The 124,795-nt window shown below is 26.9% G+C and overlaps 6 protein-coding genes across 6 annotated transcripts in view; 3 read left to right on the top strand and 3 right to left on the bottom strand.

The window, feature by feature from the left end:
- Window positions 1-134, top strand: part of LOC113551678 (pro-resilin-like) — a 2,481-nt gene extending 2,347 nt beyond the window's left edge. Inside the window, exon 2 of the mRNA XM_026954068.1 lies at window positions 1-134. This exon is cut by the window's left edge and continues 1,198 nt beyond it. The gene's annotated coding sequence lies outside the window, so the exon portion shown is untranslated.
- Window positions 135-2,003: 1,869 nt separating this feature from the next.
- LOC113553765 (immediate early response 3-interacting protein 1) lies at window positions 2,004-6,358 on the bottom strand. The gene is made up of 3 exons (XM_026957276.1): window positions 6,140-6,358; window positions 5,950-6,045; window positions 2,004-2,251 (listed from the first exon to the last, which is right to left on the bottom strand). The coding sequence occupies exons 1-3, from the start codon at window positions 6,228-6,230 to the stop codon at window positions 2,196-2,198; spliced, it is 243 nt and encodes an 80-aa protein (XP_026813077.1). The 5' UTR covers window positions 6,231-6,358; the 3' UTR covers window positions 2,004-2,195.
- Window positions 6,359-6,510: 152 nt separating this feature from the next.
- LOC113551671 (solute carrier family 12 member 3) lies at window positions 6,511-13,894 on the top strand. The gene is made up of 20 exons (XM_026954056.1): window positions 6,511-6,625; window positions 6,801-7,041; window positions 7,851-8,126; window positions 8,187-8,340; window positions 8,408-8,757; window positions 8,853-8,967; window positions 9,087-9,223; window positions 9,540-9,686; window positions 9,763-10,003; window positions 10,063-10,184; window positions 10,273-10,408; window positions 10,468-10,679; window positions 10,758-10,999; window positions 11,081-11,256; window positions 11,656-11,788; window positions 11,888-11,997; window positions 12,063-12,177; window positions 12,246-12,391; window positions 12,445-12,556; window positions 13,587-13,894. Exons 3-20 carry the CDS (start codon window positions 7,857-7,859, stop codon window positions 13,720-13,722), a joined length of 3,054 nt encoding a protein of 1,017 aa, XP_026809857.1. The 5' UTR covers window positions 6,511-6,625; window positions 6,801-7,041; window positions 7,851-7,856; the 3' UTR covers window positions 13,723-13,894.
- Window positions 13,895-31,126: 17,232 nt separating this feature from the next.
- Window positions 31,127-66,823, top strand: LOC113551117 (mucin-5AC-like). The gene is made up of 12 exons (XM_026953156.1): window positions 31,127-31,466; window positions 52,006-52,126; window positions 52,300-54,366; window positions 54,436-55,225; window positions 55,287-55,473; window positions 55,660-55,794; window positions 55,881-56,048; window positions 58,410-58,649; window positions 58,725-58,862; window positions 61,788-61,916; window positions 63,127-63,444; window positions 65,288-66,823. The coding sequence occupies exons 2-12, from the start codon at window positions 52,102-52,104 to the stop codon at window positions 65,339-65,341; spliced, it is 4,251 nt and encodes a 1,416-aa protein (XP_026808957.1). The 5' UTR covers window positions 31,127-31,466; window positions 52,006-52,101; the 3' UTR covers window positions 65,342-66,823.
- Window positions 66,824-67,347: 524 nt separating this feature from the next.
- Window positions 67,348-83,455, bottom strand: LOC113551119. The gene is made up of 4 exons (XM_026953157.1): window positions 83,215-83,455; window positions 82,956-83,107; window positions 72,297-72,527; window positions 67,348-67,648 (listed from the first exon to the last, which is right to left on the bottom strand). The coding sequence occupies exons 2-4, from the start codon at window positions 83,023-83,025 to the stop codon at window positions 67,509-67,511; spliced, it is 441 nt and encodes a 146-aa protein (XP_026808958.1). The 5' UTR covers window positions 83,026-83,107; window positions 83,215-83,455; the 3' UTR covers window positions 67,348-67,508.
- A 30,651-nt stretch (window positions 83,456-114,106) lies between these two features.
- Window positions 114,107-115,995, bottom strand: LOC113552616. The gene is made up of 2 exons (XM_026955465.1): window positions 115,960-115,995; window positions 114,107-114,439 (listed from the first exon to the last, which is right to left on the bottom strand). The coding sequence occupies exons 1-2, from the start codon at window positions 115,993-115,995 to the stop codon at window positions 114,107-114,109; spliced, it is 369 nt and encodes a 122-aa protein (XP_026811266.1).
- Between the last annotated feature and the right edge of the window lie 8,800 nt (window positions 115,996-124,795).

Raw genomic sequence — 124,795 nt, 5'->3', positions numbered from 1 at the left:
CATATCGCATATTTACATTTGACATAATATTACAATATTGAATATTAGACTAAATGTAATATTTGTTTGATCATTTTTTTATGTATAAAAACAACACGGTCAAAATATGAGAGATAAAAAAAATCTATTTTTTATAAAATATCATGTTTTTTTATTTCTTCTTTATATTATTTCTCATAATTTACGCGTACATATACAGTAAATTACGAGCTCTGTAGGCAATTTGTAAAAGTTTTACATCATCGTTTTACTATAGCTGAGTTATAGGGTTTTATATCTATATTTAGGTGTAATTAGGTCTAATTTATTGCACCTATATACAATGATTGATCACGTGATTAGGCAAATGATGCGCAGTCGTAAACATCGAGTCAAGAATTATTTTAAAAGTTAGTTATAATAAGCCTATGATATTATGTTGTCGCGTATATTAGTTACCTATTTAGGTATTTAGTAATCCGTTGCTATAATAATAATAATGCAAGGATGAATATACACACGTGTAGGTATGTAAAAAACTCTGGAAGTAGGTACTGTCTTACACTTTTGTATATTTTCTTCATTCTCTTATTTACACATCTTTCGACAACAGCTATATGTTTTTTTAGCTTTATTACATGATGTTTTAACGATATTGTATAATAAAATATGTAAGTCATAAAGAGCATAGCTCTTTCACATTAATAGTATTCCGTATCTCGTTCTAAACGAACGTCGAGGTAATATGTGTAAAAATTGTAATTTATCAAAAAAGTTTCTACTTAAAATCGGAGGTCATTTTCGTGCGACGTGCGTGGCTCAGATATAAATTTAATGTATAGATACATTAAAACAACATATCGACATATAGTACACACACATTCTACAGATTACATTCCTGGGTGTTATTGAATTGCAAACGTTGGTAATTTTTTAAAAATAAAATCTCAGCACCGATTATTGAAAAATTATTATGTATATATATAAGTAGTAAATATTATTCAGAATTTAAAACGGCGAAAACTTCGCGGTCCACACTTAAATTGGGTTATATAGATTACAATATTATAAAATATGTTGCACAACAATAAAGACTCGTCAATGTGTCCCTATCTCTATCACTACCGTCACTGCGTATCTACGTAGGATAAGCAATAGCTATGTATTGCCGGTTGGTAAATGTTCATAGTACCACGAAAGTATAGATTCAATTATTCTTACCGTTTTGCTGTTTACAAACGTGTGGCCAAGGTTTTCTGGGGACTCGACTAAAAACAGGACGAAAAATTGAGAAATTCAGACGACGTTTTTATCGTGAATATAATAAAAGGTAATCATAATCACGTGGTATTCGGTAGCTGATATACACATTCTTGCTATACATAAATTATCTGTAGACATAAAGCGTACTTTTTGTATAGTCAGTTGTCACAACTATATCATATAATATACACGTTGAAGGCGGATTTTTAAATTGCAAATTAAATTAGGCAGCTGTACACAATGTAATGTATAGCAGCAGTGACCATATAACAACATGACGTACAGGTAGATAGGTGCAGACTTAGGCGCAGTACACCAATACCTTCATATAGCCGTTACCGCGCGTATGAGTACACGAGCAATGCGAATTGTTGCCACACCAAGCACCCGAGTGGTTTTAGCAGCGTTTCTAATCGTTAATAACCAATCTGTTCAACGCGAACACGTGCATAATAATTACGATTATAGCTGATATACTTATATATATATATGTACCTACGTAGATAGTTATAGGTGCCTCCTGTATATATACATTACCACGGCTAAGTAATGTATGTTGCGAAATAAAACTCGCGCGTGCATAGTTTCGCGACGGACTCTATTTACCTATTTATTTATAGATTTGTTTTTTTTATTCCGATCCGGCCCAGCGACAATAAATTAGGTATAAGACTCGGCTTAAACGCGCGCGAGTATGTGGTGGAAAGTACGCAGTAAAGTGTTCACGGTATCAAATAATAGGAAAACAAATGAGACGAATCTTTTTTTTTTTTAACAAAGTAATTTATTTATGAAAAGATGGTATATGCTTTGATACACACATTGTACAACATTTACATAGGTACAAATATAAAATAATAAATAAGTGTATTATTTAGAATATTAACCTTACAAATAACAAGTTACACGAAATATAAACAACATAATTTCATTGTAAACGAATTGAATTTTTATTATCCTGTAAGACTCTTGACAAGTATGATCAGCAGATTGAAAATTATGAGAGGATCTGAAACAAAATTGTAATTATATACATACATATATATTAAGTTTATTAAATAGATAAGGCTATTTCGTCAATAATATCTAAAAGGGTAAACATATATAATGTTTCAACAAACTTGTATACTTGCAAGAAACCGTACGACGAAATGAAAGTAATTTGTTTTTAAAATTAAAACTGTGGAAATAGTCACGGAAATATTAACCATTTGCATTATATAACATGTAGTTACGTCTACAAGACTACAACGCATCTATGACCTAAGGAGTATAATACATTCACAGAATTGTGTTCTACCTATAGGCTATAATGTACAACAATATATAATATACATAGTCCAATGCATATAAGTTAATTCACATAAAACTTAATTTTGCGATGACCTAATTTGAAAAACATTTTTCGTCAAATCACAATGTTACATTATGATAGCTATAATAATACGATATGGATTTTTGTTTTTTAATATTTTATTATGAAATAAAGGCTTACAATACGGGGCTACATTATATAAAATCGTACGTATACTACCGTATACCAACGAATATATTTACTATATTATACTTATAACGAAGGCAATTATGTTAGTAGAGAAAAGTATCGTATTAATTAAAAACTGTTATATAGTATAATACATTTTGATAGTAAACCATATATCCTCAGCATCTAATACGGATTGTAATCTACAGTCACATAACTCGGTCCAGTATAATAATCAGGTCAATAAACTTACAAAGAAACAACTAATATTACATTTATTAAAATAACTATACTAATTATAGGATAATATTTAACAGGTATTATTTAATTATAATGCAGTTTAAATATTGGATAATATATATTAAATGGAATATGGAATGGGGGGATTTAAACAATTTGGGAAAATGTAAATACCAAATTTTCAAAGACAAATTAACAATTATTGTGTTACTAATTTTCTAATAATTGTAAAAGTATTAGAAAATCAAAAAAAATAATTGTTTTTTTATAGGTACACGGTCAAACGTTTTATAAGACACTAATATTTTATTTTTAAATTAATAATAGAATATTTTACTACAACCGTGTTAGCGGAGGTACTTAAGTGACAAAAAAAAAAAAAACAAAACAAATTTCGATTTAAAACAAGTAGTGCTTCACATCTAGGGGTTTTTCGAATCTATAATAATAAACGTATAATATTTGTTTACAACAATAATAATAATATTATATATTATGCACTCAGTATTAAATTCGCTGCATACTGGTTAATTACTTATCATGTACTCATAAATAAAGATAATGACTATGGATAACCTGTGTGCCTATACTTAATGCTTTAATACAATCTGATGTGTAGTGTAGGTCTCAATTAGTCTAAATTTAAATTTTAATACATTATACATGTTTTTATTTTGTATGTAACAATAAATTTAGTTTTAAATGTACAATCACTAATCAATATTACCGATCAAAGAAAATTATTTTTAAGGTTTAGAATGAACTTAACAAACAGAATAATCATGGGAGTTTTTTTTTATTATTTTACTGATAATGATTATGAATCCCAAACAAAAAGTCCAAAAATATAAATTATTCAGTTTATAAAATTAAAATTTTAAAAATAATTTAATAGGGTGTTACCCTTACTACTAAGTATTGTCCCTGATCTCACGATTCATGTTAACTACTTTTATTTGTCACTTATCAAACTTACTCATTGTATAAAATGTGTATAGATTGTAGATATATTTCAATAAAATAAAAGAAAAAAAATTTAATTTTCTTATACAATAGTAGGATGCTCTGTCTTTTGCTTACTTTGATCACCCATTAGGACAACCTGTCAGCCAATACTACCAAAAGGCTTTTTTGACCAATAGTAAATAAAAGAGTCCAATTTTTTTTAAAAATTATACTTCTTGTCCTAAAACATTTTAACTGATTACTTATAAGTATAGAGTGTGGCAGCCTAACGACTCGATCTAGGAGAATATTTGTCTTGGAGAAACAATGTGATTTTGAATATATTTTATATTTATTAATACAATTTTGTTTATTTTGTATAGTAGTAAAGAAGTATGTTTTTCTAAGTGCAAAATATAATTTGAATAATATTTTTTAATTTGCAAATTAGTAACTTGATGGGTTATTAATGATTATAATATTATGGCTAGCAAAAATTGATATGTTGATAAATATTAATAAATATATGATTAAATAATAAATATAAATAACAGTCTAGTAAAAAATACTTTTAAAATAATGTATTTTTTTTAATTTTTACAAATCTATGTACCTAAGCCATACCCAATAGTCAAAATTTAAAAAAATTTACAGTCAATTCTCTGAAGATTTTTAGAGATAATAACATTTGGCCCAAAACAGTTAAAATATGTTCTTTTATAAAGTCAATTTTTTTTCGAAATTTTAATCTGATTTTTTTTTTAACATTTAAAATGTTACTATTTATTTTTATGAGAAATTGATAAAACTAATGTCTTTGTATAATTTAAATACAAGTATTTAAATTTTGTTAAAAATAATTTTAAAATGTATTTAGAATACCATAAAAATACTTCAAAATGTATTTAAATACTTGTATTAGAATACTTAATAAGGCTGTTAATATATACTAAGTGACCTTATTTATTAATATTTTACTTTTTTAAATTTAAACATAGATAGATCACATACTTTATTTTTAGATTACTGGTAAATAAGACTACATAATTTATTAATAACAGCCAATTGACGAGTATATAAATATTATATGTATTTTAAATTTAAAAACTTTTTAACTAAGAACAATAGGAACATAAATTGATGTAATTTATGTAATAGCATAAATTAATTGTTTGTATGATCTATGTATAAAAATGAAAAAATAAATTAAAAACAAATGGTAAGCTGACAATAAAATATTGTTATATAAATAAATTTAAATAACAATTTTATAATAATTTTATTTTGCATCTTTATTATATAGAAGTAATATAAATAGATAGTTATCAGAATATGACTAGTATTAAGAGATCAATATAAAATGAATAAATATACAATAAAAAATTAAAGACGTACAAAGATAATTGTATACAGAATAAAAGCTTTTTAAAGTAAATTATTATAAACAATATTTCCACGGTAAAAAATAATTTAGTTTTAAAAATAAATAAATCACCTAGGTATAAAATACATTTTCAAAAATACCAAGTTTTTTATCAAATTTAAATTAAACAAATAACACCTTATTTTTCAATTTTAAAGATGAAATACAACTATGAAGAAATATAATAATAATAATATAATGTTACCAATGTTATTTTAAATTAAGTAAATTACACTGAACCACTTATTCTAGATTTTATAGTAGGTAATAGGTACTTAATGAGTAAGCTCATTGATGAGAATCAATTAGCTTTGTAAAAACAAAGTAAATTATTCAGTACCTAGTTAATATTTTAAATAGTTCAACAATACTAAAAGTTATAAAGTAGGTATTATATTGAATATTTTATTACATAATAATATTTATATAATATGTACACCCAATTAACGGTAATAATATATTTTTATTACCCTACACAATACACAAATTTAATGGTGGTAATAGAGGAATAAATATTCGGAATCATAACGTAATGGAGTTTTCAATGTGTATTATTCACCTTGATTTATTTTAAAACTATAGATATTTACTAAGTGAGGTTATCGGTGGTACTTACATTTAACGACTGTACGGATAGACTTCATGAGTGACAGTATTTGTGTTTTCGTGGTTGGCATGTCCTCAAACTCTCGGTTCACCGTGGACCAGCCGTCTAAAAAACAAAAACCCACGGTGTAAATAATTAATAAGACATAATAATATGGATCAACAACGGGTCGCCGATCTAGCGAATAGGTACAACTTACACTTGGCCAGAACTCTTTCTTCGTTCAGGATGCATATGGCGTTCAGGCACAACAGCGAGGCCTCGAGCAGGGTCCACAACGAAAACCCCATGTCTGCAGCACGTCACCGGACGGGACAGCCGGAAAATATTATGCCGACGCAGAAATTACCGGAAAAACAATTCGAAATCCCTAATCCCGTTGTCGAAGTCTGATTAAACCATTGAAATCGCGAGCGTTATCACCGTACGTGTCCGATATTCTGTTATCGGTGTAATCGACGACGACGGTGGATATTTTGAAATAAATGGCGGGCAAATTTCTTCCATGCTCGTACGACCGCTTATCGGTATCGCGTTCTAACCTACATACCAGGCATAGCGTTTGCAGACCGAGACATGATAACGACGAAATTACTGTCTACGACTATGGAGTGACGGACGTCGGGGTCGGGATTTATGTTTTTCGAGTAAAGAACATTAGGTACACTTTTACGCATACCTACAGGTAATAATGAGGAGGGAAATATATTTATAACAATTAAGTACTTTTTAATCATATTTTTTCGTCATTGCTCTTTTTGTCGGCCCTGTCATTCGAACGCCGGTCGGGTGTGAAGTGCAAGTCGTGTCCCCGTCGCTGTGTCGACGGTTTCGTATTTTTATTTTATTTTTTGCTCTAGAACTACAGAATAATGTGCCCGGCATGCCGCCTGTGTACGTAGTGCAAGCGTGCGCGCGCCCGCTGCTCCGAATTACCCGACCGATCTAATCGTCACCGCCGCACGTGCACCACATAGAGTGAAGCGATGTTGCGACGTTGTTGAGTTCGTTTCATCGTCCAACACCGCGAGATTTTGCGACGGAATTTTGCCAGAAGAAATTGTTCCTCGCAGTCGTCTAACTGCTACGCTCCTCAATCAGGTAAATTGTTGTTTGTTTTTCACCAGTGATGGATGACAGCATTTACATCCGAATTAGTTGCACGTCCGTGTCCTACCGGTTTCCAAAGCCTGGCATCATATCCACTTGTCAGTGTTTATGCGGTGATATATTATGTGTTGGGGTACATTCCATTGTTTAGTGTTGTGACTCATTAAAAAAATGTTTTACACTATTCTTATCGATTGTCGGGCTGCTGTTTTCAATACAAAATTTAGATGTTCTATTGCAAAGTCTAATCTTACTGTCAGTATGTCTATTGGTGTTTTATTAGTTTTTAATTGACTGCATTTCATTGAATTTTTGTTTTATTACACGTCTAAGGATAATTAAGTTATGTGCATGATATATTGACTTAATTAATTTAGCCTGTTGAGAATAATATAGGTGACGACCTATTTTTATTAACGACTCCAATAAATTGATTTAGTATTATTTCAATTGAATTATTTCTTTTGTATGTATTTTACATTTTACTAATATGTCAAGATTAAATAAATTATTTATTATGTATTGCAAATAAGTAGTAAAAATTTTAAATATTTTGCCAATGATGAATAAATATAATTTGAAAAAAAAATAATCAGTTGGTAGGTAATATGATATTAATTATATTTTATGTCATTTCTTACTCATTAAGTTTAAGTCTGAGGCAAATAAGTAGGCAATTGACTATTGAAAAATGTAATTGGTATCTACTTGATATATTTAATTATGCATTTATCGAAGCATTTACCTATATGAGTTAATTATTGTTTAATATATTAACATTTATAATTTTTTTTTTTTAGATAAAAATGAATTCTGAATCAAATGAAGTTGAGTTGAAAAGTGTCGTTTCAGATACGAAACGCACTAGGTTTCAAGTAAAATTGGTGGATTCTGAAACAACCCCTCAAAGGATGCGATTGGATAGTGCTTCATCGGATGATAACAAATATAAAAGTTTTCGGCAACTGACTCGTGAAGCATTACCAAGATTAGATAACTACAGAAATATTATGTCAGTACACGTTGCATGCAGACCTACTTTAGATGAACTACATAATTGTGATTTGGCTGAAAAAGTATGTGTATTTTCTTCATCAAAATTACTTATCATTTTGTAATACATTTTATTGTTTTAGAATATGGAAGCTCAAGAAAATGAACCTAGTAGACCAACAAAGAAGAAACAAGAACAAGGGTGGATTAAAGGAGTTCTTATCCGTAACCTGGTACAAATATGGGGTCTCATGTTATTTTTAAGAGTAGCATGGGTTGTTTGTACTACTGGCTTATGTAATATAACTTTATTTTTTTTTATTGACTGCAATGAAAATTTTAAAAATTAAACAATAACAATCAGTTTCAGGAATTGTTATAATATTGTTTGGTGGTGCTATTACAACTATAACAGCCTTATCTATGTCAGCAATTAGTACAAACGGTGTATTGAAAGAAGGTGGTACTTACTTTATGATATCTCGTTCTCTTGGTCCAGAATTTGGTGCTTGCATTGGTGTAATCTATTCTATAGCATTGTCTGCTGCATGTGCAATGCATACGGTAGGATTTTGTGAAATGGTGCAGATTCTAATGAACTCGTTTAATTTATCTATATTGGACGGTGAGGTACAAGATATGAGACTTCTTGGAATCTGTTTAACAGCTGCATTGCTATGTGCAACATTAGGTGGCATTCGATCACGAATTCAGGTTAATAAAATACAATGTAACATTGTTACTTATGTAAAATATTGTATTATGTATTATTAATTTACCATTTTTTTCTTGTTTTTAAAAAAAATTAGGTACATGCAGCTGTTTTAGTACTTATGATTGCAGCCATTTTAGATGTATTTGTAGGAGCTATTTATGGACCAAAAAGTAAAACTGAAAGAAATGAAGGTTTCATTGGTTTTAGCTGTAAGAAAAATTAATAATAGTAAAAACTTAGTAGTGTTAATAGTATTAACACTATACTATGTTAAGTATTAACTTAATACCGCATGACCAATAATATATATTTAATAAATTTTTTTTAGGGGATGCAATTAATAATAATATATTTAAGAATGAAACTTTTGAAGATTGGTGTAAAAGTTTTTGGTATGGTTTTAGTATATTTTTTCCTGCAGTATCTGGATTTTTAGCGGGAACAAATAAATCAGGCGAATTAAAGGTAATTTTAATTTTTTTGATAAACTATTATGTATAAAACCATTTTTTATTTAAGTATAAAATAACTGAATACTTTCATGTCTTAATCTATTCTCTGTCAACATCAACTGAACTACTTTAAGATAGAAACTATTTTAAACTACTCAATCTTTTTATAATTATATCTATACTTGAATAAATAAGTTTTTTGAAATTTTGTATAATAAGTCTTAGTATTTTATAAACCATTAGTAATCATTTTTGAGACAAAGTAGATTAGAGCATTATAGCAGAAATACATTTTTTTTTATAAATTTTGTTTTTTATTTGTTATCTAGGATTCATTAAGAGCAATACCAAGAGGGTCTTTAACATCTATTTTTATTTCCTCTTCCGTTTATATTAGTATAGCAATTTTGGTTGGTTCTACATTTATAGACCAAGATCCACATTATAAGTCTAATTTTGATGATCATAAACACTATGTAAGTCTATAAGTCTATTTAAAAGTAAAATATTTTTTAAATGTATTGTTTATTTTATTTTGATAACAATTTTTAGGCAGTCAATCGGACTATTGGACTTATAGCATTTTTTAGCCCATTAGTATACGCATGTATCTTGGCCTCAACATTAACAGCCTCATTTTCTTCATTTTTAGCCGCTCCAAAAGTATTTCAAATGTTATGCAATGATAGACTTTACAATAATCTTACATGGTTTGGATTTAGTAATAAATCAGGAGAGCCAATAAGAGCTGATATTTTGACTACTATAATTGTTTTGCTGTTTATCCTTCCTGGTACTATACATTATTTAATTTGTACATTCCATCGATAATAATGCATTTGGTACTTATAGGTGACTTGAATGCAATATTACCATCAATATCAAATATATTTCTCAGTGTTTATGCATTGATTAATTTCAGTACATTTCACGCATCATTAGTTAAACCAATTGGATGGCGTCCTACTTTTAAGGTAAAGTAATTATAATTATTAATTTTTAATAATAATTTAATGAAATTAACGAATTATTTTAATTTAAATATTTTTATTTTCATTTCAGTTGTATAATATGTGGTTAAGTTTAGGAGGTTCAATGTTATGTGTAGTGTTGATGTTTGTCATTAGTTGGGGAACAGCACTGGTGACGTTAGCAGCTATATTAGCCTTGTACTTAATAGTATCATATCAAAAACCAGGTAATTTTATTGATTTAGAAATAAAAAGTATTCATATACTTAGAAATTAATTATTTTAGATGTCAATTGGGGTACAAGTACTCAAGCTCAAACTTACAAGCAAGCCTTAATGGCTGTTCACAATCTTATCAGGGTGGAAGATCATGTCAAAAACTTTAGACCTCAACTACTTGTACTTACTGGAATGGCATCTGCTAGACCATCCTTAATTGATTTTGCACATCTAATTACAAAAAATTTGTCATTACTTGTATGCGGAAATATTATCAAAGTATGTTTATTTATTAAGTTATAATATTGAAACTAATTACGTTTTAAACAAACTTTTTTTATTATTTAAAATTGTTAGGCTCCATCCTCACAAAAATTACTTGAAGTTTATTCAAAACGTGCCATAAATTGGTTATGTTACCACAAAATTAAAGGATTTTATGTACAAATAGATGGTACTAATTTTGATGATGGTGCAAAAAGTTTAATGCAAACAGTTGGATTAGGCAAATTGAAACCAAATATTGTTATGTTAGGTTATAAGAGCAATTGGTTCAAGTGTAGTTCTCAAGATTTAAATATGTACTTCAATGTGTTACAGTATGTACTAACAAAAATTAATATAAACTGTTATTTTTAATTAATTTATAATTAATCATCAATTATTTTGTAATATTTCAGTAAAGCTTTAGATATTCATATGGCTGTATGTATATTGCGTGTCAAATCTGGTCTAAATTTTTCAAATTCAATTCTCATTGATGAAATGCAGCTTGATATGATGGTAAACCGTAAAGCGTCATATCTATCAGAAGAACCATTTTTACATAGTAGATCACAGTCAATGTCTACTGTTAGTAAGTATCAAGTTATGTTTTTAAGAATGCACTGCAGTAACTATTTTTGCTTTTTATTGATTTGTATTTTGATCAACTTTTTATATGTAGTAAATAATTAATTAAACTGTTATTTACCGTGGCTTTATTTTAGAAAATATTGAAAAATTAGATTTTGTCAAGTATTGATATTTTAATGTTTTATATCTAAAAAAAATAATTTATGTATTAGTTATTAAATGCTTGGAAGGGGTTTTTAATATGAATTTGGTTAGTATGAAAATTAATTTTTATATGATTTTCATGAAATTGTAATTAGTTGATTTATTAGGTTTTTAATATTTTGTAATTCATGTAAATATTTTCTCTTAAACTAAATCTAATATTTATAGTTTATACCTAGTTCATTCTCTTTTACAGCTGATAAAAACGACAGTGATGAAGAAAATGAATTATTAAACAAAGAAACATCTACCTCATTCAATAAACAGTCTACTGATGATAAAGTTGATCAACCAAAATTAAATAAAAATCAAAAAGTCAATATTGTCAAGTAAGTTCTTAAAAACAATAAATAAAAATTCAATTCAAGTAATAAATATTAAATAATTTTAAACAAATTTATATTAAATGTGTATATGTTTTATTTTAGAGGAACTGATGGTTATGATTTACCCAAAGACACTATGAATGAAATCACCCGGTTTCAACGTAAACAAAAGAAAGGTTCAATTGATGTTTGGTGGTTATACGATGATGGAGGTAAAGTACTATGCATGTTATATTTTATAATATTGTTAATTAATAATTTAATTTGTTTAATTAAGGCCTTACATTACTTTTACCATATATCTTAAGCACAAGAGGTAATTGGTCATCTTGTAAATTGAGAGTATTTACAATTGCTAATAAAAAAGATCAATTGGAATTTGAACAAAGAAGGTAAAACAATTTTTTTATTATTCAATAATTTACTATTATGTGTTATTGTAATGTATGGTCTCTTGCAGTATTGCTAGTTTGTTAGCCAAATTTCGTATTGATTATTCAGACTTGTTAGTAATAACAGATCTTATGAGGAAACCACACGAAGAAACATTAGCTTTTTATGATGCATTGATTAAAAGTTATAAGCCTAAAGGACCAAACAATGAAAGTATGTAATTAAAAATATCAATTAGATTATGTTTTATAAGTCGACTTTTCTAGATGATGGTATAAAAGAGTCAGAGTTAACAGCAATGAAAGAAAAAACAAACCGCCATCTTCGGTTAAGAGAGCTACTTTTAGAAAATTCACAGGAAGCCAATTTAATTGTAATGTAAGTAGCCTAACATTAGAATAATTTAGTAATAGCAGTGGCCAAAATGTATTGGTCTTGTTTGCTGATGCAATGTATTTTTATATATTTCGATGTTAGAAATATATAAAGGCATTGCATTGCTTATTATAAATTATAGTTAGAGAATTGAATAATTTTGTTATATGACATAAATGAGTAGCTTATAAATTTCATATTATTTATAACAATTTGATATGAGTTAAAATATACAATAAAAATACAAATATCAGATATTATTAAACTATTATATGGAAAAATTAGTTTAAAACTATTAAACTAGACTTGTTTATGAATGCATGTTTAGTATTCCGTATTATACAGCATAACATTATTTTTCCAATGAATGCTACATTTTTTTTCACATTTGTTTCATATATCTTGTATTTTTAAAAACATTCATAATAAATTCCAAGTAATTTTTAACATCTATATTTTGCATTTAATGAATCTGTGTTTTCTTTTGTTATTCAAAATTTTGTACACAAATTATTGAATGTGATAATTATATTATTTGTGAACAACACATAATATTTATTTTCTATTATTAATAAGTCAGATATCTGACTTATTATTATATTGGATGGACAATAAATTAGTAATTGTATAAATATCCTATTATTAATAATGTGAAAGACTGGAATGAATAAAATAAGTACTCTGTTCACAGAGTGAATATAATCACTTCACATTTATGACTATGAGTTGCTATCTATTTTTAACCCACTCTGCTCTATTGTTCATCTTCATTTGTCAATCAATTATTATGGATATTAGTGTGGTAGGAAACAACTAATTTTGGTTTGTGCATACTTGTATCTCTTGGTTTAATCTAAATATTAATTTTATAATAATTACCTATAATTTTTCAATGTTTCATAAAATAATCGTTTCAATACTTTAACAGTAACATTTATATTTATTTTTTTATATTAATAAATAATAAACAACACACAATTAAAACTATGACATCATACTATATTATTTAATTATTGATTATATTTGTTTACAGGACTTTACCAATGCCCAGAAAAAATGTAGTACCAGCCTCTTTGTATATGTCCTGGTTAGAGACATTAACACAAGGTATGCCTCCATTTCTTTTAGTGCGAGGCAATCAAAACTCTGTACTTACATTTTATTCCTGAGCATCTTATGCTCAAGTACTGTTCCTCTTTTAAATACCGGTAAAGTGATGTTAAATAATAATATTTAAGTAAATTAAAAAACAACAATTTAATATGACTTATTGCCATAATCACGTTTTATTATATTTTTATCAGAAAATAAGTTTTTTTTTTTACTAATTTCTTATATTTTTAAATCTATAAGGTCTTCTTTGTATACAATTTTTATATTTCATTAATTTATTTTGTGTTATATAATTTTATAAAATTGTAATTAATTAAATCAAAAACACAGGTACTTGCTATAAATTAAACACATTTTGCACAATTAATTTTTATTTTTTTAAGAATCTCATTAAAATGTTATATATATATATATATATATATATATATGTATATATGCTTACAAATTTTAATTTATTATACTTAATATACTTGACGTACTTGAATCATTTTAAGTAATTGATGCATAGTATTCATTTTTGGTTTTCTGATATATAATTTATATTTTTGTAATTTAATAACACTGATTTTAGTCAACATATCAATTATTTAATTTTAATATTAAATGAAATATCTGTCTACTGAAATTTAAATTTATTTTTGTTTTTGATGATTTCTCCTAAATTATGTTTTTCAATGGAAATTTGTTCATAGATTTTATAAACAATTAAAAAAATTCATTACAAAAATTATAACTTTTATTATAATCAGATCGGAATTTTTGATTTTTGTGTGTTTAGATCTTATATTTTTATAAATTAATTATAGTTGATCTTTACTGACATAAAAATCATTATTTAAGAATTGAAATATTCAGGACCAAATATATTTACTATGTATTTTTTCTGTTATTATTATTTTTTTAAGACATAAATATACAACATAACAAAACGTGTTTAATCTTTATCTGTATATGCATAATATTTAAACATTTATAAAATTTGCTCGCCATAAAATCTCTGATGAACTACTGTCAATAAAGTTTAATGTTAAAACTAATCAATGACTAATATAATGATTAATTGGCCATAATTTTGTATTATTTTTTATTTTTTTGAACATTTCCAAGGCTATAGTAATGTGGTTATACCTTTATTATTTGAATGAAAAAATATTTTACTGTCAGTTATTACTGTATTACTGAGTTTTAAAATTGTTTAGACATTGGATGTATTCTAGTCATACTATGAAACAAAATTTTACCTACTTTGTCAACTTACTAGCATTACACATTTTATGAATCTGTATAAAATTTACAGTGTAGCTTAAAACATATTATAATATGTATAATAAAACTTTTTAATATTATTAGAATTGATATGTCTGTGATTACTCCACGAATGAATTCAGTTTATATAATTTTATGGTTATTTCATTGTGGCCTTTACCAACATTATGCTCAATATGTGCTCAAAAACTCATTTAAATATACTTGAGAACATAATTTATTGTGCTAATAAAATTTATATATTTTAGTAGAAATATATTTTTTTATAAAACATAGTATAAGTAAACTATACATAGTTATTATCTAAGTGATAATCTAGCAATAAAAAAGACTTATTTTAGAAATATATTGGAATATTTTTTTCTCAATATATATATATAATATTATATTGTGTTTACAAATAAATATTTATATTTAGTTTATTAGGTATTTATTAATTGAATGATTTAATTTTACATTTTTATATCCAAAATTATGTGTAATAATATATGTTCCACTTTTCACCCAGTTTACTATTGTCTAAAACACTTATTGCACACTTTTTTTATAATATTTGTTTTAAATAAATTTAAGTTTCCACATAAAAATAACTAAAATGTTAAATTGCTTTTTATTTATTTTAATTTATTATTTAATTATTTGTATAATAAAATAATAATTTAAAATTTAAAAAAATACACTTTTATAATCTTGTAATAATAAATAATACTTATTAATTTTCAAACTCAAACATAGAAGTAAATAGTAATTACTATATTTAATGAAAACAAATAAAGCTTGATTTTTAATTATTTTTTTTTATTTACTAGTTTATTATTGAGAATTACTACTTAATTTAAAATTATTTGTTAATAGGAAACTTTTATGCAATTTAAAATTATTACATCTATCGAAAAAAAAAAAATACAATTTTTAAACATGTTTGTTTTTATTTAATAAAAGCCTATTAATTGTTTAAATATTTTTAATGGTTTTTCAATGGCCTTATTTCTACATATTATGTTAAAACAAATATTATAGCTAAAGTGTTACTTATCATGATTTTATCATTACCTATGTACCTATGATTCTATTTTTCAATTTCTACCGGATTAATAAATTTCCCAAATAATACAACAATGTATAATATTGGTATATGAATATACGATACATGTTAGTTATTTTTTAATGCATGGATTCTTAATGGATGGTATTTTGATACACACACACACACGCACAACATATCGCGAAACCGTAACGGTTTTGTTGCTGTAATAATAATTGTAAAAAATACTTTGTGCGTCCTATATCGTAACAACATCACGTCTCGGCGAATTAGTCTACTATTGTGATATCATATAATGTAGTACTGGGCCCAACTACAGTATTATTCGATGATTTGCCTTGTGGCGATTTTCTTTTCATATAAACCTATAACATGCCTATACTATTTATTATTATTATGTTTTTGCCATCCAACCGTTGTGTGGCATTGTCATAGTTTTTTTCTCTCCGCATAGATATGATACACGAATATATTTTTTTAACTTATTCGCGGTCGAGACGTCATGGAAATGCCTATATGGCTATATGGTTTAACTTTGGTATACACGTGTGTATAAGCATATAATACATAGGTACATATTAGTATGTTATGATATGTACGTAGTTATTCGTTTCACTCGGGTAAACTGTTTAAATCCTCTCAATACCTAAATACGTTTAAGATGATATCATGTGTGTACATAATATTTGGACACGGGCTATATCGCTACGAGTTGTGGCGTATTATAAATTGAAATAATATTGTACTATGATAATACTATAACAGTTATAGTAAATTTGTTATACGATGGAGAGATTTCTACGACATTGAAGACGAAGAATCTCTACATCGTGGATTATAAATAATAATAATCTGTGACAGTGACATGTACAATGATGTTTGTTTTTCGTTTATACAACATTCGCTTTTACTTGGTTGGATTGTGACGGGAGTGGGATATACAATTTATAACTAATTTGTATGCCGCCAAAATACTAAATGGATGCACAACCGCAGTTTTTACGAGTTCAACACTGCGCGTTTTAAGCTACATTGGACCTGTTTTCATAACCACACATATGTCGTATGGGTCCATATGATACGCGCGTTTTTCAATCTACAAATTTACATCGTTCTAGATGAGTTTAAGCGAATTCGTAATGCCACATTTAACTCCTTACCTTAAGAGACTTCCGGCGTCTGTCTACTTAATAGAGAGTATTTTAATTGAATTTTTCATAGCTATTTCTATTTCTATAAAACGAAGTTAATCCATTTAAACGTTATATTATTATTTATTTAATATACCTTTACATAATATGACATAGTATATGGCTTTTTTGTTTACATTTAGTCATTAAAAACAATTTTTGAACCAACTCTATCTGTTTTAAGAATTTGTATTTTATTCATGACCACAAAAATAATTATAATTTTTTTTTCTTTGAAACGTTTCCATTTATTTTCGACTTGATGAGTTCACCTATAAACGAATACTAAATTCTCAACTATTTTGAAAAGTTTTTAAATAAAAGCTTCACTCGATGGTCATGGCGTTATAAGATTGTTTTCTTATTAATCAGACACAAAGATTATAGACTAAGCAATTAATTAGGATTTTACACACAATTTTAGATTTTAGTGATATCTACCTAATATAGTTCTACAATTGCTTTGAGTTTTAAACTATATACTTATTATTTTAATAGTAATTTGTATTGTTTAAAATATACACTATAATATTATGGAATTATTTGGATTTCTTTTAGAAAAAAATAGATATTATTAAAGGGAAAAAATAATTTCATATTATATATGATAAATAGTAAACTTTTAAAATATATGGGGGAAATGTCCATTTATTGGCTTTTATAATAACACGGGTGCAAGTATCTATGTGACCTATATCGGCTATATCGGCCAATGCTAAATATACCCACCTTATGACCGAAGAGGTATTTGTTTGGTTTTTACCTATTTATTTTGTTGTTATGGTAACAGTATATTATATCCACCTGTAAAATTGGTTATTGTGTTATTATTTTTATCATTACACATTGCAGTAAATAACGATGACATGTCTATGATTTACAAAATACACTCTCCAATGCTTAGTGTCTTACTGGCTCACTGCCTACTTCATTAGTCATTTCAATACCACCTTCCATTCTCTCATCCTCGTTAGAGCAAATAGGAAGAGGAAGTATATTTTGTAATATGTATGTTGACTAATGAAATCTAGACAATTTTCTGCCTACACCGGCTATACCTGTATAATGACTATAGACGTAATCGTAATATTAATACTATAATGCACGCGGCACGTGAGTTTTAATAATTTATTAAGCAATTCGCAAGGAAGAAGTAAACCACATATATATATTATGTTGTAAGATTAATTTAAGATTTTTAATTAACTTAATTATAAAACTGATGAATCATTATTATTTTTTTTTTTTTTAGAACACAGCATTCTAAGACTTTACAAACATAACTACATAACATAAATTAATATAAATAATATAGTGAATCGTTCTATTGGTATATTACTACAGGCAGCGGCGCCGATCCTGTATGGTTCACTGTAAGAAATACCTAACATAAGTAATTTAAGTTAGTGGGTTGTAGACACCTCGGGCTTGAAATTGGTAAAAATCAGGTTTGAACTATCATGTCTCAAGAGACAAGGAAATTTACTTTTTGCTTAAATTTGTTGTAAAAAGGGAGTTAGTAAATCTCTGGTGATGGGTATATTACTTTTACTACTGTATAGACATATTTTGTCTAAGTATTTCAAACGAGTCAGATGACATCGAAACCATTGCTACTATATATAGGTACATTTTTACGTTTGGTTACCATTAGTAATTAGCTAGATCACGGCATCAATTTATTTTAATCAGTGATCAGTCTCGGATATTTTTCAGGAACAGTGATATGTTAGGTCACTAACTAAGCAAGGATCAATATTGGAGGTCTGGAAATACCACGGAATTGGATATTTTAAATATATTAATTAGGTACAAATTAAAAACAAGAATTATAAACGGCCTCGCTATTTAGCGCGTTTATATATTCAAAATTATAGTGGTAGATTGCGTTGCCTCTATCGTCGGAGCGCATTAACCGAATACAATAATAACAATATTATACTTCAATATTGTAACACGCCAAAACCCACGAGTCACGACGGTAGAATGCACAGGGGCCGTGTAACAGTTGCGTAGGTACACTTGGCTTTAAACATTGTGGATCTGTGGTGAGCGGTGACCCAAATAAAAAATATTATATGGTATACCCATTCGTAACGATGCACTTTATACAAAACCAAACCGCAAATTAATACATCCAATAAAAATGTCTTTACCGACACGGCGACAAATGGATAAAGAAAATAGGTAGGAGGTGTGTATCATGAATGCAAAGTTGAGATGTGTTTTAAGCTCTTTGAGAGCTTAAAACTTTTAAACAATGTTATTGGCTTATCTAAATTATTTTGTACGTAAACTTTTAAAACGATTTCTTTAAGCTTATAAAAACATACGATTATAGCCATCATTATTTCACATAAATGTGTGTAGATCACGAATTCACGATTTACAATATTTATATTGAATATAGCCATACAGCTAGGCACCTATAAGTATCTTATATCGTGGTGTAGATATTACATTTTTGCACATATAATAAAGTGGCCAAAACCAATCATTTTGTAGAATATCAACACATTTTTTTCACATAGATAACTAAATACCTAAAAAATGTTAAAGTTTAAATTCCAAATAATATTTTAAATTTTATTAATAATATTAATTATCTATTTATTATTAGTTGGGAATTATTGAATTAAGTTTAAATAATTCGGATTATATAAAACAAATACATGTATTTTTAAGAAATTAAAATGTTTAGAATTATTATAATGTATGTTTAAAACAAAAAAAAACACCGTTTTAAATTATTAAAACGTTAATTAATTAATTTTATTAAAAAAAAAAAGTTATTTGTACAACCCTGTTTAAAATGTAGTTTAATACTTAATCATAATTGTCAATTAGAATGTATGCATTATATTTTTTGTCAATATTAGGATAATATAAGTGTTGTTTTCAATACCGGTAGGAAAACTCAAGAGTCAAGACAGTAAGTTGTAGCTTATACTTGAATGTCATAAAAATCAATTTCCCATTGTAAATATTAAAATATACATTTTATGGCTATAGCACTTTTTACATCTGAACTCTGAACACGGGGTTATACTACACAAATTAATGAAATTGATTATTGATTATTATTTATTGTTAGGCACAAATATGATACTTCAAATTACATACAATATACCCGATATACATACTACTATCTATTATCAATTTATTAATTTATTATAATAATATATTTTTAACAAGTAGAAGTACCTATACTTATTGATAACTTTAAAAAATCTGCAGTTTAATAATAATTCCTCGTCAAGCATGTTTTATTCAGTAGCCTATGCACAACGGGCCTATCATATGTGACAGTCATTAATTCGTTATTAATGATGATTTAACAATAAAGCTTGGAAATATTGCTAAATGAATCATCGACTGAAAATGACGATAATATACAGGTACATTTGTCATTTACGTTCATTTCTAGTGAGTAGTCAGTACTGTACCGCTCATACCAATGATATCATGACGAACATTAATGCGTAATTACATAGATTATAAGATATTGATCTATATAATATATTAATATAGTTACTTTATTATGACAGAATACAGAACAAAATAATTTAAATATACCTACCTTTTTATATACAGAGTGATTCTTTTATCAAACAACACTCATTATTTCAAAAAGTATTTATGTTTTTGAAAATATTTTATTACAAAGTTTCAAATTGTTAAAATCAACGTTTTTATTAAAAAATTATATTTTTAAATATTTTTTATCCTTATAATTTTTTAAGTTTTTTACTTTTTTAAATGACAATATAGATTTTTAATTTCATATTCCAAAGCAGAATAATTTTCTAAGTATTTTGATACATAAAAATTAAATTTAGGACGAGTAGTTTATGAGTTATACGTATTTAAAGTTTAGTTGCGCGGAGTGGAGTGGTACGGGTTTACCCCGCAAAATGTTTGTCTACTACTCCGCTTGTCTAAACTTTAAATAAGTTTAACTCATAAACTACTCACTCTAAATTCGAATTTTATGTATCAAAATACTTAAAAAAATATTCTGCTTTGGAATATGAAATTAAAACACTATGTTGTTTTTCAAAAAAGTAAAAAACTTAAAAAATTATAAGGATAAAAAATATTTAAAAGTATAAATTTTTAATAAAAACGTTGTTTTTTACAACTTGAAACTATTTAAAAAAATGTTTTCAAAAACATTAATACTTTTTGAAATAATGAGTGTTGTTTCATAAAAGAATCATTCTGTATATATAGCTATTAGCTATATAGGTTGTATCTGTGGTTAAGTCATTGATTTTATACACAAAATATGTTATAAAATCAATGGTATTTAATAATTCTATTCGTTTATTCATCGATGCATGCAAATACATACATATACACACACACACACACACACACACACAATAATATCACAGATGCAAGTGTAATACAAGTGTATGTACCTAAATAGTGGTAAATACTTATTAGTTATTACGATTATTTATACAGTAAAGGTTGGTTAGGTTTATGTAGCTAAACAGTGCGTTTATTACCGATTGTGTTTCATGATTCATTATTCACCTGTTCAGTTATCGACTAGAGTCGATCCCGATCGGGATTAAAATAACATTATTTTTACATAATATATAGTTTATTATTTTAACAACATCTTATAGTAATAATTGTGCGATAGGGTTATAAAACAAAATATATTCCTGTTGACTTATATTAATCACAATAATAACATAATTATTGTATACTAAATTACCTACACGAATAAAAATGTTTCAAACGCTTATATTTCTTAAAATATTATTTATGTATTTTAATTAAAAATACATAGATAACAGGGTAAGGCGTTTTATTCAAATAAAATGTATTTAGAAGGTTATTGAGATAAAATTTATTCGAATAAAATATTTTTTGGATGGTTTTTTTTACAATTATTTAAATAAAAAATTATTCAATAGATCTGGGTACTTCTCTAGTTTTTCACATTCGTTTTTTACAGTACAAAGAAAGTGCTCATATGTATATTGTAGTGTTTTGTGTTCGAGAACAACGCAATAAACAGCTTCAACAAAATTTGAATTTTTTTGAAATCAAAATACCTGTTTATAAACCAATTATTGGAATTTTCTAATAAAAACAATACCGTATTGTTGGCAAATATTAGTACTCGTTCGTTTGGTCATCTGGGTCATTTTCATCTAATATAAATCTTACTTCTCCGTATAAGTAACATCATTACCTCAAATATATTTTTTTAATTTCGTGGGTATAATGCAGATATCATAGTACAGTTTTTTTAAGTATAATACGTGACTAATAACCTCCTTCTTTTACTATGGTCTATAAATAAAATTTTCATTGTATATCATATAATTTTAATATTCGTACGAATATTGTTATAGTTATTACTCATTACAGATAGCTGAATGTAAATTACGATATTACCTATTATGAATTAATCAGAACTAATAATATGGTCAAAAATTAATGAAATATCTAATAGAAATACGCTACCTTTCAATTCCGAAACTAATTTTTGTATTTCAATTTAATATGGAAATTATTTATTTTATTATATTTTATAATGTATAGTATGTAATATACATGGACATGTCACATTATCGCTACAGGCACACATTTTAACAGTTTCATAAGATCAGATACCTATGTGAAAATTATAGACATAATATTATAATACAAATTATTTAGAAACTATAAAAATACAGTTTTGTGTAAAGGTACGTGTGTGTATATATGTAAACAGAACCATTAGAACCTATATACAATATAGTGTAATCTCTTAGTATTTTATCTATTCGTCTATAATATAGTTATTATATTACATGAAACTCGAACGTGTCATTTGGGATAATATTCTGTATAATATAATAGTTTATAACGGTAGGTACACAATAGTACCATCGCAAAACATTAAAAAAAAGTAACAAAACGCGATTTCACTGTTTTTCTCACTAGGATGTTAGGACGTTTTTTTTACATAATAGGCAAGTTTAGTATAATAAGTATAGTACCTACCTATATATGCATTATGCACGTGTATATATAAAATATGAGTATATATCTATTTATATGATACATGTGTTATTGTGTTCACAGAATCACGGCAGCGAGTATCTGCGGACTACAGCTAGTGTTGCGTATTTACGTGTAATAAAACGCATTATGCAAGCATTGAAGTATTCTAGTTTTTAGAACGCTGTGTTTATACACAGAAGTCTGCAATAATGATTTCTTAAAAGTTGGCAATAAAATAAATATGGCTTATATTGTAGAGGATACCGAGATAAATTAAATGCTGCAATATTTCAAGATCGCCAGTAGTAATAATAATATTATATATATTTTATATCTATCTATACCGGTCACGGGGACTGGTAAAATAAAAAAACATTGGATGCTTTATAATTTTAAGGCAAATAACAAAAACAAATATACATAGACATTTTGTTAGATATAACAGTATTTTATTCTCTGATTTTATGAAATATTTTCAAATTAAGTGTCTATTATATAATGTAATACTATAGGTCTGTAGTATAGTTGTTACCACGTTATTAGTTTAATCTGAACAAAAATGTATTATTGGCAATCACCTAAGGTTTTACAATAATATATTAAGCAACAATGTAAAGATAAAATAATAAATATATTGAAGTATCTATACCTAATCTAAAAGTATTAGAAATTTAATTTAGAAATTTAAAAAAAGTATCTATGCTATCACCAAATAAAAATAATTAAGTCTAATGATTACCGGTTGAATGCTATCAAAGTAAAATAATTAAATTTTAGTGACCTACCTTTTAATTTATTATATTCACTTCCATTAACAATAAACATGATAATGATCATATTTATTTTGTGCGTAATTTTTAACTGTTATAATTTTCAAAATAATTAGGAAAAACTAACGAAAAATATTATTATAATGTTCTTGGTAAAACGACTAAAGAGTAGTCTAAATATTTTGAAAACTTGTATGCAGAATATGATATTATATGATTAATATTATGGAATGATTCAATGATTCAAGTTTCTATGATTAATATTTTTTAGATAAATCGTTATTATATACAATATACGTATAATAGTAGGTATGTGTATATTCAATAATTTATCATATGAGTGTGACTTATAAGTCAATAATAATACATATACATTTTATGTTATATATTTTTTTAAATCATATATTTGTGCTTAAAAAATTCTAATTTAAAAATTATTTAATTTTTTAAATTTTCATTAGCATAATATTTTATATATTATTATCATTGATGGATAATGGTTGTATACAGTTTGTAATATAATTGTTTTTTTTTTTATTATCAGCGCATAAAAAAAAAAATACACATTTATACTGTGATATATTTTTTTTTTTTATAAAACAAGAACAACATAATAAATAAAACCGTTAATTTTCGTGTGAATATCCTATTTCGTTAAAATTTGAGTTTAAATTGTTTTTGTTATTTTGACAACTTTCGTAGAAATTTTAACTTTAGACGTTTAAAAAACATTAGTAGGTATGTATACTTATTTTTTTCAATTCCATTAAATACAACTTTTGAGAAACTTTGTATTAATTGTTTAAGCACTTTGTTCGAGTATATAAATTTGTATCAATATAAATATGATAATAGAAATAAAGATTCATCTAAGAGTTTATTTCATGACATAAAATTAATACTTTTAAATAAAAAGTTTTGCCAATACGTGTGATTTGATTACATGTGATTTCAATCTAACACAGATCGATGAATAATGATATTTTACTGTTTTACTTGTAAAACATTTTTTGAAATACTTAGTGGCACCACGGATCATTATATACGTATAAGTATTGTAGATTCATTACCTAATTTAGGCGGGGGAGGTGGGTGGTGCCATGGTGAATAAAAATGATATAGTCCATAAAATATAGGTAGGTATATACGATCATATTAGACATTTGGATATAAGTACATGCAATTTCCCTATATTTTAGTGCAATAAATTAATTATTGTTTTCCGGCTCTTCTTATTTTAGATTTGATTTTTAACAATTTAAAACTGACGTTGGCGCTACTGTACCTAAATATCTTTAAAATTGTTAATTTTTTCGTTCACTAACGAAACGTACTAAATGGACTTGATTCATTATTTTATAATATTGAGTAATAACATAAATGTTTTATGAGTTTAAAGTTCCTATAATATCCACTTCAACGATGATGATTCAAATATTTGTATAGTATATTTTTTTATACTATATGGGGATGTGGATATTGTATACGGCACGTGCTGTGGCATAAGATCGAAATTAATGGTCCGCACGATTTCCCATTCTGTCCTATTATTCTAAATAGCCGAATAGCTTCAAAACTTGAAAGGTTGTGCTTACTATGCTTATTATTAGATCGTCTGCATTTTGCAATAATAGTGTTCGTCGTCTATGCTATTATATTTAACTGTGCTTATTATTATATAATACATTAAATGCGCACAAGTCATGGCGATAATGTACGAAGTTAAATTCTCTCACTTTGTGTGCAGTAATTATTAGCATGAGAATGGTATACACAGGTTCATGTGAAATATATTACTGTATTATATTCGTGCAATTTTCCCAAATGTCTTGTAATTTTTTTTTTTGGATAAATTCTATATTTTGTTAAAAGTCTATAGAGATATAATTCAGATTATTAATCAGCGTATATAAATGACAACGTATAGCTATTTCTATGTAATGAGTAATCATAATATAATTAATATTATTATGTCATTGTATAGATACATTACATCAAATTAATTTATGGTTGTTATACTGTAGGCCTTTTACAGATAATTATGTATGATACAATAAGAAAATTATTTCTTACATTGAAACCGTCTAAAGTAAAAAATTCGGAATATCAGAAAAATTATAACCTGAAAACTGATACAATCTGAAAAAACAATACAATAATTGATTGAAATAAAAACAAAGGTAATTTATTTTTGTATGTGAATATTTCATCAAGAGAAAGACAGAACGAGTGCTTGTAAATTAAAAACTGATTAAGTGTATGTCTATGACTTGTAACTTATAAGTGAAGGTACCTATTATGATATTACGGTAACAATTATTGTATAAAAGTTACTAATAATATGATATTTGTAATCATAGTTATTAAATATACACAAATACGCAATTGATATTGGTTGAAAACGTTTATTATATTTACGTTGGATTTCTCCTTTATAGTATCTTATAATAATATGTTCTATGTAGAATTTGTTTAGAAACCAATTATTTTTAAATACATATATCAAGTAATATTAAACTGTGAAACACGAATAAAACTGTCACAGTTTCTTTTAAATATTTATTATATGTATATGTATTAGTATATAGATAGCCATGGCTATCCTGCAGGATGACATAACCATTTTCAAGAAAATTATCTATTAAATAATTTACAATAAAAGAGGAGGTTCTCATTTGATAAACAGAAGTTTGTATCAGTATCACTACAACACACTCCTTAAGTACCTAGTATAAAAATACGTAAGAATTTAAAAATTTAGTTTTTGGGTACATTTAAAAATTCAAAAATTCAAATTTGAATAAATTCATGATTAAAGGAAACATGGAGATTAGAATCTCCATGTTTCCATGGTGGGTGAATCATTCTGTATAATAAACAATAATGTATTGAAATATCAATTGGTTAAGGTTAAAGTTTTTCACAATTATAAATAATAATACCTATCTATTACATTTTTTAGATTTGTTTGATATGTTCTCTCGGTCATCTGCAAACTTCATCAATTCTCCGTTTTGTACTCCTAACCATTAGGTATACAGTTTTACAAGAAACAGTTATTTAAAATCTTCTCTTTTGTAATGCATTGCTAAGATTTCTATTTAATTTGCAATTTATTGTCAATAAAAAATAATTTTTTAACTTGTAGTGAAAATTAAATTTTAAAATGTATTATAAATTAAGTAAATTCTAAATAACATTATATATAGTAGGCACTATAAGAGCATTGGTTTTGATGAATAAAATGCTTTCTTCCAAAAGATCCAAGAATTTACAATAAAAACTATAATTAGTTTTTGAAGCCATTGATTTAGACAGATAGGTTATATTATTTCTTAAGGCATGTTATTATTCGATTTTATTCAAGTCTGCAAACTATAGTTGTTGTGAATCTTTTGATTAAGGTTATGATATTGCTTATTGTGATGTGATATTGCCTATTGTATAGTATTATTTTCAGTAGATATAACGGCCTTTAAGTAAATTAAAAAAAATCAATCAGGCCGTGTAGAGTATATTTATGAATATTATTTGAAGTATTCAATGCCCACATTATATATAAGTATAATATAATATTTGTCTATGTGATTATATTATGTGAAAATAGTTTTAGTTAGAATTTATCATAATTAGTATATAAAAAAATATTTTAAAACAATACAATTATCAATATTATATTGACACCTTTATTATCTCAACCAAACATTATACGAGTATGCATGTTCATAAAATTATTTTTCTTATTTATTCAGCTTTTTATGTGAAATTACATTTAAAAATGTTTATATAATACAGCCAATAACTAATTTTATTTTTTATTCCAACATAAAAGTTTTATATAAACATGTGCAGTGAACGACAAGTGCACTTTGGGAATATTAATAATTATTTATAATTTGCTTATCACAACAAGTGACTATAATATTTGACATTTAATTGTAACAATTATATTATTTGACATTGACATGGACATAACATAATCCACATTTTTTCAAAACGCAATCGTATAATTTATACGTCATGTAATCACATAATATATATATATTTATGTACATTATTATACACCATGCATTATGTAGTGACATAGTGTACACTGAAATTAAATATGTAATAATATTATTATGCTTTATTAACTATATAAAAATATATATTTGCACAAAGATTTATGATATCAATTCAGAAGCGTCTCCATCGACAATTTCTAGGAGATCGGAGGGCGTCGAACTCAATACGGTATAATGCCATAATGGTACATCATAACATTAATAACATATTATTGTTTATACATTATAGCGGGAGAAAAATCCGTATCATCAAATCTTAAATAAATTCCTGTACTGGGCGACGTATTATAGCGAAATTTCTAACTATATAACACAGTCCTTCTTCGTGGTAAAACAGTCGGCGACCAATGGAAAAAATAGTGGTTTACTTGATTGCGAGAGACGTAAACCATAGTACATTAGTATTCGCATTATTATTTTTTTTTTTATAGATATTAATGTTGTTATAAAATACCTTATACTTCAAAATAAGGTCTATGGTTATTACTTAGGTACCTATTAGTTTTTAGCATCAGGCGTCTGCTAGTTCGTTTTATTATACCAGTATGCAGTATTAGTAGTGCAACCATATTTTTTGCGTTGAGTGAAATGAATCTCGTAAACTTACACGTTTTTACGAGTTTCATCACCTCTGGTCCGACGAAATGCGTCGTCAGTTTTCCTAGGATTACGCTTCGGGTGTCTTACTGACTCGTCGTCAAGGTAAGACGCACATAAATTAGTAATTACCTAGTTCATTTATACTAGTGTAGGTTCCTTGTAACAGTTATACAGTACTATACAAGCAGAATAGGTATATTATACAACTTAATACTTTTTTTTTTACAAAGTTAATTGTATTTACATAATTAGATAGGTACTTAATATTATTATAATTTAGGCATATGGCATACGTATACATATAATAAAGATTTGTATATAAACTCCTAGTAACATCTTGCACGTATAAAATAGTCACAGATTCTTTGCCTCTTAAAATTATAACCTAGAAGGCTAGTACCCTAAAAAAAAACTCTCAATAATTTCCAAGTAAATACGAAATATTATACATATTATTGTAGATGATTCGTTATCTCATCTGTTAAGTAAAATTTAATATTAAAAAAACTAGGAAAATCGCTCTGCCGTATAGCATAATCCATATATTAATCTTATCATATGTATTTTTGTAATTTATCTTTATTTTTCACAATTTTATTATTTTATTAAATATTTGAAGTTCATTTTTTAAATATTAATTATCTCCCAAAATACCAATTAGATTCAATTATCCACCAAAAACCACGCTCAAACTAGAATCTTGAAGACATTTCACTGCATTAAAAGGTAATGACTCACAAAAAAATGACACACACATTATTGTTAAACTAAATAAATAATGTATTCATTGCTCCACCTTCATTTAAAAATCTAAAACCTACACATTTTTGGATTATCAAACATTTTTTAATCTTTCCTATATGTTAGATTTTTTAAAATACCACAGAAGCATATATCATAATAAATAGAGTTATGTTTAGATATTATTAAATATTGTATCGTACAAAGATTTTCTTTTTATTGCACATTTTCTATATTATTAATAAACATTCACTATTCATGAGTATGCAGATCAGAGGTGATTATGAAAATAATAATAACAATACTAAATGTATTTTATACTTATACTTACCATATTAATTATATACCTACTGTATAGATATAGAATATAGATGTTTATAATTTATGTGACTAAGTAATATTTTAGTTCATTATTATATGTTATAAGTAATTACTTTTGAGTATGTTTATGTCAATTTCACAAGAATGATTCAATTAATATAACTGTATAACTATATACAATCGGGTATACAATGCATTGGAAAGTGTAAAAATGATGTTTAAATGTAAAAGTCACGATGAGTAAAAAAATTGAAAAATTGAAAATTCCAAGCGGTAGATAATGTCCGCGATATTGATATATGTACATGAGTATACCGTATACTTTATACCTAATTAAACATATAGATTGACGCGTGATATCTACATAAATTGTCACTATACTCACCACGCCGTTTTATAAAACGTCAAAAAAGAAAAAGAAAATTTTATGCATATTAGTGTATATAATATTATTATCGGGGCATAGTCTCCGGAGCCTAACTTATAATTTTTAAATTATGGATGCGATTTAGATGTTATAATGATAATAATATTTTCTATTTCACGGCATACCTGTAGACACACCGCACGCGCCGTACCACGCGTCAACCGGTGCTTTGTGTTTTAATTTTATTTTTTTTTTCTAACATTTACCAGAGTGAAAATACGGTTTTTGACACATTATCGCCCGTATTATTATACCTATAAACATTACATTGTGTAGTTACTTCCGCTGTCATTTTCACGTATATAAGCATATACACATACACACATACACACACCACATCACACGTAGGTCTGCATATAACAGCTATTGTATTATACACGGTTAGTACATAGGAAAACGAGATAGATTGGATTCACGCGTTTTTAGACAATAATTATTCACATTTTCTTCGATTTTTCTTCTCTAAACATTTCGACCGGACAATGAAAACAATATAATAATAAATCATTATGTACGGGACTTTTAACAATAATACATTATAATAACATTTATAATATTCGTTTACGGTTATAATATATTATTATTGAATAGTGAGTGTGTCAATCTTTCTACAGATTGTAATATATAGCCACAATCGATGAATATAAAACCAGATATAGCAAAAACGCTTAAAACGCATTTATATTATTTTTTTTTAGGACGTATACAGTGGAAAACTACAGGATACGATTGATCCGCGGAGGATGTGCAAAGGAACCCCGTCTCATGTCGTCGTCCCCGCGGCGAGCGACGGCCGACACACCGTAGGTACCGCGTATTTGCGTTGATTCAGCGTACTATGTATACGCTGCGTGTGTTGACACGTCGTGAAAGCGTGACAATCCGACGACGATCGGCCACGATCGGCCGCGTTCGACGATCAGCCGGTGGCGGCAACGACCTGTCCCCGTCGGTGGAGGCAGCGAAGGCGGCGGCGAAACCGGAGGACTGTTTGGTCCGCCGCGCCACCACGGTCCGTGCGCGGTAAGCGGTTCAGTAGTGAAGAAACGACCGTACTGGTCGCTCGTACTGTGTAAAGTGTGTTTGATATCGCGCTCGTGGTCGTCGTCGCGCGTTCGACTCGTACTACTGGCAACATTTTTATCATTATCATTATTATTTTTTTGAATTTCTTTTCGCTTCCGTGACTTTTTTGCCACAACTCCGCGTCACTGGATAATCGGGACGTCTCGACTCGCGGACCGAGCACGCGCTCCGCACGGCGATATATAGGACGCGCGATCTACATGGGATACGTCATGCAAGACTGCAGTATGTGTGTGTGTAGGATCTATGGCTGGACAGACGGTCGTCGGCAATTATAATGGGTATGTCTTGTTGGTCATAATATGATATAACCATTACCGTAGTAATAGCTAATAAATCAGTTTAACTACGTATCTTAGTTATAATAAGTAATAACAGCCTTATACTAGTGTAGTAGTCGGTGCTTAACGCACCTTCTTATAGTTTAATAATATTGTAGCTTATAAGTCGCTGTTGGTGTTTATTTCGGACGGGATGTACGTATTATGCTGACGATTTGCGTCAGCATACACACCGTGATTGGCCAATATTGATGTACCTATTGTACATACGTGTTTTCATACACACAGTCTACACAGTTTACACGATAACAATGTCTGTGCGATACCGTCAGAGGGTGACGGCGGTGGTGATCAGGTCCCACGACTGGAAATTTACTTTCTTGTGATTCCCAAGAACACTATACCTCGATGTTTTTCATTGTTATCGTCGTTATATGTCGCGAATATTTCTGTGTCACGACGATACACTATATAATATAATAATATATATGTATATAACGTAATAGCGCGTTACCACCGCCGCCAATAATTATCGTACCTGCCGCCGCCATGTGAAAGTTTCGATCGGATACTCTGACGTAGTTATAGCTCAGTCTGTCATCCATGTGTACAACTCCGATAGAACACTGTATCATTATAGTTTTGTGATATTTAACGTTATTCATTGCTCTTAGAGTGAATTTAGATTAATATGCAGACTTTGAAATGTTCATTGTTGTAAAAATGTTCTTATCATTCTAACAGTTTTCCAGTCACTTAAGATCCGATAAAATAATACTAGTGCGTATAATACCGTAATTCATTAAAAATAATATATTTTCAAGTAGATTTACATAATATTTTATAGGCACCTACAGAACAAAATAAAATTAATCGGTGTGCGTTTTCCTATTCATTAGTCCGTCGAGGTCGTCATGTTAGTTATATGACGGCGTTTACTATATAATAATATTCCTGTGAGTAACGATAATGATTAATGTAATGACTAGACATAGGTTACCTATATATTTTCCTGTTGTTTTCGTTCCGGAAACTTTAATCTGGTGACTTGAACGACTGTTAGCTGTGTGCTCCACGATAATCGATTAAATTAAATCAGTATTCAGAATAGGTTTAATTTGACCATTTTGTCAATTTTTCATCAATATTTTAATTTTCTTAAAATTTCATGTTCTTAAATTAAATTTTTATAAATAGTATAGATGAATATTGCCTACTTATAGTTAAGTTAATTTACTCTGTTTATCAGTGGCGTAGCCATGGGGGGCAGTGGACCGTACCCCCTTCGGTTGTATCAACTTAATATAAAAGTGAACTGTTATTATTGTTAATTTTTTAGTATTTTAGGTCCTCCATTTTAAAGTTCTGGCTACACCACTACTGTCAATTGTATTTATACTTCAATATTTAAACTTATAGATAATAGGTTTATAGACAATATATTAATATATGTCATTTATGAAATTAATAATCATATTTGTATAAATGTTAAAAAAAAAAATTAATGTTAATGTTGAGGTTAATGTTATTGGTATCATAATTTTTATTATAAGTATATACATTTCCTTCGGCGTTTCCTAAGTTTTGTAAATCGTAAGTATGATCAACTGTTTATAAAATAACGGAAACATCATTATAGAATCCGATTTATATTACAGAAACTATTATACTGTATAACAGCAAATAGACTCTCTAAAACAGTCCATTAACTTCGAAAAGTAACAGAAACTTATGCGTATTAAATTTTGCATTGTCATTACCGCCGGATAAGTATATTTGGCTGTTAGGCAAATTATTCTATGTGATATATAATGATATATTCAAAACAAAACATACAAACTACAAAGGAAGAAAGATTGAATAGAATTAAAAACTGCATGACAATGCAGAAGCGAATCTCAAAAGAAATCTACTTCCCCATATTAGAGAATATCCGTGCAATTTTCTCATGTATAGAAACAATATATAGATTATAGAATATATAGTCTTATCACAAAAACACTCTCAGTCTAATCGTTGTATTATATTATGTTGATTATCAGCGAATCGTAAATCTTACAGGTTACATAAGTACATAACATAATATACAGGGATATATTGTAATATATTATTTATAATTTATATACGCATGTAATACGTAATAATGGATTAAAAATATTTAATTAGCAGTTATTGTTATCATAGTCCAAAATATCATAATTTAAATAATAATTTATTATTATAAATTATTAATTTATATTGATTGCTATATACTAAAAAAAATTATAATAATACCTAATACAATCGGTTGGTATTGGTAGAAACTTGTACAATAAAATACATTTGTTACTTTAAAAATGCTGATAAAATTAATATGAATGCAATGCATCTTATTTTTAAAATGAAAGGAGAAATTTTAATTAATTTTATTATTTACTATATTCAATGTATACAATACATAAAAATAAATTTAATTAAGATATATAAAATTAAATTTCTTATTTTTATTATTTAGTACATTTTTAGGAATACATATAATTATGATCTTTACCTTATAGTACTACAGTCTATAGATATTTATAAATTGTTGATATTTATAATAATAATCAAAACGTTCTATAAACAGAAAAAAATAATACATTTTTTATTTACTAACCTTGATTCTGATACTTTTATGTGCTTTGTTTGAGGATTTGTCTTAAACCTATTATACGTCAGATAAAAGAATAATAAAACATTCATTATTCGATTCTGTAGTAATTCTAGAAGAAAGTAAATTATCATTATAGACTATACGTAGTTTATTGTATGGCGTATGCGGATACATATATATTATATGTATTATATGATTTTTAAGAGTATGAAAAGAAGGTTAGAATTAAATTGGCAAATTTGTTAAGACCTTGATATCATAATTCATTGAACTATTTGAACTTCTCAATAATGAAACTACTAAATAATATATTATATATACTTACTACTTATAGCATGTATGGCATATTCGTGGCAGGTGAAATATTAAGACACTTAGGTGTTATAATTTTTTATTTAAATAATAAAATCACAATGTAAGCACTTTTCATTATCGTTAACGTTTTCCAGAAAAAAAAATTGTATGTTCGTTAAAAGATATCTTATATATTAGACAAAGATGACGCGATGGGCAATAGTCTAAATTCTATAATTTTTTTTCTCGTTTTATTTATTTATTTCTATATTATATTTTTATAATTTAATGGCATGCAGAAAAAAACCAGATATATTTTATGTATCAACTATAAATGTATAGTAAACATGATGTTCTATTGACGATTTAAATTTTCAAAAATTGTTTTTGAATAAATTAATTGCAACAATACCTATCTAGTTAATTTATAAAACATAGATTACTGACTTAATTTATTTTAAGTCAATTAAAAATATATAATACACAGGATATTATATATGCCATTATACTATTTACTATTTAGCTAATCAATATTAAATGTATTTACTACTAATTTTTAAAATAGTTTTTATTTAAAATAAATATTTTCAACATATTTAAACACGATTTGACTGATAGCGCTATAGCCTCTTATGTATACATAACATTTTTTATAATGTAATTGCGTCTACTTTTTAGAAGAGATATATTATTTAGTATAACTGACATCACGTAATACGATTTTCGATACGGAATGGTCTTTTAAAATGCCTCAGCAGTAATGTCTTCGACGTCATGTTACGTAGATATCTAACTATTGTTCTGATAAAACGTCAACATATATATTTATAATAAATCTTATAAACAATTTAACTAATGTAACGGTCTAATAAATAAATAAAAATAACTATAGTTATATATCATATATTATGTCTATATTTTATAAACTATTTGTCATTTTTATATAAATTATTTGGTAGTGTATTCGATTACTATTGTTTTTTACGTGTTATGTAGGTACTTAGGTATTTAGAACTGTAGAACGAAGTAAAAATAATATTGGTATCGTCTTTATCAATTCCCTTGTTACTCACACGACCTTCGATTTATAAGATTTTTAATAGGATTATTATTATTTTTACTATTTTAAACTGTAGTTAATATTGTATATGGTATTTATATTTAACAAAAGGTAATCGATAACGTACTTAATGGTTTATGTCGTTCTTAAACTACTAAATATAAATATGTAACTATTTGTGTTTATTGACAAAATTTAAGTACATAATAATTATACTATTATTGTGCTTATATTCATAAAACTTATAATACGGTTCTTATTATATTTTTACTCACATTTAAAATGGTTAATTGAATCATCGTGGGTTTTTATCTGGATTTTAAATCAACATTATTATAAAACAAGGAGGTTGGTGTTTTGTAAACTGCCTGTTTTCTTAATTTTCATTGTTGCCTTGAATATGTATAAAGAACACATTTAATAATCTAAAAATGGGTAGTTTATAAATTAAAATGTTTATTTAAAAAATAATAAGTCATAATTATAACGCATTCTTCAAATTAAACCATGTAGGTATTATACTTTTAAATATAATAATATAACATTTTTATTGGTTATTTTTGTTTCTATAATATTTTGAATTTATGAGTGCATATTCTGGTCAATCTCATAACAAATAGTTTATCAAAAATTAAAATACATTATTTATGCTTTTAACATTTAAAAATGTATGTAACTAATAACATAATTTGTCATATGTAACTATACGACTTATCGGTTTTTTGAACAGTTAGTTCAATATCTATTAAATTACCTATCAATATTATTATAAGTAAAGGTATGTGTATTTGGTTTTAATGAAAATCATATTACTTTAATACTTACACGCGTATTGTTAAAGATATTACCTAGTTTGTACTCGAAAATATTTAAAATACTTACCTAGTAGTTCATCGTTCGAGCCTACGATTTTTAACCCAATTAACAGCATATTCTGATTATTAAAATATATTATTATCATTAATTTACTGATTTTAATGCAGATTATAGTGATCAATTTAATTTTAATTTTAAAGTATATCTATAGAAAATAGTTAACGTTAGAAGTTGTTTTAGGGACTAAGCGTATAGTCACATATTATATACGTTCATTATTAAGAACGACACCAAGGACATTTGTTGTGGCAGAGCGTGAAGGCGTTTGTTCTGTTTTCTTATCATTAAACCAAATCAGAGAGTCTGTATAAATCATTCGCTCAAGGTAGAAATAGGTTATTTAGGACAGATTTAAGTTTTGAATATTTATTATCCATGTACTATTATGTGTTAGTTTTTAATTAACCATATGTTAAAAGTATTTGTACCATTATTTGTTTCGGATGAACCATTTTAGCCTTAAAATAATATTATGGATCATGCAATTGTGATAAATATGATATGTACCAAATTATTCGAAAGGAAATGTGTTCACTGAATAGTAAAAAAATAAACAAAGAGTTGAATATTCCAATAAATACATTAAACAATAGAAAAAAAAACACAAAAAATAGCTTACTTATCTGATGCTGAAATAATATAATTTGATGAAGTACAATATTTTAGAAATAAAAGGACTAGGTTTCTATATTTATTTCATAATTTTAATTTATAAATAATATTATCATGTTATATTCTGTTACTAAAATTATAAAATGTTTATGGTATGGTGTATATGAAACAAATAACGATTTGTTTTCCAAAACTAGACGATCGATTTTTTAACAACAGAGACCTTGTCGGTTTCGTGACGTACAATGCTTAATATTGCGGTACTTGGTATTTCACAATCGGAACGAATATAGTGATTAACTTAACTGTAAAATGATGGGTTTCAAGTCTTCAAGAACGAATGCTTGGCTGAACTAATAACTAAAAATATCAAGTGATGGCAATTATCTAAAAGACTACTGAAGGTATGCTATCTTAGATAGTGAATAGGTATCTAACTATAAATTGTATATTTTTTTGTGTAATACTAAACATGATTTTAATAAAACACAATTTTGATGATTTTTAAATGAATTTATATTACCATAATCGGCATATACCTAAATGATAAAAAAAAAGAGTTTAAGTGCCAAAGAGTTCATAGTTTAATTCGAATAAGAATTATTTTAAATAAAAACACATTCATTAATCTTATAGATATTATATGAAATACTTTTTGAAGATATGAATTATTTTTTAATCTATTGAAATCAGTCAAATAACAGTAGAAATTGTTAAACTAGTTATTTTTTCAGTTTCTTTAATAAATTGTTTTAGATTGAAAATTAGATTTTTAATAACATAATATAATACTATAAAAATCTATGTTTATATTATAATTACTTATTTTACTTTGATTATATTTTGAGTAGGTACTTAAAATATATATATAAAAAAAGTAATACATTTTTCCACGAGACACAATTAATATTATTAATTTAAAAGTTAAAACTTTGTATAATATTGTAATGTTTGTATATTATAACTATAGCAAGTTTCGTAATAAATGCAAAAATAATAATACTACAATAAATAATAACATTAGAACTCAATCGCATTATTTAATTTATAACATGCGCGCAAATATATAACGATTGTACGCAGAATTTTACGTATGTATCCACACATTAAGGAAATGTGCACTATGTAGGTTCACTATAGGTTCTTTAGAATTTTCAAAAACATCAACAACAATTGAAATCCGTTCGGTGTATTTTTTTTTTAAGAATTGTACGTTTTTCTTATGCATAAATGAAAGTCAAGCGATTAATTAGTCGTGGAGTGTATACGTATTACGTCTGGTTTTGTCGCAATCGTCGGAGAAATTTGTTGAGTGGTATAATATATTATGTTTTTCTCCCTGAGCGAGTTTTAGTGTTTTTTTTTATATATACCTATATATTTTATGGAAATTCAAATATACGTCAGAATGAGCGATCGATGTTTACCGAATAATTAACCGTAATTAATTTATCAAATACGCTAATTCTCGATTTTGTGATATGGTTCCGTATTTTAATGGTTTCGATAGTTATATCTGTTCCAACGTTATTTTGACCTTTGTTAAACTTCAATAAGTACCAAACAAAATTAAAAAATCACGATACATTTTAGTCTATTTCCTAAACTCGTGATATGTAGTAATTACTAATTATTATAATAGAGGTAGGTATTGAGTATTATTCAGAAATCACGTTACCTAAAAACGTCGTGGGGAGCCTTGTGAAATGATATTTAACTTATTCACCCCATTGTGGTATATATAATAATTGTTAACAGTTTCAAAGGCTTCTTCGTTTTAGACTTTTAGTATGGGTGAGGTTAATTTACGGACTAATCTTTTGAAGTCAATAAATAAATAATTGCAATACAAGGCCATATTATTCATTTAATTCAATTAGTTTCATTCTCGTACAATTTGTTCAAACTCTAGATGACGTCTTGAACGCGTACGTGCAAAACATGTTTTGGCGTATGAATCGACGGAAAATAATATAATATATCTTCACATATTAAATTCTGGTTCATGATGGCTAGTTTTATTATTTTTTTCATTCTTCATCTTAAATTTTTTCATTTTATTTTTATAGGTTCATAGGAAAATATTTCATACAATATTACATAAAATTTTAAAAATATAGTATAGAATAAACGTAAAAATGTTTATGAAATCAAAACCCTTAACTATTTTGAGTAGATCCTATATTTCCGATTCCATTTTTAGATTCAACTTCAATATTAAACTATAAGTATTTCAATATTTTTTTATCCGCTCTTGAGTTATTGACCTCTAGTCTTCACAGCGTCGTGCTGCTGTATATTCAAGTAATAATTAGAATAACAGGAAATTAAATACAAACTATTTATTTATTTATTATTAGATAATATTCATTAATGTAATATAATATTCTTGAATAGTAAGCATAATATTATAGTATTTTTTGAAGTGATGAACGTATTTTTCTTACATATTATTAATTGTCATCTTGATAAAAGTAAAAATATATATTAGTATAATCAATTATAAATTAAAAATTAAAACTAAATCTTCCAAATAATTGAAAGTAAAAATATTTAAGTAAATATATATTATATATGTTGGTTGTAATACATTGTGTATTTTATGATATAATCTTTGTTTGTAATTAGTTTTTGAAATAATTATATAATTATTTAATCTAGTTTTGATTATATTTAGATTTATTTCAAAATAGTTAAATTTCAATAAAATATGTTTTTATAATTAACGGTGCACATTTTAAAGTTGAGGATGTACAAGTTTCCTGTGCACCCTCTTAGTTGCAGCTTTCCTTGTTTTACAAATAAAAATAGTTTTCTGAAGACTTAATAATGTAGTGGCTATAATTTAATTATATAATACTAAGAATCTATATAAAAATATTGCTGTTGGTTAATTGGTCATAAATCATAGGAAATAAATCATATATGTTATTTCTAAATCTAAACTGCTCTATAATATTATATACAATATACTATTGTATCTTTAACAATGTCACGTTGATATTCAAATTGTTATAAACACATCGAGTGAATAAACCTAATGTTCCGCACGTGCCATTATTACTCATAAGTCGATTTATTGTTTCACTTTCACTTTGATAGATAGTCATATGTTATGGAATTAATTTTAATAATTTTTTTTATTAGTAAACTATTTCTGGACAATTTTTATAGTTAAATTACTTAGCAGATTTTACGTGGTTATTAAATAAATTTCCATTCTCTCATTTAGTTGAATTTTTACAGGTATGCAATAGATATACGTTAGAAAATTGTATTGATATTATATTTTCATAATGGGCCCGTAATCCGTGTCGTAATATAACCTTTATGGTTGTCAACAGTTTCCCACGTTTCCCATTTTCAACGCTGTCTTGGAATTTTACCCCTCATATATTTAACGTATACGGTGTACCTTATGTGCAAATTTGTTACAAGGAAATTAGTTATTAAAATTCCTTATAGTCGAGGACATTAATATCGTATTCATATAGAAGTTAAATTAGACCCATATCACGCTCCCTGTCAAAATATCGATTGCACTATGCGTAGAATGTGTCCTTGAAAACAGTCCTTTAAAACTAAAAATATACAACAAGCTTTAATAGCTCATTCTTGTTGAAATTGCATATTCTCTATATTCGGGGGTTAAAGTGTGGGAGAGCGTAAGGGGCTCAGTCCCCTTAATTTAACCACACTTAAGCGAATGTTGTAAACCCAAATAACCCAATACGCACTATCAATTTTTATTTAGTTTAATAAAAATAATTTTTATTTTTTAAAATAACTATTTATTTACGAAATGTAATAAATTTAGACAGTCTTATTTTATTTTATGAAATATTTTTCAAATTAAAATTAAATAATTCAATTTATTTTAATATCTTTCTATTATACATATCTGATTATATAGGTAATTTTATTTTATTTTATTATGTGTTAGTTTTTTATTATATTTCGTTTTGTTACTTTATATGCATAGGTGTCAGAGAATGAATATATGTGGCGCTCTAACATTTACCACAAACTCGCGTAGTAGATAATTTTTCACAAACACCTAACTTGTAAATGTATTTAGTTATTTATAACTCGAATAATTTTTATTATGGCTTATAGATATGTTATACATTATGCATGCCATAGTTAATAGGACCCGCCCACCACCATCGAGCACTCATGCAATTGCATTACTTGATATGTAAGTGTGATCTCTTAATATTAATGTTCTATATTAAAATTTTAATTTGCACATAAAGTTCTCATATTTTCCACCATTATTAGTAGGTACTAAAGAAAATATAACCATGTTTTATATACTTATATTTGTATTATTTTATTTCAAAATATAGATTTTTTGCTTAACATTTTGGAAAAGTTGCGCTAGTGTTTAGATTAAAAAAAATGGTGAAACAAATGAGAACTTTATGTGCAAATTAAAATTTTAATATAGGACACTAATATTAACAGATTTTTACTAATGTATGCAACTATTAATTGCGACTACGAAATAAAATATACATTTTTTTTTATACCTAAAAAGAATTCTTTGTTTAGTGTTTTAAGTGTTGCATGGAATGCATGCTTAAAATTGTATACACATATAATACGCACCCTTTTCCCTTGGCTATATTGTAATACTATTTTTTTGTTATTTTTTACTAGAAGTTAGTATATACAAATTATTCGTCAATCATCATATTTAGGGTTATTATTTTTTTTATTGATTTAAAAAAAAAAAACAAATTTGGCATTTATGGGCTTTTAGTTACAGTTAAGTTATTAACAGATATTTACAATATATTTATAAGGATAGTGCAAAGGACAGTAGGGATAGATTAATTATAAGCTAAATCTAAGTGATTAAGAGCTAGTGATATGTTTTAGGGATTATATGTATAAGATATTTTTAATTAATATTATGGCACTGATAAACACGTATATGATATTATTTTTATATATCAGTTTGTCAATTTGATTTTCTTCTATATGTCTTGTAGTATTTATAATACATGTATTTTTTATTATTATTATATTTGTATATTATAGCTGTTAATTGTCATTATTATCGAAGGATAATAATATTAGGATGTGGGTAAAAATTAATCGTACCAAAACTCGGTTATGACACGAAAAAACTCGGGCTGCAATTCAGATTAGACATTTTTCTTTTATATCTTCGGGACACAACTAGTTTGTAGCTAATTTAAAAGTAAAATTAATAATATTTTAAATGAATATCTAGTATTATTCATGAAAACATTAAAAAAAATATTTACTACCTATATTATCTGTGTGACGGTGTATCACAATTTATTTTTAGGTTTAAATAAAATTTTAAAATAATTGGTTTGTAGTGAGTTATAAGTAATAAAGAGAGTGAATTCTATGCACTGAAAAGGTGTCACATATGTATACATTTATGCACTAAAAATAGGTTACATGCTTTAAAATATTCAGTAAAAAGTTCCAAAATGTACAAAAATTTGCATATAACAAGTTGTATATTATTCAATGATGATGATTTATTTAAGATCACCATTCACCACCATATTTTTAAATAATAAAAATGTACAATATAAAAAATGTATATTTAATTTTATTTTTGTGTAAAAGTAATCAGTGTAAATTAATTAATTTAATTAATTTTTAGTGAGTACCTAGTTAATTCTTTGATTATTGTTTTAAAATCATGACTAAAAAAGTTAATTCAATTTCAAACATCAGAGAATCAGATACCCTAGTAAAAAATAATATCTTGTAACCCTATTTATCCTAACCACAAAATCGGAAATATTCTATACTGATTTTCCTTTACGTTCTGCGCTATGGAACAAATATTGAGTTTCACCGTTTTTGTAATGTCATAATCATAAATATTTACGTATAAAATATTTAGTTTATTAATTATTTTTTTTTCATATTTATATTTTAAATGATTTATTTGTATAGTATTATAAGATATGCCTGTTATCTTATATTATATACTGAAATGTTAACGTTAGTAGGTATACTTGTGAATTGAGGCTTGGTGTATAATATACTAATATTTAATATTACCAAAATATAGTTTTAGTCTTTGTTTATAGGTCATCGAGCTGTGACGTGGACCTGTTTTTTTACCATGTAATGTAACGCCCCCTTAAAAAAATCCTTCCCGTAAAATATTCTATTTTCAACTTCTATCTAACATTGAAACCCGTCTTAGGTATATAATATCTTGAAGGTATAATATTTTGTTTCACCCTTTATGTATGTAGTCATGTAGGTAGTTACGATTATATGCTTTGCCACGGTTATTTCTTTTGTCCTTTTATTATCTTGTCTTTCTTTCATTTTGTTTAGGTATTCGACAAACGTAGGTATTTCATTATATTATTTTTGTTATATGTATAGAACACGAGTAAATGGATTCCGTAAAATTGTCATCACGTTAAGAGATAGCAGGCATATTATAATTACTTTGTTTCATTCACAATATTGCTTATTTTTTTTAAACATATTCATAGTGTAATGGTGAAAAAAATATTTGATAACCGAGGATAAGTTAAACAATATATTATTATTATAAAATAAATATTTTACAAATATATTTCGATAATTGAAATTATAATTTTGCAAGTTTCGTTGTTTAATTAAAACAAATTATAACCAAACTACAAAACAGTTATGTGTCACAAAAAAATACACATTTCATTGTTTATTCTTACAGGTTTAATAAAAAAATATAATATCACTTTCATGCCTTTACGGGTTTACATATTATATTAAAAAAACTTATGTAGTACCTATATAAGTATAAACCGAGTGCTAACAATAACTATTACACTGTTTAGATATTTTGCATAACTTGCGTATACCTACATATATTATATTAATCGGTCTTGCACTCTTGCGTAATTTTATTGAGAAATAGTTACCTACCTATAAATGATAGATATTGAATAATAGTCTTACCCGTTAAATAATACACGATTGTGAAGGGTCGCTTTTCATACATATTATATTAGTGTACCTATAGAGACACAATTCACAATTTTCATGTCATAACATTACTTACAATACACTTCTATTATATTATGTACTATATTCATATAATGAATAGTATAACTACCTATAAAAAAATTAGATTTTGAGCATGTGCATATGTTTTCTCATATGGCACGTGTTATAACTATATATATATATATATATATATATTGAACAGCATAGATTGTAATTAAATCGACAATAAAGTTAGATGAGTTTTATTTTACTTGATTTTAAAATACTCATTTTAAAATTACATACATATATATTTATATTTATTTATTTCGTTTTGATTTTAATATTTTTTATCAAGGTTAAATTATTATATAAACTAAAACGAGTTTTACGAGTTATGTATCAAAAAAATAATAATATAATATATAACTTATAATAACATAAGGTAGGTATAAGTGAGCACCACTCAGCTGTACATTAAATATCGAATGAGTAAATATAATGGATGTATTCAATCTGAATCCAATGATATCATTGTACATGAAAAATAATTCTGAGCGGAGACAATCTGTCAGCCTGTATCACAAGTATGTACATTTTATGGAATGTTTTTAAATATTTTTTTAAAAGTAATTTCTTTTACTATTAGTATTATTCGAAAGACAAAAAAATAATTCAGTTTACATATAATTTTGATTTTCTGAATTTACTTTAAAAAACGTGAGAACAATTAATTTCAAAATATACAAAAATATATAATATATTATAGACGTTTAAACTGAAAATAGAGTTATAAAAATTAGAATTCAATCCGACCTGTATAAATTCTTCATATTTCAAATAAAAAAATAATAAGATCAAAATGTATATTTCACGGGGCGTGAGAGTTTTTCTTGTGAGTCAAGGTTTTGTTATAAAAACATGGTAGCTTCGACTCCCTTAACAGAATATTTAACCATGTTTTTTATTCTTCTAATTTTTGAATTTGTTATATATTGAAGTATATTTTGAATGTATTGTTTCATTTATATCATTTGAAAAAATAAACAGTATATTACGCATATAGGTATATTTATATAGATAACCTATTTTATTACTGTTGAAATATTCATTGATTTTATGCTTGGTATATTAGCCACGGTTAGTTACTATTTTTAGTATAACATGCTTGTTTTATAGATATACTTGTATTGTTTAATATACTTTTTAGTTTTTTAACATTTGTAAATTGTAATTCTTAAGAATTTATTAAGTATATACTAACAAATTATGAAATAATTGGTATTAAATCGTGGTAATTTCTTTGAATATAATATATAGGGAATTATTTATAGGGAAAGGCAATAATATCTTTTAAAATAGGTATAAATATTATTATACTAGGTACCTATATTAAATTTACATTTTTATTTATAATTTTTATTTTTTTATCTGTAAAAAAATATCATTATAATACTATTGTTAGGAAAAAAATATTTTTTTCAAGGAATCATTATTATGTCATATTATATTAGTTATTATTATTTTAGAATATAAATTAATTTTTATGATAAATTTGAATATAATTTTATTATTATCATAAATTTTAAATATTTGCTTGTTTAAAGTTTTCTGTTTTCTGTCTATTTTGCAACGTGTTTTTATATATCTAGACAAATTTAACGATATCAACAGTTGCCCAATGTACAAAAACAATATGCCCTACATTATCTAAAATTGTAAATACAGCAGATGCTCATTTTATGACTTTATTCTCGTGTTATGCAAAACATTATTTGTTCTTTATTATTTTTGTTTACTAATTCATTTCGAAAACAATTCATAGGCAATATATTATGAACAACGTAACGACAGGGTTTTATAGATAAGCTTTACTAGCTAATGTAATAATGTTTAATGCATATTTGTAATATTCGTAGGTTCATTTAAATTTTATTATTAAGTAGTAAGCTTGACAATAGTTGTGTGCTTTTTATTGAGGTAATATCAAATATGGTTGAGAAAACTTAATATTCCGATATTGATAGAAAAATTAATTCATAAGTAGGGTTACCAATGTTACCAATAATACGAGTAATATCGTATATATTAAATTAATTTGTGGTTTGTTATATTAGTCATTTACTAATAAAATCTGGTATTACGTGTATGGTTTATATCATGATAATACTGATAACTGATAAATGTTCGTCATTTGTACTTATGTACACATTTTATACATACAAAAATGCTAAACGACTGTTGAATGTGACGGATGTTGTATTTTACTAGCTAGAATTAGTGAATTATTTTTGCAATACAACAATATCATATATGCGTATATCCACCCGACAAAATATAAGACACCGAAGCGAGAATATCCGTGTTCGATATGTGTATAGAAATCATAATAAGAGTCAAACGCAAATAGTTTGGCCTACGAGCGTCGTTCTTGTGTGTTATTATTATTGTTTGGTCTCAAGAAGATGAAAGTGGGTCATCCGCCAGGTATACACCTATACTGCCGCCGCTGAATAGACAACAACGTCATACCGTTGCTCTGGTTGATAATATTATTATAGGATTATCTCGTGTACATTATAATAAATATGCGTTCCGTTCTCTAATATTTGCATTTTTCAGTATTGAATTTTGATGACTTTACCAAGAAAAAAAAAATTACCGATAAAATTGAAAGTCAATTAGAATAACGTATAATTAAATGTATTGTGTGTGTAAATATTACCGTTGTAAATTGCCATATTTTTTTTACGTGCGACCCGTAACGTCACCGTCACCCAAAATTGGGATAGATAAATAGGTATACACTGCAAAGTGCACACATTTATATACACCTACATAATTTATAATGTATAAATATAGTGAGAGAGAGAGAGAGGAAGTATAATTATGTACCCGGAGCTATACCTATTATACCGTGGTCGTTGCGATTTAAATATTGGTTCATTAATGTATCGAAATCCTCAGGAGACTAGGACGAAACAGTGTTGAATTAAATAGAAAAGCTGTAAATACTTTGGATATATATATATTATATATCTATATAATAGTTCCCGAGGGTTAGATTAAAGGTTATTAGTGCCTAATCAGTAATAAATCAAATTAATACATTTTAAATATGATTTCTAAAATGTCTTTTGTTTGTTTTAAATACAACTTATGATCTTTTAACTCGTCAAATGTTATTCAATTCAAAATTAAGAAAATATAACTTATATAATTATTATGCATTTTATGTATTTTTTTTACCTTTATGAAATTAAAATTTATTTGGAAATCTAATCAACAAAAAATATTAAGATACTATATTATCCTTTAATGGGCATACATATTATAATAATATTATTATGATATTATATTATTATATTGACCCATAACTAATAATTTCATTTGACAAAGATAAGTTTTTGAAGCTGTTGTAATTAAAAAACAATTTGTATACATCTTATTATTTTGTTGATGTTTTAAATTAAATTAATATATGTAATATTAACAAAATTATTTTTTTAATTTAATGTTTTCACAAAAACAATTATTATCATTTTTAATAAATCTTGTATCGTATTATCTTATATCTTCAAACCAAAAATGGTTATTTTAAAAATGTTTTTGAGTATAAACGTATTTTTATATATTATGTGAAATACAAAAATTAAAAATGTACTAAGTACATTTACAACTAGGTATACCTCTAATTCTAGTCTCTAAGAGTTAAAAATATAAAATTGCTACCTAATCTTAATAATATAATGCTCGAAAAATATGTCTTTTTGCAGATATTTTAATCTGGCCTCGCTTCAACTTAACTTTATACTTATGTACTTACTATATACAACAGGTATATTATATACTTTGACGTGACATCATTACGCCGTGTTATTTAACTAGAAGATACCAGCTGCAACTCATTGTTTTGTACGCGGTTTAGTTTCGCTTGTATGAAACCTATATTTACTCCCACGCCGTTTAATATACTATGAAATTACCCGTTACTCAGTAGCCACGGTACGGTAATGGTGGCGTATTCCAAGATTTTTTCGTTTGGGTTAAAAATGTCGCTGCCCTTGACGGTTTATATTCTCACCAGCAACTAGTAAGGTACCTACACCGGTGCGGATTGCTGGAGTAGAATGCATTCGTTGCTGGTGTTTTACATGTGTGCAGCATTGAAGGTCGTTCTCACACACTTGGGAACGCGTGCCGTAAACACGTCTTTAAGGTGTAATTATTATATTAAAACGTTTAACTGAGGAAATGTTATCGCGTGGGTGTGATGTGCCATGCACAATAGACAATAATGTATCCTAAACGGTTCGGTACGAAAACAAAAGTTAATTTTCTATTTTGATAATAAATAAAAATATATGTTTTAACATTTTTTATATATTATATAGTCCGACAGTGCAATCAATGGATTCATGCATTAGGTCTGTCCCTGCTTCCCTTGAATTATATTTAATTATTTATACAGGTGATCATACTAAATTATAAAATTTTATATTTTTTGTAAATCGTAATCATAATATTTAACAACAAAATAATAGTTTTAATATTATTATATAATGTGTAAGAAATAAAAACATCTAAGCACAATATTATATTATATTATTATTTCCTTCAATAGGAAATTCACGGTTGCACTACAATGATGGCAAATTATGTACGGAAAACATATCGCGTCTCATCGCTACCATTTATATTAATAATATTCAGTATAATAGTATTAAAATAATTAAAAAAAAAAAAAAAAATACACTGTGAAAACTTGCGTATTGAAACCTTTGAAGGTATTTTATTACTATCGAGTGTTTGGCGTATGCCTTGTACAGTATTCGGACTTTCCTTAGCGACCGTGTTGTGAGTTATTCCTTGTGTGGCATCACACACACGTATAGTAATCCTCAAAAATCGATGTAAAGCATAAGTATTTTATATTCATCGTACTATTTCATTAGTAATTACAACATACACGTTATTTATGATATATTTTATTTACTATTTCATATTATATAGTCTTTACAGTTAGTTTACAAGTTAACTGATTAAGTTAGAAGTTTTGGGTAAATTATACTAATACTCGGTACAGACATAACGTACATTATACAGTATTATAGTACATAATATAGGTATTAAATAGATACATATTTCAAAAGTATATACTTGTAAATTGTAAATATTTTATTTCTGTATTAGGTACTGATAATATAATATACTTTTAAGGGTTTAGCTATCAGTTGACATTTTGATTCCTTCTGCTTAGTTCATTAAAAGTAAAATATGATTTTTCGCGACATAGCTCTGCTATTAGAACCACATACGCGTGTTGTTACAGACATGTCGACATGATAAGCCCTTAAAATGTTTTAATACTACTAAATAATTTTACTTTACATGATAAACACACATATTTTTGTGAAATACTTATACATTTTAATGGATCATTGTGATTTATAATATTGTAATGGTTGTGTTATGTCTATACGTATTATATTATATTTATACAAGCGTAGGTATGGGTATCGTATATACATGTTGCGACTTGATAATATTAATTAAAGTAAGCTGCTAGTAAATAATTTAATTTGTATTTATAAATAGTAAATCATCCTGTCAAAAATGTCAGCAAATTATAATTATATGCATTATATGTATAAATAATAAAATTTAAATGATCTATTGAATTAAACTAGTATGTATGACGTATATAAATATATAATTAACGAAAGATACAATTATTATTATAATAATATATTTGTACAGCGTTTCCTTTTTTTTAGCGTTGTAGAAAATGAAATATGCCATTATCGCTTATAAAATTGGCTAAGGTGTGTTATGATTTCGGTTAAGGTATATTAGGACCTACTTGTCTATAATATCTAGTTTTTAATTTGTTTTTATTTCAATATTATACCAACTAAATCAGACATGCCATAAGAATTTTTAATATTATATAAAAAAAAAATAACTATCTTTTGAGTTTGAATAAAATGTAAGGTTGTTTATTTTATTCATGAAAATGATAAAACTAAAGACTTAATGTGGAGTTACCGAAACAATAGAAAAAAAAAACTATGAATTATGACGTGTTCTGTCATCGATGAAGAGTTTATCTCAAGAATACTAATGTTAATACTCGGTACACGTATGATAGGTATCTATTATAATATGATATTTGGCCAATGTCAAGCCTTTTTATACCATGTATTATGAAATATATTAATATATCTCAATACATCCTTCCCAGCTATACAAAATATTTTATATTTACAATTATAGTTGCTAAACACGTAACAGAAGATTGAAATAAAACACATTATGACTATATCACTAGTAGTATTTATGAAATAATATTACAATATATTATGCAGATGCGAATGATGTTAACATTTCAGTCAAATAAATAATGTGAAGGAATTAAGATCAACAAAGGGTTTATTTAATTTCTAACTGCCATTATACTTTAGTTTTGTATGCTAGTGAAAAAATGTTAATATAAATTGTACCCAGATACATTTAAATTTACACGTAGGTATACATTCTCGTGAACATATGCCTATATCAATAGTAACACTGCTACACTAGTAACATTGGAACGTTTTTGAATACATTAATACTATTGACTGCTATTATTAAAAGATAAAAAAGTCGCTTTGACATTTATTGATTTATATCATTGTAAAGTGTTTGGGAGAGTATCTCTGATGAATACTCTCGTAGTCCAGTTGTAAACAATTATTTTTCTCTTTACGCTCTAAAAATCAAAGAATTCTTCTAGATCTACCATTGGATAACCCTACTTTTTTCGGTTCGACTGTTTCGCTTGTATGTGTACATATTCATGAATCATGAATAATTCTAGTACGATGACGAATCAACGAGACTAGAATACTAGACTGACAGATGGACTCATTAAGTTTTAATTATTATATCATTAAAAGAAAATAATTGTATAATGTATTTTACATTATAAAGGTATAGGCATAAATATTTTAAGAACAATTAGATTCAACTAAAAGGTATTATAAAAAGTATTAAAGGTAATAACTAAAACTCATTTAAGAAATAATTGAAGTTGAGTAGGTTATTAATTTAGTTAAGTAAAATGCTTAAACACATATTTCAACATAGCAAAATTAACGATTAAAGCAATAAAAATGATGTGAATCAAATAAAATTACGGCCAAACAAAACATTAATTTGAATATTTTGTTTTCAGGACGTACCTAGTTAAAAGTGAACATTTTAAATAAGATAATAATTTACTAGTATGGATTACCTTGATATATCGGAAAATATTAAACAGCCACGTTGAAAACGTATAGATATTATTATTATGTGCGTATTTTTAATAATAGTTATTATATTATGTTATGTAAATAGTTCATTTAATTAAGGTATTCAAAACTAAATATTTTTAAATATAATATCACAAATATTTGTGTGTATAATAACATTAATACGTATTTTGTCTAATTTCATCGTTAACATTTTATACGATCAGTACATTTATGACAAACTTTAACAAAAGGAGGCGTGTAAGCTTCCGGCAATGTGTTGCATGATTTGAATAGCGGACGTTTGACTAATGTGTTAACCAGGGTCAATTGAATAGCATTGAAACAGTTTTTATTATTATTTTGGACTGTTTTATTTCCGATATATATTTTAAGTAAATAATTTTTGTTAAAATGTATTTTTTTTATCACAAGGTCTTATTTTTACTAATTATATTATATGATGTTAATATGTATATTTTTTTTTTATATAAATCAGCTATAGGTACCTATAGGTTTGGTTAAAATAAATTCCGTTGAGTTGTTTTGATGTACAGCAGTTTTACGATATATTTTTTGACTATAATACTTTATAATTATTTGTTTAAATAATAATATATAATATGTATATTATAATATTATCTTCACGAAGCACTTTTTAGTTACTTATTGCTTTATAGTTGAACACTTGCTTCCTGCATATTTTTAATGATACATTAAATTACATTTTTGAATTTATTTTTTAATGTTGTTCTTTGCTTTCATGGTTTTAAAATAAGGAAAATCTAATAAATTATTTTTAATTTTCAGGTACAAGAATGTTTCCTAACAACAAACTTTGTTAAAGATGACTATCGGTATCAAACAATGTCCCCTGTTGGATACTTTTACAATTCAACTACATAGATGAAGTTTCATTCGGAGTGGATAGGTAATAATATATATTTATATTACTATTTAAGTTGTATAACTATTTTTTACTGACAAAATATTAATAACAGAAAATATATATTACGATGATTTGATCTTATTTATTTTTAACTCGTATATCCAAGTAGTAATAATACATTAATAGATAATAATATAAAATTCGTTATGTTTTAGTTTGGATTTGGGCGTGCATTTCCTTAGTCCTATGCCAAGATGGCATTGGTACCAATAATGCAACAAAGAATTCCATACTATCGGAAGTTTCAAAATTACAAAATTTTGAAGTTACGACATCGCAAAAGCCTACTCTTACGGTTCGGGAAGAGCAAATTGAAGATGAGTTAATTAATAGCGCTACTACCACAGAGAAATTTATGGAAAAACGAAAATTTATAATTAAACCTTTTAAAGAAAATGAAGAATATCGGGAAATATTTACAGTCAGATTCAATGAAACAGGCCCGACCACTATAAGAAGTTCAACTAATAAAATTAAAGCTTCGTTTTCGTCGAGCTTTACAAAATTTGATGAGTCTGAAGATATCACTGATAGTGGTGATAATGATTTTACTACATCATTTGAGGGCTTGGCGAAGAAAAACCCCATAGATAATGGAGAGAGAAAAACTAGACAACGTTTGGATGGGTTAAAAGGTGTTACGACAAATAGAGGTAAAACTAGATTCCAAAATGAACCAGGAACTTCAGAAATTCCTGAAATTTCAACAACTTTACGTCATAAAAAGCCTATTCGAGTTAAACCGATTGATCAAATCATTAAAGATGATGTTGTTTCGACATCAGTAGTAGATGATTTAATTGATACTACTACAATAATGGATAATTCTGAGATTGAATTGCAAAGGCCAAAGTTCAAAAAACCACCACTAATTGCTACTCACCATCCAAATTTTGGATCTTCAACTGAAACATCTCGTAGACCTACAATTAGATCAAATTTAAATTTAAAACAAAAAATAATCTCTTCTACAATTAAAGCAAGACCATCTGAACCAGATGTAACGGAGCCTGAAAATATAATAACTAATAATAATACAACTGAAGGTAGTTCTTTTAACGTACAATTAAATAAAATGAGACCAATTAAAGTAATTACTCCAAAAGGGTCAGCATCTCAACAGCCAATTCCACCAACTGCAACAGCATGGGCTTTGGCTTCGTTAAAAGCACCAAACAATACCAATAGAATATTTAAAAAACCTTCAAATGCAACTGGTGTACAAGAATCAGTTACTAAAATTAAACCATTCATTACTTGGTCCGCTAGATTGCAAAAAACAAATGAAGACAATTTAAATACAACTTCTACTTCAAATAGTGCATTAATCACTGGAGAGTCAAATGAAACATTTACAGGAATACCTGAAATTTACGTTTCAACAAGTGAATCAAGTAATATAAATCAGTTAACACCAGAAATTACTTCAACGGAATCTTTAATACATACAATTTCAATGTTATCAACAAGCCATACACCAAATAGAAATGATTCTGCTATGAACGGTTTTGGTGGTGACACTGATCAAAATAAGTACGAAATATATGGATCTCAAAAACCTGATGTTGAAAATGCAACTACAGTAATTGAAACATTGCGTCCATCGTCGTCTACAACGCCCACGGAATCTCAAAATTCTAATTTATTGTTAGTAACATCTTACAAATCAATTTTCGAAAACAACAATAATTCAGAAACTAAACAAAATATTTTTACTCCATCTGTAATGCCTATATCACAAATCACACCAAAAATAGAAGTGACAAAAGATGAATTTACAACATTGATGTCGGACCCATTAAATATCTTAAATTATGGTAGAGCAACACCGAATACTGAAAAGAAAGAGGATCATAAATTACCAATAGTACAGACTTCTACTGAAATATTTAGTAAGGCTCCGGAACTCTTATTTGATTATTCTGAGTATCACAATAGTAATAAAATGCTGACAACAACTGGAGTTCAATCGAGTAATTCAGGTGTAGAATTTTCGATTTCTCATGATATTGATTTAAATAACCAAAATCATTCGACTACTACTGAACATTATATAGAAAGTATTAAAACTAAGTTAGATACCAAAATAACAGAATCAATAAACAATCAAGATTCACAAGAAATTATTGATTTTACACATAAGTTTTCGTCTGAGTATCCTATACCTAGTTCCACTGCGGGGACTGAAGTTGTAACAGCGGTTTCTGAAAAAACCTCATCGGGTAAGTTTTTGTCTTAATACTAATCATTTTTGTTGTTCATAAAACTAATAATATTTATTTTATCAACAGAATTGTCTCAACTACCATCTAATGATATATCAAATACTTCTCAAGCACCTAGTTTGTCTAATACCCCCGATACGTCTTTTATTGATTTCGAATCGAACTCAACGGACAGTCACGATGATGCCGGAGATGATGGCCAAAAAAGTTTCGAATCCTCTTCTCAAAGTTCTATGTCAGTTAATGAACCAACTTCAGAATCTGATATTTCTGAAAACGATGTTCCTATAATTACTAGTTTGTTGACTTCAACTGCATCCACTACATCAACAACAACTACAACATCAACAGTTTCTCCAAAACTAATACCAACTACCACAACTACTCCGAGACCAACAACCACAACAACTACGACGACTCCGAAACCCACCACAACAACTACCACCACCCAGAGACCAACAACAACAACTACAACGACTACACAGAAACCCACCACAACAACTACAACCACTCAAACACCAACAACTACACAAAGAATAACAACATCTATTGCTCCACCTATAGTAATTGAAATAACTACTCCTACTACAACTATAAAGCCTATGCCATCCTTTACACAACCTTCTACCACTTTATCGCCAATTAAACAAACTACAACAACTACTAAACCAAATCCGATTACCTTAAGGCCAAAACCAGCTGTGATCGATTTAGACAAAACTACTTTTGCACCTAATGTACCAATCATTCAATCATACTTAAATGTATTGATTAACTCAACAATGGCAGACATATGTGAAAACAAAGAAGAACTTAAAGATGCTATTATTAAATTGTTTGAAAGTGGAACCGAGAGGTACATAAATCACAGTGTGTTTTGTACAAAATATTATAATTTAAAATGTATCTTTTTGTAGCGTTAATTCGAAAAATCAAATCAGATTTCTCAACGTCGTCGAGAAACAGTGTTTAAACCCTGATGACGAAAAAAGTCCGGTGGAAGTTGAATTTTACTTGATAAACAGTAATGGTGATTACAACACGTTAATGAACGAAGAGTTTATTAGCTTGCTAGACAGTCATAGATTTGATTACAAATCAAATGTACGTAATACTTCTAATAATATTCTAAAATAATAATGCAATTTTATTGAATTTTTTTTTTCTAGTAAATTATTTTTAAATTTTAAAATATTCTAATATTTTTAATAATAAAAATTGACCATGTATTTAAATATATGTACTAATTAAAATATTACAACTAATAATATTATAACTCAATATTAACAGGTAATCGGAGCCAAGTTTATGAAACGAGCTCTGGAAATTGACATCGATAAGGATGAAACTCAAAATCCAAGAGTGAAAGCTGCCATATATCTATCATGTGTAGCCGGCGTTTGCACCATCCTTGTATTGATTTTAGTGAGTACAGATTTGATACATATTATACCTATTAGTGGCTTTGCTTTTATACTAATATTGATATCTAAATGTTATTAAAAATGTAGATAATTGTCCGCAAACGTCAAAAACGATTTAACTATGGCCAAAGGTGTACTCCTGTCTCATTGGACGACTATAGTATGGACAATATATCCGTGTTCAATAGCTTTAGAAGAAAAGGCGCACGGAGGGCGTCAAAACGATCATATGGAAATCCTGCCTTCGACGAATCTGTAAGTATTTTTTTGTCCATTTCACATTCACTTTTAATATTATATTTTCCTGGAATTTGAGTAAGGCAGATAGCATAAAGTTTCTATGTAGGATTTATTATTTTAAGTTAAAACTCAATGTTAAGTACAAAACAATTATCTATACATAGGTAATTGTATTTTTTAATTTTAATAGTCAATATTTATATGTTATACACTTATTGTACCTAATCGGCTAAATACAATATTATTTGTGACATGTACTCTAATTTCACTATCAATTATATTGGTGAATAGATAGTCGATACTCATTTAAAAATGTATACCGGTATAAAAGCCATATAAAAATGGTTATACCGTTTTAAAATAAATAAATCTAAAATTCGTACAGTCATTCTTTATTTAGAAATGTAATACTATGTATAAAACCCAAAGCATATTAATTAGTATTTACATTTAAATATTTTATCATATAATAATAAATATTGTTTAAATTTATTTATACGTGACTTAAGTTAATCAAAATATTTTCAAGATTATGATTTTTTTAATCATGTATTCAAACGAGGTCACTTGTTATATTAAAAACATTTTTTATTTTGAATATATAATTTTGGATTAGTTAAAATTATTTTTTTAAATTTTAATTCTTATTCATATAGGACTATTATACGAATAATATATTATTACAAGAATCCATATTGTAAAATAAAATAAAAAATTTTTGTATTAAATGATCTCTTTATTCATTCCGTATTTTTGAATAAAAATATAAATGTATTTAAGTTTTTCATATTTTATTTATACGTTTCAAACTTTATTATACATAAATAATAAAATATCGTATGATATAGAAAAAAATAAAGATATATTACTTATACATTGATATAATTTTTTATTAAGTATTGAATATCAAAACCAATTTCACGTACTATAAATACATTAAAAACTAACTTAATCATAAATTTTACATTTCTTTATTCAAAATATATTTCACTTATATAATATATATTTTATACCATATTAAATTGATAACATCATAATTAAGTGGCATGTACTTTCATTCGCCATGAAATCGATTTTTATTCATTTACTTAATTGGATTAATGTCTTAAAAATGTTTACATAAAAACAAGAGTGTACGATATACTTAATTAAGAATGAGTTACATAAGTGACACAAATAATTGAATTTATTAAACTATATTTGACTGAATATACTATATTATATAGTTTTTTCATTACTCTATTCGTGTAATTTCAGTATTAATGTACTACTTATAAGTCATAATTGATAAAAAAATAAGTTTTATTTATTTTTACATGTGAAGGATATAATTGTTAAATTGTTGTACATAATTTACAATGGGTTTAAAATTCAAAACGCATAAAATATATCAAGATTCAATATTGGTTGATGCTATACCAAATAAATTGTTAAAAATAATATAATATTACATACGATAATAATTATTATCGTTCACAGTTAATTTTATCGAAAAAAACTCACCCATAAATGATAATAATATTATAATCACTACACGTATATAGTTATAGTTATAATTTTTATGACAAGATATAGGTGCCGATAGGCGATGTCCATTTTTCGTCAATTAAATTATATTTTTTATTGATATATTTATATAAATATAAAAAAAATTTTATTTAATAATAAACTTTAGAAAAAAACATTGTCACACGAATACATGCATGTCCAAATGTTTGTCTACTGATCCAGTTATCACCATGTCGTCGTTCTATTAATCCATAGAAAATAATTGAGACGTACGTCGTACGTGCACGAGAACTAATGAAACCAATTACACTATATGATGATGCGCCGTTGAAAATGGTTTTCTCTCCCACTTATTGTAGATGTTACATATAGATATTACATTCAACACACAAATTATTTTATCGCTTCCCGTATGATTTGTTCCTTGACATGTTTGTTTCTCGGTGTGCTAGTCAAAAAGAAAGGTCGCCAATTGATAAAACGACTGTTCGTCGATGTGTTATAAATATTATAAATAATAATAATTGTCGTAATCATAAAAATAATATAACAACATGTTCGGTTTGGATATAATAGTTTAGTTTACGTTTGTTACGCCCGGATTAACATATAGTACACGATACACCGTTAAATTGTAATTTCGCAATCTCCTAAAAATATTATTTTATGTATAAATTATGTGTTATTGGTGTTGTTTCCGTCAAAAGTACGGTCGGACTGTACCGGCGAGAAGAGATAGCAGAGCTAGTAGGTCAAGTAGACGAGATAGTAGACGATGGAGTATATTTACGATTTTTATGAAAGATGTACCTACTCAAGTTTGTTTGAACGTTTTGATTTTGATGTAATTATGTATTTTAATTTTAGTCGACTTGTTCGCACGTATTGAATTTTGCTGGGCTTGTAAGCTTCTCAGAAGACCGGCCGGCGATTGACGAGGAGTTTTCCAACATACCAGTGATCACAGTGAAACCAGACGAGTTACCACCGGGTGCTGAAACAAAGAACCGTTACGCCAATGTTATACCAATGCCAGAAACGAGAGTTCTACTGAATCCCCGTGGTTCTGGACTGAATTCGGACTACATAAATGCCAATTATGTCAAGGTATGATAAAAGTTTAATTTATATTATAGTTGTGTAAGTATTTCGAAACACTCTAATCGTTGATAACTGTTTTAGGGTTATAAGGGTGCTGAAAAGTTTTATATCGCTTGTCAAGCTCCAATGCAGTCCACCGTGCCCGACTTCTGGCAAATGATTTGGGACCAAAATACTAGAGTCATCATTATGGTCACAAGCTTGACCGAGAAAGGAGTGGTAAGTTAAAACGTTTAGTCTGTCTAGCTGAATTTAAACCAAAACTATATTTATATATCGGATTGTTTGTGTAAATTATTATTTGTTTAGTTAATATGCATTGTTGGTAATAATATAGTATAACTTATATTATAACTTATATTGTAATACGGTGAATTTTCCATATAACGAAGTCAAATAAGCAACAAAAAAAAATTCGTAATATGGAGGTATTCGTTAAATAGAATTACGTATTCATTAACAATGAAGGTCATAGTTCTTAAAAATATTTTGTTAAACAGAAAATTGCATAAAATAGAAGTTCGTTATATGGAAGTTTCACTGTATAAGTATAAATTATAACATATAAACTCTAACGTATTTTATAAAATATATGAGAATTTTTGTATTAATATGGTGAGGTATAAAGAAAAAGATCTATAATTCTAAACCACATACTAAATTGTTGTCATACTCATTTCGTAGAATCTTATTTATTGATATGTATTTTAACAATTTTAATTGAATTTAAAATAATTAACGTATTTCTAATCATAAAAGATAAAACAAAAACTAATTGGTATCTTATCTACCATTTAACAAAGTCGTATGTTTTATTATGAAAATAATGATTTTTGGTAAATAGTTTTATATTTATTGTGACGTGATTAATCGTATTTGTTTAAAAGTGAAAATTTGTATTTTAAACAAATGTTTATTTAGTTCTTGGTAAAAAGCTAATTTTATAACAAATATGTTTTAATAAATTATAATCCACTATCATGATAAGATTCTGATGTTATTAGCTCAACTATCAATAGGAATTCTTAGCTAAATATTTAATTCTACAGCTACAGTAATTAATACAATTTAAATATTTCTCGAACAAATTATAATTATATTGTACTTATGTATAAAAATGTATACTTAATGCTTGATTATTTATTGTTAGATATTAAGTATACAATAATACTGTATACATTTCCAAACAACAAAAAAATAGATCATTATATTATGCAATACTATAAGTTTTTTATATCCATTCGATTAGAACGATCAGGTTTTTTTTTATCAACTAAATAATTTCATCAATAAAATAAAAAAACTACATCTGCGATTATAACCTAGCAATTAAAATGTTTCGGTTTTTACACTATTATGATATATTATCTAAAAAATAATTTAAGTAGGTAGGTATGGAATAGATATTAATTGAGTCATTGAAATTCCGCTCAAAATCTAACATCAGACAAGTTGTTTTTAAATACTTGTGAATTGTCGATACTTTATGATATATTATTTCTTGCAGACTGCCACTAAAGCTTATAAATAAACAAATTAAGAATGAAAATATACTCAAATATTTCAAATCTAATAATTGGTTGTTAATTAAATTTCTAATATCTTCACATTACATTGTTGGCATCACATATACATGTTTTTTCTTATCCAAAATTTCATATGAAAAATATATACATTTTCATTATACGATATACCTATGTACTTAATTTCATATAAGAACAGTGTTTTGTAGTTGCATTTTCGGAGAAAATAAATTAAAATAATAACTATTATAAGTAGTACCTTAACTAATTTCAATACAGTATGACTCATTTACGAATGTATTAACTATATAAAATATGTGAAATACGAGTATAACATAGATTTTACTTTAGTAGCTAGGTATTCAATAATTATAAATAAAGTAAGTACTATAGTACTTGTATAAATTAATAATCATTATTTTTTATGTTATTCATATTCATAATGGTATTCAATTCAATAAATTATTTTTTTCGTTTAATTCGATTGAAAAAAAAAACAGTTTTTTATTATTTAAAATCACTAGGCATAGTAAAATGTTTAATCATTTAAGATATAGTTGAAAAAACAACAAGCAGGCTTTGTTATAATAATAAATTAGTTATGTAACGTCTTCAATTGTCTTGGACTATAAATTATTTGGTGTTTTATAAAGATATATTTTTTTAAATTTTACTCTGAACTGCGATGATTAAACAATATAAAGTACATACAGATTTTAGTTAAAAATTGCATTATCTTAAAAAATGCTTTAATTATATTATAGTGTACTATACCATTATGCGATAAAAATAGATATTGTAGTAATTTAAATATTAAATTAAACTATATACATTTTAAATTGAAAGTAAATAGTTCGACATTTATTTGACGTATCACGATTTATTTGCAAGGACATTTATAGTATATTTATACTGTTACAATTTTCTTTTTGTCAATAGTTAAGTAGAGTGTTTTCATGTACGAAACTGCAATACTATATATTTATATCAGTCTATATTATTATTATATCTATAAAAACATTGACTATAACATCTATATGCTTGTATTATTTTATACTTATAAAAATGATTGTTATTTATAAAATCAACTTTTGCATTATATTTATGCATTGGCTAATTAGAAATATTAATTATACATATATATAATTATAGTTATACTTTAAATATCTCAAAAATAATTAAGGCTGATATAATTGTGACAAAGAGATAGATAGTTAAATGGAGATATGATTTCAAAAATATTTTTATTTTATTTCTTTGGTGTATTTTCATAATATACTTCATTGTTCATAACTCATTAATCGTTCTGCTTATGCCCTTATTTATATTTATTTGTTGATTGTGTTATACAGATAAGGAGTATTTTATTGTCGATTTTTTTCAGCAGACGTTGAATGTAAATTTATAATGTGCCCTCATTTATGTACAAAAACCATGTCAAAATAATTAATCAATACTATAGCATATTATACACAATAGTATAATAGTAATAGACAAAAATGTATAACTAGTGATTTTTAAGAATATAAAAGTATTTTATTTAATACAATTTGATTTTTCACTGTTTACATTATATATTTTATTATGTTTTAATTTATATATTTGTTTTATCTTTATGCAGGAAAGATGTGCGGATTATTTACCGCCTTCCGAAGTCTTGGACTGTCATCGATTGTTTGGTGATTATCAAATAACATTGAAGAAACGTGAAGTAAAAGAGAAGTTCATAATATCCAGTTTACAATTAAAGGTATTAACTTAAGTCATTAATATTATAATAATTTATATAATATAAGTTTATAACAGTCATATTTCATGTTAATCGTACATCGAAACTTCATGGAGTATAGGCCGGATATAGGGAGTGAAAACTGAAAAGGCTGAGGATTTTAGATGCTTTTCAGACATATATTATACTTTATTTCTTATTAAGTAGTTATTAATCTTAAAGAGGCAAACCATACTTTAGTCTCTATAATACTTTAACAGACAACAGTGCCTATGTACAATAATTTATAAATATAAATATTATATACATCACTGTTTAAAACTGCGAGTATTTCTTATTATTATTACAAAGGTGCATATTTTTTTATCACTCCCATTTTTTATTTTTATTTGATCCATCTATACATCAGATTAGAATAAGATATTTAGGGTCCCTGGAAAAAATTTATTAGATCACTAACACAAAATTAAAATAATTATTTATAATTGTATTTTTATTTTCATATAAATCATTAAATATAACTTATAGAAGTGCTTATTAAATTTACAACATTATTCTAGCTTTTATTATAACAAATTGTAGTATCCTATCGTTAATATAATACATTTATAAACTGTAAAATAAAATACTACTACCCGGTAGCATGAAAAATCACTAAACATTTAATGAATCGATAGTGAACTAATGGTCGCTTAAACATGATTTAGTAGCCCTCGATAGGTCCATTAAATTTTATCGAACCATTAGATTAATCAATTGTTCATACAACCTGATATATAACTAATAAAATTAAATCCCAAGAAAGAAATTAAGAAGTAATCAATAGTTTGAAAATAAATTTCAGATTTCAATTTTGTTCTTAAAATTATTATTTTTATGGATTATGGATTAAAGGTATTTTATTTTATGCGCAATATTTATAATAAATAATAATAATTATAATATCTATTATAAATATTTGGTATAAAATTAGTGGAACTTCTCAAGGTCTCTAATGCCCCTCTCCCCCTTATTTGTGGCTTGCACGAGTAATACTCAGATTACATAATATAGTATAATGAACGCGGATGCAGAATATTACAATAATATTATGCATTTGTTGAAGAGTATTCAATAATAATTTCGACACTTACAACCCTCGGTGTTCCCAGACCATCATTGTCACGTATATAAGCAATATATAATATTATGTGATTTTAATTAAATTTATCTTTTTCTCGCGCATCGACAGAACCTGGAAACGAACCTTTGGCGAGACGTGACGCACCTGTGGTACGGAGGTTGGCCTGTGCAAGGCGTGCCGTCTGATCCGAACGCAATGTTGGCGTTCGTCATGGAGGCCAGATCTCACATGAAGACCAACAGCGGGCCCCATGTGGTGCACTGCAGCCCCGGCACCGGGCGTACAGGTACGGTTATCGCGTGCGACATGGCCATCAGAGATTTTGAACTGACGCGGACCGTCGATGTCCCGAAAACGGTGTACGCGGTTCGGCGATGCAGGGCCGGCGCGGTGCAGACGAGGGACCAATACTCTCTCATATATAAGGTATACAAATAACGTCAAATCAAAAACAATACATTTTATGCGTATGGCGCAGGTCCCCGCTAGTCCTGACGTGTCTCTTAAACGGTGATACATAAAATATCGATACATCATTTTTAACAAAAATAAACGTATAGAATGTATAATATACAGGTGCAGTCAGGTATTATCGCCAGTATCATTGTCCTCGTACATTGTCATAACTACATAAATTGGCTATCTCAGATTCTTAACAAACAAAGACGTATGAAAACAATAATTACATTTTTTTTTCACTCCGATATCGAAAAAAACATCGTAAACCGTTTGTTTGTGTTTGCGTGTACAACGATATCAACGACCGAATTTCGGTTTTCGGACGTTCTGTCGGTCGGTGGCGCACAGTGACGCACCCAAAAAATATTTTAAATTCCACGTACGATTTTTCTTGGATATAGGTACTGGTAGGTCGAAAGACATTTCGGGTGATGAATAGATTTCAATTTCAGTATTATGCAAATGATTTTATCGTTTTAGTAAACACTTTTTTCCCGGTTTATGAATGAAGCAGTAGTGTTTTAAAATATTCGTGTAGTATCTTTAAGACGACCAAGAATCGTTTTTACTCAAGTATATTCTTAATTTTTAAATGCAATTTTTTAATGTATACAAATAACACATCCCATCACCATCCCGCACAGAGGTGAACGAGCCCAGATGAGTTCACTAAATAATACTCAATCTCTTTTTGCTAGTCATAATATTATTTTTTTTATTTACGTATTATACTGCAGTAGAAACATGTACGATATTATTTTTAACAAGTTTTGATTCCCTATTGATTCAATCACAGTTATATGGAATGTTAACACTCGACATTTAATACTTCTAGAAAAATTATTATTATATTGTACTATTGACAACTGTACGTCATATAATATAACAATAAATATTATCATATCTATATATTTATAGGTGCATGGTATTATGTAGTAGTGCATACATTTATAAAAAAATAATTATATGAACAACATTGAAAGACGATTTCAATGAGTCCTCATAAATTGATTATTTCTCAATTGAAAAATATTAAAAATCTATTGTCACAATATTTTTTTATGATTATTTAAATTTAGAATTTTGATTAAATTCATAAAAATCATGAAAATTATCAAATTATTTTGTATTTAAAAATTCATAAAAAATTTTGTTTTTATACTTAAGACTTGAAAATTGAATACAAGATTCCTCATAATTAGTTCACGCTGAAAATAAAGAATTTTTTCTTTTTTTTTTTACACCATAAGGCAGATGTTTTATTTTTTAAATTTTGATGAATCTAAATCAACATTTGAACAAGTAGCTTATGAGTTGTATAACGTTGTATACTATTGATTTATTATCCATAATATATTTGGAATATATGAAGGGTATAATTTTAAAACTATAATAATAACTAATTAATATTATTACCTAATTTATTAACAATTTATATTTTATAAATATGTTTTAGTATTTTACGTATTACATTAAATCTGTATCATATTTGTTACTTTTTGTAAAACTATTTTTAAGGATTTTTATTCTTAGCAGTTAACATATTTAAATTTTATAATTTAGAAATAACTTGTTCAAATTTTGATTTAGGTACTTTTTAATTTTCAAAAAAATTACCTGTTTAACAATTTACATTATCTATAAATGATTTGAAAATATGATCTTTAAATGTATCTATTTAAAAATTCTAAAACTCTAAAAATAAAATAAAAACTGTATTGTGCATGTGTGCACTGTGTATGCTTAGTGAATCACCTTGTATAGTTGTTTGTTTTGTTTATAATTTAATCGAATTTATTAATGATTTCAGGTGGTGAATCTGTATGCAAGTAAACTATCAGGAGGTGTATTGGATTCGTTTTAATGACATCGTACACATCTTTTATTTTTTATATATACACATTATATCGTTAGTTATTACATAAGTAATTAATAATTTCATTATATCTTTTATTACTATTTGTTAGTATTATTATAGGATGGTGACTCTCTTTTGTACATTGTACTATATGAAACTCTTAGAAGTTCACATGTAGGTTTCGAACAAAATTATTATAAGTCAGGACGATCAATAATCTCCGAGTTCAATCAGCGTTTCTGTGATAAGCAAATTATAATTCATGATCATTCGTGCTAAACGATTCATCATTGATATATTATTTAAGATCTTTTGAAAAATACTGTTAAATAATTAACAATTAAACTCTCTGTCTTTTTATTTTTATAGCTATTGCGTATATAATATTAATTATGTAAATTGAAGATTTTGTTTTTATTACAATTTATTTTTAATGAAATTCTTAGGAAAATTTCTTGATGAATTCTTTAAATGGATTGTATATAAAAATTTTTAACTTCAATATTTTTTCCCTTTTTGTACAACTCGATGGTTTATTTCCTACATTGAAACCATACATCGCGATAGTAGATTATATGGATTTATTGTTGTTATAACCGTCGAAAAAGTATCTAAAGATATAATATTTATAATAATATGTGTACTAAGTTTGTTTTCTATTCGTTTAAAACAATAATGAAAGTTCCTCTTTACGTATTTACTTTCGCATTGTCGGTATTAATACAGATAACTACTACCTATTGTATATATTTATAAATATACATTAATAAGTGAAATACGCGCTTAATTATTATATACATACGTAATATTATATATATATATTTTTTATTATACTTACATATATTATTTATATATGTTTAAAAAAAAACTTATTCTTACAGCGTACTTTATTTTGTTAATAACGTAGTGTTATAACATAATATTATGATGATTGTGTCTCATCGGGGACCAGCAGTCACAAATGTTTTCTTTGGCCCGAGAGTAGTGAGAACACTATGTGCATTGGTGGGTCACTGGAGACTGACTAAAAGTATTTCCGGTTCAACAATCACCAATTATTGAGTATACCTTAGTTTTTATTTCCGTTATGTACTGTCAGGACTGCTGTCGATATGTTTACTGTCAGTATATTTTTTAATAACGATTCATCCATGTGTAACAGATGTATAGCTACTATGTGGTAGATATTAAATATTTTTCTAGCTTTCTCTCTATAATATATCTATTATTATCTATTTAAATGTTTAACTTTATGTATACGTAATGTGTAAAAAAAAAATAAACATAAGACGTGTTCATTAGTCGCCCATCGCACGAAATGTTTACAATAATAATGATAACAGTCTGTTAATTGTCGTTTATTTTTTTGTTTTTTCATCACTAACTTACTGTGTTCAGAAAACTACTACAACAATTCTTTTTACTGATTGTGAATTTTACTTTTTTGAAATTAAAAAATAAATAAAATTGTTCACTGCAGTGTCCACATATTGTATTATATACGAGTATAATACTATCTATATTATGGATAGGCAACTCAATGCTATACTAGAGGTCCAATTTTTTTAAAGTGAAAATCTTATGGACCAGAAAACATAGAAAACAAAAACAAAAAAAGGTCAATAAAATTTACAATTGACATTTATAGTTCATTACTAGATAAGAATTCATATCCACGCTTTACAATAAAAGTTATGTCCATTTTATAAATATAATAAAATAAAATACTAAAAAATTCTAACATTTTATATTTTTATTAAGTAATTTGAAATGTAGTACGACTGGCCACTGGGTCACCAGTTGCTCACCCCTGCTCTATATTATATATTATAACTTACCTACGCGTGATATACGTGTAGGGACATTATTATAATAATATAATTTAGGTATGTTAAATTATTTTTATTATAATTGTGTATACGAATATAATATGTGATGAAATGATTAGAAAAAAAAATGTTTTATTAAAACCAATAAAATAACTAAAAAAAATAAAACAAAACGATAAAATATGAATTTTGACATTATTTGTTTATAATTTTTGTTATCTCCTGCTCAAATGTAATGTCAAAGCAATTAAACTATTTTGGAATAATAATAATAATAATAATAATAATAATAATAGCCGACAATGGCCGTTACAGAAATAAGAAGCGCACGCGCTGAAGGCTCTTTAATTATCATAGAAACGCGTTCTTTTACTGATGCCGAATCGCATAAAATTTGTGTTGTCCATTCCAGTGTCTGTATTCTTCCGGCGGTTCATTAGTACAGTCAATAGCTCAGCAGCAGTCGGCTTCCACACTGGTTCAACTGCAATGACACACATATGATTAAAATATTATACTACGAGTATTACGTACGTGCTATCTAACACTAAGGTTGTGAATTTCTAGAAAAATATTTTTTTTTATCTTATTGCAATAACAATATTATGTATTGTAGAGGTAGTTATTCTAGCACAAGTCACAAACTTAAAATATTTAAATTCAATTATGAAACTTTAATTTTTCATTGTTTGTTGCATATTTTAATATTTTTGATTTTCAAAGTAATTTTTCTGTTTTATTGTATTTTACGTTAGTTTTACAATTTCAGTAAATAATTTATTTAACACATTTGTAATTATTTTTTATTTTACACGCAGTATATTTCTATTTTTTTTAAAAAAAGTATAATTTGTAAAAATATGAAATATATAAATATCATATATTTTTAGATTACGAGCGGAACTGCAATGAATGTATTTAGTTTATTTACACTGATGTATAAATTTTTTCTTGTTAGGTATTATTATTGTGTTCGATTTTACCTTTAAAAGCAGTAAAAGTAAAAGTACAAGTACTTCAATTTTCAAATTCATGTTTGGTTTCTGATAGAAAATCTAGTTTATAGTTTTTTTTTAGGTTATATTCTTAGGCAGTATAGGCAGACTATCTCCAATCAGAATTATTTTTCGTGCACAAAGATTTATCATATAATCAAAATTAAACACATCCATTATTGTGATCTACTCAATGACAAAGTATATTCAACACATTCTATACGGTAAAACTAATTCCTTGATTATTTTTAAATTAAATATGTACATAAAAATAGAGTTTTTTTAGTAAGATCATACTTTTAATATTTTTTAAATTTTGATTTAGGCTGTTTAAAAAAATATTAAATGTATACCTTAGTGCATTTATAGACATTTCTGGTACGTTTTTTACATTTCTTCAATTAATATCCCTAATTATGACAAAAAGTTCTAAAAAATACAAATCATTGTTCGAAGTTGCATTCATATTTTTTTAAATATCGCAAATTCACATCAAGGTTTAAATAAACCAATTAGGTGTGTGATCAATATCAATGGTATATCATTATTATACTTACACAACTGTTATAAAATATCGTAAACATTGTCAACTTATTCCTTGAATGGAATGATTTTGTGTGGTATTTATCTGTTTAAATACAACTATTTTTATTTTTACTGTAAAATTGTTTTTTTTTCAATGTAAAATATTATGTTTGCACGATTTTCGTGTGATGAAAACCGTACACGTGTACTTTAATTTATTATATTTTCGATAACCCCCACAAAACATGAGTGATAACTTAAATATTATGATTAATTCAATGTAATTGTATTATGTTCATAATAGTTCTTCTATTTTTTTTATATTATTACTAAAAAATACTTCTTATAAAATGCCTCAATAATTTTAAAAATTATATCTCAAAGCAAAATTCGTAGCATTTTAATAAGTTGGTTGTAATTATTGTGGGTAAAAAAAATGGTTTGTTTTGACAAATTTCTTTGAATTAAGTTATTGTTATTTTGAATTTTCATTGTTTTTTTCATAGCTCATTTGATGTACACTCTGTAATATGTATAATAATAAGTGAAATAATAGTATGGAAATGTTATTCAATTGTATTTTATTATTTATAACAGTTCGGTATGGCCGCATAAACATTTGATTCCTATTACAATTATTTCTATATGTTTAATTTTATTACCTTTCAGTTTTATGGTTGGGGCTTGAAATGATTGTTATAATTACGTGTAATTATATATTTTTTTATAGATACAAAATATAAATAATATTATAATAACATATATTATATGAGTATATGACTGTTTATTCAGATTCAAACGGACTATGTTGACATAAAACTAGCCATAAATCGCTCAATATCCAATTCGTATTGTATAATTTTTAATATAACTAATAATTGCAATATTTACAATTGTTGATATTACTGTTATTTGATTTACACATACAGGCATTTTACTATTTATTACTTGAAATGGTTTTATTTTCCGATTTTTAATTATCGAACATTTTAATAATATGTGATGGTAACGATTCGATTATTCAAACGATGACTTGAAAATACGCATAAAAATATTTTTTGGGTGGTTAATTTTGAATAATAAACAGAACGAATACAATACATAAATAAATTATTGGGTTTACAGTGTAGTTACTAATACTACTATGTTGTGATAATTATATATTATTATAAACGATATAATACGAACTGAATAACAACGGGTTTTTTAAAAACAATAACATAATCCTAGTATCGAAGAACACGCGAAATGAATAATAATATATTTTCATGATATTTCGAGTATATTTTGACTGTTAGGTATGCACACTACGTGGGATTTTCTATTATTGTATAATAAGTTATAATGAAAAAATCCTATAATTTTTTATTGTTATTGATTGGTCAACGTTGTGTTATTTACTTCCGTCATACAAAATTGACATTACTCGTCACATGTTTAATGTATAATATTATGTGTTTAGGAAAAGGAAACAAAACTGTTTTTACCGAAATAACGCTGTTTGTTTGTTTAGCGTGCAGCGATGAATACTCGTGTACGTCATATCAACGGTAACGAATCTCGTGCAGTCTCGAGAGACCTTCCACTTTCCAGGGAATAAAGTGAAAAGTAGTGTCATTATATAGAATAAGGACTACGACACGAATGAACGATTGAGAGTCTTTCGTTTTTCTTATGAATTCATTTTTGTGTGTATGTATGTGTGTGTGTGTGTGTGTGTGTGTGTGTGTGTGAGTGTTTGTTACAATTTGTATACAATTAAATTGCAATAAGCGCAAGTGATAAATTATATATTTATATATACGTATAAGTACCTAAAGTACCTAGTTCAGAAAAACTTAAGTAAAGAAACTAATAAACCATCTATTGATTGAACTGCATGGCGTTGAATTTGGCTCACCAATATAATACTAACCACTTCAAACCACCAAAAATAATTTTTAAGTAATTCGCAAGAATTTGCAATTATATAGTTTTATATTATATAGGCAGTGGCAGCTGTAAGGCATACTTCATGTAACCCATCCAAGTTGTTCTACAAATAGTCAAAATCGATAACAAACAATAATCATAATATTATATAAATAAAAAATTTAATGATGAAATTCTGTGGCGAATATTTAAGGGTTTATGCATATTATCCATAAAATCATATTTTCCACGTTTGAATAGTTTATTGTACCAGAAATATTCACGAAAAATATTGCTTACAAATACAAAAGTTATAGATAGATACACTCCAGCAACTCCAGCATTTTGCATATTATGTGTAGATACTTATAATCATTAGCTAATTCCCCGCAGGCGGTTAGTTCATCAGAGTTAATCGTATTAAATAAAGTCATGGTACATTTATATATTGACTATGTATTAACTATGATCTATCGTGAGTTGAGCCTAACTCAACTACTTTTAGACACAATACAACACCTCAGATAACGTAAGTGTGAATCTAGCTTTATAAACGATTCAAAGGTTGGTGTTTCGTTATAGACTCATTAGTATACCGCATACACATATATATATTTATACATGGTTTTCTCAGAATTCGTGTCCTGAGCTGTCCTATTCTTGATTATTCATAGCAGTTTTTCTTTTCATTTTTTTCGTGTGCGATAGTGTAATTTAAGTGTAACGAAAATCCGGCTATGAAAATCAAACAAACCGATTCCGTTTCACCATTCACGTATTATAATACTTGGGTAGAAGATGTGGTGCGTGGTATAGTTATTCCTATAGCGATATAATGATTTCTAATTACCTCCGAACCGACTATACATGTACCGATCAATTCCTAATAAATGTCAAGCCAAAGGTACGATGCGCATATTATTCACCTGCAGCTAGGTATAGGTATAAATCTTTAATAATACAATAATATAAAGTATTGTATTATTACAGAAAGCAACAGAAAACCACCGGACTTACTCCTTCCTTAGTATCAGTGCCGAAGGACATTTAAGATAACTTAGACATCTGCCTGGGGTTGGTAAAAAAAAGTCGAAAAATGGATTAAGGTGAAGAAATATTTCGTGTATAAAATATTATTTATTATTATTTTTTTAAAGGTTTAAATAGAAATAGGCTTATAAGAATATTATTATGAGGTACCAGGTAGTATCGAAAAGTCCTTTTAAATTTATACTTTTAGTATAAGTGTTTCAATTGTACGCCATTTTCTTGGAACGATCATTGACCATTTAAACATAAGTTTAATAATTGTGAGTGATGTTTTCAAAAATTATTAATAAAATATGTATTGCGTTAGATGCTTGAAAAAACATATATTATTCAACATTACTATTGACAGTCCTAAGTCTGTATTATACCAATAGTGAAATAATGTATTTAAATCGGACGCAATTAGTATGGAAAAAGGATCTCGGGAAACAATTCGTTTGCTGCGATTTTTTTTTCAATAAAATGGCTGTAGGTACAAGTAGAAACATCAGTAGCTCTTTGTATAGGCGTATTTGGAGAGGGCTTGAGGGGATTATAAAGGGCTGTTCGTGTATAAGTAGAAATATGTGCTTATATCGTCAGAACCTATAAGACTTACGTATAATATTATTATATTATAAAACTAAATACGATTGTTACTTATATCATTACATCGGTTTACATCGTCGTTTACGTAGTTCCTGTTGGCAATCATGGCGTATGGTAGCACCACACCGGCCGTTTGACTGGCCCTCAATCTGGCCACCGGATGATAAGGTACGGAATATCTCTTGCTGTTCAGCTGAAACGTCAAATAATTTGGCGTATCGGCATAGATCCTCTCGTCCAAACGACTGTCCTCCCAGGGCGCTGCCACCGCCGACAAACCTTCGGTGCCGTCATCTGTAGCATACACAAACACCATGTCGTCAGTGGTAATTTGTAAGGAATCCGTATAATACAATTTGTAATTTAAATTTCAAGTAAGTCATTATAAATTTTACTTGAATAATACGTTCATAATTTATTAATAATAAGGTGGGTAAGTGATGGTTAATTATAATCCGTGTTTTAGATCATTGATGTACATAATATAATGTATATACCAAACGTTTAAGGAAATTATTAAAAATTTATTATACTATTATAGTTGCAGTATAGAGCTTATTTAGAGGAGAATGTTCAGTTACATAATTTCGATAGGGATGTTGGGAGCTGAATATTTTAGGGCGTTTACATGTTTTGAATATTGCAAAGAAATTTACATTTTATGCAATCTTGTCGTTTGTCGTTATCGTTATTTTATTATATAAGTTAAGTGCACATCTTAATGTTAGTAAACCGTTTCTGTGAAATTGAGTATAATAATATATATTATACAATAATAATCCGAACAATTGTCAATCATGTTTCTGTTGTCAAAAAGATAAAACTTATTTACAATTGTTTTTCCATAATTAGCATAATATAGTAAATAGTATACCATGTATTTGCATTTAACAATTGCTAAACATCTTTATAATATTATATTAACATAAAAATAATTTTTTAGGATTAAATTCCTTTATAAAAGTTAATAAATTCAACAAATTTAATATAAGTGCATGATTAATAGTCAATAGATTATCAAATTTTCTAGAACCAAACTAGAAGAAAGGAATGCACAATTATTTCAAAGTGTTTTTTTAAAATTAAAATCAGATAAAACATATATATGACGTATTGACGTTTTATAAATAAGATATGTTTTTAATATGCCAGAAATTGTGTTAAATCGATAGGTACATAAATAAGGTTTTCTGTTAGAATTTTTTTTTATTTTTAAATTTTAATATATCTACCTATTGACTGAGAGATAATGTATTGTTATCTATTAAAAAAATAAGAACTATCTACATTTAACAACTATAAAAAAGTACAATACAGTACTATATATTTTCTCAATTAAGTTATCGAATAGATATACCCAAGTACCTAACTCAATGAATTATTATAATTATCATATATATACTATTTTCAGTTTTAGCGTTGTTTATGCTTTATATTTATAGCTGTTGATTGTTGTATTCGTTATTTAGTTGATACAATCTGAGATTTTTAATACTAGCGACTAGCCACTAGGTAATACAAAATCAAAATCGTATCTTTTTATTATAAAATTTAAAATAATAGGCAAATGAATAAAACTAAGCGGTGCTAAATCTGCTCAATAAATATACTGTAATACTGGTATTTAGTATGTAATATTTATTAAAATGTATAATTTAGTTTATATGAATATTCAAGTACCTAAGAGTGAAAGTTCCATATGAAAAAAAAAACCCGGAATTGGTTTTCTTTATACCTTTTTTCTTTGCCGTTAATCTTTTCAGTATTTAATAGTTCATCAAGTGTCTCACGAGACGTAGGTGATTATGTTTTATATTGCAGTACAGAGTAGTGACAATAATAATATATATATAAGAGAACTTAATAGTTAATAGATTCTTGCACGATGTGTTAGAGTTAGAGCCACCTTCATTGAACTGAGTTTATGTTTTGTAGTAATATTATATGAAATATGCTTCTTAATATTGATGAAATTATTATCATTATTTATGCTGAGCATAAAATTACGCCCCATTTTGATAAATTTAAACACGTCACTTGTTCAGACTTTCAGACTATTGCTGCACGTGTAAGTACTTATATATATTCTATATACTACTTACCTACATTATTATATGATTATTTTAAATAAATTATGTTTTTTAATGTTTGACAACATAATATCTTCACTATTATAAATATAAAATTGTAATAAATACACTTTGTGGTTTTTCAGATTTTCATATAATTTAAAATTGATTTATAACATCTACAAATTTAATGGAAAATATATAGTTTTATAATTTAAAATATAGAATTATGTACATCTATATTATAAAATATAGACAATTGTTATATATTTTAGTACATAAACAATATTAATAAACTGGATAGTATAATACTTTCTAAGGGTATAATACTCGGAATCTTGCTCAGGCGGAATAATTAAGAATCTATTTATGAATATTATGATAGTAATATACGTAGGTATTATTATAGCTGTTTTAGATTTTCCGACAACGAGTAATTGAATAATTGACGTTTAATGTGCTTTGAACTTTTGAATTGTATTTCATTGAATTATCTTTACTGTTATAATAATTTCAAAATAGTTTATAATAGGAAATTTATAAATAGGTAACATAAATTGATTAAACAGATTTAATAAAACATGGCGTGATCACAACGTGTCTATACGATGATAATAAAACAGTATAGTGTAATATATGAATTGGCGATATTGCTTGAAGCCCTTATTAAGAGCCCTTATCGTATTTACAAAAATAAAACAATATGAGTTATATTGGTAAAGTATTATTCCTTTTTAACTGTTGATTAAAAAGTCAACTATTGACCACCTTGTTTATAAACATTATATCTTTTATTATTTATAATAAATGTGTTTTGTATTAATTAATTAAATTTAATTTAACTAATTGAATTAATTAATATATTATGCGTTAATAACTGAGATGTAATAATACCCTGAAATATATTATGTAATCAATAAGAATAAAAATAAATAAAATTAATCATGGATAATAATAAATCATAATAGATGCTCTATTATAGGTATCAGTTTTATCAACTATTTTTTTCATTAGTCAAATTTAAATATTTTGAATATAAATAATATATCAACCCAGTCTTACAGTGCCTATATTAACTATAATAATATACTACAAACTATTAAATCATCATTTAGAGGTAATTATTATTGTTTATTTTACCAGCGATACTACAAAATAATATAGGCATGCAATAATAAAAATAATAATTTTATTAAATTGCTTTAACCGTTAAAGAAATACAGTGGGATTTCAGTAGTTATGGAGGAAAAATGATAAATTATTATGCATATTATAGATTTATAGCATATGTGTCGTACAGTACTATTCTGTATACCTACTCGTGATTCATATGTAGGATGTAAGTAGTCATAATCTTTTGTTTGATTTTAGTATTATTATTTATAATAAAGGGTGACAATAAGTGCCGAAGAATTTCGGTATTTCAAAATGACAGAGTGGAAATTTCAAGTCTAAGTCCGATTGCTGTGCATAGTGGCGTATGCGGATGTACTTAATTGTGCGTTAGTAATCGGATGTGGGTATCTGATTATAAAGCCGAACAAAGGACTATGTGTTTTAAAATATTTCGATTATATTATTATAAATAATATAAGCAGCAATTACTGTGATGCGAATTTCGGTCGAGTTAACATGATTCGGTGTAACGAAAAAATGGTAGACTAACCGGCTTTCGTAGATGCGTTAATTGCGAATTTTCCTAAAAATAAAGCATCATAGCTACCGCAGTAGTGAATAGGTAATATTATATAATAAAATGTATATATTTATATATATATAAGTATATTTTGCACGTTTTTATTTGGTTTTAATAGCGAAATGACGAAATTGACCATACTCAGCAACATTTAAACGTGGTGAAAAAAACCAGGATATTTACTTTTTACTCGCAAATGTAATTAAAAAATGTTTAAATTGTGCGTAATAACTGAATTATTTTGCCTTTAAATGAGAATACAATTAGTTATTTTAATATTATTTTTCAGCGAGTCTCGGTTAATGGTTTTATTATACATATAAGGTCAAGCATATAATATTATTATTATTTTATATTTACCTGCATATTAATTTTTATTTAATCCATGGATAAAAGTTCACTTATCATCCATCTTTATGTATTATATTATTTGTTATGTTTTTTTGTTTTATTGTCAAATATTATTGGGTTTAGTAATGGATAAATATGTTGTTTTGTAGGAACGTTTAAACAAAATTACTAAATATCTAATAAATCAATTTGATAATGTAGTCAATTATATTTTAGTGGCCCATTAATAAATTAATCAAATTTGTATATAATTTCGTACTAATATGTTAGATGAAAAATAAAAATGATATGAGCAATTTTAATTTGCTCATATAAACTTTCAATACATAATACTTTAGTTATATAAATAGTACTAAATGTCTTTTGAATAGGTAATAGTCTATTACCGTAAATAAGGAGGGGGCTTGGGTGGGCTTAGGTTTTGCCCATTCTTTAGCCTGAGAGGCTTGAGAAGTCCACCTAAAATGAAATAAGAATTGAAAGTTATTGAAATTGAATTTCTTTATTGAAAATTTTGGTATTCATAATTTTAATATATTTTCTTGTTTAACCCATTATCTCTGTTATAAACATTTTAACTATGGGCTTGAGCCCACTCAATTTAATGGCTCTAGTTACGTCTATTACTAATAGATAAACTTAATATTCCAAAAATTAAAATTATAATAATATTGCATTATTAAATAATAAAGAGTTGAACATACAGGAACTTGATAAATCATCCTGTTTATTATAATGTAATAATGTCGTTTACAAAAAAACTTATAAAAACTTACAAATTGAATTCGAACTAACCATCTTAAATAACAATTTAACAAATTTAAATATTTATAATACGTACTTACTTACAATTCAATTATAATACGATATTTAAAATAATTGAAATTTATTATACATTATGAAATGCCTATGTTGTGTACATTAATAAACATTAGTGTGCAAGAGTTAAATCTCTTAAAATTCTAAAATATTTCAAATACGTCTTATAATGTCGTCTTAAACTTACCTCATAGCTAGTAAAAATGTTTAAAAGTTTTTTTAAAGTATGGTCTTGGGTACTTTATAGTAGGTCAAATTAAAATGCTGTCATAGGATTTATATTTAACATTTTTTTTTGTCAGTTTATACGTATTGGAAAATATTTAACCTTGAAGATTTAGAAAAAATGTCTAATAATTTTTACTTCTATTAAAAAATTAAAAAAATACTTTTCCAATTAACCAAGAAAATAATCTATTATCTTCATACATATATATATATATATTAAAATAGTAATAAGACTTAGGAAAATACAGAAAATACATACACTATAACTTTCCACTTGTTGGTCTAAAACTACAAACAATACAGTTTCAACTACTTTGTATAATATATTATATTATATATTATAAATATACTTCTTTGTACAAACACATTAGACAATCTAAGAAATTAATAAGGTATTCAATTATATATTTTCGAAAGCCACAATTAATCGTTTTAAAGTTTAGAATCTAAATAAATAAAATATTTTTAAGCTTAGATTATGGATTATGATTGTGAAATTTTAAAAATGAAGATACCAGTTAGATGTAATATATTATAGTCTATATTAATATAATGTAGACTTATAGTGCCCCGCGTGATAAAAAAAAAAACAAACTTAAGAGAAAACGTAAATAACTTTTAAAATAATATTATTTTATAAATATTATGTATTTGATTTTGGAATTCGTATATCCACAGTTAATATGAATAATATCCACTTTATAATATAATGTAATTGTTCATGGAAAAATCAATTTTAACAAAGGGATATTTTAAGCTTTAAATGTACTTCGAAAAGTTCATTCCTGTTTACATAAAAATAAATAAATAAATTTTTTGATAAACACTTAAAACGATTTATGTATTATTACCTATATAATATATTTAAATATCAACTTTTGATATATTGACGTGGACATCTTCAACATCTTCACAAGTGAAAAATAATATTATAATATAAATGTACTTATTGACTTTAGTTTAAAAACTCTAATTTAATTTAGTATTATTAGTATTTATAATAATATATAATATGTTAAGTAGATATTGTTAAACTAAATTGATTAATCAAATTATGCATGAAACAATATATAGCTTGTTGTAAGTTTCTGAACGGAGTGATTTTCTTGATTTGAGTTTATAATGATGTTTTTTTTTTGTTTGGAGACTTTTTTTATTCTTTTATTTTCAATTTTGAGGGTGGTATCTGGTATACAATTTAATCTAATTAACATTTATAAAACTAGGGATTTCTAACTCGCAATGTTTAGTTTATTAATTTTATTATTTTATACACATGGCATAATTTTCTAAATAGTTTAACTTTTTTAAAGCTATTTATAGACATTTTAAATAAGTTGTTTTTAGTTTTTTTCTATAAGTATCGTTACAAATATTTGTATCACATTTAATATAAGGTATCTCATAAAATGTTTTTATAGCCAAATGAAAAATATTAAAGAAATAGGTAATAAGTACGACTATTTTGATAAAAATACAAAATCACTAAAATTTTCTAATAGTTTTGTAGTCGAAAATGTATAAAATGTTTAATTTTTGTAACTAATGATTTTAAGTTTGATACAAGTTATCTCATAATTAGTAGGTACATAGTACATAATATAACTAGAAAATTCAAAGCAATATATAATACAAGCATAATTTTTTTATACATTTTAAGTAAAGTTTTGATGAAATAGACATTCAAACAAAGATTGATTTTTTTTATTTTATTGTATTTTAAAAATAGTAGGTATTTAGAATATTTAACATACCTATATTATTATATTTTAAACATACAATTACATTTTAAAATGCAGATTTTTCGGTACAAATTAATTCAATCTACTATATCCACCATAATCAAGGTGTCAATTATTATTTGATAGTGTTTTTATGCATTTAATATTAGTTATTGATGTAAGTACTTTCTCCTCTTTGACAAACTATTAATAACAAGATAATTATCATTATTTAAATCTTCTAACATTCGGATTTAATAAATGGGTTAAGTCATGGTACTGAAAAAAAGTCCTATAAATTGTTATAATACCTTTTGGAATTCTGTGTAAGGCACGTTTGATGTTAACAATATAGTTATAGGCACATCTTTTACATAAATTATTAATTAATTAAGTTCAATTTTTTTTTTTAAAGAAGAAACAATTATACAGAGGTTTTAATTAAGTATGACAATGATCACTAAAATTCAGTTTACATTGATATTATAATTTATTTTACCTTTGTAGAAAATGTCAAATACAGTAAATTGATTTAGTAAGCGTTTGAGTATTAAGAGGATGCTACAAACGCATGTATTTTTTTCCATCTTACAAACGTACAATATAGCAAATTTGCTTTCAGTAGAATCGATATTGTTGTGTTATTTTTAATTTTAGAGCAATTTGACTTCAACTCAAAGGTAAGAACATTATGTATTAAGATTTATATTTTAAGATTAAAATTAACCATAAATTTCAATTTTACTGAAAGAAAATTTGCAATATTGTATGTTCGTAAGATAGAGACATATGTGGGGGCAGCATCATCTTAATTTTGTGACTCCAAAAATAGTTTTGATATATTCATGAGACACGAATAATATAGTTGTGGACAACTTTCATCAACTAAGTCTTCAACTTATTATAATAACTAAATTAATATTATAACTAAAAAACCTTTATACTCGTAATGTTACATTTTTATAACGCTAAAATTTTAATTGAACGTGATTTACAGAATTATAACCAATAGTATATACTATATATTATAATGACTTTTAAATATAACTTCTGCAGAGTTCAGGTTTAACAAAAAATTAGATTTGTTAATCGTTATAGATTTATCATATATATGTATATATATATATATTTTATAATATTATAGTTATTAACTAAAAGCTACTATTAACAAAACAATTTTTGAGAATTCAGTTAAAATTTCCAAAATCTTATAGGTACTATGATATTAATGAGTTTGTATCTAAGTGAAATTTTAAAGAAATTAAAACTAAAACAACTTGTCCACAAAACGTTAATTCTTTAGTAATAATTTTAGTTAATAAGTTAATGAGAGGTGATCTTAGGAGTATACTAAATAAAATTGACACTAGTGTCTCCAAGGGCGAGGGATTCAATGAAACATAATTCAAGTAGTTAATTTTCAAAATAATTGTTAACACGAAAAAAAAATACTAAAAACAGAAATATTTAGGTACGTTATATCATTTTTGTTATTTTGTTGTAATTTAAAAATTAATATAATAATAATTAAATAGTAAAATATTTATTATAAATGTTAAAATTGTTTGACTCATTTTTAGCTTTTTACAGACATTTGAAATGTTATTTTTTTATTAAATTTATGTTAATTGTTTTTTAAGCAAAAAAATTTGACAATTTTATAAGTACAAGATTCTTTACAAAGTGTTTTTATCGAAATTAAAAATCAAAAAATACATTTAATTCATAATTTTTTTTTCATAGATATTTTAAGTCAAACATTTGTCAGTTGACAAAATTGTTATTTTAACAAAAGATAATGATATTTCTACTAACAATTTTAGTCTTTTCGTTGTAATTCAATAAATATTAGTCTAACTAACTAGTTTAAACATTTTACGAATTTTTTACACCGTTCGGTGTTGACTTATAAGTTAGTAACAAAAATATTAATATACTTAATTGTATATTAATATTTTATAATATTAGTAAATTTGTAGCAAAAATAATTTAATTTGTTATAACAGTATTTAGTATTACTAACATTGAAAAATAAATACCTCATCAGTGGTAATATAAATCTACCTATAATCATATTATGTATTATACAATAATTATATATTGAATTAAAATTTAAGGTATGTATTAAATAAACCTACTCAATAGCGTGATACACTCGAAACCTATTATAAAGTAAAAATGTTTTTATATTTAGAACATTATGAATAAATAAGTATTGTCATTTCTATATTGTGGATGTCTAGTAAATGCCCAAAAGTTATGCTATGTTGGACATCAATAGATGTTCGAGTAACGACCACTTGGATTTTTTCGCAACATAATAATTGTGATGTCTTCTGTCTATTATTACAATATATGGTATTTTTTCCTGATACAAGTATTGTTTGTTTATGAATTGATCTGAGAATTATTTTATACTCGTTTGGTTTGACTAATTGGTCAAATGGAATAAAAACAAATAATATACCTATTTCTAGAAGTAAATCACATTGTCATCTTCATTTAAACAATTAATATGAAATATGTTATATGCCATAGCCATATACGAAATGTTTGATTATAATTTAGAAACATTATAAATTAAAAAAATTGTTAAACGCAACAAATAACGGTGTTATACGATTATAATATGAATAAAGAGTTTGGTATTCGTGATACTATTATAATTTATGAATTATATGACTATAATGTATTTTATAACAACGTGTAATTTACTATTGATGTCGGACTTATTCATTTTATTATTATAATAATTAGTCAACAGTTTCAGGTAACTAATTGATTGCCATATTGATATAACATGAACATTTATTTGTATACTAATATATAATCGTAGTACATATTATATTAATATATTATGCATAATACGTTGTACACCACTAAATAAAACTACTAATTAAGAACTAATTAATATAGTTTCATGCACATATTTCTAATTAATTAAAATATTTCACGTTAAATAATTTGAAAGCGTGTGTTTATGATAGTTATAATATATTCTAAAATAATCATGTTCAAATAATCATAAATATACTCAATAATATTAAAACTATAATACCTAATGATTTTTGATAAAAAATTAGTTATAGTATTAAATATTGCAAGTGTTTCTATTACTTCATATTCGATAAAAAAAAAAAAAAAAAATAATCCAACCCGATAAAGCTATATTGCGCTGACTTTGAGAGCAAAGTTAATCACCAAAGAAACATACAAGTAATGTACGAGTATATCTATTATTATTATAGTATATTATATGCTTACATCAGTAAAGTCATATCTAAATTGTTTAGAATAGCGTTTGAATCTTTTTTTAAAATCCATGTAAATATAATATTTCAATATTATTAAAAACACTTATATATCTGTAGTAAGCAAACACATTATTTCTCTCATATTGCAATAGGTACAGAATATATTATGTAAAACCCAACTGTTAAATTACTTGTGATCGGTCGATTTTTGTTTAGTGAAAATATAAACAAAATAAAAGTATTGGAAAAAAATTACTTATTTTTGATTTGGCGGAATAACGATATACCTATTTTAAAAGTAAATTAAGCGTTCATTAATACGTTGCGTGTAATATTATAGTGTTTATTAATTACGAAATGTTTTAAAAAGCCGTTTTAATGATGTCGCAACGTGCAGTTCTCGTATCTCAACAGAACGACGGAAACGATTAGGTATGACGAAAACACGGTATAGACCGTGTACCCTAAGGGGTTCATATACCTATATTATTATTATGGCGGGTACGATTTTTACTGCGATGTGGAAAATCCATCATCGCGTGCGAGATTATTAAATAATAATAATATTTATACGGAATTCTTACCGGTGATGCCGGCGGCGGACGCGGCGACAAAGCCGAAAACCAGGCTGGCGACCAACGTCAAGTGTACCATGTTGTCGCGCGGCGTTAGTCGGTGATGATGCGGTCGGCGCGAAATGACGACGGCGCGTAACGATGACGAATACAACAATAATCTAACAAAAATAACAGTTATTAACTTTTAATAATAATAATAATAACAACAACAATAATAATACGCCAATATTGACGTCCACAATGATAACAAGTCGTATATGTGTACCTCCTAATATAACACGGCAATACGATAATATTATACAAGTGTCGACGGATATCGCGGGCAGAGCGTTATTTATATTGTGACGATATCGTCGTCGTCGTCGTCGTGTGTGCGAATGCCGTCGCGCGCCTCTACAGGTGGTGGGTACAATAACTACAGAAACGATATTATTCGGTGATGGTCTCACGACGTCAGCCGCTCGCCGCAATATTATTACGAGTGTTGCGCCTGGTCGGCGGACTCGCTGTGATATACTTTCCGTCTGCGGGTGTTTTTCCTCGAGCGCGGGTGTTCGCGGTCGGCCTATCCGGTGCGGCGGCGGCGGCGGTCCGGAAAAACGCGCGCGTGCCCGCGGCGCAGGTGAGAGGGAGAGAGAGAGAGAGCGAGAGAGAGAGCGAGAGAGAGCGAGAGAGCGCGCGACGTCGCGTGTGTACGCGCTGCGTATCGGCCGTGTACGCCGCACGAGACGCTGCTGACCAGACGACCGGGGGAGGAGGGTAGGGCGGGACGGCCGCGAAATATTATTGAAAACAGCGGTTGTATACGTTACGCGGGTGTTGTGATGGGGTATGACGATGATGACGGTGATGGTGGCCGAAAGACGACGACGACGACGACGACGATCTCGCGTGTCCGAAACGAGCGAACGGCGCTTTCATCTGAACACCCGAAAACCCGATCGCTGTTTATATGACGCACAGAGGCGGGTTAGTATATCCGTAAAAGGTCGGTTGTCGCGCGTGGGCGGACGCGGCCGATGAGATTATGACGTGTTTGACGCGGCGGCGTCTCGTCGTCACGGCGAAACGACGATAACAATTTATCACTAATTGTAATTATTGCCGCCGTTACCGTACCGGTAACGGCAGACCGTGTATATTGTTTTTAGAGTAGTGCCTAGGAAATAAACCGATGCGCCAATATTATAATAGATAAATACATAATTATATATTTTGTCCGTCGGCGCGGTACCTGTTGTGTGTGCGTACCGGGGTAGCTGGCTGCGGGATAATTGAGTTACCTGTTGTGCCGTTGTTGTTAGATATATATATATATATATGATGGAGGTGTTCTCCTGGACCGCGGCGGCTGCGGGATACTGCGTGGAACACCGATCACGGTCGTTACACCGCACAACGACGTTAATAACAACAACAATAATAATAATAATAATAATAGTAATAGTAATAACGCAGGCGATATTGTATAAAATAATATGCCTATTACGATGCGCGGCCCCAGGCCGTAACTACGGCCGGCCGTCGACGTTAACTCGCATTCAGTGTTGGGTGGTAACGTGACGTGCGTTACTCGTTACTGTAACGTAGTTACAATTATGGTAACTTCGTTACTATTATTTTTGGGTAACGGCAAGAGTAACGACGTTAATTATTAAGAAGTAACTTACCAGAAGAACGCGTTACACTATAAATTTGATTATATTTTTATATTTTAATGTTTTTGGGGAATACATATCGCGGTGTAACAAGGGCACTTTCGTGACTTTTTAGTGTAGTTGGAGACATTTATACAAAAAAAAAAGCACGTATAACTGATCAAAATTTTGAAGATACATTATTATATAAAATAAATATAAAACATGATTGATTTAAAGTATACTTTTTTTATGAAACTTAAATAACATACGAGGAACGTTATTGTAACTAGTTACTTTTGAGTAAAAAAAAGTAGTGTAACGCATTACTTTTGTTCTTAACTAACAAACAAGTAATTTAGTTACCTTTTTAATTTTGTAACCTGTAACGTAAGTTAGTTACTTTTAAAAAGTAACTTACCAAACACTGCTCGCATTATAATATTATAATACAATATTTTATTTCTACGGGGGGGGGGGGGGACAGAGATCGCGCATAATCATCCGAATTAAACTCGTCGAAATCGGTTTTCATAGTAAAATAATATTATCATTATAAATTATAATAAATAATAATGATCGACCGGTTATAAAATTAAATACAGTCTTAACGCGTCGCCGTGAAAACATAAAAGGTAAATAAAAACTCCTCGTCCTTTTAAAATGTCTCGCTGTTGTGATTCGCATAAATAGCGATGCAGCGTAAACTATTCTTTATGTATAGTTATGTTGTTATTACAAAAATAGTGGTTGTTTTGTCGGCGTTGCATTATACGCACTTTGTAAAATTAAAACATTTGGTAAGCTGATATGGTTATATTCAGAGAAAGCTTTCGTTAAGCCGAGAGAAACTCATCTTGTGGAGAAATCGTGTACAGGGACTAAATTCCGTGTAACTAGTTGACAAACAATTTCTTTTCTTCGATTATTGTGTCTAAGGAAAAACAAAAAAAAAAAATTTACCGATTTATCAATTAACAATACAATATTTTATGACGAGATAATGGATAAACTTTGGATGAATTCGCAATCGTGACATACAGGAAAATTAATTTTTTTAATACATAGGAGTTATACGACTAACTAAACAATAATCATCAAGTAATACTTTGTTATTATTTTTAAAGTATCTATTACAAGTAAGTAGTATCAACTTGTATTGGGTATAGTTACGGCCTATAAAATCATATAGTATAATATATTTAAGTTGTTTAGAATTATTAAGATTGGATACGAAATCAAAATAATAGTTGAAAAAAAAAATCAAGAAAATGGTAATTTTAAATCGATTTTGTTTAACTGTAATTTAAATTCGATAAATATAGAAATATTATTAAAATTTTTAGGCATGGAATAAATTTTGTAAATATTTTGAATTTTTTTAGTATTTCTCCGATTTATGTATGGTATATTTTTTGTTTCTAATCAAAAATGCTTTAACATTGAATTTTGTCTTAGCATTGGATTACGTTTCTCATAAGTGGATCTTACTAGGATTAAAATTTGAGTATAAGCCAATATTAGTTTTAGAAGTTTAAAATGTTGTCTAAATTCTTGAAAATCGTGAATTATTTATTATAGTTAAATATGTATACAATTTTCATTTTCAATAGCTTAAAAATGTAATAATTCCTCATACGTTTTTTTTACTGGAAGTACAAATAAAAATGTAGACACAAACATTTTAATTCGAGTTAAACGCGTATGATGAGCTTCCTATCTAGTCCTGGAATTATCAAAGAAATTGCTTCCCATGCGTATAACTCACGACAGGTCTGACGCATACGGCCATTAGTCTTATATTATAGAGACAAGCGAGTATGGACAAAATTAATATTCTTTTCTGGTACTGATTAAGTCGAATCAAGTTTAGCTATCACTCAAAAAATTTCTAGTTCGATGTTTAACCCTGTTGAATTTAGAACTTTATAGGTAGACGAATAACAAAACTCAATTGTAAAATAACAATTTCTTTAGAAAAGACCATTGTTAATTAGTTGTAATTAAAAAAAAAGTCAATTATAAAAATTGAATTTATATTATTATTTCTATTATCATTGTCTATAAACATTAAAATTTTCAAAATATTAAAAATAGTTTTAAAATATGTATATTAAATATATAAGCATTTGAATTTTTCGAATTATTTTAATATTTTTTCTATATACATATTATGTTGATAAAAATGTTTATACTCGAGTAAAATGTTTAAAAGTCTTGTACGAGATTTCACATAAGTAAAACTTACAGAAATTTTAAAATATCAAAAATATATTTGACCCAAAATTATATGCAATAACTTAAAAGCTTTGATGTTAAAATGTTTATTAAATTGTTCATATTCATGAAAATTGTCAAATTATTTTGTAATTAAAAAACTAACACTAAAGCTTGACGAAGTTTCTCATGAATTTATCTTACAGAAACAGAAGTGTAATAATCATGGACGAGGTATTTTTGACACAGTTGTCACCAGCTATTAATGCAGATTAATAATATAATAATATAATGGATATGTAACTATTTGGCCTAATAGTGTATACTGTATGCTGTATTTTAATAATTATCTTTGTTTTGATAGTATTAATTAATAAACGTTGAATTAATCATTACGTTCAACTTAATATAACCTACCTCAACCTAATATTATTATTAATGTTTTTATCTACAAATACAATAATGTTATAATATTACACGTTGTGTGTTAATTATAACTTCAAATATAATTTAAAAACGATATTATTTTGTCATGAAGTAAACAATAAACTTGGAATAGAATATATTTTATCTTTCAATAAATTCCCCAGTTTTCTTTTATTTGGAAATTTTTCTTTTTAAGCGTTGGTCAGCTTTTGTCTCATTTTAGCACACCATTTATTTTGTTTTAAATACGTTTGATCGTAGAACAAATATTTCGTTGTCTTAGCATCGCTTGCGCGTGAGTTATTAAACCGTCATGGAACAATTTTTGCAGTGGAAGTGGACAATTTAAACAAAATTATAATATTTACGTAAGCATCTATATGCAATAGTTAAATATCGCATTAAAATCGATGTAATATTAATAGAAAGAATTTAGTTTGTATTACTGAATTTCGAATGACTTGGCGTGTTGAATAAGAATTACAAGTTATAACTTTTATACTTGCAGATATAGCGTCGCTGTATAACATTATCATAACCTTTGATCCGAAATGTAATTCTAATAATTTTATGACAAGTTTGATTTTTATTACCCGAGTTTTAGTCTCGTGATTTTTGCAATCAAGATATTTCTGTTTCCATTTTTAAAATGGGCACAAACTGTTTCATAAGTTTCAAAACAGCTACGTGTTCAAAAAGTATCCGATTCAATTTCAACATGATTATATTATCACTAATCAAAAATAATAGTGGATACTCTACTAGAAGTTTTTTTCGCATTCGGCGACGTAGTAGTTTTAATAAAATACTTAGACTGTTTTATTGATTTTACAGTATGATATAATAATATTGCATAATACATATACATACACGATACAAATAATTTTAAAATTTCTTACACATATTTAAACATGTGTAGATTGTAGAGAAAATATTTACGTTTATCTATTTTGATATACTATATTTTTATCATAATATAGTTGTTATATTAGTGAGTCCGTCTTGTCGTTGATGGTTACCTAATGTCGAAACTTTAATTTTTATGCAATTAACGTTGCATTTAAAATGTCCACCTGGTTAAGGCAGTCAAAGTAAACATATATTATAACTGACAATTGATAATAATTGTGGTGTTAATATTTAACAAGACGTGGTTTTGGTTCGATAAAATACTGTATATAGATACATTTTTAACCAAAAATAATAATAAATAATATTATAATTTTGGGAAAAATTAAATTTGATATATATGCTATCCAGCTATCTGAATTTATAATTTATATCCTTTAGAATGTCTTAAACTTTCTTTTATTCCATTCTAAAACAACATTTTTAAAATAAAAATATATTTTCTATAAGATTTTATCGTCTCGTGTTTAGAGTTTCTTATTTTTGACACCACATATTTTAATTTAATATTCTAAAGTAGAATCAAGTTTTACAAATCAAATTTTTAACGATTGTATATGTATTAAAGTTTTTTATGAGTGATATAGTGGTATAGGACTCATAGGAGTACACCGTAAAAGTTGGTCCACTAGATTAGTGAGCAGAGTGCTCATAATAACTTGTACATAACATTTATAACAAATTTACTATTCGTATGATATTATACATTTTTTTATGAATCAACTCGAAAATACAGTATTTATATAATATTTTGTAGCAAGGGTAGAAAGTGACGGATGACATCCAAAGGCAAGGGCTAAAATTTCCAAGACTGAAATATTGCCATTTCACATAAGCCACTAATACTATTTTTTGTCTCGCTTCCGCTGCCTTCGTTGCACCATCTATCGATATAATGGTAATAAGTAGCAATTTTGGCATTACATTTTTGTGAAAGCAACAGATATTGGTATCCTTCTAAACAAGTAGATGTGAAAAACCCCAATCACCTATACTCTTTAATAGTGTTTAAAAAACATATTTTTTCGTTGAAAATCTGGCAGGGGCTAAGTAGACAATAACAAATAAACATAAATAAGTTATGCGCTGCCTCTCATAGACAGTTACGCATGCGCTTTTCGTATTATTTTATGTGAATCTGTGTTGTGTGCAATTTGTGTACTCATCGACATACCGAGAAACAGTGGTGACGATGGCGGTTACCTCTGAGTTCTGTAGTCCTACAGGATCATTAAATTTAGAAAATACAACTATATCGTGAATACTATAAACAACAATATCACATCATCGCACTTGCGTTTGCCTGTCGCGTACTAACATCGTTAACTCCATTAGGTTCCTTCTATAAATTATTAATATAGGTTACACGCCTTACTTATTTAGTTTCCATAAGAATTGTGTCTAAATTTTTTTTTTTTAATTTTAAACTATAAAAATTAAAATTATCTATATTTTAGCTAAATTAAAATAATTTTAACCACATAATATTATTTTGATATTTTCCCTTATTTTCCATATTTGCTTGATTGTTTCATAAACAAAGTGGACTTTATAATGGGTATAAAGTGAATAACTTATAACAAACTAGCTAGTATTCGAAATACAGTATCAAAGGACTTATTTTTTATGTATAAATGTATATTGATCTGATTTAGAAAAAAACTTTTTCCGATCGCTGTTGTAGCACTTAAATATATCACTCTATATTGAATGATTTAATATGTGTCAGTACTTCAGTAGCATATATTTTCATGTTGAGGGGGAATCGTTTTGTTTTTGTTTGTCTTTTTTAATAAGGCAAATAGGATACTTCTACTACTTATAAATAGTATACTTATTACTCGTACCACCATTATATCTAATACTAGTAATAACTCTGTGTTCATAAAATTATAATATAGTAAGTATCGTGAAGTTATTTTATGGATTGCATTGTAGGTTAGATTAGATTTACGTCATTCTATTAATGAAATTTTTCTGCTAAGTTTATGATATTTTTGTAGACATTAATGCACTCGTAAATATATTTATCTTTTTTTTTTAGACTTACCGAACACGCTATAATTGCTATCATGAAAATACTTTGTAGGATATAAAATAATATGTATTATACACCTACCTATTCTTATAGTCCTGTATAAAGACCCTTTTATCAGTTTTATTGTATTTTTATGTGTTTATTTAGCTACCTATATCATATTTGATTCAATAATGATATTTTATTTATAGTTTACACAGGGATGTATACCAAGTGGGAAATTGTGGGGTTCAGATTCCCTCGTGATATATATTTTTTTAAATGTATTAAAATTTAACACCTGTTCGTGTTTAAAAAACAACTAGGCATTTAAGTAACCACTTTGCTGTATAGTGACTAGTGATAGATATACCTACGTGGAAATTGAGTAAATCACTATAATGCATGCGTTAAATTTAAATTAAATTAAAAAAAAAGTCATTGCATATACAAAAAACGATTCCGAGTCTGTTAGCCTCTCTATATTTACAATAATACTTAAGTATATTTTACAATTTATTTATTTTACTATTTGTACGTACGTCAAATTAAATTTTCCCGAAAATATCACATTTATAAATTATATATTAATTATTGATGCTTAATTATTATTACTAATAATAGTACTGATTGTATATATATTCTATATTAATATTATTGTTATTATCTTAATCGTAAAATAAATTACTAACAGTTAAATTATATAAAATGAACATAGCATGAAATATACTTAGTGATATAGGCTGATATAGAGACCATCTCAGCTTTTCGTATACAATATATTTAGATTTAACTCGTCAATCACAGTAGGCCTACTCGATAACTACCGGTACTCACTGGCCCACCTTTTTACTATTATAAACATAATATTACCTTATACCTACTAAAGTGTTGAAGTGGTGTTAACATAAATATTATAGTTATAATATAACATTATAATGTGTATAGGCACCTTTTCAGTTGCATAATGATTGTAAAACTTTGTCATTATAGTTAAAATTCTATACTTCTATAAAATATGACCGCATTACTGTGTTTATCAAAAGCTTTTTATTTTAAATCATACACATAATATTCCACTTTATTAGATTATCCTTTAATTGCTGATCCGATAAAACTATATGACAATAATATGAAGTGTTGGATATTAGCTATAACACTACACCCAAGCATATTAAGTACTGTTTTCCAGGTACATTTCCTAATAATTTTATTATATTTTTAAAAACAATTTATTTCTTGTTGGTATACATCTTAATTAAAAAATAGTTATAGTGAGTTCAAATATTGGTTTTTATATTCTCTTCGGTTACCGAGTTTTTTTGATGGGTTGGAAATATGGAATATAAATTATATTTCATTGGATTTCCGATAATTTTAGATATCAAATTTTATCCATTGTGAAGTCGCTGGCGTTGAATGTCTGTACAAGCACACAACTGCTACACAATATACACGATATTGTATATATTATTATGCATTACTGACCTATTTTAAATGTCGATTGACAATCTCAGGTGTTTTAATAAAAAAAATACCCTTTTATATATAGGCTTTCCAAAGATCAAATTTCAATTGACGTATTGCGTATATGATTTCAAGAAATGTATATAATATGTATAATATATTTACTGTTTAAATACACACGTCACTCATGTCGCATGGTGTCATAATCACATTGGTGTGGTACTCACATTTATTATATTATTATTATATAATATTTTAAGTGGGTACCATTTTTTAGGTATTTATTTGATCTCAGCCATCAATAATAAGAAACTACGTTAACTGTAATATAATATTTTTATAGCCAGTGTACTAACTGATATCAATAATTTACTTAGTTGCTTATTGCGAATTTGAAATTCCTTTTTTTTTTGCGTAACTCAAAGTGTTCATGATTACATTTTTATTACAATTAAGTCTAAGATTTTTAATTTTCATTAATGATATAACATAATATATTTAAATAATAATAATCAAAAACAGCGACTTACAACTGTATAATAATACATGATATTTTTATCATGCACAGTAAAAAAGAAACCATTAGTCATATTACTCATATTATAAGAAAATACTAAATATTACAATTTATCATTTCAAAGTTTAAACTTGTCTGAGATGAAAAACGTCGGCATAATATTCACATTCACGATTTCAGCATCTTACCGTGTGCGTGAAATGCGTACAACGTACCTACTGTCGGTTCCTAATTTAAAATAACAATATCACGCACCCAGTTCCCAAGAGATTATCCTTGTATAACGGGATTGCTTAGTATATTACAAGGATTTCCGTTGGTTGATATTAATTTGTCTTAGTTGACGTTTGTATATTTTTTTTTGATCAACTGAATAAGTATAATGTATATGTATATATATATATATATGTATATTGTATAGTAAAAAGATGAAATACTAAAAACCTTACGTTTTGAATCCATAATTCATAACAAGTGTGAGTTTATTAATGTCAAAAGTTTATGCATAACTCAAAACTGCCTTATCGAATTTGGATTTTGAAGTATATTATTGTCAAATCATTATTCCCGTGGATCACGATAATTTATCGTTAGAGATACTCACAAAGACGCAAAACCGAATATATAACCTACGTTTTTCTAGATTATTTCATAGTTCTATATACACGAAATGTTACACAACAAACATTCATTTCCGACATGTTTTGACTTTATATTGTACCTATTCCGCGGTTGTCTCATTTATTTTAATGAGCATACAATTTGTCGATGCAATTGATATCTAGTTCGGTTCAAAATAATTGGTGACAAACCGGACAACCTTCAAATTATCGGAACAAATACGTCTAATGAATATAATATATATTACTTTGAACTAGGAGCAAATGGCTTATTCTATTGGAGACACAAAATAAAACGATTCAAAGGTTTTTTTTTTATCGATTATAACACGTAATGTACAATATTAACTATTTATGATAAATAGATCACTGATATTATAGATCGTTATATATCATAATTACGGCTAATTTTACGTGTTTATATACTTTCAAAAGAAAAAAAAAAACCAATCTATCGATTTAAGAAATATATTTTTCGGATTATAGCGTTGTTGAACCGAAATAGAATCGTCATAAAATAAATAGTTATTCTAAGAAATATACACGTTTTGTGGGAAACGTCGCACATGCGATAACTACGCGGTGTTGCAGGACGACGCGCACTGCAGACGATGATCGCATTAATAATATTTTGTCCTTTATTGTTTTTGACGTAGTGCTTCGTGCAGTTGAACGGCTATGACTACAAAGTATATTATATTGTACGGTACAGACTGTAGATAAATAATAAACACGCCGACAGATAGACATACTAACAGCCACGGGATACACGACCGGAACGCATTATAATAATACTTATTGTAAGTACGTCTCAAAAGCATAGCATAAGCTCGCATTCGATGTTGTTTTAATCGGCGAGTAATATCAACGATAAAATAATATTATGCATTTATAATTATTATTTAGCGAACAGCGTTTACGGGCGGCAGTCGTCCCGCACAGTGGTGGTGGAGGAACTATACGTCGGTCTTCCAGCTAACTTATCGCTCGACGTGACAGTGCGCGTTGTCTGTGTGCACGAAATACGATTATTTCTTTGTAGACGGTTTTATCTCGTTTGTAATGTTATTATTATTATTATTATTATTATTATATCAAACTATCAAAGCCACGTAGAATGTATCCACCAAATACAGTAATATAATATATTGTGTACGTAAAATTCGATACCATGTAATTACAATACATTAATATTTAATATGAGTTCGACGGCGCGTATACTGTAAACTCTAATGTACATAATAATATGATCACGTCGGTATTCAGAAACAATAATAATAAACCATGTACATATGTGAATTCTTCCACGCCGACGAAATGCGTTCCCGAGGTATACACAATCGAGCGATACCGCGATGAATAGAAACGCGCGTGTAAGTTGAATTTCGTAAAAATTTAGAACGATTGTGTATTTATTTGGTGCACGTTACTATGAATTGAGCGTTTAAAAATGTCATCTGCAGTAAGACGACTATTTTATGAAGGCATTTTTTGTATGTGCGTCTTTTAAAACCGTCGCAAGTAAATTCAATAAATTCGAGCATAATATTATAGTAACGATACATTTGTGTAAATCGTACACTGTAGATACCTAGGTAATATAAATCGTAAAATTTGTAAAAACCGCTTGTCGTCGACAAAATAATAATTATCATTCTCATTATGAGTTCGTGTACGTCATACATGTAGAATCATTTATCATTTAGTGGTATACCTATATGTACGACCAGCGCAAATAACCTAAATCATCACGCGTGTAACTTATTGGATCATACGGTGCATTAAATATTATCTTTATGTAGGTACAATATTTTATTGCGGGAAATTCTAATTATTTTGGTATTTTGTTGATATTTTGTAGTTTTTTATTTATTTTTTGATCCTCTCAGAGCTGTGTATATATATATATATATATATATATATATATATATTTTAGCTTATTGAAATATTCCTCTATACTGTAATAATACAGTAATAAAACACGAGCGCGTGTATACGAGTATTTCACTGTTATTTATCATTGCACACTTATATAAGTTGTAACCTTAACATTTAATATTAAGTTGACCAAACTCGGTTAAAGTATGTGCCATGTGGTAGTGCACTAGTGCGGTTAAATTGTGTACATAGGTACTGGTTGCACTGTTTCAGCGTTGTAATAGCATGCTCGTACATAATATGATATTATAATAAACAATACTAAGTCGATAGAAAAGACGTGCAGTGAATTACTGTAGTATAATATTATAACGATACGTTTAGATATAGATAGCATCAGGTTTCTTATCGGTTTATTAGTATATTACTATGTTATATATTGTTTTTTAATATTGTTGGATTTTTGTGCCACATTGTTGTAAATAACGCAGATTAAAAACGATATGAGTAAAATTTTATTATTATAGTGTATGCCTGTATAATAATATTTTATAAGACATAAAATAAAATTATATAAAGGAAAAAAATAAGTGGTTTTCGTTTTTAACGTTATACTGTGCATTACCATAATTTTTAATTAATGGGAAATTAATTTGAACAGGAGATTCGATATAAATGCCGATATTTCTGGGCTGAAAACTAGTTATAAGTTTATTTCCTGGTTACTATGGTAAGCTTTCAAAGTTGACTTAACTGGTATAATATAGTTTTAAACATACCCACTTGAAAACTGCAAGAAATATTCATAAATTTCCTAAGTGAATTTCATAATATCATTACCTGCAACATATAAGAAAATCTTCCAATAATTATACTAAAAAATTAAAGCCAGGATATTTTACAGTTAGTTCGTTCTGTAAAGCGGTATACAAAATTAAAAAAAAAATTCTAACAATATATAGGTGATTAATAACTTTCATTAATATAAAAATGCACATGCTTAATTCGTGTAAACTACTTAATACCAGTTAAACAGATAGATAAATATATAAACAGCTTTATTAAATAATATTAAATTGAGCGGACTGCTCACTCTATACGAGCTGCCTTACGACACAGTTTGTCTAGCAATACTGTAGTTCATAATTGTTTGAAATTTACAGTTTTCTATAGATCTATAATAAAATCAAAAGTAATTTTTAAATAAATATAAACGTAGTACTAAAAATAGTATTCAAAATGCCAGTTTATACAAGGCATAGTATACAAAACTGATCCGTATACATACAAGCGTGATGGTATTTTATTATGGACAGAGCACGGACTAAGATATATCTCGTATAATGATCAATGGTAACTACCTACGACCTACGAGTACAGCGATCAAAATTTAAGTTTATGGTTTGTTATACTTATACGCATATAATATATGGTTATATTAAACGATATTGGTACTATACCAATATTGAGTATATGGACTATGATATTTAACGATTTATGGCTCATACACCATGATTTTCAAGGAATATTGGCTATTACACCCTGAATTTCAAAGACATATGAGAATTTTACGAATTTAGATCATGATTCTCAGGGATTTTTAGCTCTTACACCCAGAACGTAAAGGATTTATAGGAGTTTTAAGAATTTAGACTAAATTCTGGTAAATTATGTCTCTTATTAATATTTGCACGATATATCGGTAATGAAAGTCTAATATTGTTATTTACAACATATTTAATGTGGTATACATTTAACAATAACTTGCTAAGATACTTAACATACCATTAATAAGGCGACAAGGCATAGGGTGAGCAAACGTAATACACATAGGTACACACTTTAATTATTGATAGCGTAATTAAAGCGTAATTACTGATTACCGATTTTACGTTATTTTATGAAAATTTTGATATACCTAAAATAGTATTACATAAATTTCAATTTAGATGAATAGATAATTGATATTATATGATACGAGGGTTGGAGACAAGTGATTACAACAATATAACGAATTATAAATTATATTATAATAAATGTACATTTTATAAATGAAATTAGATTTCATTGCTCTATATATTATTATAATACGATACCCTTTTCACATGTTTTATTAATTAAATATAAATATTATATCTATATAGGTAATATGATATAATGTTTTACAATAATTTTTAAGTCTCTAAAATAACATCGTGTGAAACTTGAAGAATATTTTTCAATGATTTTGATTTGCATTTAAATATATAACATAATCGCCACCGAGTAGGTTTGCGTGTGTTATGCACACCAATTACATGTATACGAGTGCTGTTAATAAACCATATATTATTTATTATGCTCATATTTACAAAGTGAGACAATTTTGAGCATATCGTGTAATATAATGATATACTTAATATTTTTTCGTTAAATGAAAATATTATTTTATATTATTTCTTTAATATAAATATTCTACATAATATGAAAATACGATAATATAACGAATTATATATTTTTTAAATTATATTTTACATTTATTATTATCATATTTCATATTTACTAAGAATGTAAATTTTAAACATGACACTGTCATTTGAATACAATAATATATATATATATAATATTATTATTAACATATATTGACTTAATGAGTATATTATATTACTTTTATGTTTTTTCGCTCAGTATAACAATTTTGATAATAATTTTCAATAGACTTATAAGTCAGTGAAATTTATGGAATGGGGGGGGTATGATCGAACAAGTACTTGAGGGGATGTGGTACGATCTAGTACGTAAGTGATAGGAATTGATGGGTGGGGAAGAGGATACATGGTCGTGCAAAAATGTGATAGCAGGCGCGCAAATAGGTTAGTGAGTAGGGACTAGGAAGTAGGCATCAGGACATACCTTTTTATACTACTAGTCGGAAATGATCATTTAAACGAACACCCAATTATCGGATTGGGGTACACCGGACACCGTGCATCGGAGCTTACACTTCAAAAGAAGTGTGGCTGAGATGAGTGGTGCGTTATGGGAATGATGAAGGATTTGAGGGCCCTGAAAAGGGCTTTTTTAGACTTCCCCACGAGAACACCGGATCGGGATTAACCGCCGGGCAGGGAAATGAACAATCGTTGATCGACGAGCATGTTGCAGGATGCCGTGGACGTTTCTGCCGTGTATACACCTAACCCTAAGCGACGGCACTTCGAGAACGTTCGTCGGGAGTCATAGGTATGACGATCCCAATAATCGATTAGCTCTGAGCGGTGCACGTCGATATAACCGCCGTTGGTCGTGCAGTGTAGACGCACACCCCCGCAACACGTCGTTACTAGAGTTCGCGATGATAAGCTGTCGGCTAATTCTGTACTAGTTCATGACGCTTGGTCGACATTTCTGTCGTTATAGTATTTTGGCGGGGCGCACAGAAATATTCGACCGGCCATCTTCCGTGAGGACATTGGTCTGGTGTTCGTAGCTGGGTAGAAGCGGGCGAAGCTGTGCGCCGCCGAGTCGGCACTAGTGCATTATCCGAACCAGCCGAGGCGAACAACCAGATGAGCCTTATTTGGCCCACTACAGTATCTTCTGGTCTGAGCGTACTGCTACGATCCGGCGTAGTCGACGGTCTTTGTCCGGTCGCATTTCTCTTCTCCTCTTCTCTTACTGTGTTCGTCGCCAATCGTCTGGGTCTTGTTTCTTGATTTCTTATTTTTCTTTTCTTAGTTCTTGCCACTTTGAAGATTGAGAGTAGACTGATGATATTCGGTATATGCATTCTTATTTATACCCGTTGTCGTCAGTTATTAGAACGTTGATTAATCTAACGTTGTTATAACGATGAATAATTGCATTATTATCACATAATACGTAGTTGAAATTATGCTTTTTTTCCTTATCATATTTTTTATTCTCTTAGGTATAGAATTGTATGTATTTTATTAGCTTTTCTACTCCAGTGTTCTCGTTTTACTCGTCATATCGGTATTTTGTCAATCAATCGTGTTAACAATAATGCAATGTTAATATTTTGGTGACCATTCATACGATGCAACAATAAAATATTTTTTTTATTTGATGTATCGGATTTAGTTAAATGTGTATGAAATAATAATTTAGTTGAAACCATAGATTTTATTTAAATATCTATGATCGAAACCAAGGTGATTTTATATAATCCACCTTGGTTGAAATCATTGTCCATTTGTGTATTTTATTATCAATGATAATCATAATACTAACACCATTTCCTTACAATCTTCTCAATAGTATTAAGGGAAATCTATATGTATAGATGATATTTTCCTTATTTCTTTTCGGTTTTTGTCTTTTCTGTGTTTAATACAAACATCCAAAGAGTCTTTGTTTTCAGGTTTGAAAAAGAAGAAAGGGGTAAATTCTACATTATTTATAAAATAGTTCAAAATCGAGTAGTTTACTTACTTCGTGATCTTTATAATTTAGCGATAGATCTTGCAAAATATCACCAACTATGGAAGAGTACCAACGACGATTGGTAGACACAGGAACAGTCAATAAGCTGTCTACTTCATCTAAATCGTCGAGTTTAAACAACACTATATCTACACTTGTACTTGACTTTATAATATTAGATTGAATTGAGTGATATGGTTTTCTAACATCATATGTGTGTTTTGCATACTATGGATACTAAAGTGTATCGTGAGTGTAAAATATTACAATAAAAATGCTCATTAAATCACTGAAATAAGTATTAAGTTTAATTACAAACACAAATAATGTTCTTCGATTTATATTATTGAATCACATTCAATCTGATATTAGAACCATAAAAATACAAAATTAGTTCTAATGAACGCACATTTCCTAAGTTGCATTTGCTCAAAATATTTTTTTAATTCTTAGTATCATTATACTATCATGTTATATATATTTTTTTTGTGTCGTTATAATAACATTCAATAATAATTAAAATTATACGAAATGTGAGATACACCAGTTTGTCAGCAAAGTAAATATAGTATAGTATATACTCTATACTATATAGTAAGTAACCTACCTATAATTAGAACACAATATATTAATAACAGTGTTTTGTAATAAATACTCGAAAAGTAGGTAGGTATAATCTCGTTTGGCTATATAAACCAAATAATTAATAAACCAATGACATTACACTGTTTTTCGCTATGCAAGTCTGAATACCATACAAGTGGACTGCTAATTGGAACCTCCCACTCGCAAGCAGGAGGAGTTACCTACCAATATAAAACAGTGTATTGCAGTCGTAATTAAACCTGCGTGGTATGAAGACGGTGAAACAAATTGCAGTAGTGTGGATTGAAAAAGTTTCAAGATCAAAACACATCTCGTCGAAACTGCAGGACAATAAATAATTTGAACCAGCGTGAAAACTTTTTTTTTCCTGTGGCGTCCGCCTACCAACAGTAGCTTCGCTACTGTGTCCTCGCCCGCGCGATCTTCGCACGTGGAATTTTAATTAAAACTGCTTTCCCGGCGTTTAAGTCTAGGGATTAAAATAATTGTTTTTGCCAGTAGATCGGAGCACTACGGTGTGTGTATATATAAATGTATAATTAATTTTTCGGTCTCGTTTGTCTTAACAGCTGCAGCCGTGTATCGTGCCCCGCAATGGTGTATGATTTCTATATAGGTACACATTATATTCAACAAAATGTACCTGCGCAGGTACTTAGATAACATAATATATTATTACGATCGCACTTTACGTTACACCGGTGATCGTATCTACGCACTGCAGGGAGTAAGCCACCGGAACATTTTAAAAATGGATATTACTCGTATAGTTTATTTAATTATTATTATTATTGCTGCTTTCGTTGTAATATCCGCTGACGTCGGCGAATCTCCCGTGGCGGACTATAGAACTTTAGTGCTCGGTTACCACGACTGCACCGAAGGACAAACCGAGCCGGCTACAGTGGTCGGTCGTCAGACAGTTTGTATAATCGAATTATAAAGTCGCGAACGCGGTATGAACGCTTTGTAGGTGCGGTGGTAGTGTTCGCAAACACAGTTTTACTTTTAACTAATTTATTCATCTTCGAATTTATTATATTCACGAACAAACGGTACACCGCGGTGTCTTTCTTTAATCTTTATAGTCTCTACCGTCCGTTCTATTATGTCAAGTGCACAATTTATTATGATTTATAATACATCATATACCTTTAACTTACAAGTTACAACATTATGGCGTATAATTAAGTATCGTCAGCTACTGCAGTATCGTACATAGACAAAGGGAAATGTAATAAATTCGTAAAAAAGGTAGACCTTTCTATATATTACAACTTTACTTTACTAAACATATATAATTATTAACTATATCTAATTTACATCTATATTTACTTATACTAACTCGGAAACTTAAAATGTCTATAAAAAAATAATTACCTCTACGGCGTATTTTATATATATAAATATATATTATATTTTATGGTTTTTAGTATATGAGGTACTTACGAGGAATTATTATAATTATTAAATTTTCAAAACTTAAATATAAAAAGAAAAGTGTTTATGAATTTCTATCTAAAAATACTTTGCAATTACTTATGATTTTGACGAATATCATCAAAATTCTAATTTTAAATACATTTAAACTAAAATTATAAATATATTTTTTATTTTATATATTCTTTTAGTTAAAAACTTATAAAGAAACATGTATCAAATATTAAAGTTTAAGTAGGAATTCAATTTATCTATTAGTTATTCATTTTTGAGTAACACAAAAAAAAAATAATAAATTTTATTTTACTAAGTATAAGATTTGCTTAAAAATTCTTATATTTTTTGCCGATTATAAAAAAAATTTACTGAGAATTTTCACTTTTGACTTTCTAAAATACCAACTAGATCCAATTTTCTATGAGAACCCAGACCTATTTTTTTAAATCAAAGAATTTTTACTGTCTCAAAAGGTGACGATAGACAGAAAAAACAAATTTAAAAAAACACACATATTATCAATGTAAAATCAATTTACAGCAATGTTTATCATGAAGTTCTAACAAATGAAATAACTTTTTCTAATCGAAATTTTTAATTTTTTTATTTTATATTTTAAATTAATAGATGTACTCTTCGTGATAAAAACTTATTTATTTTTATTTTTTTGTACACATAATTTCAATCTAATTAATAAGTAATAATCAATACCTTATAATTTAAAAACACCGTTTTTATGTAGTTAAAAATTGAATTATGAATATTTGGTATTTTTTATATTTTAAGATAAATATTTTTATGTTATAAAAAAAAATAGTTACCTAATTGCGTCGAAACTATAAATATCACAAATATTTAAATTTTTTTAATACTTTATTGTTTGGAGTTTCTATTTTTACTTACATTCAATTTTGGTTTTAAATTATAATAGTACGACGGGAATAAAGTATGCTAATATCAGTTGTACCATTTTACCACATAAAAAAAATTAATATATGTTATTTAAATTATTAAAATAATAACCAGAATTATATTCCTTTATCATACTATTATATTATTATATTAACCTACTTTAGAATTAAGTAGGTAAATCATTATTTCTTTGAAACATTAATTTAATGAATATCCTTCATCAAAAAAAATAAATAACGAATGAAAACCACTTATTATTTTTATAAAGGAAAATCGATCGTTTTATGTTTTTAATCAAAACGTTACCATTATCCGTCAATCATGCAAAATAATAAATACACTCTTGAGTCTTGATCATATTTTACCGTTCATGTATCCGTTCGTGTGTTACTGTAAAATTTTAGACTATGAAAATATGACGATCTTGTAACAACCATGAAATGATATACATTAAACTGAAAATAATTATTAATATATTTTAACACAAATCGTTGTATCTCAAAACTTTTGAAAATTATTTATGTAAATTGTAATTTGTTGACACAAGTCTTATTTTTGAAAGAAAATGGTCAGTAATTATGATACGCAGCTTATATATTAAAATATTATGAATTATTTATCTGCCTATCTTATATCGTCTACCAAAATTTATTAAATATTATATTAGCATTGATTATATAAATATTATTGTTTATATAATCAATATTAGTAGTTATTCAACGAATTGCCTATTTAAAACCCCTTATAAATAATTACTGATGTGGAACTGACTTCATATAACAGTGGGCACTCTAAACTCTCAAGCGTAATACTTGTCTGCATGGATATATAAACATATTAATAACAGGTTAAAATTATTAAAAAAAAAACGATTTTTATTACTTTAAATGACAATATTTTTACACTCTATTACCTACGCCTCGTATATTGTATTATTTTTACTTTACATTTTAAACATTTTTATTTAAGGGGATTTGATATCACGAGTCCATTACTTATTTTTTTAACAAAAACATACCTATAATATTTGTTATATTATTAAAATTAAATTTAAGAATACATTCTCTAAGTTATGTGTTACTATTGGGTAACGTCTTAATCAACTAATGCCATGTTATTTTATTTTCTTCACAAATGCTTAATGTGCTATTCTGTACAGATTTTATATTTATTTTAATAATAAAGAAAACAAAAAAGGGTAAATGCATCACTCACGAGAGCCAATATTTTAAATAGCGGCCTAACATTAATTTTATAATTAATTTAAATAAGTCTTCAGATTATTTTTCATATTTCGTTATACACCAAATGTATACATTTGAAAAATAAAATATTATTATAGGTATATTTTTGAAAAAGTCTAATCGGTATTAATGGTAAAAATATCAAATCTCTAGTAGTTATAACTTCAACGTTTTTTAGAAGAATAAACACTGTTACATTTTGTACGCGTGGTTAGGAGAAATATGCACATAATCAATTGTGTTCACATTTTGCTCAAAACTTAATACTTTATCAACCAAAATACATATTGAAAAAAATAGCAAATAAAAATTAACATATTCATTTCAAACATGTTTGTTTAAATAAAAAATTTCGATTGGGGAAATGTTAGTTTTATTACTCAGATGTAAAATTTTACAAGCAACATACTAAAACCTAAATCGAATTATTCGAAAAGGTTGTGAAACAGCTATCATATTAAGGATATGACAGTGTCTGCATTATATGCTGGCCCATTGAAAACCATGCCGTAAAGCGTTTGCATTTTTATACGATTTTTTTTTTTTTACACAAATATTTTAACGAGTAATAAAAATCTTTTATGAATATAATGAATATTGTATACTTTTATAGGATTCGATTACTTTCGATATTGTGATTTATCATGAAAGTATACACAAATAGAACAAATGACGGTTTTATATATTTTTTAGTTATTTCTTCATTTTTATATTGGAATATTGATTTAAATATAAAGATAATAAGTTTTGTTATTTGTTTAACACGCAGTTTTCGAATAGTCAATAATTGTGATTCAGTATATAGTTAATATTAGCAATTTTATTTGTAGTCACATATCTCTTGAAAGTGTTTCACTGAGAATACAATTGAATACGTTATAGGTATATTTCATTATGTATATTATACTAGATACAGTGGCGTACCAAGAACAATATCGTCGGAGAGCTATGTGATATGTGCAATTTAGTATATTTTTCGGGATAGTTTACGTCATGTGCCTAAAAAAAAAAAATTCAAACATATTCGTTTATGCCACTTATTATAGCAAACGCTTTTTATGCAACAATAATACGGTATACAGTGTATACACTATACGATGCACATATATACTTCCTGTCATGGTGATTATATTTTGTTGGGTCTATGCGATTCGTCATATTAAATCATATTAGCATATAGATTTTACACTGAACTCATAGACGCGTATTAGTACATTTCTAAATAATCGTTTATTAAATACGATACAACATAAACTATAAAGTGTACCTCAGGAGGTAGATCAGGTAGATTTAATTTCGTATTCATATTAGATTGTGAATGGATTGTGATTTATGAATTATACATGATAAATTGAATGTATTAAATTAATTAAACTAATTAAAGTAATTATTATCTAGCATGCAATAATATTTTAAATCTGTACAAATAATAATTAATTGTTTAAATTTATATTATAATACAAAAACCTTCATTTTTTTATATTAAAGTTATTCTAGCATTTATTTAAGCAGTTTTTATAAAACTTAAACATACAATTATGCACTAATATCACGAATTTGCCTATACAGATCGCCGTAAATCGTACTATTTTCATTATCGGTTATTACTTGAGAAACAAACAATTATTAATACATAAATATGTCTATCAAATCATTACATTTTGTATCATATACATTTGAATTTCGTGAAATAATTTTTTGTTCGTCAAAGCCATCCGTTAATAATAAGCAATTTTATAATATTTGTATTATAAAAGTATTTATGGAAAATTTGTTAATTTATGTTGGCAAACATAAGCGTTTGTCAGCAAATAATTAATTGTTATTACTTTATTAGGTGCGTACCCAAATTCTTTTTCTCACATATACTAATAAATAGCTCTATTATTTCAAACAATATTGAAGCAAGTGGCTTAATTAATGAATTAATTGAAGTCAAGGGCTTTCGATATTATTTTTAGGGAAGGTCAAGTGACGAATAAGGGAATACTTATTTAAAATATTAAAATTTAATTAAAATTCATATGTTTATATTCAAAATTTGAAGTTTTTTTCAGTTTTAAATATTTATAAATGGTTATTTATTTATTTATTTTTTACTGAATTCTTGCATTATAGACGGTGAATGATTATGATCCTTTCACAAATGAGTTTTGCCTATGGGCCAGGAGATTTTTTTCACTGTGTATCATATTTAATAAATGTAGGCTATAGCCACAGTTTGTGAATGATATTTGTATGATCATTTGTCAATTATTTCATCGAAATAATATAACCACTTTGAACCATAGTCCCTCTAATTGATGGTATGGCGTAATTGCTTATGACGAAGTCTTGTATACATTGATAAGAGTAAGTGTGTCATAAGGATTTTTTCCTTGCATTATTGTATCTCGGCGGGATCGAAATCCATCAAGTGCTGTATCTACGAAGAAGTCATACATTGAATTTTTCGGTCTTTTTTAAGAACAACGTCAATCATTTTAAAATAATATTTTACAGGAATGCAAACAAACATAAAGATTTGAACGAAGTAAGCATTGGACTTTTGTATTGTATTTTTTTCTATTATCGGTCTCGTTAAGGACACGGTTTAATTTAATTTTTATACCGCGCCAGTTACGAATTTCATACACATTTATTTGTGTATGTTTTAACATAATTTGCCAAAAATGTAATATCAGATAAGAATGAAAAATAGCTTTGTAATTAATATCTGTATAATCATGTTTTATTTTTGTTGTTGTAAACATCATTATTGTGTAGGTGATAATAATATGTGAAATTTAACAATTAATTTGACCCAAAATTACAGTGTAATACAATAAACGGACTGTATGTTATGCGCGCTTTGTATTGGAAATGTCTACACTTTTGGCGATCAAAGCTTTGTCGGCGAATGTGGTAAAATAACTCTTGATCTTTGCGTATTTATTGTCTACGGTTTAATTGCTTCCTGTGAATTTCATTCAGAATTTTATGTATAGACGTTAAATTAAATGCTAATAAAAATAAAACAAATATGAGAATATCACGTCACAAACAGTTAATACTTCACTCGTGTTTTCAATTTAATTATTATTACATTCTAACCGTTCGTTTAACAAAATAATAATGATAAAATGTCGAAACAATAGCTAATCTACAGAATTATTGTATTGTGCGCGCGATGTTTCATTAATCGTTACACCACTCCCGTAATACGAGTGTACAATATTAATGTTATACTATCAATTATACTGCGTATCCGCGTGTGCACAATTACTCGTATAGTATTATACAGTGACGTCCCCTCTGGCCACTTTTCAATGAAGTTATAATATCTCCTATTGACTTTTTTTTTTTTGCTGACTTTCAGAAATCAACTTATTTGATATTAGAGTTGTTTTAAAGCAGGGATCACCAATTGGCGGACCGCGAACACTTTTTTTACGAACCGTTATCCATGGGGTAGATTTTAAAATTGTTATAATATAAAAAAATAAATACTATAAGTGTCCAGGTACCTATTATAATTTGGTAAATGTATAAATAAATCAATAAATATAAATAATAATTATACTTATAATCTTATAAACTATTGACTCAAAACCAAAAAGCTTCTTATTTGTTTCTTTGGATCACCAGAATTAATTAAAATGTATTATCATTTATTACTTATAATATTCTCTCCCCCCCACACACACCACTGAAAATGCCCGGGTACGCCACTGGTACTATAATGATATATAGACACATAGTAAGTATACGCATCTACTATCTGTATACGTATTCTTTGGTATTTTAACCGCAAGCGATATTGATAATTAGCCTGTATTTATTCAGATATTATTTTTTAAAAACCGTATAGACTGTTGTATAAATAAAACACGAACATCTTTTAATATAATATTTGTCATTTGTGATACATAACATAAAGGTCGTGGGTAGTGACAACGTCTTCCTCTAAGGTAATTTTTTCCGTGCTCCATAGTACCTATTTCGGTGAATCGCATATAGGCACTGTGTGGGGTGTACACATATACCGTATTATTACCGAATCAGCAACGCTATCACATTATAATAACTAGAAATAAAGTAGCTCGTTATTTCCGATCGCGGTAGACGATATGTCATTAAATCTGAACGCGTGTAATTTTTTTCCACTCGAACTGCACTCATTATTTTGTTTATATACGTTTTCAGATTACAATACGAGATTTAAAAAAAAAAAAAAAAAACACTATGTATAAATCGAGTCCAGCTGTAATAACTGTCGTGGTCTATACCGATTTCGGGTGATATCAATGCGCCGTGTAATAATGAATAACGATGTATTATAAAATAATATAATATATTAATACACAATACCATCACTGATCAGCGTATTTTTCACGGACAGTAAAATCGGCTTAGGTCTGCGCCCGGGTTTCGCGCGTATAAAATCAAAACCTCCTCCCTCGTAGGTTAGGTTTACGCGACTCGAAAACGTTCGCGCGTGAGACTCGTCGACATGGCGTTTTAAAAAAAGATCCGTTTTTGTGTTCGGTAAACCATTCGAATCGGATTTATTAGACTGCCGCAGGTCGTTTGCGCAGAGCTCTCGACATTAACGTTATACAGACGGATCGTATTGTATAATAAATTATGTGTGCGCGTCATCGGGTGTCGAACATAATATTACATTATTAAGTCTCTTACCGATCTGGCGATATAATATTATCTCGCGGATATAGTAATTTAAGTGTAACGGGCGGCGGCCGGATTTGCTAATGATGGCTTTTCGGCAATTAAAAACTTACCAAATTACAGCGCGCACAGTCTTAATGCTAATGATATCATGTGTCCGAAACAAAACTGACTTACACATCGCACACAACGACGGCCATTGATTGTATGTGTGTGTGTGTGTGTGACGATACTGCAGCAGCTGTACCAACGCCTTTATCGACCATTTTCGCGTCCGACTATCGAGCGGCGTCGCGCTGTGGAGATCGTTGACCTATTCTCGCGTATAACGTATAGTGTAATATATTATGATAAATATTATAATATTATATTCTTTAAAAAATGTTTGGCCGACCGACGTTGCCGCGACGTCGACGGCGGTGCTGACAAACCGTCGCGGTGACATTTCGCTTTTTATATATTAAAATAAAATTAAAAATCGCCTTAACCGCGAAATCACCCCATAGGTTAGGTATGCATAGTTTAGATGCGCGTGTGTGCTAGCTGTGTTTAATATTTAATATTGTTTAATAAACGCGCTGTCGGGTTTATGTAAAGACAAAGTAATACGATGACGTATAATGTAAATAATCCAATTAAAACGATCTAAACCATTAACCAAGTAAATTGCTGTAGTTGTTGTTCTTAGCTCTTTCTGTTTAATTTAGAAAATAAAAATATTAATTAAACCATATTTTTCAATATTATAATCAGCACGACCGCCGGACGACATAATATAATATTATAATGTAATTTGTCTTTAAAATACATCATTACACATTATTCCAGCTTTCCCGGAAAACTTCCACGATGATCCCTATCCCTAATAATATACCTACGCGTACATTAACTGATTTATCATGTCACACCGTGTCAGATATGGGTGTATCCCTTCAATATGTACAATGAAAATTATTTATATATAATATATGGTTAAACTTAATTATAGTATTATGCGTTTTACACAATATATATTCAGCAAATACTATTTTTCTATTGTAAAAATTGTTTTACCAATAAAATTGCAACTATAAAAACAAATCATAACTTGTAATGCATTTGTTTTAAATATTGGTCGGTCCAAATTTCAGGTAGCCGTAGTACGTCCAAGCTTTGATTATTTTTTTTTTTTGTCATAATATAATTTATAATTAGATTATTTATTAAATTTCTATAAAAATAATCCATAATATAATGCTGTATTTTGTATAGTTAATCCATAACTATTTGATTTTGGTATAGTATAGATAATTCTCAGGCATACCTTTTCTAGACATTTTCTGAATACCATTCAAAACCAAAAGTCAATATATATCTAAGCAATTTTTTTTTTTAGTTTTTGTTTGACAATGTTTTTTGTTCATTCAACTTTAAATATTGTTACATAATGTATAATTTTCATTAGATTATCGTTAGACGTGGCAAGTAGACAAAATATTAATCATTAGTGACATTTTAGATGATTATAGTTGATACCATACTATATCACGCATTTAATACTTAAATATTTCTGGAATGAAAATTGAACTTTGAACTTTGGTTTAGATTTCAGTAATTATTTTTGATACGTAAGTACACCTTTGCAAACGCTTCGATTTGTTCATTGATGAAAATGTTTATCCGAATTCTTGCGTAAAATTAAAACTTTCCAACAAATAAAACGCCTTTGGTGATTTTTATTTTGTTCATCGCTCCCACGTAAAAAAAAACGTGTACCTATAAATTAATATTAATCGTCAATATATTAATAATGTGAAACCAGATTTCCTTTTATCACGCATCAAACTATAATATAGGCTTGAACATATCCGTGGTTTTGACGTATGCATATTAAAGCGGTCGTTGTTTCTCTGTGCGCGAGTAACCGTTTGCACTATGGTCGTTTGATCCTATACCACGTGCTATTGATTTCAATCGTTTTGGCCGTGTACGGTTCATTTGATTTATCAAATTAATCATCATTATGGAGTGGAAATTTTCACGCACTCGCACCCACGCATTTGAAACCTGTCAGTCTCGAAGGAATTTGCGTGGGAAGCTCTTATACTTGGAAAAAATCTCTTATATACATATAATAATATAAATTGTATTCATTAAATAAGATTCTCTAGTACACTGCCTTACCCCTCGGTCATACTCGAATATACTCATAAACATTAGAGAATATATTTTATTTATTTTTACTTTTTACTCAAACGCGTTTTATCACATCGTGGGTACCTGCTATAGGTACGTATATTTATTATATTCTCGATCGTTTGACATCGTATACATTATATACATTATACATAATGATTATTGCAGTGTAGTACCAACGTATATACGAGATTAATGTTTTAGTTATTGGTGAATCTGTATGAAGTAATATTTATCATGGTACCAAATGGAACCCAATGAACCCATACATATTTAATAAACTAAATTACTACTCGTAATATTTTATACCATTTAATAAAACCGTTGTTAATTATAGTATTTGTATTATACAGATACACACTCTGCATAGTTAGTACTACTTAAATAATATAATATATTGCACTATTATTATTCATATAATTGTGTTTATGTATTTTATTTCTTTGTCTATTTTATTGTTTTTATCTACTTTAAAAAAAAAAGGCACTTTTTAATTACAGCCTCAAATTTTAATTACATATTAGTTAAAACTTATAACTGTAATACCATTTTATTATTCTTACTGATATTTTAAGCAACGATATTAAACATTTATAAATATAATATGCTTGTTGACCAGGACACATCTCTTGTAATTGTCGGAGTTTTACCAACGATTTTTCTCTCCATAATTTATATTCCAATATTCATATAAAATATAAATACCTATATACATTATTATTCTATAATTATACACTTTTTTGGTATGTACCACGCTGCAGAGTAAAAAAAAATACTTTATTTTTATAAACGTGCATTTGATGTTTCAGGTTATTACTTAGATTTAATCAACATGAAGTTGTAAAACAGAAATTCTACAGTTTTAAAAATAATATTTTGAACGATGCTAAGTATTAAAAATAGAAATTTCGACGAAAAAAATGTAATTTAGAGACTTGATTAAACGCCCGCGTACGGTGTCAAAATGACATATTATTTAAAGTAAGTACTTTGTGGTAAATAAGAAGTTAATAAGTCATTCAAATTAAAATTACCTTATAACTTCTTAACCTCATGATTTTTAATTACCTTTACATAACGTAATATTATGTTCAAGAATATGACAATGACGTGAAAGAAGCGTGTTAACATCTAAAACAGTGTACTTGAGTAAAGGTTTACTTTGAACAGATGACATTATTAGTCAACTCTACGTTGTGCTTTTACGACAACTGTTTGAATATTTAATAAGGATTTCTACGTAGTTAAAATTATTTAATTATCTGTTACATTATTTTTAATTTTAATGATATTATATTATTGTATTATTTAAAAATCTGCATCATATTTAAACTAAAATAGTAGTTAATCAATATTAACATATGTTGGTGGAAATGATATAACGTGTGCATTGTTGGTGAATCTTTGAAACATTCACTTAATATTGTGCGTTTATATGAGCAAACAATGGTTTTATAATTGTTAAATATTATTCTAAATTATCTGTACCTTCAATATAATATGTCTACAGGTAAATTATAATAATACAAGAAACCTACGTAGAAACTCTAAGGTAAATATAAATTATAAACGCATAGAAATTAAACACATAATAGGTAACTAATTTATGAGGTGTACTTAACCTAACCTAACCTATACGGCCTATAATGCATACCGTTTTTATACACGTGATATATTATATAAAAAAAATAATGTAAGATTTTTATACTGCTAAAAATAAATAACAAAATATAAAATGAAATATAAAACAAAAAATCTGTAAAACAAATTTGCAGTAAAATAACATAGCTGGTAAGTGTTCTCTAAAATATTTATTTAACAAACGTGGTGAAATAATTTTTGCTTTGTAAAAATATTTTATACATTTTAAATTACTTGTATTTCTATCTACCATGTTATTAAAAAATAATTCTTAATATTATGACTTAGATATCGCAGTAGGTATAATATGAAATTAGTTCAATGGTTTGAAACAAAATAAATATCGAGGATGATCGTATTAAAAAATATTATTGAATGTTTTTATATTTGTTCTATATAATCTTGTTTTAAGTATCTAATATTCAAGATGGATTTATTTGATTAACTTATTGGATAGTTCTTTCTGTATTAGTTTAAATGTCAAGTTTAATTACAATTTTTAATTCGAAAGAGTATATGTGAGTAACAGAACTTTAAAATTTGTATTGCTTAGAATCAAGAAGTTTGCATTGGTATAATATTTTATTTGGTCCTGGTCTTCGTAGTTGCAGATAGAAACTAAATATTGTTTAAATACAATTTTGCATTTTTAAAATTATATGACTATATATTTTAACGACTAAACACTATATAGGTAAGTACACCATATTAAATAATTTTGTATTATGGTAAGTAATTGCTTAGCGCTGTATAAAGTCTGAGTCGAATGAAATTCGTCATTGAGTTCTATATTATACTTACATAATGGACAATATTTAAAATTTTAATTCAATTCTACATCATTGCGTGTGATGAAAGATGATTCTGAGTGAAGATGGTTAACAAAAAATGATTTTAACAATATAATTCACAATTTAACTAATGTTCTTATTTTTTTTTAGTTTTTCTCGGTTATTGAAAAAAAGTGTTGAGAATTTTCAATTTTGACCTATTAATGTACCAAATACACAATCTGTTACAAGAAATGTTCATCTAAGTTGATGATAAAAACATATTTTCTATTAGAAAATTATTTTAGTTATAGGTAGAAATAAAAAAACACACATCATTGTGAAATTAATACGCATACTTATCACACTCAGAATCTAAAGAGATACATATTAATTTTTATTATAGTATCACGACTTAAATAGTGTTGTATGCTATAAAGCATAGTGTTACTTATTTTATCGGTGTTCAATAAATTATTTTCTTTAAAAAATATGTAGTTTGTTTAGAAGTTTTAGTTGTAAAATTAAAATAAAATGTCACAAACACATTAGTTTTCAGAACCACAAAATTAATTATTTTTTGAAATATATTTTAAATAGGTCGTATAAAAAAGTTTTGAAAATTGACATACATAAATTAATTTTAGGTAGTTTGAAAATAAAAAAAAATATTGATTTAAGATGAAACATGAATTATTCAAATGATTCAAAATGATTGAAACTTTAGATTTATATTAATATGAGTTATTATTATTATTAAATACAATAATATTGTAAGATATTGTAATGAACATTGAATGCATAGTTTAAATCTTATGAAAAAAATCGATTCACAAAGAAATAAATATAAAGATTTTTAACATAATGATGGATTAGATAGTAAATATTAAAAACTGTTTTATATTTTATTAAAACTACATTTATTTTATTAATTTAATTTTGAATATGTATGTGCTAAGACATTTTAAATCTTAAAATAGGACTTGCGTTCAGTTTTTTTCCTGGAATTATAAAACTATCTTATTAACTCGGTCTTAAATAATTTATAAAAATATAAATATTATAAAATCAGTTAAGTGTAAAACCGATTTGGATTATAAATGCACTTATTAAAATATTTTCTATTAAATACCTAATCTTTGTTCGATGGAACTTTACGGTGAGTTGCATGATATAATTGAAACTTCCATAATATTACTGCATATTTTATTATTAGTAAATGCCGTTGTTCGTCGGGCACACGTTATATAGTTTTAGTTATTGTCTGTGGTAGTGGTATGTTCTTGGCAACCTTACATATTTTTCCACGGAAACAAATGTGAAGAAAACATAATAGAATTTGTCATGGAATGTATTCATACACGGTATTCAGCTCGGTTTGCTTTTTGTTTGTCCAATATAAAATGATTAAAATAATATTATATTGCAATAATTCCAGGCTGAGGATGTTATAAAAACATGTAATAATGTGTTATCGATTATCAATATATAGTATCGTGAGTATGATGGAAAGTAGACTCGTCTATGTTAAAATATTCTAGATTTATTTTAAATTGTTTGTCATCGGTCATTCAGATTTTTTCGAGACGGGCTATCGACCCACTCGGCAGCAATGCCGTTCCAGCTCGAATAAAATCGCAGTTCCTGTACTTTTGACCTTTTCCAACCGCGGTAGCCGTTCATAAATAATCCAAACATGTCGCTCCGGGCCGTCGACTTGGCAGTAATGCGTCTCATCCACCATGTACACACTTCGTCGGATGCCAAATCCTCGGTGAAGTACTTTGAAAATTGAGTTCTTTTTCATGATCAATGCGGGCTCATCGACAGCATCCAACGGATGACCCGCTAGCGTTGTCAGTCCGAGAAAAGCCGAGAGGGTTGCATCCCCTGCCGCCGCCGGTATCTCCACGATATGGATCATCTACTTAATACATATAACATTTATCATTCATATCATATCATTTATATATCATTTATTTATGTAGGATATGCATCTAGGAGTATGTACATAGTGTGTGCCCGGGAGATTTTACAATATCGTTCATATTTAGATTGTTATTATATTTTTATATCTTTCAGGTAGGACATACACCTGTGCACACATAAATGATTAAAATTATTGCGCCAGCGACGGCACCTGATCAGAATAATTGTAAACTTATTGGAACAAATACAACAACGAGACACTGTATATTATATAATTATTATATTATTATATACGTCGCGTACGGCATGTTAGCTGCGTCCATTGCATCCATTTATATAAGTATTATAATATATTGGTAGTACACAAATTATACAAAAATTAAAATTAACGTGAAGTGTGACAGTTTAATGCAATTCATTTTAAATAAATGTATACTATTTTATAACATATTTATTTTTTTGCATGAGAAATATCGTATCTGCAAACAATCAGCTTTGTATTCAGGTTTTTACAATTAATACAGCTATTTCGCATGATTTTAGTTGGGTTTTTTAAAGCATAAATATTGCCCCGAAGCGTATAGATTTAATGTGTTTGAAAAAAAAAAAAATTGAAACACTGTTTAATAATTATAATAGGAACAATATTCTATATAATATATACTTGGTCACATGGTTTATAATATTATCTATCTGAATAAATCTAAACCTTCAATGTGCATTTCGTGATTTTGTGAATATTGTATACTATAATTATAAACGTACGTTTAATAAAATTGTATTGTAAAGGATTGAATTTAACCATACATATTATAAGTTATATGTAGAATATAGTTGGTCACGTCGAGGCCTAATAAAACACGAAATGTTGCTAAACATTTGCAAGTCCAAAATAATATATAGTAACGTTTATTGCTTTAATTTTTATAGATAGGTATTTATAATTGTATTATGAACGATTTGTAAAAAATATAAAAACTGATGAGCATGCCTTCGTGCTTATAGTTTTTGAAATAATGAGATGATTCAACTAGTTAATAATGTTTATTCAACGTCCTTGCCAAGACTCTTTAAATTAATATTTTAGCAAGAAAAAAAGCATAAAAACGTGGCACATTTGTCGTTAAAACATTCCTTCCCTACAATTATTCATTATAACCAACTACTCATTATAACTTTATTCTTAATATTAAAAGTTGATTTCTAACACGTTATAGATAACTAAAAATTAATTTATTCAATTTCAATGTAATTCGACGTATTAAAGTTTACTGGAGTGTTGTGTTGGTAAAATTAGTAATTTCATATACCTATTGATACTGAACAGAATTCACGCTTTGGGGACCTGTCTCACTGTAAAAACTACTCATGTGTACGGAACATCTATTCATAAGGGAATTAATTAAAACGGTAAACGGAGGTGAGTTATTTGTTATTACATCGCTGTGACAAATATCTAAAAATACTATTTGGAAAACAGTATTAATTGATATATAAGTGCGTTTCCTCAAATACCTCTTCTTCTAGATTCATATCACCCAAATCGTTCATAATTTCTTTGTTCTTATTAAAACTTGATCGAGAGTTCTGAGAGATGATTACAAATGATTGCGTCTTGATTTTACTGAAATCAAATATTATGGAATTATTTTAGTAGGTGTATTATCTTATTTATCGCATAAAACGTTTACCGAGTAAAAAAAAAAAAAAATCAATAAATACACTGAATAATCTGTATAGTTTATTGTACCGATTAATGAGAAACATTATATATATATATTGTAACAACTGAAAAGCAATTGTACATATTATTTTGTATTTTATCATTTTTTTACATAATATTTAAAACATTGGCATACGCTCGATTGTGGTACAATTCATCATATAAATTAGCTATGTTTGATTAAATTAATAATAATATATACCTAATACTGACTACGGAATAATCGAGACAACCATGTTAAACAATCACCACGTTGATTCAATCTTAAATTAATATTATTGTACTCCTACAATTCCATTTGAAATTTTGATTGTTAATTATTCGAATATAATCTTTCGTGTAGGATTATTAGGGTTTTGGGATTTATGTCTTTTCGCTTACTTTGCCAATTTTATCTTTTATATCATTAGGTCACCCGTCTAAAACAACCCTCGTTAGTGTCATAAATTGACGTACCAACATATTTATAGAACACAATAATATATATACTTACCATCATAGTTGATGTTATTAATATACGTACATTTTAATCTGCCCGAGAAATTCGAACAACTATAACGGTATTAGTGTTTATTGGGAATATTAATTGTATTGTTAGATCCACTTCAAACAGTTGTTTAAATCGTACACAAAAGTCGTCTAAATTTACTTGTTTGATCCACCCCGTAAGATAATTATTTCAGAAACAGACATTTTCACAAATAATAATTAGTTTGTCACTGGATATTATGTACCATTAATCAAACGTTATAACTTCCCGTCTCGATAATATTATATTTAATATGGTCATTGACACCGAGTATTGGCGTGAATATGTTCTATCCTCGAACAATATATTTTGCTAATAATTATTATAAAAAATAGTAATATGAAAATATGATTCATAAGATTTTAAATTTGCGTTATTATAATAATAATCAATATTTAATACCTATAGAAATAACCGTGTTTAGTAGTATCTCTATTTTACAGGAAAATTATAAAACCAATCGTTCAAAAAATATTTCCAAATACGTATCACTATAAAAGTATAAATTATAAGTTTTTATGTGTATGTTTCAGACTGTATATTTAAAAATTTCTTAAAAACGCAATTTTTACCGGAATTTACATTCAATATGACAATATTATCAAAACACCTGACTAAAACATATTTTTCATACCAATCTAGTGAATTTTACTTTGAGAATGAATACACACGTATATAATATTTTAAATTGTATATATTTAAGGAATTGTCTATATCAGAAGTTTGGGGTTATAAAAAAATGTGACACGAATGTCCCTGGTGATGATTTTTTTTTGCCCGGTAAAAAAAATAATTTCAAAAATTAATTAAAATCAGATAAATGTAGACAAAGTAAATAAAAGTACATAAAAAGTATTTTTACCCGTGTAAAATATAATATACTAATAAAAAATAATGATTTCATTTTATACACGTTTGCTGTCGTCACCTGTCCGATGTCTACGTATTTATTTGTATAAAAATGTCGATAAATATTTATTTATATTTCGATTGAGTTGGCACGTAACATTTTTTTAATTGTATCATCCTGGAAAATATGTATATTTGTGTAGGTATTAGCCACTAAGGTACCTTGGTAGTTGGTATAATTTTTTTTTATACATATATATTATAGTGTCAAACTGTCAAATGATTATGGTTTTAGGCTTTGATCATATTTAATGTTTGTTGATAATCTAAAGTTTTATAATAGCAGTAATATTTGATAGGTATATCTCCTATTCGTTATTTGAATATAACATACAAATAATATAAAATACATGATATTGTGTTGTTTTAAAAATTTAACACGAAAGAGCGCCATGGTCCATAGGAACTCTAACAAAATATTTAGTCATTATTTAATTATTAGGCGTAAATCATTATAATTATAAATATGATTCAAATTGTGCAAGTTGTATAAACTAGTCGTCATTATATTTTTTAATTTTATATTTTATACCCATTTGCGGATAACTTTAAAAGTATTATTCAATCTTTTTATTCTATATAATCTGGTTCGTAATTTGAACGGTGTAATGTAAAATACTTAAGTTGTTGTTTCTCAGTTATTGTAGAAGACGTTAATTTTGTCAACTTAAAATCTGTTACATAATTTTGTTTAAAATAAAATTTCAAAAACCTTATAGTAAATTTAATATTACTGTTAACGTCGTTATAACCTTAAAATAACGAAAGCATGGCATAATATAAACAGAGAGATATTATAAAATTTTTTAAAATTTTAAAACAATACATAGGTACTTAAATATGTATTGTAAATGATAAATCATATTTTGTTCTTATTATCGTAGAAAGTAAAAATTTCTGAAAATTATAAACTATAAATATCAATGTAAATCAGGGGCGCCAATTTAGTTTTAAAATAGGGCTGCCAAAGTATTAAGCAGGCCAAATTTGTCCATCATATCAGAACATAGTAAAAATATTGAAATTTATTAAACTTAAAAGATAGGGTGCGCGACATTCTTTTTACATTTTAGTCTATTTGTAGAAGTCTCACAACAGTTACGACAGTCACACCAGCCTACACACTTACTTTGAATCTTGATTATACTGTTATTATCTATAAAAATAATTCATACATTGAACTTAAGCACCTCAATTTATAAAGAATAATTATGACTATTATCATTCAAATCAAATTTTTGATTATACAAATAAAGCTGTAAACAATATATTATAAAAAAAAAATCAATGTAAGCTATTAGCATGCAATCATTTGTATGGTAATTAAATGTAATTGTATGTAAATTATTTGAAATTTGAAATTAAGAGTTAATAAATAATTAGAAAAATAAATAACGTAAGATTGATTTTTACAAATTTTTAATAATTTATATTTAAATCACAATTTTAAGACGTTAATAAGATAGATAAATTTATTTTTTAATTTTGATCCATTGATTATAATCTAACAACTGTCAAGAAATGTTAACTACAATAAAGATTAAAACAATATATTATTATTTATAAAATGTTTTTCGAAAATTATTATAATTGTTTATTTATTACATTTTAGCTGTACCGGCGCAGTATAAAATTAAGGTAGGCCAATATGTTATAGGAAAAAATAGGGCCATCAATGTATACTATACCCTGCGATATCCCAATATATAATATTATATAATAATATACTTATAGTATTTTAGTAAATTAACATATTATTACATATTTTACACAAAACTACAACAGACTAATAATAATTATAATCAAAAAAGAATAATACAATTAAATAATAATTAAATATTAATATTTTTTTTTTTATTAATTGATTATATTTAAATTAAATATACATTAAATTATATTTACTACAATATGATGGATACATATTTAAAAATGTTGTAATTTAATAATAATATATATCGCTTTATTTAATAAAGTTCAGCTCCGACATAAAATAATGTTTTTTTTTTTTTAAGAATGAATTAAAATGATAATATTTTACTCAAACCTACATCGTTTAATTTAATTTTTATTCTTGTTAGTTTTAGGCATTATGTATTATGTTATAATAATTTTTCTTTAGTTATTAAAAAAAAGAAACAAGATTAAAAATGTTTGTTTACGTTAGGCTGTACATAATATAAGTAGATGTGTTTTTATGGAATGATAATACAAATCATGATGTATTCGGTGAGTAGATTTTAAAGTTGAACAAATATTTTTAATTGAAATATTGAAATTAATAAATAAAATTATAACAAATTTCGTAGTATTTTAATCGTAATATATACTTTTAAAAAATTTGAAAGAAATATTCAAAATAATACCATGTATACACAATATATTCAATTTTAAACCTATATATTCCTTACACTGAACTTAGTTTTAATTATATAGAACAAAATAATATACTGTGTTGTAATTAAATTTCAGCCACGTTTTAAAACATCAGTGGTTAATTAAATTTAAATATTAAAAATGTCGATGCGCCTTTAATAGTTAATACTAATTTGAATGTGAATATAAAATGCAGAACACTAACGAATCTTATAGTAATAAAATATATTTTTATCCGATTTATAAACAATATAATAAAATCTGATCCAATTTTATGTACAAATATTTGATTAGTAAAATATGGTAATTAATAAATATTTTAGTCGATAGCGTTATAAATGTACATAATAATAATATGTGGTGTTATGCCCGTGGTAACATGTTTTGCCCTGGCATACTTCCGATTCATAAGAGATCAAAGGCTAGTGGGCCATCGGTGTTTTGATAAACTATAATAGTTCCATGAGCATACATTCGAAGTATGATATCGTAATCGCGGAAACAATATAAAAGTATGTGCTGAACATAATATACAAGCAATCAGAAATAAAAACAGTTTTGACAATACTGCATCCTGTTGTGCACGGATATTACAATCGATAGGTATGATAATAAAGTTAGCAAAAAAAAAGAAAAAAGAAGTCAACAAAATATTCTTTAATACTTAAGAGAAACTGATTGTACAAAAGGACTACAATTATTACTTTTTAATGTCCTAATCATCACCGTTCTTCGTACAGATTTTAAGGAACATTGCATCCGTAAAAATATGATATTCATATATATCTTTAAATAGATTAAATAGATTTTTATCATTTCTATATAATGAATAATAATTCATCGTAATGGTTTATTAAATCTGTTATATAAAGGAGTATCACCTTAAAGTTTCAATTTTGCAATCGTATTGAATATTTTAATTTTTAACCAAAAAATAATAATAATATTCATCATACTAATGAACCTTATGCAAAGAAAATCGTGATAAATAAATTTAAACGCAATTGCATTCAAACGAATCGTTTTTGTATATTTTTTTTTATTTTGGAATAAAGTCAAGCATTACAATTATGAAAATCATATTTTAAAAAGTATTTTTAGTGTTTTAAATAAAAGATTTCATTTAAATACAATCATAAAAGACATTCTTAGGAAACTGTTAAAATGAGTTGTTCATTGTGTCCTACTTTTGTAATCTGTTAAATATTAAACGCTGTTTCAGTGATGCGTGGCGCATAACGAATACATTTATGAAAAAATAGTAATTCTTCTTTCAAATTTCGGTTGATTATATTTTATATTACAAAATGAATTCCAAAACTTGGCGTTAAAATTTGTTGTCCAAGAATTAAGAACAAATGTCACATAATATAAAATCTGAAATCTGAATTCGAAATCGTTAATATTATTTTTAGAACATAAAAATTCAAAATATAGGTATAATATTTTACTCGTACGTCAATAATTTTACGATAAACATAAAATCAATGTAGCTATTATATTATGTGTTCTAAAAACTTTATACCTATTGAAAAGTTTGTGTTTAAAAATATGTAAGGTTTTATCAACACTGCGGACTGCGGTAGGTTCACCAAAACAACATAATATGAACATATAGCTAAACATAATATTATATAGTTGGAATTTTTCATGACTACTTCATACTTAATAGTAGTTATTGGTTTGTGTAATCAGCAAAATATAACTATAAGATAGTTTTTAAGAGGTGTATAATTTTTCGAATTCTCACAAATTATTCCAAAGGAATATCGTATTGTTTTATTGCCAAATTGAATATGCATGTTGTAGTTAATGCTTTATTTAAAATTGTATTGACTTTGACATGTTTAATGGTGTAATACAAATGATGGGCCTTTAACTGTAAGATTAATTAAATTTAATCAATAATATTTACCTTCATTCAATTGATGCTCAAATAATGAATTATAAGTGTTATTCACGAGTGTAATGCAAGATTTTGTGTTCATTATAAACTTTACGATAATATTATATATTTATTCTATGGTAGGTGATAATATAATTTTAAAGAATGAATGTATTACATGCAGTTAAATCAGCATGACAGAATTGTTGATACATAATATTAAGAAGAAAAATGAATTAAACATTTAATTATGATAAAAATTATTGTGGTTTTATGTAACGAATAGCGATTAACTTTTTCAAATTAACTTAAGCAAAATTAACATTTAGATTATACTATATGTTTGATAGTTTTTTTAAACGGTTTATTATTCGATTAATTATATGTTAATATTTGTAATTATTTGCTACTTTCTCACCGTTATATTAAACGTTTTGTTTGTGTTCTTCTCTTAGTTAACTTGAGTGTAACGATATTTATTTGTAAAATTTTATAAAAATACATATAATATAATATTATTATTATACATTTGTATGCAGAACTAACTATTCTAATGTAATTCGCACAATGTCACATTAATTTAATATCTACAGTTTTTACTTTTATTGTTTTGCCCAGCAACGAACCCAAGACACATAATATTTGTATTTAAATTACATGTATTATAAAGTATTATTATACTTTTCTTATCTTCTTATCATTAGTATTATAAAGTATAATTTTAAATGCATATGTACAGACAATCTTGAATGCACCCAATTCGGGTGCATGTCTATAGAGAAAGATTTCAAATTGGAACTTCGAGTGAATAGATATTTTAATAAACTACCTAGTCTCTTCAATAATTTTTCTTTTATTAGTGTTTTAATTTATGTCAAATAATGTCCTATTAAAATATTTTTGCATACCAATAAATTTATGGCCTATAGTTTTTGCATTTATTAAAAATAATATATAATGCCTACATAATATCAATGATTATATATGTTATAAAGGTTGATTTACTATTAGCATGTTTATCCACATTTTTTCTTTAAATATACATTTATTTAAATTATGATTTTGAGAATTTTTAATTAATCTAATATTATTATAGTTTTATACTTATAAAGTCCATAATAAAGTGTGAATATAGTATAAATATTATACATTTTCAAATTCTTAAATTATTAATTATAACATTAAGATAATACAAACTTGTTTTTAAATGTTAACTACCTTAATATAATTGGTATTACCGTACATTTTCTTGTTTGTATAAATATAAGCATTTAAAAAATGTACTTGAAAATATAGTTATTGTAGTAAATATACTTAAAAATTTAAAGAAATCAGAATTTGAATAAATGTATTATTAAAGGATGAAATAATATTGTGGGTAATGTTGCAATGGCCATGCTTGATGAATTTCTATATGGTATGTACATATTTTACATCTGAATATTGTATATCATTAAAATCAATGATAATATTATGTTCGCATTAATTCCAAATTCGTCAATTTTCTATGGCCACTGCGTCGTCTGTAAGTAAAATATACATATTATAAATTATAATACATATGTGAATTATGTCATCTGTAGTATATCTTTCAGATTTGTTAGCCATTACTCCGAATTCGAATTAATGATTAATGATTTATATCTTCTGCGTACTATATAAGAACTTATTTCATCAGTAATTTGTAATATTATTTGTATTTTTCAATTTGCCGGAAGTTGTTGAGAATACGGGATTTACATAGCTTAAACCCAGTAAAGCGTGTATACTTGCGATGCTTTTGCGGGGAACAAAAAAAGAAACGCGCCATATAGCTGCCTTTCCGCGCGTCGTATCCTGCAGGCACCTACATATACGACCTATACTATAGCTGTACTAATTATTAATTACTATTTATTAAAGTTAGTCTGCTACTGCTACTATAATTATTAAATTTTAATGTTTTTATCGTTATTAATATTAGGTACTCAAGCCCTACGCACGTGCGACGAGACATGTCAGACGGTTCACGGTGGAGGCTGAGGTGACGTGTTGTACTATAAATATAATATATTATTCGTATGTATACAATATATTATTATATGTATGAGAGTATACAGGGTGATTTTTTTAAACGCGCGACACCGATAACTATTGCTGTTAATTTTCAAAATAATAATGCACTCGCAACAGTTAAATCGTATAGGTTATAGTATAATAATAATTTTTTTTTTTAAATGATTTTCCATATTTTTTATATATCATATATTTATTGCATAGTATAGTTTATCATGAAACATTGGTGTATGTTTATTATACTACTTTATAATGTATGGAATTGGATATGAAAAGTTTTTATTTGTTTATTTATTGGATGTATCGTGTTGCGTTCACGCGCAATAGCTACAGTATATTGCGGAACGTAAAAATTTAACCGACACCGACGACGATAAAAAACATAATAATAAATAGTTTTACCGCCAGTCAATATGTAGTTTTAATCGTCTCGCGGTAGCAACGTTTTAACATTAATAATATTATATAGTGCAGTGTTGCTGTATAGTCTCGCAGTAGACACGCGTAGAGGAGCTGTGGAAATAAAACAAAACCGATTATTCGTCGGGTCGGTCGCGACATCGCCCTGTATACACGGCAACACCACATCACAGGACCGCGTGCGTACATAGAACGCGCGGCGTTATAACCGGTGGTGGTCGCGTTTCCCGCACACGATCGTACTGGGTGGGATGTAAACGTGTTGGTATGGGTGTGTTGACGTGTGCGTGTGTGTCGATGTGTGCGTGTGGCGTATCACATAGACGTGTCGGCCCGCCGTGTATCAATGTGGCCATATCAGTGTCGGGCAGCGCGCACGCTGCACCATACCGATCTGCAGCCGAGTTCAGTCGGTTCGATTGTAACGCGCGCGCGATTCGTGCGGATCGATCAAAGC

This window comes from Rhopalosiphum maidis, chromosome 2 (assembly GCF_003676215.2).
Source record: "Rhopalosiphum maidis isolate BTI-1 chromosome 2, ASM367621v3, whole genome shotgun sequence".
In the NCBI taxonomy this organism is placed as follows: domain Eukaryota; kingdom Metazoa; phylum Arthropoda; class Insecta; order Hemiptera; family Aphididae; genus Rhopalosiphum; species Rhopalosiphum maidis.
Note: the sequence above shows the minus strand (reverse complement) of the source record. Positions and strands in the feature narration are given on the sequence as shown.

Bases quoted from the DNA above. Each gene is read 5' to 3' on its own strand.
- LOC113552616 (XM_026955465.1), bottom strand. From the start codon at position 115,995: ATGAACGATTTGGGTGATATGAATCTAGAAGAAGAG. The intron at 114,440-115,959 runs GTATTTGAGGAA...TGTATTAAGTAG, and splicing joins ATATGAATCTAGAAGAAGAG to ATGATCCATATCGTGGAGAT.
- LOC113553765 (XM_026957276.1), bottom strand. From the start codon at position 6,230: ATGGGGTTTTCGTTGTGGACCCTGCTCGAGGCCTCGCTGTTGTGCCTG. The intron at 6,046-6,139 runs GTAAGTTGTACC...TTTGTTTTTTAG, and splicing joins AGAAAGAGTTCTGGCCAAGT to ACGGCTGGTCCACGGTGAAC. The intron at 2,252-5,949 runs GTAAGTACCACC...ATTTTGTTTCAG, and splicing joins TATCCGTACAGTCGTTAAAT to ATCCTCTCATAATTTTCAAT.
- LOC113551117 (XM_026953156.1), top strand. From the start codon at position 52,102: ATGAAGTTTCATTCGGAGTGGATAG. The intron at 54,367-54,435 runs GTAAGTTTTTGT...TTTTATCAACAG, and splicing joins TTCTGAAAAAACCTCATCGG to AATTGTCTCAACTACCATCT. The intron at 55,226-55,286 runs GTACATAAATCA...ATCTTTTTGTAG, and splicing joins TTTGAAAGTGGAACCGAGAG to CGTTAATTCGAAAAATCAAA.
- LOC113551671 (XM_026954056.1), top strand. From the start codon at position 7,857: ATGAATTCTGAATCAAATGAAGTTGAGTTGAAAAGTGTCGTTTCAGAT. The intron at 8,127-8,186 runs GTATGTGTATTT...TTATTGTTTTAG, and splicing joins ATTGTGATTTGGCTGAAAAA to AATATGGAAGCTCAAGAAAA. The intron at 8,341-8,407 runs GTAATATAACTT...AATAACAATCAG, and splicing joins TGTTTGTACTACTGGCTTAT to TTTCAGGAATTGTTATAATA.
- LOC113551119 (XM_026953157.1), bottom strand. From the start codon at position 83,025: ATGGTACACTTGACGTTGGTCGCCAGCCTGGTTTTCGGCTTTGTCGCC. The intron at 72,528-82,955 runs GTAAGAATTCCG...TGTATGCTACAG, and splicing joins GTCCGCCGCCGGCATCACCG to ATGACGGCACCGAAGGTTTG. The intron at 67,649-72,296 runs GTAATGATATAA...GTGTCATTGCAG, and splicing joins AAACGACGATGTAAACCGAT to TTGAACCAGTGTGGAAGCCG.